This window comes from Lissotriton helveticus, chromosome 11, assembly GCF_964261635.1.
Source record: "Lissotriton helveticus chromosome 11, aLisHel1.1, whole genome shotgun sequence".
Lineage (NCBI taxonomy): Eukaryota > Metazoa > Chordata > Amphibia > Caudata > Salamandridae > Lissotriton > Lissotriton helveticus.
Genome location: NC_136072.1, coordinates 54,659,082 through 54,785,595, shown reverse-complemented (window position 1 = coordinate 54,785,595; position 126,514 = coordinate 54,659,082). Strand labels below are relative to the sequence as shown.

At 41.8% G+C, this 126,514-nt stretch overlaps 1 protein-coding gene across 1 annotated transcript; it reads right to left on the bottom strand.

The window, feature by feature from the left end:
* Positions 1-42,176: 42,176 nt before the first annotated feature.
* Positions 42,177-125,495, bottom strand: CHRNG (cholinergic receptor nicotinic gamma subunit). The gene is made up of 12 exons (XM_078665800.1): positions 125,230-125,495; positions 108,559-108,698; positions 102,998-103,042; positions 94,283-94,392; positions 79,222-79,377; positions 75,407-75,504; positions 65,677-65,877; positions 64,863-64,977; positions 55,947-56,061; positions 46,925-47,138; positions 44,003-44,136; positions 42,177-43,534 (listed from the first exon to the last, which is right to left on the bottom strand). The coding sequence occupies exons 1-12, from the start codon at positions 125,267-125,269 to the stop codon at positions 43,370-43,372; spliced, it is 1,533 nt and encodes a 510-aa protein (XP_078521926.1). The 5' UTR covers positions 125,270-125,495; the 3' UTR covers positions 42,177-43,369.
* Positions 125,496-126,514: the final 1,019 nt, after the last annotated feature.

Here is a 126,514-nt window from a genome sequence, read left to right as displayed (position 1 = left end):
CCCACTGACAGTTCTTTCGCTCTTGGGAAAGTTCGAGTCCCCCCGACCCCTTGCTCACATAAATCAACAAGCGGAAGCAATGACCCGGGATGCCTGTTGCACCACACAGACGCCATCTTTACGAGAAGTCCGCGCGCGCCCATTGACTCGAGGCGATCACTCTGCAGTGCATCATGGCCTGTTTGTCCTGGTGACAGAGAGCAAATTTCGCTGCTTTGTGTCACAGCCCAAGCCTGACGCCATGTTTGTTCTCCACTCTATACCCGACGGGGGTCCGTCACGCGTCATTGTGCCAGTGTCCTGGATTCCAAGGCCGTATCCTGGACGCCTCCCATCACCATGGTGACTACAAACCTTCATCACTTATGGTACCCGGGGCCCGAGTGGGAACCGGAAGCAGGGCCGGCTTTAGAACTGGTGGCGCCCTGTGCCACAATGTTGGTTGGCAGCCCCCCCATGGGCACCCCCCAGGGATTCCCTCACTACCACCCTTTAACAGTGCCCCCCTCAAGTCTCCATCACCACTCTCTCTCAGATCTATTTAATTGGTTATATAGCGCCACCTATACCAGTGCAGGGTGTCAGAGCACTTTTCATCACACACACATTATACAGAGATAATCATGCTTATGTGTGTAAATCAGTGTATAGGAAATGTTACATAAGCCAGAAGACTACAAGGTGAGTCACATGTCATCCATAGTTTAAAAGTGCTTGGTCTGAAGAAGCTTAAAGTCAGAATTTAAAACCTAACCCCATGGTTGGGGGTTACATTTAATAATAAGGATTTTTTTTTAACCGAAATGAACCATTTTGAAACAATAGAATAAGCAAAGACGGAGGAAAAATCATAATGCTCTAATATATATATGCAGTTTGCATGCAGCTCGTTGATGACAGTTATTAGCTCACTGTTCCATGTTAGAAATTTAATATCTGCCCTGCTAGTAACAAACGTATCTCTCTGACAAAGGTACTGATGTATTTAAACTATATGCACTTTGTGATCTGCATGGTACACATTCTTTTCAGCATGCATATTAACCATCTGTGCTACCATAAAATGAGGAAAAACTTCCACTAGACAAAACTCCTTTCTACATGAAGAACATTAATTACCGGAGTTATCTTGAGATTGTTATTGTTAAGTGAAAATTGCCAGAGGCGAGGAAGGAGGCAGCAGGTGCTTTTAAAACTATAAAATACTTCCAAACAGGGAGCCCCCTCGATGAGTCAGCACCCGGTGCAGTGGCACCGGTCGCACAGCCCGAGAGCCGGCCCTGATCGGAAGCAGCCCTGGTGGATAGAGTCAGACCAGCCCGCGTGACAGGTCTGACCACTGCAAGAAGGGGTTCTCCCCCACCAAATTTTGGATGAAAAAATTGCAAATATGGTGCTTTTTTTTTGGAACACATTTTTCATTATGCAAACCTTGTCCGACCATTGGATGAATGAATTGAGTTGGGAGATAGGGCTGCATGGCTCAGCGAAGGAATAGTTGGATGGACAGGAATGGGTGGATGAATAAATTCAATAATGGATAACAATGAATATACAGGCAGATGCATCGAAGAAAATACCGGGAGCAAACGGGCAGATTCTCAGAATCTGGTCGTTTGCTCCTGGTATTTTTGCATTTGGGATGCATCATCCCAAATGCAGAAATCGCAATTTAAGGAATCTCTAAATAGCGATTCCTTAAATTGCTCTTGCATTTAAGGAATCCCAAAACGAGATTCCTTAAATGCAATGCATGAAACCCCAAAAAATAGCGAATGCGCTAATAGGGGGAGCAAATTACCATGAAGTTGAACTTCGTGGTAATTTGCTAAAACTTTGAAAAGTGCACTTTTGTGCATTTTTCAAAGTTACATGTTGCGCACACACATGCCCTTAGGGCATGTGTGTGTGTAACATTTGTGCACAGGTCCATTTCAGGGGTGCAACAGGGTGTCCTTTGGACACCCTGGCACCCTTGAAATAGCGGAACATTAGCGATTCGGTAATAGCTAATCGCTAATAAGGAATGGCTTTCCCATTCATTCCTATGGGCCTTTAGGCCCATAGGAATGAATGGGAAAGCCATTGCTTATTAGCGATTAGCTATTACAGAATCGCTAATAAGGAATCTTTAGGAATCGCTAATAACATTGCGATTCCTACATGCATCCCGTTTTGCGAGTCTTTAATAGCGATTCCTTAAAATTCGCTATTAAGGACTCGCAAAACATAACTTTGATGCATCTGCTAGATAGACTTTTAGCTCCGTGGTGCAAATGGGCGCAATGCGCTGACCAAGTGTGAAGGGGAGAGGTTATTTTCCTGTAAATGTCCTAATTTTAGCATCATCTTTTCCAAGCACTGCTACCACTAATCCTTATGAAATCTGCATAGTCTTGTTGTATTTCACACAGTGCACTGATTTAGTATCCGAAAGAGTTAAACATAGAGCATTAAGCTTTGATCTAAAATGGAATTGAGACATGATTATGATATAGTGGCTGAATTGCACAAAAACCTTGCATCAATCTCGGCTTCACTTGACCATGTTGCCTAGGATCACACACCATACAACTGTAGCTTATAGTCTCAGCGCAGTGTAAAAATCGTCACGAGATCATCCCTGATATACAACAAAGTTCAATTATCAAAATCATACCTTTGTCTTATGCTGTCATTCATCTACCAACCAATTTTAAGCAATCAGGGCCCAGCAGAGACCTGAGCTCTGTACCTGAAATTACAACTGGGAATCCTACCTTTTCTGACCTACACCAGCCACAAATGAGCCAAACCCAACTCAGGCCAATGCACTTGCAAGCTGGGTGGCCAAGGGCTGTTTTTGTCTCTAAGGGCCAGATGTAGGTGGCCAAATACCGAGCAGTAACGCAGAAATTCACAGAATTCCTGCGTTACCAACCGGTATTTGCCTGAGAGCAATGTAGGTGAGTTGAAACCTACTTGCAAAATAAGGAATCGCAACATTGCGATTCCTTATTTTGCTCTTGCATATAAGAAATCGGAAATAGCGATTCCTTAAATGCAGTGTAAGTAGCACTAAAAAAAGTGCACTTCAGACTTAAGGAATCGCTAATTACCACCAACTTCAAGTTGGTGGTAAGTAGCGATTTCCTTTAAAAAAGCCTTTTTTTATCTTTTTAAAAGTGCTATGTGGCACACATCCATGCCCTTAGGGCACGTATGTGCTCCACATGTGCACACATGCACATTTCAGAGGTGCAACAGGGTGTCCTTTGGACACCCAGCCACCCTTGAAATACCTCCCGCTATTAGCGATTCTTTAATACCGAATCGCAAATAGTGAATATCTTCCCATTCATTCCTATAGGCCTCCTAGCCCATAGGAATGAATGGCTAGGTATTCCTTATTAACGAATCTCAATTAGTGATTTGTTATTAAGGAATATTAAAGAATCGGTAATATTTTAGCGATTCCTACCTACATTCAATTTGGCAAGTCCTTAATAGTGTTTCGGTGAAAATCGCAATTAAGGACTTGCTAAATTGAATTTACCCACATCCGGCCCTAAGTGCTCACATGTTGAAGATAAGAAGGCACGTTCTTTTTGATGTAGATCTCCTGGCTAGGAGGGTCTCCCTTCAAATTAGTCGGGCATGGAAGTTGACTCCAGCCACCCAACCTTTCCAACTGTTCAGTATATCATTAGGTAATGCAAAACCATTCTCTCCTATAGGCCTTTAGGCCCATAGGTACAAATACAGTAGTATTACCTAATAGCGATTACCTAATTGCAATTGTGAAACTTTAGGAATTGCTATTAGGTTATCACTATTTTCTTACATACCCTTTTGCATTCCTTAATTGGTGATTACCTAAATTTCGCTATTTAAGGAATGCAAAATTGATTTTTGATCTAAGTGGCCCATAGGTACACACAGGCTCCATACATTCTCTAAGAACAACTCACACAGATCACATTCACACTCACATACACCCAGATAACGGTCGCCCATGCAGATCACGCTCATGCACTTAAATCTCTTTAACAGATACCACACAGTTGTAACACACACTCATCCCATTCCCACAGACACATACATTCAAAGATAATATTCACACACTGAACTGACGCAGCTCATGCTTAAAGAAACAAATGACACCCATTCATGTTACCTAATAAATATAGGGTGTGGCGTTGTGGCCAGAGCTGCAGACTCTAGAACTGCAGAGCCAACTTCGAGTCCTGGTGTTAGCCAACCATCCTGAGATTCAGGACAAACCACTTAGAACCTAATTTAAAAGTTGACAGACAACCTTTTTTTTCTGGTAGAAGAACAGAGTAAGGGCCAGATGTGCGACGTGATTTTGCATGTGCAACCGGGTTTGCGAACCCGTTTGCGCCTGCATAATCACTGTTGTCATGTTCAATTCCTAAATAGCGAGTCACAATTTATTTGCGACTCGCTATTTAGGAATTGCGAGTTGCAATTAGGAAGGGGCGTTCCCTTCCTAATTGCATCCGCAATGCTATGTGAGAATGTTTTGTGACTGCAATTGCGGTCGCAAAACATTTGCAAATTACCACCCACTTCAAGAGGGTGGTACTGCAGTCGTATTTTGGAAGGGGTCCCCTGGGGACCCCTCTCACTTTGTGACTGTCTCTGGGCAGGCAGTGATCCCAGGGACCACTGTCTGCCCTTAAAAAATGAAATGAAAACGTTTAATTTTCTTTTTTTTAAATGCATCCCCTTTCTTTTAAGGAAAATGGGCTGCATTTAAAAAAAAAAAGAAAAAGCTGCTTTATTAAAAAGCAATCTCAGACATGGTAGTCTGCTGAGCCCCGCAGGCCACCATCCCTGGGAGGGCTGGCATTCCAAATGGACTGGCAAATTGCGAGAGGCTCATTAATATTAATGAGCCTCGCAATTTGCGACCCCATTGGGAACCGCAAACAGTCGTCAAAACACTGTTGTACATGCAATATTGCACCTTGCAAATTGCGAGTGGCAAAAGACTTGCAATTTGCGAGGCACTATTTTGCGCGTTGTACATCTGGCCAAAAGTTGCTCTGTCAGGAGGTGCTGCTTACCAAATAGAGAAATGACCGCCAAGCACGCATTCATTTCTTAAATCATTGCCAGGAATCACCATCACGGTGGTTCCTGTCCATGATTTGTAAAGTTTGGTGGATGGCTCCATCAACATGACTAAGATGTGCACCAAACTGCTTCCTTTTGTATTTTTAAAAAGAAAATCCCAAAGTGGGATTTTCTTTTTGTAAAGACAAAATAAAATGCTCACCTCACCATAGGAGTCCTCTTCCATGCCGAGGGGAGCATTTAGCAGTTTTCACTGCCCCTTACCGCCAGGGCTTTCCTGACGGTGGCTGCAGTGGAAACTGACCTCTAATTCCATCCATCTCGATCAGGTGGGCGGAGTTACAGATCTGCCTCTGACGGCCCTTACTCCGCGGGATGTTGGAGCCGTTGAATTACGGCGCACACAGAGTAGTCTCTGCCAAGATTAAACCTCTGGTCCGTCCGCATCTAAATTGGGCGGGAAGGCCACATTCTTGGCGGCAAGGATACTTTCTCGCCATTTGCGGACATATACTTCTAGAGAAGTGGGTGCCTCTTAATATTAGCTCTTTGAAAAAAATTCTCGCTAGTATTAAATCAGGCTCTCCTTGTGACCCTCTTCTGGTTTTTGTGCTCCTGCAATTTGAACAGCCATCTTTGAGAGTGGTTATGGAATTACTTAATGCCTCGGTTAGCGAGGCGCTGATGCCGCCTGTCTGGAAACATGCTATGGTCCTGCCTTTGCTGAAAAAGGCAAATGCAGATCCTACTCAGCCAACACATTTTAGACCTATTTTTTTACTTCCTGTGTTTTCTAAAGTTTTGGAAAAACACATAAACTCACAATTGTCTATGCTTGTTAAATCCTCTAATTTTTTGCATTCTTCTTAGTCGGGTTTTAGAGCAGGGTTCTCAACTGAGACAACCCTGCTTGGCGTTACCGAAATGTTACGCCAGTGCTTGGATGCAAGCAACACAGTGGCCCTTATATTGTTAGACCTAAGTACCGCATTTGATACGGTTTCTCATACCATATTAATTAAGTCTTTACGTTCTCTGGGCATTTCTGGTTCGGCACTTGGTTGGTTGTCCTCTTTTTTATCTAAGCGGACATTTCAGGTATTTTCTTCTAGGGCCTCCTCAACGGTCTATTCCTCTCCGTATGGGGTGCCACAAGGATCAATTTTAAGTCCTCTTCTCTTCAACATCTATGTGTAACCTTTGGCAGTGATTGTAGAAGAAGCGGGGCTGTCTCTCTTTTCTTATTCCGATGATACTCAGATCATTTTTCCTTATCGGCAGACAAGATATCTTATCCTTCTACCCTGCAATTGGGCTTGCGTAATATTGCATCTTGGATGCAATGTAACTTGCTCAAGCTCAATGGGGAAACAACGGAAGTCCTCATTATTGGGAAAAATACAGATCTTTGGGGCCCACAACATTGGCCCGATGAAATGGGGCCTCTAACTTTGCCCTCTACTCAGGTCCACAATCTGGGTTTTATCATTGACAATAAATTGTCAATGAAACAACATGTAGTAAAAACTGCAGCCACCTGTTTTACCATTCTCAAACGGTTAAAGAAAATCATTTGGATGCTCCCTGCTGCACCCAAAAGACCGTATTCCAGGCACTTGTAACATCTCGCCTGGATTATGGAAACATCCTCTTTTTGGGTGCTAGCTGGGATGTGCTGTGTAAGCTCCAGGTGATGCAGAATTCTGCAGCAAGATTGCTTTATCGAATTTCAAGAATGTCTTCTGCCTCTAACGCCTTGAGAGATTTGCATTGGCTCAGGGTGGAAAATCGAACAAAATTCAAAGCCCTGAGCTATATGTTTAAAATCAAGAATGTCAGGGGAACCTAAATACTTGCAAAACTTGGTACGCCCCTATCAACCCTCTCGTTTGCTACGTTCTTCTACTGAAGAAAAATGTGTGATTCCTAGGATCAAACTTGTGAGAATGGGTGGTCGCTCCTTCTCCTACCTGGGTCCAATTTTGTGGAACTCTCTTCCCTCTTTGATGCGCAAAGAAACATTGCATTCTAATTTTCGAAAACAACTAAAAACCTGGCTCTTCAATCAATGATTTTTAATCAATGATTTTTACCTCTTCAAAGTCTCTTTCTACGTCTGCGCTGGGAAACCCTTTTTGGGTAGCTGTGCGCATTATAAAAATAAATTAACATAACACAACATAACTTGTGTATCTTCATATTAACTTGCATAGGTGCAATTAATCAAGTTCACTATCCCAATGTGGTATGATGTGGTTGGGGTAATAACAAACAGTAATAGTGTTCATTTGTTGCATGCAGTCACATCTCAGTATCATTTACAGGTTTGTCTAATGCAAGATAAAGAAAGTGTTGGGCTCTGCACTGCTTCTCAGAATCACACTCTGGTGGGTACAGGAACACTGCTCAGGGTGTCACATAGTGGCACCACCACATGTGACACTAGGAGTGTTGTCAGAATGTCTGGTCAGTGGACGGCTTCTACAGTCAGTCTGACCTTAGTGACGTCACCAGTACATAATTCTCATATAAAACCTTATTGTTGCATTGTTTTTACATACCGCCTTCCACAACATCTTGGGAGTCATTACGTGATTTCAGGGTTGTCCAAATGGAATATTTTTATAGCCCTTTTGCCCCTCGCAAGGTTGTAAAGTGCTTCAAATTCTATTACGTTCTTAGCAATTTACGTTTACGTTATTAAAGCTTTATTCGACATATAATCATAAAAGCATGTATCAAAGAATATCCATAGTTTTAAAAAAAATAAACCCAATTCCAACGATACGATTAATATATATGTCGGCTTTTGAAAAAAACTGATCATTTAAAACCCAAAGATTATTAAAAATAGAATAAATGAAAGGCTGCACACAGTTCTAAAATGGGAGGTCACAACAAAATTAACTTCTTCATAAAAGCCTAGGGACTCGGAAAAGCCCATACACAAGCATCTAATGATATTTACAGCAATGCGTCAGTGGTTGCAGACCGACCTATAGATTTTATGATAACATTGATTTTGTCCATAAAACCTACACCCACCCAAGGTGCTTCGCAACGGCTGTTAAAATGGAGGGTGATGTACTTGTGCATATATTTCTTTCACCTTCCGCACTTCTGCGTGTGCCTAACAGCTTACATAAAGTTCTCAGCCAAACCAGACGGGGAATTACATAGGTGGACATGCAAAAATCATATGTGCTACTGTTTCTTAATAGTTCGGGCAAAATGGGCACTTGTTGTCTGTTGGATTAGACCACCTTGCCGTGAAAGATCTCAAGGGTAGCGAACCCACCCGCAAGTGGAAATACAGCTTCCTTTCTTGTGGTTTTGTTATGATATCCCAGTAAGGTTCGAAGTGCGTAGTGTGCTTAAATTCTAAAAATCTTCCTGTCAATGTGGCTGCTTCACTATCCCCCAGATTCATCAAAGTCCCGTTTTGCGAGTCCTTAATAGCGATTATTAAAGAATCGCTATTAAAGACTCGCAAAACGGGATTCATGTAGAAATCGCAATAATTATAGCGATTTCTACTGCCTCCTTATTTGCGATTCGCTAATTGCTAATTGCAAATAAGGAATGGCTTCCCCATTCATTCCTATGGGCCTAAAGGCCCATAGGAATGAATGGGGAGTCATTCCTTATTTGCGATTAGCAATTAGCGAATCGCAAATAAGGAAGCGATTTCAAGGGTGCCAGGGTGTCCAAAGGACACCCTGTAACACCCCTGAAATGCTCATGTACACTGATGTTGCGCACACACATGTCCAAAGGACATGTGTGTGTGTAACATACAACTTAGAAAAATGCACTAAAGTGCATTTTTCTAAGTTTTCGCTATTTACCACAAAGTCAGACTTCGCGGTAAATAGCGGCCCCAGATTGCGAATTCGCAATTTTTAAATGGTTCATGAATTGCATTTAAGGAATCTCTAATTGAGATTCCTTAAATGCAATTATTCGCAAATTTGCGATTTCTACAAATGCGATTTTTGCATTTGGGATGATGAATCCCAAATGCAAAAATAGCGCTCGCAAAGGGCCAGGGGCCTTATTTATGAAGGCCTTACGCCGCCGGTGCGTCACTTTTAACATGGGAAAAAGTGACGCATCGGTGGCGCCAGGCTTTCATAAATAAGGCCCCAGATTCTCAGAATCTGGCCCTTTGCGAGCCGTTTTCGGCTTGATGAATCTGGCCTATGTCTCCAGGTGTTAAAAGTGATACTTAGCGCCCTTTGGAGTCCATGGTGAGCGTATTTTGCGTCATTTTTTCAAATGACAGAACTAATGTATGTTATCAGTACACCATACACTTATATCCCCGACTTTGGAAGAATGAAACGCAGAGTTAGCCCTGTTAGAAATATATCTCTACCTCGGGTACTTAACACGTGGAGTTATTTTAGTAGCAGGCTGTATCAGAGACATGGCCATTGAAAGGGGAGCTGTACAGATTTTTTTTTTTTTTTGGGGGCGTAAGGTGGATTTCCGAAATTTTAGGGAACAAATCAAATAGATCGCTGAGCATCTGTTTAAAGCCCTGCACTACGCGGTGCTTGTATGAGCTCAGCTCTCAGTCAATACGGGAGAGCAGACGAGAAGAAAGGCAGCCCCAGTGTGTCCACAGCTGGAAGTGACAGCTTCAAAGTCTGCCCTCTGTTTGGTAACACTTTACCAGGAAATTAAAAAGTCACTTTTTGAGACTCGGCAAACTTCTCTTCAGGACGGCGTAATGAGTAGGGAAATGAGCCTTAGAAATCAAATGTGAACAGATCTGTGTTTTTCACGTGGCCGAAGCGTATCTAGTAAACCATTTCGGAAAATGACGATGACGAATCTTTCTTTAAAATATTTCACCAAACTATTGGAACATTCTACATATACGCGGGGTGCGGGCTTTTGCACTTATATCTGCACACGCGTTCTGTTCATTATTACTGCTCCATGGTTTCAGTCTGACATAACATTTTCCCCTGAAATATTCATGCCAATGTTATTGTCCATGAGCTTTTCCACAAGGCACCCATTAGGTGCACAATATTAATTACAAATATGTACAAAATCACAGTTGTCAAATCAATATAAAATCCCTCCTAGGATTCCCTAATGAGGATTATCCTAGTACAAGTTTCTGTCCCATTGACTTGTCTAAGAGGCTCACCAAAACCTTTACTTATTACAGTAATCTGCCTCCATGTAACAAAATCCAGTGCTTTAATGGAAATTTAGAAGTGCAGGTACTCACTTTTTAGAGCAACCGTTGGCTCACTAGAAGTGCTGGTACTCTCCAAGTAAATGTATTGCAATAGAGCTGAGAGATTAAGGTGTTCTTCTTTTCAAATTTAAGAAGTTTAGGTACTCAGTAACAGATAGTATGTGGCCATTTAAAGCACTGAAAGTACCTCTTTGTAGCCTTTAGGACAGGGTTATAACCATCTATTCATAGAATACTATTACCTTTAATGCATGCTTTTCAAAATAAGAGCTTCAGTCCTACTGGCTTTGTCATAATTGTTCTTAGCAACAGATTACAGTTATTAAACCTGATATAACCCTTGTAAGTAAGCCAATGCAACCTGTAGACTTAACCTCTGGATTATCACCAAAGCCAACAATTGACTACTGAATTTAACCTAAGTTGGCATCCATCAGGTATGCTGTTATAAAAGTAGAACTATGTAATCAATTACAGCTGGCAAAACAATACACAACTCTTCTCAATAAGGCCTAAAAAGGAGTACAGTGAAATCTTCCCACCACCGTGTCTTGTCCAAGCGGGTGACCAACAATAAAAAATGTGCCTACTCAGGAGACCTGTGCGATTCGATGTATATTAAAATTCCTATAACAAAGTGTTATAAAAATTAAATGCCTATGTGGTTTAACAAATGCTTTTCACTCTAAATAAGCCAGGACCACTCCCTTTTTCATAATTTTTCCTAACAAACAGATCACACCAATGGAATCGGACGCACCCTTTCCAAATTAATCCATCAGGCATCTAACTTTATATCTGGCTTGTCACTAAAATGAACTCAGGCCTACTGCATTGAGTGTAGTTTTCCAAAAGCATACATTAGTCCATGCAGTGATAAAAAAATTTTTTTAAACAAAATTACAGTTCCAAAAATAAATACTATTTCTTCTAAGAAGGCCTATCACTGATAATCATTGAGAAATCTTCTATCCCCACGAAAATCCTAACTAACGCACTTACCTACTGGAGTAATCCATGCGATTCTGGATTCTGTGTAACAAAATACCTTCTACGGGGTTAGAAAGAGAATAAGAACAATTCACCCCTAAAGGCCTATTACCTTTAATATATGCTTTTCTCATTAAATATGCCAGTCCTGCTGCCTTTATCATAAACTGATAGCCATGATCATTGGCGTGCACCATAACCAATACAGGTCCCTATCACGCCGGTGAACTTTGGCATTCATTGCCGGGCATGAGTAAAGATTGCACATAGAATTAAAGAATTGCCCCCAGATTCATCATGGTCATGTTTTGCGAGTCCTTAATTGCGAATTTTAAGGATTCGCTATTAAAGACTCGCAAAACGGGATGCATGTAGAAAACGCAATATTTTATGCGATTTCTACTGCTTCCTTATTTGCGATTCGCTAATTGCTAATCGCAAATAAGGAATGGCTTTCCCATTCATTCCTATGGGCCTAAAGGCCCATAGGAATGAATGGGGTGTGATTCCTTATTTGCGATTCGCAATTAGCGAATCGCAAAAAAGGAAGCAATTTCAAGGGTGCCAGGGTGTCCAAAGGACACCCTGTAGCACCCCTGAAATGGTAATGTACACTGGTGTTGCGCACACACTTGTCCAAAGGACATGTGTGTGTGTAACATACAACTTAGAAAAATGCACTAAAGTGCATTTTTCTAAGTTTTTGCTATTTACCACGTAATTAGACTTTGCGGTAAATAGCGGCCCCAGATTGCGAATTCGCAATTTTAAAATTGTTCATGAATTGCATTTAAGGAGTCTCAAATTGAGATTCCTTAAATGCAATTAATCGCAATTTAGCGATTTCTAGAATTGCGAATTTTGCATTTGGGATGATGAATCCCAAATGCAAAAATAGCGCTCGCAAAGGGCCAGATTCTCAGAATCTGGCCCTTTGCGAGCCGATTTCGGTTTGATGAATCTGGCTGTTGATGACAAGGAGTTTTTCGGCTGTACCGAATCCTTAATGAGGGAGAATTAATCGACTTTTGACTCAGGATACATTGCCTTATGACTCAGGAATCCTCATTATCTTACCCACACAGACTTTATCCGGGACTGGCGGAGTCGTTTTGATTCATTTCCCTTTGGCTGTGCACATGTAAATTGACCAGTCCTGAGGAAGACCCGCCATGACGTATATTGATTTACGCATACACCTTGGGTCGAAACGTCGACGCTTCTTGATATGTCCATGTCCATAGTCTCATCACCCAAAAATTAAAAAGAAGTCATTCTAAAGTGTGTCTGCAGAACTTTATGTATTTAAAGGACGGACCTACAACTAGATGTATTGTTTATATGTTGATGAAGTTTGTGTTCTTTTATAACTTGTGCTTTTAGCACGCATGCACTTTATGTCACATGGCTCACTAAAGTCACGTTTCTTATGTTGTTTGTTCTGTTATTGATATATGTGACAGTCATATATAAAATTAACCATCAGAAATAATATATATACAAAACTGAGCAAAAAAGTGTTTGTGGTGCCTTGACTCCCATTTGTGATCAGAGTATTTACTATACATTGATTGCTGTTTAGAAATGACACTGCTATGCTTTCTACTGATTAATTTCCTTATTTGCTAAGCAGTTGCATCCCCCAACAGAACGCATTGTAGATTACATTAAACCATAAACAATACAGTCATGCTGTACTGAGCATAACCTTTCACACAAGCTAAAAAGTGCAACACAAGCACTCTTTTTTCCGTGGAAGCACACAACTTAAGTGCAACAAAAGCACTCTTTTTCCGTGGAAGCACACAACTTAAGTGCAACAAAAGCACTCTTTTTCCGTGGAAGCACACAACTTAAGTGCAACAAAAGCACTCTTTTTCCGTGGAAGCACACAACTTAAGTGCAACACACGCACTCTTTTTCCGTAGAAGCACACAACTTAAGTGCAACAAAAGCACTCTTTTTCCGTGGAAGCACACAACTTAAGTGCAACACACGCACTCTTTTTCCGTGGAAGCACACAACTTAAGTGCAACACACGCACTCTTTTTCCGTAGAAGCACACAACTTAAGTGCAACGCAAGCACTTTTTTTACGTGGACGTATACAACTCCTGCTCAATCAAATATTGTACTTAAAGGAATTAATATGAGGGCGGAGCCATAGCCCCGCTCTTAGTAGTACATCTGAAAGGTCTTTTTTTCTGATGATCACGTTAGGTCTAGTGACAGCTGTGCTGTCCAACCAGACTAATGAAGTTCTGTTTCTCATTCTAAAAGATGATAAAGTTGAAGGAGCACTGACAAAAGATAGCACAATGGCCTGTGAAATTTCTATTGTTTAAAGACTTATATGTGGAATGGGAACAATTCCCACTCTGTTTATCATATGCATATATCAACCACAAATCACATGGACTTAATTTAGATATTGTATTATTTAACACTGGACACCATGTGTTCAAAGAAGGCATGTGTTATGTAGCTTTCACAGCTATCCAGATTATTTCGAATCGACTTTGAAACTCTAATGTGAATGCAGTGTGGGAAGGTTTTCAGGTATCCTAGGGTTATCAAGGGTTACTGTGCTCCTTTATATCCACCTGTGCCTTTTACAACTCTGTGCTGTCTGGTTCTATCTAACTATTGGACCCAAGACTAGTCACAAAGTACACCCCTTAAGCACTTAACCCCAGAGTAGCAAAGTTAAGTAGTTAAAGGATTACTCAAGGGAACTGGTGTGGGGTGGAGACTCATAGCTTAGGTATACCTGTAACACCAATAATTCCTTCTATAATTGGTTCTAAGTAATTACCCATGTACAGCTACAGCTTGGAACATAGAGTGTAGGGCAGCCACAATGGAGAGATCCAGTGGATCATATATATTACATTTTTAGGATCAAGTAAAGCACTACTGTTTCTGAAAAGTGAGGTGTCAATTTTTTTTCCGCATTTTCAGTGATCCAGCCATTCTCTCTGGCCTGACCCACTAGATTATTATCAACTCTTTATATTCTTGCATAGGATTTCTTTTTGCATTAGCTATACATGGAGCAGCTTGGTGCTTTACTCATAGAAACTAGCATCAACATTCACCAATATACACATGACACACATATCTACTTGCAAGTCTTCTCTGCCTCATACATTCAATGCCTCAAACACTGCTTGCACTTCCTCCAGACTTGGATGTCCAGCGCCTGCCTGAAGTACAATCCAATAAAGACAGTATTTCTGTTATTTGCCAAGAACAACAAACAAGAATCAGTACAAACCAGAGTCAGTAACATTAATTTTCACAGATGTGAGTCTCAACTGTCATCAAATTCCAAGTCACTTGGATTTACCCTGGACACCAACCTCATCCTCAAGGAACACATTAGCAAAAAACAAATATGGCAAGGTACCGATACTCTCTTATAAAGAAAGTCAACTTGATTCTTCCAGAAAGTTTCTTCAGAACTACTGTCAAGCCCTCATTCTCTCACATCTGGATCGTGTTAATGGTCTACTCCAGAGGTTCTTGACCTTTTCACTTCTGTGTCTCCCACAGAATCAATATTAGAAGTGAAGGGACACAGTCCTAAACAGTTTCTATGATAAAAACTATGCAAAGAAACAGAAACAAGTATGCATCAAACAAATATACAAATCATGAAATATTTACTTCAATTTCTAATACAAATAATATTCAAAAATTAAAAGTTTAGTTTAGGATGGTTGGAGCTTCTGGAAATGTATCATTATTTCTAAAAACCAAACATGACAAATTAGACCCTAGCATATCACTTTCTCTTTTTTGCTCTTAATGCATCCTCTCTTTTTGTCAGCGCACACTAGTGCTTCAGTTGAGGCCACACTGGTCAACCCTACCCACTTTTACATCATTTGCTGTGGGTTTGGCACTGAACAATCCCACAGTGCTTTTCTCTTCCCAAATCCAGGATGTTGGGACCCTTCTTCCCTGGGACAGAGTCTGTGTCACACCCTGAGGCGTGTCCAGTATAATGAGCCACCCCTCCTGGGAAAACCATTTCTGCAACAGGTTTTACTCCCTTTGAAGAGATGACAGCATGTCTACCTGCACAAAGGGAAAGGGCGGCTGCAGTGTGATTCACATTTCACCTTTCAAAGGTGTAGCCTCTTTGAACCTGGGCCACCTGTGGCCACAGCTTCTGACCATGACCTCCCACTAATAGCCCTTTTGTTCCCCATTCCTGAGAGCGCTTCACACCTCTTGGCAGGAGGGCAGCATGTTATCTCCTGTTAGTACTGCTGTAGTAAATCAGAATTGGTTACTAGAACTTTTGGGCAAGAAAGTGGTGACTTTCTGAAGTCACCTTTGCATTAAAACTTACTATAAATCCGACTTCAGCAATAAGTCAGGTTTCACGTAATTAATTTGATACCTTGAAGTACTACTTTTGGTAGTCCCAAATGGGGGTTAACATTTAGCACATGGGATAGTAAAACTCCATGTGAGCCAATACTACTATTGACCTTACTACAGTGAAAACAACAATTTAGAGTTTTCAATGTCAGGACATATAAGGGTTAAATTGAACATATCTAGCAACCTGCCTTCTGGGCTACTAAAGCCTACCTTAGGGGTAACTTACAGATATTGAAAAGAAAGGTTTGGGCATGGCAAAAGAGTTATTTTGCCATGTCGTGGTGTCAGTTTAATAGCTATCGGACCAGGCAACAATTGCAGACATAGAGCGATATTTCACTTTGACTCAACAGTGGTGGCACAATAAGTGCTGCAGTCCAATGGTAACAGTTAACTTACTAGCCCTGGGTACACTGTGTAGCATATACTAGGGATTTATAGGTAAGTTAATTATGCCAGTCAGGGATTAGCAAATTGTACATACTCTGCAAGGGTCCAGGGCACATGCACTGGGGCCTGGCCAGTACAGCCCAGTGCACTTCAGAATCAAAAGCCTGCAGCATCAGTCCAAAAATTGGGGGGTGAGCATCTAAAAATATCCCTTTCCTTACAGCAAGGATGCATTTCACGCTATAAATAGTTGAAAAAACAAAAAAAGACAAAGAATTAAAGTTGCTCGCATTCTGTTGTTTATGTGCATTTGCAGTAACATTTTAAAGCAAATTGGATGCAATTACGTGGTGTGACTCATTGGCATAATTCGGACATTTTACAGAACAAAAGTTTCATGAGATTTACAAAATTATGCAAATTATGCCAGCATAATTAAGATTTCACATGGGCCTAATGTACACATGTAAACTTTCACCATTTCTGAGTTTACAGATGATGCATAGTGCAGACTTTTAAGGAGTGGAGTCTGATTTACAAGTGTAAAATTACTATTAGAAACTTTGCAGAAGCAGATGGTAGTTTCTGATACTGAGATGGAGATCTCCCTGTGGGTAAGTATAGGGAAAAGTAAAAAAGTTTATTAAACTTTAAGAAAAATTGTAAAAAATATTTTTATGATAAATATTAATGTAAATGAATTTTAAATAGTTATTTTAAATTTAGACAAATTTAATAAAATGCTGACACACGAATAATTTTGAATTAACTTCTTAAATACATTTATTAATGTATTATTGTAAGTTTAAATATACTTTTAAAGATTTTGTAAAATAGATAAATCCTACCTAAATGTTTATTTGTATGTATGATGTATTACAAAGTACTAAAAGATATATATATATATATATATATATACATACACAAACGTACATCTATGTATATATATATTCACTGAAAAAACCATAGGTTATAGACCATATATAGTTAGGAATTAGCATTTACAAAACCTTATTTTACTCACACAAAACCATTGAAATTCGCATATATTGTTAGTTGTACTAACTATATATCGCGCACCCGCAATCCACTGCTGATCATGTCACATATTACATCATTCATGACATGGTCAGTGACATCACTGATGACATCACTGATGACATCTCAAATGACATCACTGATGACATCTCAGTTGACATTACTGATCACATCACTGATGACATCATTCATGTGATAATACGATGAACCTCTTCAGACTCTAATATAACCTTAGATACACTCAGTGTAAACAGACACTCACAGACTGTCACTCATCCATGGAGTTACTCACACACCTAGTCAGTCATGCAAATAATCAATCACACCTCCATTTCCTCAACTATACAGTTATACACACCTTACTTATTCAAACATATACTAACACATATTTACTATCTTATACAATCCCTGATACAAGTTCACAATGATCCATACAGCCACTCACACATTCACTGGCTCTTATGCACAGTTATTTATATATGTCAACTCTCACATGTACTGTGTTTTACATATGTACTTACTTTGACATGTAGCACTGAGATATCCATTCACTCACCAATACACTCATGCACACAGTCAACCGCCCATACAGCTGTTTCCACATGCACTTTTGAACCCATACATCTAGTGAATCAACTGCTCACACATCTATGCACAGAGTCATACACCTCCCAGCCACCCACACACACACTCAGTCTCCCATACAAATACTTGGGCAACCAATCAATAACCCATATAGTTACTCATATAGCTACTGATTAACACATGCAGCAGTTTACAGAACAACAGACATAATGATGCACAAATTAAGACAGTTTAGTCACTAACCCATGCACTCAGTGAGACACATTTAATCACTCACTCATACAGTCAGTCATGCACCTACTAAATCCTTCATCCAGACACTTATACATCCACTCATTCTTCAATATGTAAGACACATTTTAACTTTACAGAAACATACAGTCACTGGATGTTGTCATCAGTGATGTCACTGACCATGTCATGAATGTTGTAATATGTGACATGATCAGCAGTGGATTGCGGGTGCGCGATATATAGTTAGTACAACTAACTATATATGCGAATTTCAATGGTTTTGTGTGAGTAAAATAAGGTTTTGTAAATGCTAATTCCTAACTATATATGGTCTATAACCTATGGTTTTTCCAGTGAATTTTCAAGGTTTTGTAAATGCTAATTCCTAACTATATATGGTCTATAACCTATGGTTTTCTCAGTGAATTTCAATGGTTTTTTAATAGCAAATATCAAAAGCTTTAAAATGTATTCTTCTTTAAACCGAAAAATATATTTTATATGTTTTTAATACAATTTTTTATGTATTTTTTTTTGTTTCGCTCCCGGTCCGTGAACCGGGTAGCTTCCCGTTAGCTCAATTTGGTGCCGCGATCCGGTCCGCAAACCGGTAAACGTTCCGTTTGCGCAACTGCCGCGTTAGAAAACAACATCGTGACGCGTCGCGTAAGCGCGACGTATGGCGTTCTAGCGTAATGCATCTTATGACGCGCCGCGTTAGCGCACCCGGAAGTGCTACAGAGCGCGAACCGAGGCACGAAGCGCAGCTCCCCGGAAGCGATCCGGGGCGCGGCGCGCAGAGCGTAACGTAAGCGTAACAGGTCATGTGACTTGTTAATAAAACTTTTCATTGGTTCATTTCACTTTTGGTTTCCTAATGATGTAAGGCTAGGTCATGTGACCTAAAAATAACACTTTTCATTGGTTTAGAACTATTTTTTTTCCAAAATGATGAAAGCCCCCACCTTTTTTCTCACTCTGACTTTCAACTTTGTGAGAGGAAGACCTATTTTGCTTACTAAAAAATGGCTTCAGTAGGAGCTGCAGCTGGTGCACCCCCACCACCACCACCACCTCCTAAGAAGGGAGGACCACCTCCTCAGGTTATCCTTCAGCAAGAGGAGGAAGAAGAGGAAGAAGAGGAAGAGGAGCAAGAGAGGCAGTTTTTGCCTGAAGAGCCTAGGAGGTCCCATGTCAAGGAAAATTACATCTGGCAATTTTTCAAATATCCCCGGGGCCAAAAAAAAGTAAATGCCCGCTATGTTACCTGTCTTATCTGCAAAAAAGTTCTGTCCAGAGGGACTGATAAGAAATACAGCTATGGCAATTACACCATGCATCGCCATATGGATAGGTGGCACCCTATAAATTATAGTGCTGCGCAGGTACGTGACCTGCAGGATAACCCCCGTCCTGTGGCCAGTACATCAAATCAAGAGGCAGTGACGGGACCAGAGGCGAGGGAGACGGTCCCAAATATCCAGCTGAAGTTTGGGAATGTGAAGCATGTGTGCATTTTTTGCGGCCAATTGATTTGCTACAGGGAGAGTAGCATAAATTTAATCAACACAGCTATCGACAATCACAAATGTCCAAAACGCCCCAGAAAATAAATTATCTTTTTTTTTGTTGCTCCTGTTGAGCCCTTTATAATGAATCATTTTCGTTCCCCCCCCCAAAAAAAACCAAAAAAAATATAAAATCGTTCAAAAAATACAAAAAAAGTAAAAAAATGTTCAGAAAAATAATAAAAAAATATAAAACAACAAAAATAATAAAAAAAAGTTCTTTTCAGAACTACCTCCCCTTTAAAAAAAATTGCTAGAATGTTTAGCACTCTGGCAACCTCTATTTCTTTTGATTCGCTTCCCGGTTCGCGCTCCGGTACGCGAACCGGAAGCGAACCAGAATAAAAAGTTTTTTTAAAAAAGAAGAGTAAGTATAAGGGAAGGAAACAGAGAGTAATGTTAAAAGAAAGACAGCTAGAGGGAGTAACACAGAGATACTGTTTAATAGATCTATTTACCGAAGAAAAGATGGCAGAGGGTATAATTGTGAAAAACAAAATAGTGAAAGAAAAAAAGGAGAGTAGAAGAATAATAAACAAGAGTTTCTTAGAGAATGTGAGTGAATTTTCAAATTAAGAAGAAAAACAGTAAAGGATGTGGAAGGAGAGGTAGGGATAGAACCGGACTAAAAGAACAATCCTGAGGGAAAGTGTTAAGAAAATAGTGAGCGAAAGTAAATAGGAATAAAACAAGATGTATGATAGTGACTAAGGTTAAAACATGTGGAATAACAGAGAGAAAAAACAGAAAGCAGAAAAGAAGAAGTGACAGAATAGGAATGATTGAAACAGCAAAGAAATGTAAATAACATAGGGGCATATTATCAACACAGGCGATAAAATTATCGCTGCTTTTATCAGCAGAAAACTTCCGCTAAAGCCGCTTTTGCGGCAGTTTTCTGCCGATAAAAGCAGCGATAATTTTATCACCTGTGTTGATAATATGCCCCTTAGTGTGCTTGAACTACAGGGAGAAAGCATAATGAACAAGTAGTGAAAGAGCGATGAGTCAGAGATAGTGAGAGTAATAGAGACGGAGTGAGTGAACAGGAGTGAGGAACTATGAGAACAGAGGGACTGAGAAAAGGAGTGGAAGGAGTAGAGTAAGTAAGTAATAGAAAAAGGAATGAGGGAAGTAGCAAAGGCAGGAAACTGATGGTTAAAGACATGAAGCAGTGGAACTAATAGAAGTTAAATGTGATAGAAATGTAACGAAAAGAGTACAAAACACTTACCTTATAATTGTCGTTAACTTAGTCACTTGTTATTGTTATACTTTCAATCTGTGAAAGAAACAACAAAAATTTGAAAAATATTAAAACATGTATTTAAAAATTAGAAAAGAAAAGGGAAAAGATTGACAATCATCCAATTTTACAAAGAAATAAAGTTAGAGATAAACATGCAGAAAAAAAGAGAAAGAAACGGTGATAGACAGTCAGAGACAAAAAGAAATTGTAATAGAGTAAATTACTAAGAGAAAAAAAAGAAAGATACTTTCAGTGACAGAAAAGAAGGATAGAAGAGAAAACTAAATTGAAGTTGTGTAAGCTACTAAAAGAAAGTGAGTAAGGTAAACTATATAAGGAAAGGGTGAATAAGGAAAAGAGAGTGAGGGAGAGAGGAGACAGAGGAAGTGAAGGAAAGAGTGTCAGATATAGACTGAGTGAGGCAACAAAGAAAGATAAATGAGTGAGGGTGAGTTATAGTAACTGATTGCACCAAAAAAGGAGAACCCAAAAATATTTAATTTAGAAAACAAAGGGAGGAAAGATGGAAAAGACAAGCGAATCAGAAGGTCTAAAAGCTGGAAAATGGTGCAAGGGAGAAAAGAAAAAAGCAGAGTTGGATTAGGGAAACAAAGGTTGAAAGATAAGTGGAGTTAGAGAGCAAGGGTGAAAGAGAATAAAACAAAACGCAATGTGAGTATGTAAGGAGGATTGATAGAAGGTAGTAAAAGATGAGTGAGCATGAGATAAGACGAGTACAAATTAAAATTAACTATACAAAGTACAGAATTAATTATACATGTTAAATGGTTTATTTTTGCTGTTCTCAGAATATATCAAATTTCACTAAAAACAGTGAGTTGAAGGTATTCATCATATAACAGCGGGGGAAAAAAAACACAATCAAAATGATTGTGTTTAAAAAACCCATATAACATAACCAATCAGAAATCAGAACTCCTTAAAAGTAACTTACTTTCCATGACATCGAAGGATGTCCTATGAACAGCTTATACTCTGTTGTGCTGTTATTATTTTCAGCCCGCCACTTTCTGAAAGAAAAGCTCCATCGTTTTGACAAATATGTTACATACAATAAATGACTTCTCGCTCTCTACCGCACTTTTCCTCAAGGCCAAATCGTGTAAAAGCCATTTATAACTCTTGGAATTCTTCTAAGCAAATCCCGTCATTTTCTTTTTCCGCAACTTTCAGAAAGAAAACGTTCAAGATCACTTTCACAATCCTGTACTAGTAATATCTCACCCTTCTTGCTCACTCATGTTCCACATTTCCTATGACATTGATACTGCTTACTATGAGGCACACTTACACTACCTCTATGACTACTACAATTATTTAATTTTCTACATCACTTTTAATCACAAAGCAATTTAAAACAGTACATAAAATTATATCAACTCCTAGAATCATTATAGGCCAGTTACCTACCCAAAATTCTCTCTTCTGAAAACAGAAAGTAAGAATATTTTTAAGTCAAAAGGCAACATTGTTTCATAGTCAAATGTGAATCATTTCCGAAACATCAGCTTTTTTTACATTTTAAATAAGCTGTGTAATAAGCGGATGTTGTCAAAGGACCATCATGTCATATAATAGCTGCAGTTACAAATGTTCTTCCTAAAATCAATGACTGTGTAGCCACAACATTTGTAATTAAAGTTGAAGACTTACTTTCATCAGGTTTATATTGTTGGAATTTTAAAATGACATTATAACCAAAAGTTTGTACAAATAATGGGGACAGCATTGCAGACTTACATTACCTCTACTCCATGTTTTGATTGGCTGCTTGAATTAGCTTATTAAAAGAAACAGTTTTTCTGAACTCATTCAAAGTGCAGTTATTTTTCCATGACGTCAAGTGTTATGGTAAGAACACCGTTTGCTTTGGGAAATACTCTGTTGTCCTTTAACTAATCCGTGCCCACCACTTTCTGTAAGAAAACCTTTTTTTTCCAGGAACTACTTAAAACTCAAAAATAACTTTTGACTCTGTACTACACTTATCCTCAAGGCCAAATAGTGTAGGAGCCATTAGAACCTCTTGAAATTCCTCAGAGCAAATCCCGAGATTCCTACCCTAAAATTTTGGTTCTACAAACACCAGGTAAGAATTTATAAGGTCAAAAGGCAATCTTTTTTTGAAAGTTAAAACAGAATCATTGCAGAATGACCAGCCGTTTCCAGACTTCAAATAAGCGGTGTAATGTCCTGATGTTGTTGAAGGAACGTCATGATATATAATTGCTGCAGTTACAAAAGTCCTTCCTGATATTGACAACTGCGAAGCCACAACATTTTTAATTAAAGTTGTCAATTTTGTTCCATCAGGCCTACATCGTTGGAACATTAAAATGACATACTGGCCATATGTTCGTATAAACAATGTGGACAGCATTGCAGACTTACATTGCTACACTCCATGTTTTGATCGGCTGCTTTTACTAGCTTATTAAAGGACACTGATTTACTGTCTGGCAAAGTTAAATATATAAATCTTTCTGAGTCTACACTAGTAGTACTTGATACCCTACAGTTCTCGCAGTCATGCTGCCATTGATAAGAAAGGCCAAACAGATGATCTACATCTACACCTTCATCTTGCAATACATCAAGCATATACATTAAAAACTCCTGACAATCTTGCTGAATATTTTGAGAGAATTGCGTTTGACCTGAACATTTGTCTAACAGATTTCGAATTTCAGACACACTTTCTATTTTTGTTCTATCAGTGCTACATTTCTCTAACACAGAATTCAACAAGCAGCAAAAACTTTGATCCGAATTGATCACAATCTGTTCTTTTAAAGTTTCTAGAGAAAAGACAACATTAACCACTACATTAGCATAGCAGTTGACACCAGAACTATTTTCAAATTGAAAACCAACAACATCTTCAACAGAATCCTTTTTCTTTCTGCTTATAATTTCAGGTTCATCGACTTTTCGTCTTTTTGGTACAACCTCTCTACTATTGGTCACATTTCTTCGTTTCCGGCCTACCACACGTTTCTCAAACAAAGGATATTGAGGCAAATGTGGCGCATACTCTCTTCTTAACCTATTGTATTCCTTAACACAATCTAGATCCGCACAAATGTTTGTGACATCACACTCAATCAAGTACAATCCCGATAAAGTTCTGACTCGTGACATTGCCACATATGCCATACCCTCCTTGAACACAGAACTGCCAATATTTACCAATGCACTGTCTACACTTAAACCTTGCGATTTATGGATTGTCACCGCATATGCCAAGCAAACAGGAAACTGCTTACGGCGAACATATAAGTCTTTTACAAGCAAAAACCTAGCAGAGCAACGACCAATTAGCTGTACTTCCTCAATGCCATCAAATTTAATTTTTAAAAATTCAATTCCATCTCTTTTTCTGTATTTCTCAAAATCAACAACATTACCCATTGATCCATTTACCAGACCTCTTTCAACATGTAAATTCCTTCTCAAAATGATACGGCAATTTAAACACACATTCAGAGTCTTTTCAAAACCAGCAGTTTTAGATATAGTCTTCTCTAATGAATCCAATTTAGATTTCAAATTCTCAGACAAAATAATTGTTGCTCCCATATGCTCTATTCTGTCAATAGCTTCCAGTTTCACAATCTCTTGGTTTTCTAAATTCAACATTTTGTTGTTGAAGATGGCACATTCTGCAAGAGTTGGCATCAAACATATTCCAGATTTCTTCTCAGTAATTTTCCGAAATATATTCTCTGGCACAACGTCTTCTTCTGGATACAAATTTGACAGTAATCGTGCATGTAAAGCTTCTTTCCCATGCTCGGTCACTTTTCCGATTCTAACATCTTGTAGAATATTCTTATAATCTTCATCCTTCGCTTGACGCATATTTTCACGCAGTTCAGCATAATTGAAGTTTAACCATATATTAACGTTGCCAATGCTCCCTAGGCACTTCCTGGTATCTTCATGCGTAAGTAGTTTAAAAACTGGTTTTCCTTTCACTGGTGTCAGCTGCAGAAGATCACCGAAAACAATGATGTGTTTGCCACCAAATAACACATCATACTCTGTTTTGAGAACTTCTTGCATTCTTAAATGCACAAAGGCAAGCATGACATTGGAAACCATGCTTACTTCGTCAATGATAAGAAGTTTCATTTTCCTCAAGACTCTGGAAACTTCACAACAAGCATCTCCAGATAACTTGTGGTATTGTAATTTGTTATCATGCTCCACTGGCAGCATCAGTAGACGATGCAAAGTAGTACCTTTAATGTTATGTGCTGCCAGTCCAGTTGGAGCGGTGACAACACAAGACAGCGATGACTCAGTCCTTTTCTGCAAATAACATGAAATTGCTTTAATGAGGAATCTTTTTCCAGTTCCCGCTTCTCCACTCACGTACAGTTGGACAGGCTTCAACGACGTACATGAGCACTCTTTCTTCTCATGACTTAATCCATGATCAATTTGGTTGGTAACTTCATCATATATTTTCCTCTGCTCAACGTTGAGTTGTCTTTCCAAGTCTTCTAAGTTAACCGCATCCTCCTGAGCATGTGCCATGGCTCTTTCCACTTCAATCATGGCAGTGGCAGCTTCATTTTCGATAACTGGTCCTCCTAGTGGATCCTGACTCAATGAAACAGAACTCTGACTGTCCTGAGAACTGTCTCTAGCAATCTCGGCTGCAATCCTTGCTTCCTGCTCGATTTCCGCATTCAACATTTCTAGATATTTGGGAAAAACAGGACATTCTATGGTCTCCTTGGCGGCATTGAAAGAGTCTTCGTAACAGAGGAAATCTCCAAGCAGTTCCTCTTCTGCACGCCAAGGCTTGAAAAGTTGCAAAAGAGCTAAATAGAAAAACTCTTTTCTTTCAGGAGATTCGCCACTCAATTTTCGATGGTTTACCAATTGGCATTTTCTTTGCTTGACCAGACATCCCTCACTTCCAATTACAGCATACACTCCTTTATCAATATCTTCTTTGATGTTCCTCTTGAATATGTAATTTTGTAGAACCTCATACAGACAAACATTCTCGAGGTGACTGCTTCTATTTGGATAATATGTATCCAACATGTCGGTCTTCAAAATATCGGTACTGTTTGTCTCCTTTTCCGCCAAATACTCAATTTCCCACACAGGTTTCAGAACTCGATTACGCGTTGCAGCAAGACCAAGACTCGCCCAAATGATACTCCTAGATTTGGCATAGAGACTTGCTGAAGATAACCGGTCAGAACATTCGTAAGCTCCGATTTCTCGATGCGACAACATCTTCAGACTGAAACTGTACAACTTCTTACTGAGGCTCTTTTCATGGGAAATGTCCTCCCACATATCCTTCAATTCTGTCTTTTCTTTTTTGGTGATGTAAGATGTCACATACCGAGCCACAGCCATACAGTTATCAGCCACAAACTGTATATCCATGTTAGCATTCCACATGGACAAAATCACTGGGTTGTAGTCGTTGATGTACTTGGACTCTTCGTTCCTTTTCAAATTGTATGTATTTTTGGGTGATTTCCTCGTCACATTATGTCGCAGCGAAGACATCAAACTGTTCACTCTTCCTTTAGAAATCACCGGTCGTGAAAAGGCGAAACGACATTTTGTGTAGAACTTGTCCTTGTTTCTGAATTTACGACGACAGTACTTTTCACAACGATGGCTTTGGAAGCGTAAAACTTGTTCTCTTAGGCTTTTGTCTTCCTTTGTCTTTGGAACAGCACATGTAGAATACTGTTCTATGAAACTCATCACTAAGTCATCCGGATCTGTTCCAAATTTGGGTGCATCTTTGATCCATAGCAGCATATGTATATGAGGAGCACCTCTTGCTTGGTACTCCTTTCTCCAGAAGAAATCCAACACCTCTCCAAGAGGTGGATTTTTCTTGTTCATGATGAAAGACATCATAGCTTCAAATCTATGTTTGAAGTACCTGCATACATTCACTGGATCCAAAGAGCACAGTTCTCCGGGTGTCTTGAATTCGATATTTTCAATGTTTCCATTTGCCTCTCGTAGAAATTCAAGTAAGTCTTCCCAGCCATACTCGGCACAGCTGAGAGTGAGGAACCATGTGGGAGTTCCTAAGTGCCTCAGCATACATTTTAAATCACCATGACGATGGTACCAGTACTCATTAGTACCACGCTGACACGCCATGAGATTAATCAGGTGAGAATCCAAAATACTGTCTTGCATATTGACTTTATCCATAAAGTCCCTTGCCGAGATATTTTGCATCTGTACACCACTTTTCAAAATGTGGTTCACTGCATATGACAGTCCAGACAGATCACTTTCAAACAGTAGATGAAACAAATAGGGAATGCATTGACGAAACCTAGGATCTTCTGCATACAATCGTAAAGTCCGGTATTCAGAAGCAGGAATTTGATGAGGTCGCTCATCATATCTTGCTCCTTGACCTGTTGGAAATAGCTGTGGGAAACACCGAGCTTCCAAACTTTCCTCCCAAACACTAATGGGACTCCCTTTGGCTTGTTTCATTTGAAACAACTCAATAGCATTCCCCATGACTTCCTTGGAATGCAAAGGATGAACACTATAATGTTCATATATTTCTTCATTTTTAGAGGCTTCTACTTTCTCAATTTGTCCAGCACACAAATCGCTGTCCTCTTCTTCACTTACTTCCTCTTCTGCAACACATACATTCTTGTAGTGCTGATTGTTTTTCATCAAATACAATGTTGCCTTTTTGACTTTCCTAACATCCACTAAATCTTGCCAGATTTTTTTACTCTTTGTCGGAACCCCGTTAACTAAGATAACCAGAGGTTCCTCTTCGACTTTCTCTACTCCAATTTTATTAATGTTTTTCTTCAAATCTAGAGGCAAATAAACAACTCTTCCCTTTAATCCTCTCTGTAAATCTGATGGAGGCAATTTCCCAGTCTTTGGCTCCATTCGTACAATAGCCTGAAAGGGATGGACACTTTGAATCAAAATAGATTCATAAGTATTGAAATCCTTCAATTCAGAAGGAATGTCAACCAATTCCAGATTATTATGAACCGCTCTAGCAGGCATCTGGTTTTGATTTAATTTGCTACAACAATAAGTACACACACGTAGATCCAATCCCAAATCAAAACAATTTTCTACCATCAAGTATGTTGCGAAATCCTTCCATTCACTATTATTTTCCCTTTCACTTTTTGCATATAAATCCACTAACTTAGTCTGATTCTTATAATAAGTGCGTCGACAACACACACAAGTGAAATTAGGCCTCTCACTTGATTTCACCTGAAACGTGGCAATTTCCTTCTGAAAATTATCTGTACTGGAAATCTGTACACTCACTTCCACATTACCTTCTTCTTCTGGGTCAATTTCAACATTCTCCTCTTTACTTGCAAAGTAACAAAACTCAATTTCTTCACACATTTTCTTCACATCTACTTCAGAACCATGCAAAAGAGCAGTGCATAATTGTTTAAGCATAATTGCTGGACTCTTAGCATAATACAACATTCTAACTAATTTCCTCACTTTATTATGATGCACTGCTAGCATCCTGAAATGATGAAAAACACTCTGGCATACTCTCCTGGAAAGACAAGCCAATGAATGACCATGCAAACCTGTCACTTCTCTCACTCTGCAAGGATCTAATTCTTGCAACAACTTCATTTTCTGTTTCAAACTTTTCTTATTAAATGTCCGTAGAAAATCACAAAGCAAATTGATGGAATCCTGTCGCACACTGCAAATACTACTACACTTCCAGGTATACACTGGTCCCTTAGGACGTTTTCCTAAAACCTCATTACCTAACACCTCTTCTGCCTCTGTTGTCACAAGTTTTTCTTTTTCAACCGGACAACCATCTTTCACCTCATATGCTCGACCACTGGTGTCAACTGCATGCACCAAATCATTATCCTAGAAATAACTCTCCTCATTAAAAAATGCCTCACAACTTGAACTATGCATCCATTCTCCTGAAAAAACTTCACAAAAATTACTACGATTAACTGTTCTCTTCCATCTACTATTTGATTTGAAATCATAAATTGCCTTGTTTAGTTTCCTAATTCTATTGATTATCAAAATAAATAACTTTCGCTTAATTTCGAATGCCTGATCAATATTTTTCTCAAGATTTTTCTTTCTTTTATAAAAAGCCACTTTCTGTTGACCTTTCTTAATATTTTTTAACAAATTGCCAATTATCCTGTTGCGGAACATTCGTCTACGAATGTCCCTAAACTGATTTTTCCTTCTACTACCATGCACAGAGTTATCTCCTGCTCTAGCAGTAACATTTTTGATTGGCCTTTCCTTTCCGTTTAAATTGGCTCCCTTTTTCTGGACTAAAACATGTTCTGTAGTGATACTTTTTTTTCTGGAAATGTTTCTTAGGAATGATTTTGTTGTCTTACCCGGAGCTTTCTTGGTGACTTGACGAGTTTTTATTGTAGAGGACTGCTGCAAGCATGTAGTAAGCTGCTGTGTTTGACGTTTTGTAGCCTTTCTCCTTCTTTGCTTCGAAGGCATTGTGTAATTTTGAAATGATCTGCAGTTGAATCTGTGGTAAAATATAATAAAAAATGTTATTAACCACTATTATCAAACAGTAAATCAATAACAGTCGTCAAAAAATTAACACACTACTTGTCAATTCTACATACAATAATTTTTAGTGCATTGGCAAATTTAAAACTCACAAATATTAGCAAAGAAATGGAATGCTTCTACATTTGACCTGTGCTCTTTTATATGTGAATCTGAACTAATTTTATTAGCATATTTCACTATTTTATTAAAGACACTTCACACAAGCTGTTTTTGAAGTTGTATTTAATTTTAAATGAAACGGTTAACATGGTTACTTTTCATTTCCAGTAACTTTTAAAAATAAGTCTTTATAGTTCCATAGGCTCGAGCAGGTCAGCTTCCAACCCTATGTCATACAATTCTGACAAATCGGCATCCTCATCATATTCATCATCCACAGGTTTTAAATCATCCAAGGGATCTACTTCCACTGATGTTTCAATGACAAGTTCAATGATAAGATCGAGATCAACAGATTGCTCATTATCACTCATGCTTGATGTTGTCGTGATCTTTAAAGAAAGAGAACAACAATGAGATGTTGCAGAGTAAGAGACAAATCTCAGAGACTATAATAGTAAAATTTTTAACAAGAGTAACATTTTGCAGATATTATTTAACCATGTCCAGCGATGCTGAGGAGGTGAGGCCTATGTCCAAGTTTTCAGTGAACAGGACTCATCTCTTCTTAACCTTGGATAAGCCTCACCGACTCTGTGTCCCCTGCTCATACTTAAATGTAAAGGGGCAGATTTATGTTAACTGGCGCATCCCCAGGGATGCACCAGTTAACGTGCGCCGCTGCTCTGCCACCCATGGTGTGCCGCATTCACAATGCGGAGCACCATGGGGCAAAAACAGCACAGATGCGTCACGCATCTGTGCCGCAAAAGCAGCGCATTGCAGGAATCACGTCGCAAGCGCGACATGACTACTGCAATGCACATGGGCAAGCCACACATTGCAAGGTTCGTCACTCCTTATGCCTGTTTCAAACAGGCGTAAGGATTTGATTCAGCAATGCCATAAAGCTGACTCAGTGAAATCTTGTAAATTTCACTGTGTTGCTTTTACAGGGCTTTCATGCAAGTGAACGCCCACCCTGCAACAAAACGCCCACATGAAACCTGACGCAGGTTTCATGTGGGGCAAGATTTTACAGTGTAACACATCTGCCTAGATGCATCAAGTTGTAAATATGTCGCAACATAGCGCATCTTTTGCTCCGCCGCTGCGTCACAAAAGTGACGCAACGGAGGCGTAAAAGAGGCGCACGGCCATCATAAATCTGCCCCTAACATTTTAAATGATTGTTTCAGGATGCCGATAAGGTGTGGCCTATCCAGAGATTTGTTTGAGGTGAGGCCTACTCAGGGTTACAGATTAAATTTAGGCTGGTTGAAGAGTACAGAGGAGATAATACATGTGCAGGCCTACCAATGAAGTGAGTCATGTCCACTGCACTCTTGAACAAAGGCCAGACCTCCTCTGTCTCCCTGGACAGGTCTAAACCTCATCTGCACAATGTGATTCGTAATGTTAGGAAACACAGGTGATGTAATTGAAAAACGTGCACTTTTTTTCCTCATTTCACAATCACATCACCTGTGTTTCCTTTGCTTAGGTATCTCATTGTGCAGATGTAGTGTAGCATATGAAAGAGTACGCAGAAGGTGAGCACTGTATGCAACAACTTTGACACTTACAGAAGCCTCAGCTTCTCCATGCCCCCTACACAGTCCTAAATATATACAGTTTAAACTGACGGTATCTTGTTGCAGATGAAGTGACGCCTATCTTGCAACATGGTGCATCTTTTGCACTGCTGCTGCGTCACAAAAGTGACGCAATGGCGGCGCAAAAGAGGCGCACGGCCATCATAAATCTGCCCCTAACATTTTAAATGATTGTTTCAGGATGCCGATAAGGTGTGGCCTATCCAGAGGTTTGTTTGAGGTGAGGCCTACTCAGAGTTACAGATTAAATTTAGGCTTGTTGAAGAGTACAGAGGAGATAATACATGTGCAGGCCTACCAACGAAGTGAGTCATGTCCACTGCACTCTTGAACAAAGGCCAGACCTCCTCTGTCTCCCTGGACAGGCCTAAACCTCATCTGCACAATGTGATTCGTAATGTTAGGAAACACAGGTGATATAATTGAAAAACGTGCAAATATTTTTGCTCATTTAACAATCACATCACCTGTATTTCCTCAGCTTAGGTATCTCAGGTGATGTAATTGAAAAACGTGCATTTTTTTTCCTCATTTCACAATCACATCACCTGTGTTTCCTTTGCTTAGGTATCTCATTGTGCAGATGTAGTCTAGCATATGAAAGAGTACGCAGAAGGTGAGAACTGTATGCAACAACTTTGACACTTACAGAAGCCTCAGCTTCTCCATGCCCCCTACACAGTCCTAAATATATACAGTTTAAACTGACGGTATCTTGTTGCAGATGAAGTGAGGCCTATCTTGCAACATGGTGCATCTTTTGCAGTGCTGCTGCGTCACAAAAGTGACGCAACAGCGGCGCAAAAGAGGCGCACGGCCATCATAAATCTGCCCCGAACATTTTAAATGATTGTTTCTAGATGCCGATAAGGTGTGGCCTATCCAGAGATTTGTTTGAGGTGAGTCCTACTCAGGGTTACAGATGAAATTTAGGCTTGTTGAAGAGTACAGAGGAGATAATACATGTGCAGGCCTACCAACGAAGTAAATCATGTCCACTGCACTCTTGAACAAACGTCAGACCTCCTCTGTCTCCCTGGACAGGCCTAAACCTCATCTACACAATGTGATTCGTAATGTTAGGAAACACAGGTAATGTAATTGAAAAACGTGCAATTTTTTTTGCTCATTCCACAATCACATCACTTGCGTTTCCTTTGCTTAGGTATCTCATTGTGCAGATGTAGTCTAGCATATCAAAGAGTACGCAGACGGTGAGCACTGTATGCAACAACTTTGACACTTACAGAAGCCTCAGCTTCTCCATGCCCCCTACACAGTCCTAAATATATACAGTTTAAACTGACGGTATCTTGTTACAGATGAAGTGAGGCCTATCTTGCAACATGGTGCATCTTTTCCACTGCTGCTGCGTCACAAAAGTGACGCAATGGCAGCGCAAAAGAGGCGCACGGCCATCATAAATCTGCCCCTAACATTTTAAATGATTGTTTCTAGATGCCGATAAGGTGTGGCCTATCCAGAGATTTGTTTGAGGTAAGTCCTACTCAGGGTTACAGATGAAATTTAGGCTTGTTGAAGAGTACAGAGGAGATAATACATGTGCAGGCCTACCAACGAAGTGAGTCATGTCCACTGCACTCTTGAACAAAGGCCAGACCTCCTCTGTCTCCCTGGACAGGCCTAAACCTCATCTGCACAATGTGATTTGTAATGTTAGGAAACACAGGTGATGTAATTGAAAAACGTGCAATTTTTTTGCTCATTTCACAATCACATCACCTGTGTTTCCTTTGCTTAGGTATCTCATTGTGCAGATGTAGTCTAGCATATGAAAGAGTACGCAGAAGGTGAGCACTGTATGCAACAACTTTGACACTTACAGAAGCCTCAGCTTCTCCATGCCCCCTACACAGTCCTAAATGTATAAAGTTTAAACTGACGGTATCTTGTTGCAGATGAAGTGAGGCCTATCTTGCAACATGGTGCATCTTTTGCACCGCTGCTGCGTCACAAAAGTGACGCAACAGCAGCGCAAAAGAGGTGCACGGCCATCATAAATCTGCCCCTAACAATTTAAATGAATGATTCAGGATGCCGATAAGGTGTGGCCTATCCAGAGGTTTGTTTGAGGTGAGGCCTACTCAGGGTTACAGATGAAATTTAGGCTTGTTGAAGAGTACAGAGGAGATAGTACATGTGCAGGCCTACCAATTAAGTGAGTCATGTCCACTGCACTCTTGAAAAAAGGCCAGACGTCCTCTGTCTCCCTGGACAGGCCTAAACCTCATCTGCACAATGTGATTCGTAATGTTAGGAAACACAGGTGATATAATTGAAAAACGAGCAAATATTTTTGCTCATTTCACAATCACATCACCTGTATTTCCTCAGATTAGGTATCTCATTGTGCTGATGTAGTCTAGCATATCAAAGAGTACGCAGAAGGTGAGGACTGTATGCAACAACTTTGACACTTACAGAAGATTCAGCTTCTCCATGCCCCCTACACAGTCCTAAATGTATACAGTTTAAACTGACGGTATCTTGTTGCAGATGAAGTGAGGCCTATCTTGCAAAATGGTGCATCTTTTGCACCGCTGCTGCGTCACAAAAGTGACGCAACAGCAGCGCAAAAGAGGTACACGGCCATCATAAATCTGCCCCTAACATTTTAAATGAATGATTCAGGATGCCGATAAGGTGTGGCCTATCCAGAGGTTTGTTTGAGGTGAGGCCTACTCAGGGTTACAGATGAAATTTAGGCTTGTTGAAGAGTACAGAGGAGATAGTACATGTGCAGGCCTACCAATTAAGTGAGTCATGTCCACTGCACTCTTGAACAAAGGCCAGACGTCCTCTGTCTCCCTGGACAGGCCTAAACCTCATCTGCACAATGTGATTCGTAATGTTAGGAAACACAGGTGATATAATTGAAAAACGTGCAAATATTTTTGCTCATTTCACAATCACATCACCTGTATTTCCTCAGCTTAGGTATCTCATTGTGCAGATGTAGTGTAGCATATTAAAGAGTACGCAGAAGGTGAGGACTGTATGCAACAACTTTGACACTTACAGAAGATTCAGCTTCTCCATTCCCCCTACACAGTCCTAAATGTATACAGTTTAAACTGACGGTATCTTGTTGCAGATGAAGTGAGGCCTATCTTGCAAAATGGTGCATCTTTTGCACCGCTGCTGCGTCACAAAAGTGACGCAACGGCGGTGCAAAAGAGGCGCACGGCCATCATAAATCTGCCCCTAACATTTTAAATGATTGATTCAGGATGCCGATAAGGTGTGGCCTATCCAGAGGTTTGTTTGAGGTGAGGCCTACTCAGGGTTACAGATGAAATTTAGGCTTGTTGAAGAGTACAGAGGAGATAAAACGATTTTTTAACCAACAAACAATTAAAATATTCTCCCAGATTGATGGTGAGAAGTGATATATTTATTTAAAGAAGCAGACACCTTTTTGTCATTGACATAAATGTAAAAAGCATTCCTTTTCTTTATGAACCATTTTCATGTCATAATTTGAAAACACAACACAACTCCTATGTACAAGTACACCCTGTCAGTATTTAAATTTGCCAAGCACACATGTGGGCGTATTTACAAGAGCCTTGCACTACAGAGAAATGACTTAAATTTACCAAGCACTCATGAGGGCTTATTTACAAGGACCTTGCACCACCTTTAAAGTCACTTTTAACATGGGGAAAATGACGTGAATGTGGCTCATAAGCTTTGTAAATTTGCCCCCTTGTTGACTATGAAACTCTTGCAGAACATATTGTGAAACCTTAATGACTTCAAGAAACGTGTTTTTAAACCGGCAAAAAATAAAATTATTCTCCCATATTCATGGTGTAAATTAAATATTTATTTAAAGAAGCACACACCATATTGACGTTCTTATGAAATGTAAAAAGCATTTCTTTTAAAAAAAAAACGATTTTGTGGTTATAATTTGAAAACACAACACAGCTCCTATGTACAAGCACACCCTGTCAGTACTTAAATTTGCCAAGCACACATGGGGGCGTATTTACAAGGACCTTGCACCACGAGGAAATGCCTTAAATTAAAATGGGGAAAATAACGTCAAACTGACTCAAAGGCCTTGTAAATATGCCCCAAGCAGCCTATGAAACTCTAGCAGTACATATCAAGAAACCTAATTGACTTCAAGAAACGTTTTTAAACACATCAAGTAAAAAAATTATTCACCCAGATTCATGGGGAAGTGACTTAAAATGCCCTAACACACATGAAAGCGTATTTTTAAGGCCCTTGCACCATTTTTGCATCACTTTTAACATGGCTATATAACTCAAAGAAACAAAATCTATTTGTAAAACACTTGACACAAAGCAACATTTTGCACCACGGGGAAATGCCTTAAATTAAAATGGGGAAAATAACGTCAAAGTGACTCAAAGGCCTTGTAAATATGCCCCAAGCAGCCTATGAAACTCTAGCAGTACATATCAAGAAACCTAATTGACTTCAAGAAACGTTTTTAAACACATCAAGTAAAAAAATTATTCACCCAGATTCATGGGGAAGTGACTTAAAATGCCCTAACACACATGAAAGCGTATTTTTAAGGCCCTTGCACCATTTTTGCATCACTTTTAACATGGCTATATAACTCAAAGAAACAAAATCTATTTGTAAAACACTTGACACAAAGCAACATTTTGCACCACGGGGAAATGCCTTAAATTAAAATGGGGAAAATAACGTCAAAGTGACTCAAAGGCCTTGTAAATATGCCCCAAGCAGCCTATGAAACTCTAGCAGTACATATCAAGAAACCTAATTGACTTCAAGAAACGTTTTTAAACACATCAAGTAAGCTAATTATTCACCCAGATTCATGTGGGGAAGTGATTTAAAATGCCCTAACACACATGAAAGCATATTTTTAAGGCCCTTCCACCACTTTTGCGTCACTTTTAACATGGCTATGTAACTCAAAGAAACCAAATCTATTTGTAAAACACTTGACACAAAGCAACATTTTAAATACACAACTTTCTTCATAATTTTCTCCTTAAAGCATACTATTCTCTATTTAAATTAAATGAATCTTTTCTCACCTCAGCAAATACTTTTTGAATTTTAAAACAGTCTCAGACACACACCAATTTGTCTTTAGCAGAGCAAAGTGTATGCACTCCAGAGGCTGCAACCAACAAAGGCACAGAAATGCTGTAATTCATCACACATATCTCTCATGTCACCCAATCAAAACTCTTCCCTCACTTTTTTCAAATCAACACCCTTCCCCCTTCTGCCCTTTCTGCCTTTTTTCCATAGCAACCACCTCCTGAAAGACCTCTGATGTTTGCAAGTTCACACAACAATGTTTCAATTGAACTCTGAACTCTCAGTACACCTGCGTATCCAGTGCAATCTTTCATAAAATGATTTTTTCTTGACCATTCAAATTACATTTTTCAAAGAACTCATCCATGCACCCTAACTTTCTGTTTTCAGCAATCAAAATCCACCAATCACTGCTACTGATTCATTAGCACAGAAACTCCACAGTTTTTTTCATTACATACTCCTACTGTTTCAACTGCCATTTCATTACCACACTTCATCTGACTGCAGCAGAACCTTCTCTCACCATGTTTTCTGTCTGGATTGTTGGACATAGTTACATCTACTGGGCTCAAAGGTATGCTGATAACAGAAATTTACACAACCTCAATTTTCAAAATGTAGAAATCAACTGGATTGGCCACAGAGGATTAAGATGTCACCAATTGATACCATTGGTGAAAACCTTTTTGCATTTGCCAAAACCTGACCTGTTAATTGTGCACTGTGGAGGAAATGACTTGGGCACTTTGACTGGGGTAGGTCTGGAAATGCTTTTAAAGGACACCTTTGAGCAATTGATGGCACTTTTTCCTCAAACTGCCTTGGTATATTCAAATATATGCCAAAGACAGAAATGAAGGTGGTCAAACGAATTTTGTCCACAAATTGAGAAATCGAGGAAGCATGTAAATAAGTCTGTTTCAGCTTACATGAGAGACCATGGAATGGGCTCCATCTACAACAATAACTTGTGTTACTACATGCAAGAGATCTACAGAGAAGATGGAGTTCACTTCTCAGATGAGGGGAACAGAGTTTTCATCCTGAATTTAAGACTATGTATTGGTACCTACTTATAAGTACCTAAATCTACCACAGACCCAAAAGCTCTTCTCAGAGCTACCCTAACTATGATCACCATAAACAAATTTTAAATGTAACTTTTTTTTTTACTAATTTTCACGATTTACGCTTTCCGGAGCGCTACCCGGTACGCGCACCGGACGCTAACCGCGCGAAAATTTGAAAAAAATGTGTGTTTTTTTCGCACATATGGGCCTCCTCAGCCACCCTCAGAAAACCTAGGGGGTCAGGATACGTGTACCATGCCCCCTTCTACCCATTCTGAACATTATTTGCCCTCCATCTTGTATCTCATTTCTACCGAAACACAAAATGGAGGACTCCCGTAACGTTGCCGGTTCGCGTACCGGGGCGCGCACGGGAAGCGCTCGCTTAAAAAAGGTGGGAAAGTAATTTACAGAAAAACCACTGGAGACACTTTCACCAAATATAGATTAGCTCATACTACATACCAATCCCTACCATTTTCACAAATTTGGTTGGAATTCCATTTAACCATTTAGCCTGTAGACCTCTCTAAATACCCTGAGGTAAATTACTTCACAAAACACATCTGAAGTGTTGGAATTGACAACCAATTAAAATGTTACTTTCATTTTCTACTTTTTTTACCTGACATTTGATTGGTTATGTACCTGAATATATATAAAAAAAGAGAGAGAAACACAGCCATTTTGACTACTACTTCCTGAAGTACATTGCAAGTGCATTTTCACTGACAACTTAAACTTGTTTTTAAAAGGTAAGATGTTATTTTATAAATTTGAAAGGAGAACTATGTTATGCACTTTAAATTAATTTGGGACAACATTTTCAGATAGTTATATACTGTCCCTCTGTAAGAGTTAGACATTGAGAAAGGCTTGTTTATTATAATTATGAATTGATTTAGGTTTCTGTGCTATAATTATGAATTTACTTAGACTTCTTCACAGGCACTTTTTAATAGTACTTCTTCACGCCTGAAACCATACAGTGCCCATAGATAACTTCTCTGTTATAAACTCACAAGTACCTGTCTGAACTTAAACCCAACAGTGCCCTATCTCTACTGATATATTTATTTTTTATGCAAATTACAGCAAGAAAATGGAAGGAGAGCAGATTATTTCCTTCAAAATTGTTCTGGAGAACAACACAGAAAAAGTTATTGAGGACAATGATGACTCAGATTTCATGGATGAATCACGGGACCATGAATTAGTTCAATGTGTAGATGCAGTAGATTCGCTGATTGAAAATGAGGACATTTCCGACTATTTGTTGTTAAATGTTCTGTTAAATTTGGAAAAAGAATCACAAAAATAAATTTATATTTAATAATCAAAAATTGTTCAAGACTTTAATCATTTTTATATGTAATTCATAAACTAGTACCTAATTGATTATAATGTAAAGTCAGACTTATAGTATACTGTGCAACTTTTTTATGTTACATAGTAATTTTGCTCATAGTTACTTCCTTTCTCCAACTATATTATCTCCAATGTGTATTTAACATCTCTTTTTCATCTCCTGCCTCCATGTTCTTTCTGCTTTCCTGACAGACTATGATATGGATTCCATATTCCACAATAACTTCTGAAACAACATGCAAGATATCTACAAAGGAGACGGTGTATATTAATTTTTTGACTCTGCATTGGTACCTACATATTGCTACTTAAATAAAAAAAAACTAAAAAAAACAACAAAACGAACAATCAATAAACATACAATATTTGAAAAGTCTATCATTCTTTTGTCCTCATAGTACGCTCCCCGGACCGCTTCCCGGTGCGCGTACCGGGCGCTCCCCACGCAAAAAAAACGTTTTTTTATTTTTTTGCCCCGCGGGGCCCTTTTAAAGCCTTCACATCAAACCTAGGGGTCAGGGAGGATCTACTATGCCCCCTTATGGTCATTTCCCCCTTTGTTTTGGCCTCCTCTTGTCTCTCGATCCTACCGAGAGACAAGATGGCGGCTGCTCCGGACTGTTTAGAATGTTGACAGACACCAAAGAGCCAATCAGCTTCGCTTCGCGAAGTTCCGTTACGCGTCAGGTACGCGAACCGGGGCGCTAACCGGAGCGCTGTTACAGATATATATATTTCTTTGAACGTTAATTTATCAAAATCCACTGGAGCACATATATTGAGACCTAGCAAAGGCACATCGGGCAAACAATATCTACAATTTTGCCAATTTTCGTGGAAATCCATTCAGCCGTTCGAGCTAAAAGTGAGTCCAACTGCCCTATGGAAAATTGCATGGGAAAAACGCGTTTTGGGACCCCCTTTTTTCTCGGCCCCCCCTTGACAAACCCCCCCAAAATTTTCAGGGGCTGCTCAGAAACAAAATGTTCCATTTTCCTGAAAATTTCAGCCCATTCCGTCCTCAAACGCCAAAGTTATTCGACATAGAATTTTCAAAAATCCCATAGGAAAAAAATCCTAACTATATATACCTACTGGCGACCGCCAGTAGGTAATATATATATATGTATTGACAAGGTATATTAATTAATTTCTTATGCTATGTTACGTTACTTTATGTTATGTGAATCTATAATATGTTGAGCAGATTTGTGGTGGTAAGCGGAAGTGAAAACTTGAAGTTGACTCCCTGCCATCAGAGAATGCCACCGTGGCGAGGGGGTCATTGCTTTTTATTAAAATCCTGCATTGGAATTTTCTTTTTGAAAATAAAAAAAGTCGTAAGTTTGATGAACAACTCCGCCATGTTGATGGAGCCGTCGGGCAAACTTAAAATGCTAGAGATGTCCTCAGGGGCAGTGGAAATCTATAAATGCGGCTGGAGGAGTACCCTCTCCATGGTGGGAGTAAATTACTCCACCATGTCGATGGTTATAACTCCGCCCTCCAACTTCTAAATCAGCCGGCAGATTGTTCAATACTTGAAGTTAATAGTAAACGTTTTTATTGATTTGAGCTGTTATCCAATACATTTTAGAATTATTACTCTGATTATTATAATTTTATTTGGGAATGCATTTTGATTTTGGATAGAGTGTGTGCTATACCTGTGCCTTCCTCTTTGGGTCCTTGTTTACCACCTTTTTGATAGGCATTGGACTACTTAGTAATTATGTCAGGAGACTAATGCTGCTCTGGTTGTGAAGTTCAGTCCTCACCATTTAGGATTCAATGGAAGCCTTTGGGAAAGAATGTGTACAATGAATACCTCACTTTTCTGATGATGTGTGTGGCAATAAAGTGGACAATTTCTTGTTTTAAGCAAAACAAGCAATATTCTCACTCTTCCAGGTGATCAACAAATAATTCTATTCTTGTTTCTTATAAGCTGCACTTCCCAAGACACTGCTAATGGCCTTGTCGACATTGTAGCTATGAGATCTTGAGAAATAGGAGAGGCCGCCCAAGCTTGACACCTATTACGCTGTAATCTACTAACCATGGTCATTAACAATAATCCCTGTGATGATATTCGCATATAACAGAGATCTGTGACTTTGCATTAGACAGCACGACAGGTAAAAAACACAATACGAATCCCACAATAAATTCGCTTGATAGACCTGGACTCTTTTACCCAAATGGGATCTACCAGAAGAACAATCACCCCAATAGCTTTCAAAAGACAGTTATCAACTGGATTGCAATTAACGCCCCAATAATTTAAACAGAAAAGCTATCACCTCTAGTGTTTCCAGTAAATGAACTACCACCTCTAACAGATTAGAATAGAAGATTATCACATATATGTTCCAACAGAGGAACTATATCACTGTACAGTGTAACATTATATATATTTGTAACATTTGAGTTTATTAATAGAAAATACAAGCCAAATGAACACATAAAATATGACAAAATTCACACATATTTATACATTTCTATGGGTATGCACTAAAATATTTAAAAATACATGTTTCTGTTTCAAACAGTTTATTACACAACATCAACATAAACAAGTTGAAGAATAAGATGAAATAGGCAAAAGTGCAACATGTTGAAGTCATTTTATCAGATCATTATTAAAATTCAATACGTCTGGGCAGCTGGCCTAAGCATAGACCAGCAAAGGCTCAATTTTGCTTGTAAACACTCTCATAGGAGGTTCCACTTAGAGACTCCCCATAAATACAGGTGAAGCGTATTTCCCCTGCTATGGTAACCAGAGGCTTGCTTGCCACAAATTCCAATTACATTGATGGCATCCATATTCATATTTTACCTTCAATACATTCTGAATGAACTATTTTGCCTTTAGATGTGTGTAGAGAAAGAAACATTAATTTTCCTCACTGTTAACAAAATGTTCTGATGCATGGCCCCAAAGCTTTTCATAGTGGGAGTGTACAAGAAAATAAGTACAAATAATAAAGGAGAGTAAATATAAAGGCTGGTTATGGAACCTAGTCACCTGGCAAAATTGTTTTGGGTCTAGGAGAATGCTCTTACATTCCAATGTAGCTAAAAAAATCTTGCAATGCACATGAAAGCAGTCAAGAAAGCCTATGCCGAGCTGCCAGTCATCTCTGATTAATGAAGTCAACACAGTAGAGACATTTCTTTATGGTTGTAAGACTTTGCCCCAGATGGTAAAGTCATTCATGGTTGTCATAGTCAGGAGTAGTGGTGGACATCTTGCGTAGTTGATGAAGTCTGCAGTGGTCGAGAAAATTCTCTATGGTTTACAACTTACTTTGTGGAGACAGGGTCAGTAGGTAAGACACTCTGCAACAGGAGAGAAAGTCAAAAATTCTGCAATAGAAGAGAAAGGCTTCCATGACTGACAAACTTAGCCGGAGAATTTGTTGTATTGTTTGAAAAATTGGCAGCAGTAGAGAATGGCTTCTACATAGTTTGACGCCTCATGTAATACTGTTCACAAGACCACAACATTGGTCAGATTGCTACTGATGAAAGAAACTCTCATTATCACAGTTACCCAATGGGATTATGTGTAAGGGTAGTTTATTCATATGTTGTGACAGGGACCATGGGAGATCTTCTTTTGGAGTTTACATCCAACTCTTAACTGACATACATTCTAAACAACATTATTGGCTTTCTGTTTTGCAAAACCCTTCCTCTGCATACTTTCATTGAAATCCATGCTATTTTAGGTGTCCAAATGGGTTTCCTGACCCTGGTTTTCCAGTTGCAATGTAGAAGAAAAGTAGGAATATTAGAGGCTGTGCCAAATTTGAATTAACAAAGGATAAACCCCTGCAACACTTGTGTTTACTTTCGCTTATGCCCTGTTACATTCATGAGATGGTTACAACTTGAAGTGTCTTCCTCACTCTAACCAAGTAAAGACTTCAGAACTCTGATATACATTTGTAGTCACCTCAGCTGGAGGCTGACCACACTGCTGTGTCTTCAGCAAACGTCTACTGGTAGAAATGCCTATTCTGTATTTTTAGCACACATAGGTCGGTGCATGGGGTTGTCATGATCTTAGGTGACATGTGAGATGTAAATGTTTAGCAGTGGTAACTATTGTCTCTAGTTCCGTGGAAAATCCTTCTCGTCAAGTTTAATTGAATGTGCAATGGAAATCGTACAAGTAATTACATTCTGCATATAGATAGATAATGTCATTCCTGAGACCATATGTTACTTCAACACATGTAGCAAAACTGAAGTGGCCTCAATACCACTGACAGAAAGAAGATGAACAAAGCAACTGTTTAAGCATGGTTCTGTCAAAAATACCAGTCACTAACTTCATGTGGATCTAGGTATTTGTTTTAATAAACGTTCCCTCTTTGTTATAGTCTTTGATGATGGTATAATCTTAAAGTGTGATGATGTCTCAAATGATGACTGATGATGCAGTTTAACTTCAAGCTGGAAATGGGCCAAGAATACAATATTTCCTTCAATTTTTGATAATCTCCTTCTTTTGATGAATAATAATCAAAAAGATTTCTCTGAAACTCAATGCACTGTGCTCTGGTAGGCTCATCAAAGCATATGCGATTATATCTTCTAAGTTCATCTTCTCTGTGAGGAGCTCTACCATCTCCAGTCAAAACATGGAGGACTCACTGGAAGGGCAATCAAGATCTTCAACAAAGTCTTGTCTATGCACAGTGGCTTGCTCCAGACCGTGGATAGTTTCATGGTTCTGCACAGCTACAGTCAAGGCAGATAACGCTTGGGATCTCCAGGGAATGGTTGGGCTGGTGCCAGGTTGAAATGGGCTACCCAGAAGGTACCAAAGGTGGCAAACATGAAGAGAAGGAACATAATCCAAAAGCAAACCCGGTCGATCACTCGTCCAACAAGGATCCACTCCTCATTCTCCTGCAATGAAGAAGAGGGAAAAGTTGTACGAAGGAGGGAGAATCATATTTTAGAGCAAGTGTGGATTGAGGGGAAGAAAATGGAGGGAGAGAAGGTTTGAAGAAAAACATTTAATTGTGATGAATAAGCATGCTATATGATGATAGATGGATCAGGCAAAGACTTTTGATTCTTTTAAATTGCTCTGCTTGCCCAATACAGATCTGGCTCTAATAACCTTGCGTATCCCAGAAGTTAAGGAAAATCATTGCGTATTCCTGAAGAGAAACGTGTTGGCAAGAGTCCAGTTTTCTAGCCCCTACCAATAGATGAAAATCCTTTCCATATATATTTTAAAATGGGACTAAAGTATATAAACAAAACAAAACAACCTCAAAAGAGAAAAAGGTTGAGGCACAGTCACTTTAGTGGCCATGCCAGGTTTTTACCACCAGCTCATTTGCTCTCAATCCAATTAGTAGAACTCACACTGTTGAAGTCGTTCTGATCCCGCATGTTCTGTGCAATGTAGTTAGAGGCATCCACGCAGGAGCGCACCTCAGGGGCAGCGTGGATCAGGCTGTAGTAGAGATCCTGGCAGGTGCCGTTCTCCATCCCTCTACCTGAATGGATGACAGCACAGAGGCATTGGTTGCAAGAAGTGAGAATTACCTAACTAAAACACGTGCTCCAGAAACACCATGCACCGGTCCTACAGAACAAATGAATGACACAATGTAACTCCAGCATAAGACTGACAAACATACCTGATTTTCCATGAGACTCCCTGCATGAGATGATTTGCCCATGTTCTTCCTGATAACGCTTCATGGTTGCACTAAAATCTCCAAGTGCCTGCCAATAATTCCCCATGAAGCACCTACGTTTTGTTAAATGTGCAGCAATCTATATTTTTAGGACTCCAACACAGGGCCTGATTATTAAAGTCTTCAAGACTTAGTTGGCACCAAATTTCATACAAAAAGAATTGGGAATACTGTTCGCCCCTTGCCCTCTTCTAGGGGCAATTTGGAAATTGGACCAACTGGAAATGTCTACTGGAAAAGACTCAAGACCTGGCTCTTCGACTGATCCCAGCAAGAACCTAGTGCCTGGGTACCCTCACGGGTGATTAGATGCACTCTACTCATCTGCGTTGACTGATTGGTTCTCTGAAAGGATAGCTACTGTAAAAAAAATCTGTATTTGTAAAGTGCGAACTACTCACCCTTACGGGTCTCAAGGCGCTGCGGGCCCTCCTGGAAATTAAGTGAGCTATTGCCCAGAGTCATATGGAGCTGAGCTGCCGCCGGAGATCAAACCATGAACCCTGTGCTCCGAAGTCAGCTGCCCTGGCCTCTGTACCACACCTCTTTGACCACTCAAAATGTCTATATTGTAGGAGACTTTTCTCAAGAAGCTCTAACCTTGCTATCAGGACTCACACTGTTCAGAGTCTGCTGCTTTAAACATTTCCCCTTGTCTTTCAGACAATTATAAAATGCAGCGTATTTCTTTACTCATAGGTATTACATTACACTGTAGTAGTTATAGAGCGCCTTACACGTGTTTCAAGGCCGCAAAACACTCTGGGTTCCCAGTCGCCCTATAGGAGGGCATGGTCGAACAGGGTATTTGGTGTAATTAGAACTATATGACAGATGTTGAGTTTGGTGTATCTAATTATGCTGTCATGGCTTTACTGCTCATAAGCATGATGGGTTGAAGAAAAGTATAATAGACAGTGTTGCTTTAGAATAGCTAGACCTTTGTCAAGGATTTAACTATATGCATAGAAAAGCCAGGTTTTAATATTCTATGGAATCAAATATGTTTGTAAATCTTTCTTATTTTAGCAGACAAACAGTTTCCATGTGTGTGAGAATTTATAAAAGAAGGAATGCCTTGGAGTGAAACCAGAACAAATGAAAGAGCCATGTTTTGCTATGGGTTCAGAGTGTGTGTAGAAGAAAGAAAATAGTGGAACCCTTAATCACATGATGTGCGATTCACATTACTGTGATAGGTGTAACAGCAAGTAGGGCAGGAGGAATGCAAGTCCCCATATGAAGATAAACAATTTGCCCTGTTCCTGTAAGAAATGAGGCTATTAGTTGCAAAGGACGTGAGTCCTTCACATGTAATAAATCAGCAACTGTCTCTTTACTGGGAATCAAGTACCCCATTGTAGCACATGACTTTCTTGGAGTAGAGAAGCCGGGCAGTCCAAGGCCTGCTCAGTGGAGGTGGAATGCAATAACAACACTCCACCTAATGTGGGAACCAATTCTTGTTTCTCTGCTGCCACCCCCAGGTGGGAGTGGCACAGTTTCCCCAACCCCCACAACCACAGGCAGGGAGATGGCAGGCCAGCCCCACAGACAGTGGCATGAAGGGGGTTATGTGCCCAGCCCGGTGATTTCTTGTAGTGCTGGGGGGTCCCTGCGATCTTCTTTTATTGCGCCATCGCCCATTAAGATGCGGGCCCTCAGAGGTTCCCTAAATCCGGGGACATGGCCCTGGTATGCCACGTCACCAGAGTGAGAAGTATAAAAAATAAATGTCCCCTCCCCCCTGTTCACCCCGGGGCATTTTGGGAGATATTGCGAAGCAAGATGTGCTTTGTTTTTCTTTCTATTTACTTTTATGGGGGCAGTTTAACCCCTTCGCTGCGGCGGCAATTCCGCCGCAGCGCTAGGGAGGCGGGGGGGCCGAGCGGCGCTCGCATGCTCGTGACAGAGCCGCTCCGTCACGAGCCGCGGTTGAGCTGTGCTCATGAGGGAGCGGTTCCGTCATGGCCCCGCCCGCTCAATGGAACGTCCAGCGCAGGCACGGAATTCACGCCGCGCAGGCGCGCCGAGCGGGCCATGACGGAACCGCTCGGTCATGAGCATGGAAGCGGTTAATGTTTCCCAGTAGGAAGGGACAAAGGCCTCGAATCTAATTCTGAGCAAAGTCAGGTAAATATAACAAATCTTAAAGTGTGATATTAAGTGTGGGGTAGGGTGTTGAATGTTAGTGACTATAGATGTACACTTTGGTGCATGTTGACCCCCAGATTGATATTGGTACCTCACTATACCCTGTGGTCTTATAGTAAAAGGTGGCCCCACTGGTTAGCAAGCTCAGTCCAATTACCATAAATGTACAGTGGGTGAGACTCAGGCTGTGATACTCATTCACAGTAAAAGTCCAAAAATCAGGTAGACAATTAAAAAAAATCGGGGGTTGAAATGGGCAGAAGCCATTTACTATGAATGCGCCCAACAAGCCTGATTTTCTCCATTAAACCCCTTAACATTGGTATGTGGATATCTATTAAAAATCTATCAATCTATTTAATGTTTCAAGCCCACACTGTTATCCCTGGCTGCCTGGAAAGCTTGCAATGAACTTTGCAGGACGACTTACCAATTTTTCCTAAAATGGCTTTTATTAGTCCGTCCCTCTCCTTCAGCTTCTCAAACATGATCTCGCTGCGTGGCTTCCGCATCATGTACTCATCTGCCTTCGCGATCAGCCCAAGGGAGCTCCTCCTCCTGGGCATCTGGCTGCTCCAGGCATCCGACCAGGTAGGTGGCAGTAGGTGCATGTGCAGGTAGCGAGGTAGCCGTCTCAGGAACACCTGCGGAGTCAGAAGGGTTGTTATTCATCGCATCTTAGATGTTCTGGCTGTTATATGGGCAAGCCAGGGTAGAGGAAAAAACAGTTCTCTTTATCCAGTCCAGCTTCTGCATCTTTAAAAATCATTAGCACATTTTCGTGAGCCAAAACCCTCAAATGGATCACCAAGTACTTCACCGGTAGAACCCAAAGAATCAGTCTCCTGCTGTTCACCTCGGATCCCAAGAAAATCATCTGCAGCATCCCCGAAGGACCGCCCCTCAGCCCCACCCTCTTCAACACATATATAATCCCTCTGGCCAATAGTGTCCCCTATGACTCACATCACACCCCACCTCAGGAAACTCTACTGGCTCCCGGTACAGAATAGATGCCAATTCAAGGTGCTGACCCATGCACACAAGGCTTTATTCAACCAAGGACCAGCCTACATTAACCATCGCCTGAACTTGTACCAACCGTTGAGAAGATTATGCCCCCTTTCACTTGCCCATACTCCATGCATTGACCGAAATAGAAGGGCGGAACTCTTCTTCTCTTCACATCGCAGCAAAGACCTGGAACATCCTACCCACACTACTCTAGACCATCACCTGACTTACGGAATTCCAAATGGCCCTTAAGCCCTGGCTGTTCGAATAAGCCCCTAGGACCTGCAAGTGCCTGGATACCCTGTCAGGTGATTAGCCATGCTTTATAATTCCTGATTGATTGATTTACTGGGACGATGCATGGTGGCTGGCTGAGCCCAACAGACCACACCCGCAACATCGGCATCATCTTGGACAACAAGCTACAGGTAAATTCAGTCTCGTCTGCCTGCTTCTACACCCTACTCATGCTCCTCAAGATCTTCAGGTGGCTTGCATTAAACACCAGAAGGACCGTCATGCAGGCCCTCATCACCAGGACTACAGGAACACACTCTACATAGGAATCACTACATGCCTCCTGAAGAGACTACAGACAATGCAAAACTCAGCAGCCAGAATCCTCCTCGACCTCCCCAGACAAACCCACATTAGACCTCACCTCAAGAAGCTACACTGGCCCCCCATTCTGAAGAGATGCCAATTCAAGATTAGGGGTGGGCGGAAGTCACGTAAGGGACTATCGCGGGGAGGCACGGAGATTGAACCAATCTCCGTGCCTCTCTGCATAGTTCTGTTACGCAACGCCCACCCGCCCGCCTGCCGCCCGCCTGCCGCCTGCCTTATTAAATTATATGTAAAAGTCTAAAATTAAACTTAAATAAAACTTACCTTACTGTGGCCGCATCCTTGCCCATCGCGGCTTCATCTGGAAACTGTGCATGCGCAGGAGCCTGCGCATGCGCATTCCTCGCCAGGACTGCTCATGTGCAGGCTCCCGCGCATGCGCAGTTTCCGGATGAAACCAGGATGGGCAAGGATGCGGCCGCAGTAAGGGAAGTTTTATTTAAGTTTAATTTTAGGCTTTTACATATAATTTAATAAGGCGGGCGGGCGGCCAACTTCCGTTCCGCCAACGAATGTGCGGAGATTTGCAGTAAATTTCCGCCTTCTTTGCGCAAGTGCGGAAGGGCAAATCTCTGCACATTCCATGGGCGGAACAGAGATGTCCGCCCACCCCTATTCAAGATGAAGACCCACACATACAGAGCCCAGCACAATCAAGGACCAGCACACATTAAGAATTGCAAGATCTTCCACTAACTGACCAGACGCCTCCCTCTTCCTCACAGACACACCACCGAATCCGCCAAGGCAACAGCGGAGGTCGCTCCTTCTCACATCTGGCAGACAAAGTTTGGAATGACCACCTTGTGCCCCTGAGATTCACCTCATTGCTTCAGCAGTTCAGGAAAGGTCTCAAAACCTGGCTGTTCAAATGAACAGATCACCACGTAGCATATAGCAACTTCAGTGCCTTGAGACCCTCACAGGTGATTTGCTGACTCTAAAAATCCTTGATTGATTGCTTGATTGATTGAATAAATTATAGTCCTTTGTAAACTCAGAGGAATGATCAATTTATTACCTCTCAAAAGTACCCTTGAGTAGGCCACAGATAATTCAGAGTGTACATTCTTGAATGCCAAAGTGTCACTTCTTTTCATGTTTGACTGAAATTGAGTTGCACTGTTTATCAATCTCCAGTTGTTTTCAAGTATGATTTGTTTTACCTCCTGAATTGTTTCATCAATCTGCGATGCCTCAATTAAACCTCTCTCTGAAACAATTTCTGGATCTGTCAATCTGATTACAGAGCACATATATTCCTCAGCTTCCAACTGCTATTTTATTTAATTTTTAAATGAATGTCTAGACAAATGATCTGCCTGATTAAACTCTTTTCCAAGTTTATGGATAATTTTAAAGTATAGTCCAATAATCTCATTCCCCATCTTTCAATCCACTGGAGCATTTTTATTTTTGGATATTCAAAAATACAAGCCAGCACTTGATGATCCCTTTTTATAACAAATGACTTGCGATACAAAAAATCATGATAATGCTCACAAGCCCATCCCACAGCAAAACTTTATTTTTCTGTCTGTGAATACCTTCTTTCAACATCAGATAAACATTTACTGGCATGTGAGATCACATGCGAGGAGTCTCTCTGACATGCTTGTGTTGCACTAATATTACACCAAGTCCTACAGGACTAGCATCTGCCACTAGTTACGTGCATAGCTCTGGATCAAAGTACTTCAAATTAGCTGCAGATGGTATATCTTCTTTTATTTTTTTTAAACCATGCTCACAATCACTGCTCCAATTAAACTTTTGCCCTTTCTTTGTCATTTCTCTAAGTGCCATACTTATGGTGGCAAAGTTTGTGATATAACGTGAACAATGGCTGGCCATCACCAAAAATGAACTTAGTTCAGGTAAATCTTTAGGTTTGAGTATTGAATTTAAAGACAACACTATTCCTGGATCTGGTCTAATTTTCTCATGAGAAAATATGTGACTATAAAATGTTAGTTGAGATTATTTAATTTCAAATTTTCCTGTATTAAGTGTTAGACCAGTCTTTACAAGTTGTTGACATACTTTGTTTAACACTTGATCATGCTCCTCCTCAGTTTTTCCAAAGTGCAAGATATCATCTTTGTTATTCATAGAATGGACTTACTGTTTTTTTTGATAGTTTTCTGAAAATTTCAGCAGCTGAACATAAGCCAAAATATAACATTTTATATCTAAATAATCCAAGATGCGTAGAACATGTTGTTATATATCGGGACTGACTGCCAATCTGCAATTAATGGTATCCCCTTATACAAATTCAGCTTTGAAAATATAGTAGATCCATGAATATTACTAACCATGTTATTCAAATGGGGCCTGGATGTCTCTCTTGATCGCTGTATTAGGTACTCGCATGTCCACACAAATTCTGATGTCATCCGTAATTTTTTGGGAACCACCACAATAGGTGATACCCATGGCGTTGGACCAGTAGCTGGTTCAATGGCATCTTGCTGAAGGAGTGAATATATCTCATTTTCTACTTTTGTTTGTAAGTATATCAGAACTCCTCTGTGTACTTGTGTCATTGGTTTCACCGCTTCATTAAGATGCAGTGTGTAGCTCTTCATTTAATTTTCCTAGCCCTCTGAACAATTCTGGATATTTTTTTAACACAGGATGATCTTTTGTAACCTTACAATTCATTTTTAGTAAACCCATGGCATGAGCAGTGACATTACTTAGTAGACATGGACCAGAAACGTCACCCTCGAACACATGTATAATTTTACTGGCTACCTCTCCATCTTGTAAGATTTATTCAAACTTTGTTAAAAAGGAATCAAGAAGTTTGGCTCCCCATTAAAAAACACTGGCACTTGACGGACTTAGATATGGTTGTTCCCTCATTTTATGACATTTAGTGATACACATTGTTTGTTAGCATCTGCCATATTCTGTTTGCCCAAAATTTTATTTTCATTCCAACTTTCCTTTTTATTCCTTTTAGACCTACAAACATTTGGAAAGCAATTAGGCTTTCCACATCCATACATTGTTTGTCCTAGAGCCGGGCAAGTTATTAATGTGGTAACTGCAATCCACATCTGTTGCATAACTTCTTTTCCTTACTTTGACACTCGGTCTTTTCTGTGTTGCTGTCTTTCTTTGACTTTGGCCGAACTTGTTCTATAGTTTTCATTCTACCTTGTTTTATGTTCATAGCATGCTTTTGCGCTTGTGTTTCCATTCTAGCTATGCGCAGAACCATTTGTAAATCTTACATTTTTTCTACTAACTTCTTTCTGAACTTTACTGAACTGCATCCTTGTATTATCCTCAATCTTATTGCTTCTTCATTACAACATTTTTCAAACTTGCAAATTCAAAATTTTGAAACATATCCATCCAATGGATTTATCTCTTTGAAAAGCTATATTGAAGTTGTATCTTTCAAAATCCAGATTTCTTGAGCTTCCTGAGAAAATAGAGGCAGTTGAAATTCTGAATGGGGTGGTAATTACTGTACTGCTAGCCTGCAATTTTCACCAATATTTTGGCAGGTCAGTTTCGAGGGAAAAAGCCCAGAAACAAGGCACAGCATGCAGAATATGGCATGGGAAATATGATCGCATACCTGCCAACTCATACGGTGCCACTGTGTGACACCCGCTATACCGACATCCATTTATGGGTGTAAAAACCACCCAAAACATCGGCACCAGCTTCAGCAAGATTTATTTGGGGTGGGGGAGGAGAGGGTTAGGGGGTAGGGTGGGTTTAAAAAGCACCTTTTAGGTACTTCTCAGCTCGAGTCATCGCCCCCTTTAAAGGCTCTGCTTCCTCATTACAAGGTGAGATTTTTGCCCAAGTTGGCAGGTATGTAATTGCACAAAATAAGTAGACCTGTAAAATTCAAAGACATTGGGCCATATGTATCAAGCAATTTAGCATTCGCAAAGGCCGGAATTCGCAGAATTTCGACCTTTGCGAATGCTAATTTGCTAAATGGTATGTATGAAACATTTTGGCTGCAAAATAAGGAATCGCAAAATTTGCCATTCCTTATTTTGCGATTGCACCTAAGGAATCGCAAATGTTGCGATTCCTTAAATGCAATGTATCAAAGAAAAATTAATTCAAAAATGCCCATAAGGATTTGCAAATTTGCGAATTCTTGTAAAAAAGCAATTTTTTTAAAAACCAAAGGTGCCATATGACGCTCATACATGCCCTTAGGGCATGTATGTGCGCCATATCCATATGCCCACACATGTCATTTTCAGGGGTGCAGCAGGGTGTTCTTGTGACACCCCTGCACCCTTGAAAATATTAACAATTTGCGATTAGAAAATTGCTAATCGCAAATTTCATCTTCATTCCTATGGGCCTCCTGCTAATCGCAATTTAGGAATGGTAAGGGTTAGAACTGGCTATTTCTGGTAGGCTAAGGCTGACGCCAAAGCCAGGCAGAAACCACCATTCTAGTCAGGGCAAGGAAGTCACACGCCAAGATAACCCCTGCTCACCCCCTTGGTAGCTTGGCACGAGCAGTAAGGCTAAACTCGGAGGCGATGTGTAAAGCATTTGCGCCAGCACAAAACAGCAACAACATCCCAGGCACACCACAAAAGGAACTCCACACAAGGTTATATAAAAATAACTTCTTTATTGTCAAAACATATCAGATAGAATCACACATGTACATTGTGCCAACTGGCACGGGCAATATTCATAAGGGATTATGTACAGGACAGGGCCACCTGGGCCACTGTCAGAATCAACACCTTGTAGATATAGAAATAGCACTTATGAACTCAGAATAAAAGGATATAAAATCACTGTAGCATAAAGTAACAATTATAGATCACATCCAGTAACTACTGGGAACAGGTAAGTACCACCTACGCAACCCTAAACACCTTAGGAGAATGTCACGCAGGGGACCAGGACCTCACTAGGACCACCTGTACTAAAAAGAACAACCACCTAAGTATCACACAGCATTTAGGGGTCTAGGAAAGAACACATTACCCATGATGCATAAATATATATTCAGAGGAGTAGTAAAGGGAAACATATGATGCATAAAACATTCAGAGGTGCCAGGAAAGAAAACACAACTCAATAGCACAAAAGACACATGATGCCTAAACATTCAGAGGTGCAAGGAAAAACCACACAATTGCGCAAAATCTACATAAGCCACCACCTGTGGCAGTCCCTAGGCCAACTGGCCTTGTTGGGGCAAAGACGTCCTGAGTCTCAATGTCAGGGGCCTAAACGGTGCAGCTGCCCACTAATTGCTGGGCAGCTGAGATGACAAGCAAACTAGGGCATGGGCTCTCACTAGCCCTTGATCAGTACTGCGCCAAACGGCAGGAGCCCCACAGGATCTTGAACCAATATGCCCCCATGAACCTCTCTGGTTCATCTGCACCTGTATTATCAGGAAGTTTCTTATCATTAATTGTCTCCAGTCACTTAAATCAGCTTTTAAAAATAAGGTAACTGATTTCGGTCTAATGGGCTCTAAAAACGAGCACACCAAGCTATGCCAGTAGGTAAATACCTTCAAAATCGGCTCTGTGAAGAATTGCAGCCCAAGCGCGGCAAGCGCGCCTCACCGAGTGCTTCTCGGACCCTTTCTTTCTGCTGGGCACGGCCTCGCGCTTCTGAGGGCTTTCAGGCGCACCGCGCCTGACAGAACACACTCGCTCCCTGCCCCGGCCGGTCCCGGTTGCTCTCCCGCCCGCTCTCGGCAATCCAACGAGCGGCGGGGAAGGTAGCTCGGCTCCCCGAGTCAGGGACGGCAGGCCAGGGGCAAGGATCGCTTTCGGTTCCCTCGGCGAGGTCAGCTCACTCTTTCCCGGGTCCGGCGGTGATCGTGCAGCACTCCCAGAGGTCCCGAGGACGGGGACCAATCCTGTCGTGGCGTTCGGGGCGAGCCTCTCTGCACACCCGGGAGTCAGCCAATGGCAGTGCGGCTCCCGGGGTAGGCCTACGATGACGCTCCGTCCGCCAGCCAGCCACAACACGGCAAAGACTATGACGCTGCGGCACACTGGCCAATCCCGTCGCGGCGTCAGTGAGGGGGCTCGGCTCCTCCAGCCAATGAGAGCGCGGCGGCTCTGATCTTCGCCGCGGCAGCCTCCGTTCACGAACGGCAACTTCTGGGGGTATTCCTGGCCCCGGGCAGCGGCGGTCAACAGGCGGCAGATGAATTGGGAGGGCGCAGGTCACGGGAAGACCGCCCTCTCGGCCTTACAACTGTGCTAGAGCAGGATTCACGAGGGGAGGCACCACAGACCTCCGACCCTCGCTATAAATGTGCCGATGAGCACACCGATCTTCCTCCACGGCCACAATTGCAAGCCACGCTCTCAGCAGTAGTCAAAGCCCGATCTTTCTGGCGTAGTTCAGTTACAAGGGAACCTTTTGACCCTGGGTTCCCAGACAGGAGACCAGCTCTTCTCAGGCCCTTGGAGATTCAGTAAGCGGACAAAGCACACTGCAAAGTCCTCGCAGATCAAGCAGGCAGGGTCACAGCACACAGCAAAGTCCCTTTCTCCTCCTCAGCTTTCAGTTGAAACAGCAGAACAGGTCAGCCCTTAGAGCACACAGCAAGGCAATCTTCCTTCAGTTCTCCAGCAGTCCTTCTTCCAGCAGAGGTTCGTCTTGATTGTAGAATCTAAATTTCCTGTTGTCAGGGGTCCTTCTCTTATACCCCAAAAAGTCTTTGAAGTCCTTTGAAGTCTTTGTGTAGGCAGTGTAAGAACCAGCTATACTGGTTTAGAGGGAAGTCTCTTCAGTATCAGGGACAGAGGTGACAGTCGCCCAGCGGGGGGGTGGAGCCAGCATTGTGGCAGGCAGGCACAGCCCTTCACTATCAGGTGCTATCTCCTCCCACTTCCCTGGCAGCAGATGCTGCCTTTCATCCACGGGCTGACTCAGACAACCTCCTGGGGGCTCTGCAGCCCCTGTCACACTCAAACCAGACAGTCAATCCACAAGCAGGCCCAGGCACTCCTGGGCCAGGCTCACCAGCCAATCACGTGCCAGCAGACTCACTACACAAATATGCCAACTTCTAAAAGTGGTACTTCTAGACTAGACACAATCAAGCTGCATACACCATTGCGCAGCATTCAATCTCACAAGTTCTCACATACCAAACTCTACCCTGCTCTCCCCACACATCACTACCATGGGCATACATATTCCCCATTCATTCCTATGGGAGGGCAGGTCACTCACCACACATACACATAGAGCACACGCACTTTACTCTGTACCACAGGGAAAAAGTGCGCAGAGGCCTAAAATCACCAACCCAGGTTCCAGAAACAGGCTAGGAAAAAGGAAAAAGTCTCGGGGTGAACCTGCCAAAAGGGCCAGGTCCAACAGTAAGGAATCGCTAAAAATAAGCGATTTCCTACATACATACCATTTTGCGATTTCTAAATAGCGATTCCTTAAAAATCGCTATTTAGAAATCGCAAATGGTGATGATGATACATATGGCCCAAAGTCTTGGCATACAACTCGCAATGTGAACATGCATAAAACAACTGCATTTCTAAGAAAAAAACTTACAGAGAAACATCACTTGAACACATGACTATTTAAGATGGATTTAGTATCACCTCACACCAACTTCTGTTTACAATGTTGACAACCACTGCACTCAAAGGAAAGTTTATTAAACAATCATGTAGCAACACTTGATGATGTTGGAAAGTCTGTATGCAAAGCCTTGGGCCATGGTGACTTTAGTCAACAACTAAATGTGTTTCCCTCTGCCCCCTGTCATTCCTTCTCTCCTGGGGCCCATTGGTCGTTCATCCTACCTGGCGCACTGTCTCTGACATGGTGTGCGTGTTGGGCGTACGCAGAGACACGTTCAGAACAATCACGGCATTTGTTACGATGATGCCAGTTACCGTCATGAGGAATGTCAGGTACCTGAGGAGACGACCAACAGAAGAAGTAGAGAGACAGTCATTTCAGCATTGTAAACAAGATGGCCGCGCCCATTCACACAATATTGAGCATGATAAAGCTTACATTACTCAGTGATAGGGTGGCCACCTGACCAGCACTTTACCAGCCTAGCTGGTATTTGTTTATAGCAAGAAAGCCAAGGGGGAAAAAATTAATGGAATCAATAAAATATGTTTAATATGAATTTAAAGATACAAACACAAGATGATAAGAAGTCAAAAGATTAATAATACTGTCTGACTACTACTAAATTATTTTAAAGCAAATAGGGTCAGTGTTAAAATAGAACACAGGATTTTGAAGAAAATAATTTACAGTATCAGCTCTGATGCAGCCAGAACCCATTAACATCATTCAGGATTTTCAGCCACTACAAGTCAAGTCAAGTCAAAGAATTTATATAGCGCACTACATACCCAGAGGGTCTCAAGGCGCTTAGGGAGGGGAGGAGGATTACTTATCAAATATCCACGTTTTAAGTTGCTTTCTGAATGCTAGGTGGTTCTGGGTAAGGCGAAGGTAAGTGGGGAGTGAGTTCCATGTTTTATCTGCCAGGTATGAGAAGGATCTACCTCCCATGGTGGTCTTGTTGATGCGAGGTACAGTGGCGAGGGCTTGGCTGGAGGAACGTAGTTGGCGGGAGGGGGTGTAGAAGGACAGTCGTGAGTTGAGGCATTCTGGTCCGATATCGTAGAGTGATTTGTGTGCGTGGGTTAGAAGTCGGAAAGTGATCCTCTTATTGACGGGTAGCCAGTGGAGGTTTTTCAGGTGACCAGAGATGTGTTCGTTACGCGGGATGTCTAATATGATCCTGGCTGAGGCGTTTTGGATGCGTTGGAGTTTTTTCTGGAGTTTAGCGGTAGTACCTGCGTAGAGGGTGTTTCCGTAGTCCAGTCGGCTCGTGACCAGAGCATGGGTGACTGTTTTTCTGGTTTCGGTGGGGATCCAGCGAAATGTTTTTTTGAGCATGCGAAGAATGTTGAAGCAGGATGAGGAGACGGCGCTGACTTGTCTGTTCATTGAAAGTGAAGAATCCAGGATAACGCCTAGGTTCCGTGCGTGGTCTGTCGGGATGGGTGCTTTTCCAAGGGCTTCCGGCCACCAAGAGTCGTCCCATGCAGAGGGGGATGTACCTAAGATGAGGACTTCAGTTTTATCAGAGTTCAGTTTCAGACGGCTGTGTTTCATCCATTCGGCAACTTCTTTCATTCCTTCGTGTAGGTTAGTTTTGGCGGTGCTGGGGTCATTGGTGAGAGAAAGGATCAGTTGAGTGTCATCCGCGTAAGAGATGATGTTGAGGTTGTGTTGGCGGGCGATGGCCGCGAGGGGGCTCATGTATACGTTGAAGAGGGTGGGACTGAGTGAGGATCCTTGTGGTACACCACAGATGACTTCAGTGGCCTCGGACTTGAATGGTGGAAGGCGGACTCTCTGGGTTCTTCCGGTGAGGAACGAGGTGATCCATTCAAGTGCTTTTCCTTGTATTCCGATGTTTCTGAGGCGTTGTAAAAGGGTGCTGTGGCAGACTGTGTCGAAGGCTGCAGAGAGGTCGAGGAGGATGAGGGCGACTGTGTCTCCATTGTCCAGCAGAGTTCGAATGTCGTCTGTTGCTGCGATGAGGGCGGTCTCAGTGCTGTGTTTTGCTCGGAAGCCGGACTGTGAGGAGTCGAGGGATTTGTTGGCTTCGAGGAAGGCGGCGAGCTGGTTGTTGACAGCTTTCTCGATGACTTTGGCCGGGAAAGGAAGGAGCGAGATGGGGCGGTAATTTTTGAGTTCGGTGGGGTCCGCTGTGGGTTTTTTCAGAAGGGCGCTGAGTTCAGCGTGTTTCCAGCTTTCCGGGAAGGTGGCGGAGTTGAGGGAGCAGTTGATGACATCTCGGAGGTGTGGTGCTATGATGGAGTCTGCTTTGTTGAAGATGTGGTGAGGCCATGGGTCTGTGGGGGATCCTGAGTGGATGGAGTTCATCAGGCGGATGGTGTCCTCGGTGGAGATTGGGTTCCAGTCTTTAAGGGTGTTCAAGGGGGGAGAATGTTCAGCATATGGTTGGGTGGGTTGGTCTCCGGGTTGGTTGTCGAAGCTGTTGTGGATGTCTTCAATTTTGTTGTGGAAGAATAAAGCCAGGGAGTCGCAGAGGGCTTGAGAGGGGGTGATGTCGTTGGAGTTGGCCGAGGGATTGGTAAATTCCTTGACGATGTTGAAGAGTTCCTTGCTGTTGTGGGCGTTGTTGTCTAGTCGGTCCTTGAATGCTGATTTCTTGGCCTTTCGGATTAGTTGGTGGTGTGTGCGGGTGGCGTTTTTGAAGGCGTCCTTGGTGCTAGTGGTTGGGTCTTTTTTCCAGGCCTTTTCAAGGGAGCGGCAGAGTTTCTTGGACTTCTTAAGATCATCGTTGAACCATGAGGCCTTCTTGCTGCCAGGTTTGCTTTGACGTTTTTTCAGTGGTGCTAGGATGTCGGCGCTGTTGGATAACCATAGGGTGAAGTTGGTGGCGGCTTGGTCTGGGTTAGAAGAGTGGGCTGGGGTGTTAAGAAGGAGCGATGAGGAGATCTGGTCGATGGTGATTTTGTTCCAGTTTCTTTGCAGAGTTGGTTGGGGGTGGTTGATGGGTTTCGGCTTGTTGTAGGTGAAGTGAACGCAGCTGTGGTCAGTCCAGAGGAGATCCGTAGTGTGGCTGAAGGAGACATGGTTGCTGGAGGTGAAGATAGGGTCGAGTGTGTGACCAGCGATGTGGGTGGGGGAAGTGACCAGTTGTTTAAGTCCGAGGTTGGCGAGGTTGTCCAAGAGGGTGGTGGTGTTGCGGTCGTTGTTCTTTTCAAGGTGAAAGTTGAGGTCTCCCAGAAGGATGTAATCTTTGGAGGGGATCGCGTGTGGAGTGATGAAGTCCGTGATGTCTTCACTGAATTTTGCGCGGGGTCCTGGTGGTCTGTAGAGGAGGGTGCCTCTGAGTGTGGTCTTGGGGTCGATGTGGATCTGGAAGTGAAGGTGTTCAGAGTTGGCGAGATTGACGTCAGAGCTGGTTGAGATGTGGATTGATTTTTTATGGACGATAGCGATTCCTCCTCCTGTGTGGCCGGTACGGTCCTTGCGTGTGATCTTATATTCTTCAGGGATGGCAATGGTGATGTCTGGGGCGGAGGAAGCGTTCATCCATGTTTCAGTTAGGAAGGCGACGTCTGGAGAGATGGTGTCTAGTAGATTCCATAGGTCAATGGCGTGCCTGTGGACCGATCGGGTGTTGAGAAGGATGCATTGTAGGTGGTTGGTGTCGGGAATCTGAGGTGTGATCGTAGCGGAGTTGGTGACGGTACCGACGAATTTGCAGGAGTAGCAGGAAAAGGGTCCATGGGTGTGTCCAGGAGCGGCTTGGACGCAGTTGGGGGAACGGCCGGGGTTGAGGGCTAGGAGGGTGGTGGCATCGTAGGTAATGCGGGAGGGCTGGGCAGCGCGAGGGGCAGGGGGTCTGGCGCTGGGCGCGGTCCAGGCGCGGACGGGCGTAGACGGGCTTACCTTTGGCGCACCTTCGGCGCGGATTGGGCGCGGTCGCTGCGCATGAACGCTGCGCGCGGGAACTACTGTCATAAATGGATAGTGGAGGGGGAGGGGCGAGGGCGGCTCAGCTGGGAGGCGGGGCGGGCTGCACAAGACGACAACAACAAACAAAATGGAGGAGGGGGGAGCACAACAGAGCGCTTGGGGAGAACGCGCTAACACAGCAGATAAATTAACAATCTAGAAGCCAAAGCGCTTTAAAAGCAAAGCGGCAGCCAGGCAGAGCTGTAGGCAATATTAAGGAGGCAAAATCGACAAAAAGCGCTGCCCAACGATACCAGTAGACGCCAGGGGCACTGGGAGCGACCACTCCGGCCAAAGCGAAGAGCGAGTCACAGCGCTTCTAGGTAGGGAAGCGCTGTTTGTAGTCTGTGGGAGGGCGGCTCAGCTGGGAGGCGGGGCGGGCTGCACAAGACGACAACAACAAACAAAATGGAGGAGGGGGGAGCACAACAGAGCGCTTGGGGAGAACGCGCTAACACAGCAGATAAATTAACAATCTAGAAGCCAAAGCGCTTTAAAAGCAAAGCGGCAGCCAGGCAGAGCTGTAGGCAATATTAAGGAGGCAAAATCGACAAAAAGCGCTGCCCAACGATACCAGTAGACGCCAGGGGCACTGGGAGCGACCACTCCGGCCAAAGCGAAGAGCGAGTCCGGACCACTTGCTTGCCGCTTGTGTCCCCTGGTACTGCCTTTGTGAGCCCAGCATCAAAGTTGGAAACATCTGTGCCAAGTGCACAGTGACAGTCCTCCCTTATAAGTATTGGATTGGGTTCAACCCTCCTTCTAATAGTAAATAATACTCTATAATTCAATATTAGTGTAATAAAAATGGAGTACAATTAACAGGAATGGAACCTTTGCTGGCAGCTGAGGTGAGAAAAAAAAGACTTTAAATATATTGGATGTGTGTGCTTGTGTGTGCGTGTTAATGTGAGAGAGGGCATATGTGTAAGCATGTCTGTGAAAGTTGGCGACAGGTCGTGAATGAAAGAAAATAAGATTGAGTGTCAGTGAGTATGAGTCAGAGTGAGTGAGACTGAATGAGAGTGACTGCAAGTGAACAAGTGAGAATGAATGAGTGTGTGGGAGTGTTAGAGAGTGTAAGTGAGAATCAATGTGAGTGAGAATGAGTGAGCATGGCAGTGAGTGAGTGTAACTAAGTGAAAATGGGTGAGTCAGAGTGAGAGATTAAAGGGTAGTGAGAGTTAGAGTGCAAGTAAGTGTGAGTGAGAAATTATGAGTAAGAGTAAAAGTGAGTGAATGCGTGTGAAAATGAATTACTGAGAATGAGTGAGTGAGCATTTGGGAGTATGAGTAAAAGTGAATGCAAGTGATTGTGAGTGAATCAGTAAAAAAGGCTGAGTGAGAATGAGTGAGAATAAAAGTGAGTGTAAAAAAGTGAGTGACAATTGAATGAGTGAGTGAAAATTAATAAGTGAAAGGGAGTATGAGCGAGTAAGAATGAGCAAGAGTGAGTGACTATTATGAACATGGTTGAGAATGTGGTATTATGCTTGTGAGTCTGCAGTTGGCTCTAGCATACTGAATATAATTAGGCACTAATAGCAAATTACTGGCAAAAGCATACAGGAAGCAATTCTTAGCATGACAGACACCTCTAAAAAAAGCCTCTCAACAGCATGGTTAAGGTAATTCTTGGTGTAATGGACTTGTACGGTAAAATACTGATACTGGCATATTGGATTTAATTCTTGGAATATGGCGCACCAGTGGAAAAATGCTGGCATTCTTGATGAAAATCTTTGCATAAGGGGCTCCAGACACACAATGCTGGCACTGGCACAATGGAGGCCATTCTTGGCATGAGGAAGGGCAACCGTGGACTATGGGAGGAGGGCAACCATGTCAGAACTGATGGCTGCGGTATACTGAGGATGTCAAGTTTGATATACGGGTTACCCTTAGTATATGAATGACATTAATGGCAACATTCTAGTACTGATATTTTGTATGTCATTTGTAGCCTAAGGTAGCACCATTGGCATATGGGGACCACCCATGAAAAAATGCTGGTCCTGGCACATTGGAGGTATTTTTGTACATACAGGCGGACCTATGGCACTTTTTGGAGAAAAAAAACAGGGTCAACTCCTGAAAAGCATCAAGCTTAAATGGCTTGGCACACCATGAAAGGACCTGAATGTATTGAATGTGCTTTTAGAGCATTCTGATTTTTGGCAAATTCATGTGAAAATTGTGCTTTAAAAATGGCACCATTGTTTATAAACATTTCTTGGGGAGTACCCCATTAACCCACTTAGATGAGTACTGTCCCACTCACTCACTACAATTCAGGGCTAGAATTATGCTCCAGCACTTTCAAAGATTACTGTTATTTTAGTCCTGCAGTCATTACGGAACATCATTGATGTCACTTATGGTGATGTCATCAGAGTAAAGGTCATATGACATGACTTAGTTGGAACTTTCAGGGTCAAAGGTGCTTTGATATCACTTCCTGTGAAATCATTAACCTCAAAGAGCATGGAATGTCACCTGGCATTTTGGTGAATGGTCCACCATGCCAGAACTCCTAAAAACTTAATTTTGCTCAGAGGCCAGAGCTTCCCACCCTTACAAAAACTTTAGGACCAGATGATGATTGGTGCTATCCCATTGAAACAAGAAGCACTACAAAATGTCATGGACTCTGTACCGAAAAGAAACAGATAATCTTTCATTTTTGTGCAGAACGTTTTGTAAACTACACTTTTATAAATTATTTCGAGAGGTTGCAAATACCTAATGTAAATGGTACAGAGGATATAGGTCCATATGTATCAACACATTTTCCCATTGACACAGAATGGGTGAAACCCTTTGATACATGTGGCCCATAGAAAGTAAACCACATCTATAACAATGTGTTAACGCAATATTCTATTCTACAATATGCACACTCATTTCACTGGCGAATGTAAAACCAATGTGAAAGTGGAGGGAATCAATAAACAACATAGATTTTCATTGCCGAATGGATACTTTTGACTTCAAAGAACACCACCAAAACTCCAAATAATCACTTTGGGGCCGATTCACAGAACTAATCTGAGACAAAATCCTAAACATACTATTTTTGGTATTCACAGAAGGAATTTAGTAGTAGTAAAATTAAGATTTTGCCTAAAATTAGGATTTTGTCTTAAATTAGGATTTTGTCTTTAAATTAAACTTAAGTTTGCCTTACGTTTTGGTTTTAAGACAAAATCCTAACTTAAGACAAAATCCTAACTTAAGACAAAATCCTAACTTTACTACTACTAAATGCCTTCCGTAAATACCAAAAGTAGTACGTTTAGGATTTTGTCTCAGATTAGTTCTGTGAATCAGCCCCTACGAAAGTGACACCTATGGTCGTATGCATTTCTGCTAGTATAGACCTAGTGAAACAAATTTCACTTGCAGTGCTGTCTGGTTTACACAGCATGCTCCTCCTTTCACTGCTACTATTATCTCCTTTTGAGGCTGTTTATTTTTTCCGAACATACTCATTTTCTCATAGTCACCCTCTTCCACCCCAGATGCTATAGCGACTGGCAGACATTATGAAAAGACCCCTAGTCACTCTTTCCCACACTGTGACTGTAGACTTTTATATGGACCTGAAGGAGAGTTTGGTGGTCAGGTTACTCCATCACAAACGTGGCAGCTATACGGTCCGCCAAATTACAAGTACATTATGTCTTATATGCATAAAAATATATTAATGCTTGAGAGGGAGCATAAAATCCACCAAAGCCTAAATGATGGAGACACATTAAGGACCAGATTTACAAAACTGTCACACAATGCTGTGCCACAGCCCAAAAAAAACGTGTTGCACTGTGTTGCTTGACAGGGAGAGAGCAGGAGAGCACCATATCTACAGAGATATGGCACTATAGTCCCCTCTCCCTAGAGCCAGCACTGAATTTTACTGTTGAGTGCCACACACACTCCTTTGCACCATAGTGCAATGGTGTGTGCGTGAGTCCATCATAGGTTTTGCACTGGAAGGGTATCCTTCCAGTACAAAGTACTGTGCCAAGACTTAATTAAAACCTTATCTGTTTTATATCTGTGCTGTACAGTACAGCATGCATACAAAGTGAGTCGTAAAGAAAGGAGACATAGAAACATTTCTCCTTTTAATGCCTCCTGTCAAATGATGTTGATTTTTGACACAAAACCCTGTCTGCTATTGTTAGTAGATAGGGGTTTGAGTCAAAAAGTATTGGTGGCTGTTGGGAACTCCAATGTACCACCCATTTAACCTACTCTTGCTGCTAAGTAACGCAAAGCAATGCTTCACGCTGCTTTGCGTTACTTTTAGGCTACTTTTCAGGGCAAAACCAGTTTTGTGCTGGAAAGTAAATTAGAAAAAAAAAAATTGTGCTGGTGTGCATCCCTTTTGTAACGCAAACCCAGTGCAAAATGTTTGTAAATCTACCCCTTTGTCTATACTCCAATCACAGGTTACACTATTATTGTTGATACGTATCATAGGTCAAATCTATCTGTCTAGCGAACCCATATTCTCCAGATATTGCCCAGACCATTGGCAGGCATTGTTACTCTAATTTTAAAAACAATATTTTTCACAATTGTATTCTCGAAAAGTTATGTCTAACGAAGGACAACAGTTCAATAACACATATTTTTCATTTATGTTGATATTTCCATAGAACACACACAAATTTGCTGTTTTTTTTTGAGATGTTTCTAATTTTCACTGAGTGTACATGCTTCTATTTTTCATTGGCTGTAAAGTAAACCCATAACACCCAGCATTTGAGAACTTGGCGGAATGCCTAAAATATGTAAATGCAAATGCTGGCTAAAATTGCATACATTTTTGATCAATAAAATTAGCACAGGTGTACAACACCGGTCCTGGAGGGCAGGATCTAGTATGCCACATTTTCAGCATAACCACTTACTAGGTAAATGAGGTCCATTTAGATTAATAGTATGTACATTTATCTAATAAAGATATCCCAAAAATTAATTTATTTTAGGTGAATATCATGTAAATCTGTCATGGCTCCAGCCCTCCTGGCCCTATGCTGGACCCTGATGTAGTAGCTGATTTCTTCACAAGCATTCTTGAAATTTCATGATCAGGTTTTTGGAAGTGGCTTGAAAGGATATACTTTTTTCCCTGGAGGAATTTCTGACAGGTATAACAAGCAAAATTTAAAGGTAAGTCTTACTTTACGATGAGCGGTACGGCCTGTGACGTTTCGGGAACCTTCTGCGCGATCAGGAAAAGGAAAACGGTCTGTGCTAGAAGAATGTTGATGGAGACAGTACATTTCTGACCTCCAGCTGTTAGTGGAGAAAGGAACGTGATTCTTGTGTCTCCATGAATGCAATTATTTCTAATATCTTTCATATATGATATACTGGTTGTGTTGTGCCTCAACTCTGTTACCAAGCAGAAGAGCTTAGAGATTCATATTCGATTAACAATACAATTATTTTGCATGTGGCACACATGCCTTTGCCAGAAGTATCAACACCTTAATTTTTACTACACATCCACTGAATTGAATATCTTTAGATATTTAGTAACAAAGGGGCAACATGGAAATTTCAATGTTTATGTGCAAACACCCTCCCCAATAAGCATCAATATACCTTTGGCACCCATAGAACGTATACAAAGTGGATTCACATTCCATTCCTAGACCACCACATGCTTAGTAAAGGACCCAATGCACCTTTATCTGGCAACAGATCTATAGGAAAAAGATAATATTTTAATCCTACACCATCACTCCCATAGCACCCATTGCATCTTTATCTGGCATAAAATGTATTAGACATAGATGTACATTCCATCCCATGGCCCAACCCCTACATGTAATAATGTAGCTGGAGGTGGGAGATGATGTATGAAGTAAATACACATTCCACCATCACACCTCCACTCTTACATGTAATCTCTATGTGCCATTACCTGGCAGAGGACATAGAAATAAACCTACTTCCAATGCCATTTAAACGTCACAACACTCAACATACCCTTTGCTGGCAGGAAGTACACCAGGACACCAACAGAGGAAAGTAGCACACAAGGAACAATCATGTTAATGATGTAGAAAAGTGGCTTCCTCTGGATGATGAGGAAGAATACGATCTCCTGGTATTCCAGATCATCAGGGGAGAAGTTATCATTGATGATTTCCTTGGCCGGGCGGTGCTTGATCGCCCACTCTCCGTTCTCTGTCAGTCAAATACAAGAATATGAGAGAGCATGAGTACAGGATAACCAAAAAAAGAAAGACAAAATCATTTAGGTACAAATGGGACTACCACTCAAAGGACATGTGTGTGTGTAACATACAACTTAGAAAAATGCACTGAAGTGTATTTTTCTAAGTTTTCGCTCTTTACCACGAAGTTACAATTCGTGGTAAATAGCGCCCAAAAATTGCGAATTCGCAAATTAAAAATAGTTAATGAATTGCATTTAAGGAATCTCAAATAGAGATTCCTTAAATGCAATTCCTCGCAAATATGCGATTTCGCAATTAGCGATTTTTGCATTTGGGATGATGAATCCCAAATGCAAGAATTGCACTCGCAAAGGGCCAGATTCTCCGAATCTGGCCCTTTGCGAGCCGTTTTCGGCTTGATGAATCTAGCTGCCTATCCCTATAAAAATTATTGATCAATTAAAGTGTTATCATGTAGATTGTTTTTGTGGTGAAATACTTATTTCAGACAAGTAGCGCTGCTATACTGAATGGTTAGATGTCAGAATATTGAGCAATATTTACATCAATCTACAAAAATAGTAAATCGCCTACATTGACTACCACTATCTCGACAAATTTAATTCATATAGGGAAATGTATATTTACTATTCTTAATTCCATATTATGAACCTTTACAATATAGTAGTATTAAAACTTGTGTCTTTAATATTTTTGTAGATTGATATTCCGCTGATAATATAGTGACACCTGCCCACAGCTACCGAACATTATTCAGTTTTACAGTAGGTTGAGGAAACCTCAATGAGTTCCCTTTAAAGTCAGCTTGTCATGTTCAATATTCAGTATGCTTCTCATTCTTGTGCTTAGTATTAAAGTTTATTATTTTTATTCTCCTACGTGCTAGTGTCTTTCTTTTTTCTTCCTCTAAGAATGAGATTAGAATAGTTGGCTGTGCCACCAGCTTCAAGGCTTGCTTTGCAAATGCTAATGTGTGAAGGACTTGGTTGGACATCCATCCCACCTTCACGTTAGCTTTCCTTTAGTGGGTTTCATTGGAGATATGTTTTGAATTTGTTTTTATTGTGGGTGTGCAAACAAAAGCCCGGGAGGTGGGCAGGCTGCTGTGAATAGTAGTTGGGATTATATGCTGTCACATGCAGTCCTCCTGAGCATGCTGGATGTTTAAAAGACAATAAGATGGCTTGCATCATTAGCGGATGAGTGGTAGGGGACATCAGGCTTCCAGGTTTTCAGAATGTATAAGCAAATACTGGTAAGTCTTTATACATGTTTACATTGGTTGATGTTCACACTAAGGGGCTCATTATGATGTCAGGCAGAAAGTTTTCTCCCGACAGTCGGAATCTCCTCGACCGCTTCGGAGCCCTTCCGAACGACTTGGTTGGTTTACATTCCAACCGACCGATTATGATGTTTGCGGTCGGAATGTAAACTGCGCAGTTATTCCGAATCGGTTCTGAGCGACTCGCAGAGTATTCCTGTCAGTCGGAACTATGTCGTACACCCCTATGGGGAGCTCTTCCGCCATGGAATTACGATGTTGAATTCCATCAGCCTTTCATCGTTGGCCTGTCCGACACGAAAAGGCTGTTGGAGAGCGACTTTGCGATTCCCCCTGGCAGGCACCCAGGGTGCGCGGCCTAAGGTTGATGGCCGAGGGGGTAACTTGGGACCCCCGCTGTGAAACGCTGTACTGAATGGCAGGCACTGTGGGGTGCCTGCAACAAGGTGCACGGTTTTCAGCAAACACCCCATTTCCCCATAGGAGCCTGTGTTACTGCCAGTTGTCGGGCGGAACATGAGCTCCCATAGGGAATAATCGGACTCCGACCGAACATTGTTCGGTCGCATCATAATCCGGTAGTCGGAACCGCCGACCGCAAGGATGTTAGAAGCGAGCAACCTCTGCACAACACACATGTGAATTACAAAGTTGGGTAGGTATGTCAAAATATCTGTGCACCAACAAATGTCTGCTCAAGTACATTTTGAGACACAGGATGCAAGCATCCAGATCGCCTCCAGGTTAAATATATATATTTTCGCAGCTGGTTCCACTTCCAGAAACTTGTTGCAACCCTAAATGTCAACATTTACAAGGTCTATCCTGGTCATTTTTAATATTTATTGTTTGTGCAGTTTAGTTCAGGGTGTAACTTTGTACCAAAATGTAATAAACCATTTCTCTTTTTTTAGTTGAATGTAACTGCATTGACCAATATTGTAATATTGTAATATTCAGTTGTTTTCATTTATACAATTCCCTTTAAGCACTTTCCAGTGTATTTTCCAACCATGGATCCTTGGAGAAATGTTGGTTACTAACCAAAAGATTTTGAATTTTCCCTGATGAAGGGCCCATAGAGCCCGAAATGCATTGGAATTGATCAATTGGCACCTCAATGTTCATGCCAACCCATGCTAGAAATCTATATTCGCTGAACTAATAGCACAGTTCATGTGTCTATAATTGATATATGAAAAAGAATTTATGAAAAAATAAACAATAAATGCAACTGTTGGACTACATATGGTCTAAAGAGTTATTGAACGGGATCACTCCACACGTTTGGAGAATAAGCAGTGCACTGAGGGGAGGTTTCCCCTGAGGGGGTGCTTCATAAGATATATTAGGACGATCAAGGACCAGAGAGCGATCTGCACGCAAACTGTTTAATCAATTGAACTCAACTCTTACCCTTTGAACATTGGTGTGCATGTACCACCCTTGACTAAATTGGCTACATTGCTTCAAATACATTTCAAAAAGAATTCTCCTGCACCTGTATGGCTGTCTATTGCTGTAGAGAAACTACAAATTAATTTGTGTTGTAACAGATATTCAAGGTGGTGCCGTACAGCTTCAATGAGGCATACCCAATTACAATTACAGCCCTCACTCACTCCCACTATTTACCTAATACAACTACTTGTAAAACAAAGAGGATCTTCTCTCTCAGCTGCCATCAACTACCAAGTTTAACCCGTTCGGTGCTGATGACGGCTCCCGGCCGTCATGAGTTACGGTGGGCGTGTGCTGATGATAGCTGGGAGCCGTCATGACCACGCCCGCGATCGGAATATCCCGCACAGGCGCGGAATTCCTGCCGCAGCCAGGGGGTTAAAGCTTGAGGAAGAGCATAAAGAGCCACAATTAGGGGCATATTTCCAAGGGGATTGCTCCACCGGAGCATCACTTTTTTGATGTTCCGGTGGCTCATTGCCCTGCACCATATTTACAAAGTGGCGTTAGGCCACCATGTGTGGCTTAACGCCGGTTTTTAAAGATGTTACCCTTTCACGCATTTGTGTGATAGGGGCGTGCAATGGGTGTTGCAGTAGGCTGTTCCTCCGCAACACCCATTGCTTTTTGAAGCTGCCCCAGATTTACAAGGAGTAAATCTGAGGCAACATCAAAAACTTATGCCAGGCAACGGCAGGAGTTAGAATGGTGCAACAAGGAGAAATACTTTTATTTCTCCTTGCTTTTTCTTTTTCTATGTGTGCTGTATTCTGCAGCACACGTAGAAAGAGCAAACGCCATTAATGATTGTTTATATGCAGGACGGTACCCCTTTCTGCACATAAACAATCATTAAATAATGGTGATTTGTAGAGTGCAGCACACATAGAAGTAATGAAACACCATTATTGATTGTTTATGAGCTGGAAGGGACACCTTCCTGAACATGAACAATCATTCCCTGCAAGCAGGCACGCTGGCACTATGGTGCAAGGATGCCTGCATTGGCGCCAGGCATCTTTTTTTAGCACCAGCGCTAGGGAAAACACAGGGGTGCACCGTATTGTTGTAAATACGGTGCCTCCATGCATTTTTCAAATGGTGGAGCCCGGCAAAATTTGTTGCAGCTCCACACTCCGTCATTTCCTTGTAAATATGCACCTCAGTGTTTATAGTTAACGCTGCATATCCTGGGCTCACATTAGCTTCCACTAGCATGATAATAACCTTCAGGGATTTTTCAAAAGTTAGTGTAGCTGCTCACTTGGGACAGTTTCATCAAGTAATTATGTAGACTGCACCCATACAGAAATAAGAGTGACCTTTAAATCCAAATGGCTGAAAAATAGGGTAAATCTGTAACTTCTCATAACACGGATAGCTCTCGATATGCGAGATTTATACAAAAAAACTGACTGAAAATTTGGGTTCCATCCACAGAAAATGACTTTGCATTGTACGCTGAACAACACCCATTGCCACTAGCAGAGGAATAGTAACTTTGTACAATGCTGCAAGTTATGGTTACAGAAGAGAATACTTACAGAACACACTGTCAAATGTGCCATACATAAGCTTGGTCATATGACATCTTCCATTGAGCAAAATCTGTATTTTATTTCCCCAAGCTATAACTGATGAAATTGTACCTAAGCCTCTGACTTGTACAGTCAACAAAGAAATTGAAAATTAAATGTTTTTTGTTATCTGTTGAGTGAAAAACTGCCCAGCCTGACCCAATGTAGAACACCTCTCCCAAATGCACTGGCTCACTGTGCACAAGAGTGCATCTTCAAGTGTGTGTGCCATGTGCAGACAGGGACTGTGCCTCGTATCACTGCAAATGTGCTGTTTATAGTTCAAGCAAAAACCTGCATGAGCATCACAGACTGCAGGGCCAGACTTCATACATTGGTTGGTGACTGATGAAGTATCTACTAAGTCTAAACAATGACACTAGTACTTTTAAGCAATATTATACATTGACCAACATAAAGCCTTTTAGCAATATCAACATTGTATACAACATTCCTGGGGCTTTAAACACCCAAAGAAAAATGCAGTTTACAGAATAGAACTCTGCCTACTTAGGAATTAAAATACTGAAAGATATGTAGTGAGAAAATATTTTTTTACAAATATAAATACTTAATATAGCATAGGATTAGAATTTCCAACATTTGTTGGAAAAAGGATCACCTAAAATGACACAAAATATAAAATAATCAGGTGAATTTATTGGTAAGACGAACACTAAACATAGCACAATAGTTAAATCTCCAAGACATTTTATTGGGAAGATAAATGTTCAATACATACAGTTCTTATAGATCCCAAAGATTTGTTTTCGGAAAAGGAACACTCAACATACAAATGAATTAGGACAGCAACGTTCATTAATTGGAAAGACTAATTCTCAGCATATCTCAGATTTAACATACGTACAGACATTTACTTGGAAAAGAAATGCTCAAAATACTTGTGGGATATCAGCAAGGGCAATATCGCTGCTTTAGCGGGACTTTTTCCCGCTAAAGCGGCGATATTTTAATTGCCCTATCAGCAAGCTGTAGCTTACAGCAGTTAGCGACAGCTTTTAGGCGATAGCAACCGGTTTGGGGCCCACTTTGCATGTCAGCGATATTTACTGCTAATGACATGCAAAGTGGGCGTACCCAAACTGTTAGCGACTGAAAGCAGTCGCTAACATAGCTATCGCCTATTAGCAACGCCGGCTTAGCGATAAAAAAAGTCGCACTAAGTACGATTATAGCTAGAATCTAACGTCTGCTAGTAGGTTGACTTACCTGTGTATTCAATGGGAGGTGGATTGTCAGGTTAAGCCCCCATTGGTGTTAATGCGTGAATATCGCTGGATTTCCAGCAATATTCACGCATTTCGTTGCTATTGCTAGATATTTTACCACAATAGAGAAAAACTTTGCTAATAGCATGCTTTCTCCGCTAACATATCAAGGGATATGCAGCGATAAAAGAAAACGCATTAAGCGTGTTTTGCGATAAATATTGCAATTCCTTGCAATTATGCCTCCTAGATATTAAAGAACCTAAATGCAATTTTGGGTAGGACGAAAACTCTATCTAATCAGGAGGTTTCTATACCCAAAACCTTGAATATGAAGAAGATGCAATCAACAGACAATGAGATGGAAATGTTCCAAAGACTTTTATTGAGAGAAAATGAAATTTTCAGAGGAATTAAAATCCTGAAACAGGTAAGAATAGTTTACTTAGAATATACTTCACATCTACCTCTTAATGTAAACCAGTTACTTTTAAAGTTATCTTCTAGACATCAATCAAAATTGAATTTCATGATTGCAATTACGATTTGCCCCACAGGAACTGCAAAATCTAAATTTCTCATCTTAATAGTAAGAGTCATAGCAGAATCTCAACTCATTGTTACATATTGGTCATAAAAACATAAGATGTTTTGATGAAAATATAGGCGAATCAAAAATATATGAGGAATATCATGCTTCACTGAATCACAAGGTATCCATCACACTTTTCTTAAAAACATTGCTTATTAATGCTTGGATGTTCCACCTTTAGATAATTTCAACCTGAATTCTTAGAACCTACATTCATAACTGCCTGGTATATTATGTAAATACTGAAAATGTTTTTTGTCACCAAACCCTCTATTTGTGGTAATAAGGCTATATTTACAATGTACATATTCATTGTCTTACTTTATGCTTAATTTACTACGAATTTATAAAGCATGCATTTCATTTCTTGGGAATTTCCCAATTCTAAATCATTGCAGCTAATATAATAAGTCATTAACTGAACACGTGGTCAGGAGAGATCCCTTCAGTCTCTGAGTCTTCACCTTTCAAACCTTGCCAGCAGATTGAAGTATTTTTGTCTGCATTACCTAAATTTAGCGACATATGAACTCTGATGGTGCATGTATAAGATAATAATTTTAGTTCCAGTTGAGTTGTTTGAACTATCGCATTTAGGGGCTTTCTCATAAACTGTTTCAATGAGGCACCTTCCAGTCTTTTACCAAGAGTTAACATCAGCACTACATGATGCAGTGGAAAGTCAAAAAGAAGTAGCAATATTGACCAACCTACTCTGTCAACCATGGCCACTAGTTAAGATGGAAAAACAATGCTCAATCATGGGGTACTCATGTCAAAATCCTCCAGGTTCATACATTTGAATTTCATTCTCTTGTACTTATGCCATTTAATGAAATACCATCACATTTACAACAATTTAACAGCGGCATCGAGAATTTTTTTTAATGATGGTAGACTGGTGTCTTTAGTATAGGAGAACTTATGTTGTTATATAGAGAATTCATAGGATTCTGTAAGAGTGTATCCCAATGAGATTGCAAGCATGGAAAAGCCACTATTATCCTTATTCCAGAAACTTTGCATATTTCCACTTAGCAATATTTCATACATCTTTTGAAATTTCTCAGCTCAAAAAACATATTTTTTCTCCTTAAAATTGATTTGCATTTTGCCATAATCTTGTTATAGCCCTCTAGCTCATTCTCTTTCTTAGATTTCTAATATCTCCCTATTTTAGGATGAAGCTTTACCATCATACAATCTTTGTCAAACAATTGCTTATTATTTGAATATTTAGATTTCAAAAATTGCTTCCAAACATCATTTCCACTACCAATTACATTAGACAGTGTCTTTTCCTTCACATTTTCCATGTCATGCCAAAGCATAGCACTTTAAAAAAAATGTTTCCTTTGATGGATATAATTGTTGTATATCAGATAGGAACTCAAGATTATATGTGTCTATGAGAGCCCACAACCACTGAGGGAAACTAAGTGAAGCTATTAGTATGCTTTTAAACTTAAGAGGAGTCTCTCTCCCATAGTTGAATTGAAGTGCAAAGAGATCAATTTTGTTACTAGGTTGTTTCACAGATACACACATATATAGTCTATTTTCGCAAATGATTATGGGGATTATTTAAAGGTTGGAGGTCCCTACTGCCTTCCACCAGGGAAGAGGGGGTCACCGTCACAGCCCCAATGAACTACAGCTTGCCATATTTAGAGATCTCTGCCTGTATGGAGAAGACCTCTGTGCCTTCAGAGGAACCACCTCCACAGAAGCTCCTCTAAAGGCCCTTTAAGTTTGCTGAACAGCTGCCATGTTTAATCAGACAGTTGCTCAGAAAACCATGTTGTCTTTCAAAAACAAACTCCCAAAGCAAACTAATGGCCCTGACACCATAATAGAGTGTGGTGGTCATTTTTTATTGTTATTTTTGGAATCACCAGGCTTTTTCTGGTGATGCCGAACAGGAAAATAGTTTGTTAGAATATCTGCCCTAAATAGAGAGGATGGTCTGAGGTACCTAGACTTATGGAATAAAATCAGTTGGGCCATCAAAGGTTTACATTTGTGGAGCTAAAGGGGCCATCGCCTGCAGGAAACACAATGGAACCTCATCTCTATATACACCGGTCAGGCCATCAGGTTGGCAGATGGTACTCCACTACATTGGTGTTGGAGTACGAGGTCCAACAAACTAACCCATGGAGTATATACTGCTGCTACCCTAGCGAAATGGAGTACAAACTTCAATCCTTAAATAACCCCCAAGGTTCCTCTTAAGGGATAATTCTGTTGGAATCTGCCATCTAGTCACACTCTGTTTTGCTGTGTCAAAAGGTGACACATGTGTAGCATATGATGTTAGAGCAAATTTTGAAAAGGAAACTTTATATATTATTTCAGCAGCAGTTTGTGCTTAACTGAGTCTGACTCAAAGGGCTCTCTTCTTAAATTAAGGTCTACCCCCAAAATCAAAACTTATCCTTGGTATCTACATTTAGGTTAATCAAAATCTGATTTCAGCAACCCTAATTATAATTTTCCTATTACCCTTATATTATGATTATCACACACCTGCACATACACACACATGCATGCACTCACAAAACTGCACATTCACCCAGATATTTATTAAAATAATAATTTCAGCCCATGTTACATTTTTTGTTGACACTTAAATATGTTTTCTGTGAAGAGGAACACCCAATTGACCCAAGACTTTAAATATCAATGCATGCACCCAGCTGAAACTTGTAATGCTCAGTCAACTCATCATCAGATTACACTCACTCACTTAGTAGTATGGAAACACTACATGTACTTAATAGGTGATTCAATTATGCTCACCATTTGTTTGGGTACAATGCTAACATCTCTTCCCACCAATTGAGAAGTAAAAGTCAAGTTTGCTCTTTATCTCTTTTCTAAGAGCTCTTGATTTAGGCCATTTAGGGAGTAAGGGCCTAAGGAGACTGGGGTCCCACCATGTGGTTAGGTGAGGATGCTAGGATAAATAATCACTTCTACTAGGTCTTGCTAGCACTGTGATCACAGATCCACTTGCTTACAGTCTTACTGTCGAATGGTCATGGAACCATTGTCTAGAACTCCATGACAGACAATTATGAGAAATTCGGGAAAACATCACTTCCTCCATTGAGAAGAATCTAATTATCCCCTACAAAACAAAATATCAGATGGCCTGTTGGCATGATAATAAGAACTTTCAAAGTGAGAATATTTCCTTTAGGTTCTCTTTGTCATGAGCACCATCAACAAAAGCAGTAAATCTGTGATGATAAATCAAAGTATTTTTCCATTAAAAAAGATAGGCATCCGTAGGAATCTGAGTCAGGTATAGAATATTCATGTTTACATCTGAGCACAAGATGGGAAGAGAAATCACATAGCCTCACCTGTGAATGCTTCTGGGTCAATCTCAATCCACTCAATGGTGGTGCCCTCTACCACAGTCAGCATCATCTTGATTTCTTTGGCACTGTACGTCTGGGACCTAAATATTGAAGGTGAACACTGCTTAAGAAAATCCAATTTTACTAAACGATTGAACATATGTCTCAAACTCATGCCCCTTTCATTGCCATTGTGTACATTGGTATCTGACAAGACCATGCTTCGAGAGTGGAATATCTTGTAGGAAGGCATTCTATTATCATCATTCCATTGCATTATATTCAGTACTCGCGTAGGAAACTAGGAGGCAGTATGTTAAGGGGCTTAAGTATTTATTTATTTTATTTATTTATTTAGAAGTTTTCTATAGCGCTAACAAGACCCGAAGGTAGCAGAGCGCTTTACAGTAAAAGGAATGAAAAGGTGAACAAAAAGACACGTAACAAATAAAGGCGATCATCGAAAGACAATTATGGAGGAGGAAACGTTCGTAACAGTAGGACTTCTTGGTAATAGGAAACAGAGATAACACATAGTTCTGGGGGTGGTCTTAATTACCCAGGACCTAGGGAACGGATGAGGAACAAGGATTTGAGTTGGTTCTTGAATTCCGCATAGGACGGTATGGTTCTGATATGCGGGGGGATAGAGTTCCATATTTTGGGGGCATTTCCAGTGAAGGAGCAGTCCGCAGTGTTCTTCTTTCTGGTTTTGGTAGGATGAGCAACAGGGAGTTAGAGCTTCTCAAATTTCTACTTTGGCCAGCTTTTGTGAGCTTGTTTGCCAAGTATTCTGGTTTTCCGGTGTGGAGGGCCTTGTGGGTTAGGCAGGCTGTTCTGGATGTGCTACGCATTTCCACCAGAAGCCATTCAAGTTCTTTGAGTGCTGGGGAGATGTGGTCAGATTTTTTGCATCCTGGGATCATTCTTGCTGCCGCATGTAGTGTTGTTTTTAATGGAGCCAAGTGCGATTTGGGGATGCCTGTTAGGATTGAGTTCCCATAGTCCAGTCTAGATAGAACTAGAGGTTGCGTGGCTAGTTTATGGTCCTTGTTTGGAATGAAAGGTTTGATTTTGTTCAGAAGTCTGAGGTTAAAGAATGCACTTTTTGCCGAGTTCTTAATGTGGTTTGTCAAGGTTAGTTTGGGGTCTAGGGTGAAACCCAGAGATTTAACGGAATCAGCTAGCATGAGAGAACCTTTAAGAGCATCGATCGACTTCAGCCACTCAATGATTTGAGGATTGTCTTCTTTGTTTGAGATGAGAAGAGTTTCGGTCTTGTCGGGATTGAGTTTCAGGTGATTCTTTGTCAGCCAATCTTGAACATTGTTTAAGACAGCATTTAGTCTGTGGATGTCGTTAAGTGAAGAGGTTTCCAGGTAGATCTGCGTGTCATCCGCGTAGAGGTGGAAGTGGATATTGGCATTCCTGAGTAGTTTGGCGAGCGGTTCCATATAGATGTTGAAAAGCTGAGGAGAAAGTACTGATCCTTGGGGGACACCCTTGTTGACTTGCTGGGTTTCGGAGGTGAAGTTCTTCAGTTTTATTATTTGCGAGCGGTTGTGTAGAAAGGAGGAAAACCAATCAAGAACTACCTTGCCGAGGCCAGCTCTTGCTTGCAGAGTCTTGATGAGGAGCTTATGGTCCACCGTGTCGAAAGCTGCGGATAGATCAAGGAGTATGAGGAGGCAGCACTTGTCAGCGTCAAAAGAACCGTGAATGCCGTCTATGATGTTCAGCGTCGCGGTTTCTGTGCTGCGGCCTTGTCTGAAGCCGGATTGGAGGGGGTCCAGGAGATTGATGTTATCCAGATGATGAGTCAATTGCAGGAGAACGCAGCGTTCCAGTGTTTTGGCGAGTAGAGGGAGGTTAGATATCGGTCTGAAATTGTTCAAGTCAGTAGAGTCAAGACCGGGTTTTTTCAGCAAAGGGGTGACTTGTCCCATTTTTAGACAGTCGGGGACCACTCCGCTTTGTAGGGAGCTGTTTATGATTTTGCCCCAGATAGGTGCTAAGGTGAGCTTCATTTTTTTTGATTAGTGAGGGCGGAATGGGGTCTGAGATGTGAGCTGATGGTTTGCAGGTCGAGATCAACGAGATTATCTCAGTTTCCTGCAAGTATAAGGCCAGCATTTTCAAGGCATAGATACCATGCTAGTCCATAGGAGATTTGGGTAGAAAAAGAGCCTAAAAACAAAAACTGAGCATCCTTGAGTGGTCCATAGCTGAATCAACAAACCCGCTCACAAGTCTTTCTCGGCCATGGATTCACAGGAAGAACTTCATTAGACCAAGTGTTGAAGCTACAATCTTTGGTCGAGAGAGTCAGCGATCAAGCCAAGTCTGGCAAACAACCAATGGTATTCAGGGACTGGGGCAACAACAGACGCGTGAAAGACCACTCTTTGGTGCCAAATGGTCTTGACATCAACACAGCACAGACACCCCAACATGCACGTTCAACATATAAAAAAGGATTGGAGTATCCTTTCCTGTGGCATTGAAAGTCTCATGGGATTATTCCAGTCCGAATTATAGACAAGAAAAAGCTAGCATGGTCATCCTACACTGGGGGTGGAAAACCTACCCACTCTGAATCAGATGGAGCAAATTTTATCAGGTAATTTCACTCCACCTCATTCAGAATTGGGGCCATTGTGTTGGGGTTACTATAATTCAAATAGACAATCATAGGGAAGGTGATAGTGCAGACCAGACAGCAAAAGACTGAGTAACAGCCACTGGTTTTCTTACCATTTCAAGATGGTAGAAGTGGGCCTAATACATGCAGAAGCAAGCATCCTGGAGCGGGTTGGGCATTTTGCCTTTTTTTACTTTACTATTCCAACATAGACGACGGCCACATCCAAATGGTAGAATAAAAATATATAAAGTGTGCAGAAGGACAAAACAGACAGCAAACAGCCAAGAAGAACTTGGTTGCTGCAGGAGTCATGAAAAGAAAGAGAACAGAGTGGGATGAGTTGGCAGAACCAGTGCTCAACTTGGAAGTGTGGGGTGGAGGGGTAGTAAGAACTTAGAGAGAGCACTGGGCCCTACGTTAAAACAAGTAAGGAATGAATGTCTTGGCGTGTGTGGACTACTCTTTTAGAGTTTTCACATTCACAAAATGCTGTGGGATGTTCTACAAAGAGATTGTGAGGTAAACAATTTCTTCCCAAGTCTGGGGGTTCTTCTAGAAAGGAAGCAAAACCCTTACCCATCTGTGTGGCATGCTTCATCATCAGGTTTTCTTCCTTGTTGGGCAGGTAAAGAAATGTTGAAAGGCGGATTAGCATAATTTTTTGTTAAAAAAAGTCTAATTTTTTTCTACATGGACAACCATCTTCATACAAAGAGCTAGCTTTAGTTAGCTTTGGTGAATAAGTTTTAAAAAATGGGCCTGCATTTTAGTCCTGATTAATGACACTGCCCACTTTTGGGCAGGCAGAAACATCTGACCAGATGATAGGACAATAGGGGCAATAGAGACCCTTAGTGCCCAGAGTCCCATAGCTGTAGCATTTTCCAGAATCTTTGGAAATAATTTTAAAATAGATCCCCATCAAGAGCTCACTGTATCGGAGCCCATTGGGAAAAGCTGAATTTTTTGCCTGTCTAACAAGGTGTAACCCCTGACGATGAAGCATGCCAACCAGGTGGATAAGGGTTTTCCTTCACTAACATAGAAACCCCTCAGATGGGAGAAGAAGAATTCACCTCTCCGTCTCTTTTCGGGACATCATACCTTGTAATTCTGGGTGTCTGAATTTGGCCTCTAATTAAAGATTGCACTCACTCTCTTGTATGAGGCTTACCGGAACACCATGGTGCAGTTCTGCCAGTCAAATGGAAAATAGGTGACCTCAATGGAACAGGAGCTGCGGTAGATGGCGGGAGGAAGCCAATAGACCCAGCCGGTATTGGACACCAGGGTGTTGCAGTAGAAAGTTATTTCAAATGTGCCGTCAATGCTGCAAGAGAGTGACATGAAAGGAAGTGAGATACCAAACTGGTTTTCATCTACAATGTTGTTACTACATGGACATTTGTGTTCCTAATCATTCTCCATATCCCATTTGCTTGCCACTGATATTTCAAACTTTGCCATTTTTCATTTTAATTTTGCCAAAATCTTCTTTGACTCTATTGAGAGAACCCCATTGGAAAATGTGGAGAAGAATAATAAAAGTAAAATTAGAAAATATCTAAAGATTAGTACAAATCAGGACTTGCAACGACTTTATAGATTAATGTGAAGGCAGTGTGGTGTGTTTGGACTGTGAACTTCTATTGTATTGTAGCTAAGGAGGCTCATAATTGTTGGACTCAAGTTGTGGTGAGGTTTATAAGATTTCTATGTAGTGACCGTGCACTACTAGTGTTATTCGAACAGTTTAAACAAAATAGTTTGTGCTCCTCAGGACTACTCCCTGCACTGGAGTAATGAGTATAGTATGATAGGTTGCACCAACACGATATGTGTTGGTGTCTCCCGGGGCATATAAAGACGCTAAAATTCTGCCAGAAAAGTTCTTCCAAAGTAAACTTTATTTTGTATATCTTGAAAGTTATTCTTTCATACTCAATTCATCACAAGTAGTAAGACTTCATAGTTCCATCCCATATGTGGGTTTCAAGTTTTATAATCCAATCGAATATTAGATTGTATATTTCAACATTCCAATGCATTTCGGCATAATGCCTTCATCAGGGAAATCTACGAAACAAGAAAAAACGTCTTCAATTTCTACCCCTTAGTTAAATAAAGTTACAAAAACACCTTCATAAATCTTCGACACATGTTCATATATTTTCTATCTATAGTCCAATGCAATAGTTATAAACAGTTCGGTAAAACCCCACATGATAACGTTTACCTGGTCATGTTATACTAGCAATCTAATTTTATCCTAAACATGATTCTGGCTCTGAAGTCAATGCCATGTGTGACACCACAAACATTGTTTACATGATTAAATGTCCTTGTGGAAAAGTGTATGTAGGTCAGACTGAACGTAAGCTCAAGATAAGACTCAACGAGCATAAAAGCAACATCAGAACAAGGGCTCTAAGATCAGTTGTGGCAACCCATTTTATTGAATCTAATCACCAAATCAGCCAGATCAAAGCTTGCGTGTTGGAAACAGTGGAAAAGCAAGCTGACAGAGACAACAAAAAAACTTTGCTTAAAAGAGAGAATTATTGGATATATAATTTACAAACACTGAAACCAAATGGGATGAATGATAGAACCGAATGTAATTGTTATCTGTAAATTGTAGTATCTATAGTAATACCTGATGGTTATAATTGTGTTACCCAGTAATTGAAGACATTGTGCAGACGTGTAGTCGGTTAGAGAACTATTTTATTTATTGGTTTAACTTATGGACAGTTGTTTGCTTATCACACTGAGTTGCCATGTATAGATTTTCTATCTTCGTTCGTTATTTATATGCGAAATTACATACATCATTATCTTTAGCGCCACTTTATGATGAATATGGAACCTGTGTCTACATCGGCAATAGCTTTGAAATGTCTGCCATCCAATTTTGATCCACTATTGAAGTGGTAAATCTTTATTAGACATTGGGCGGGAACATTTAAATCATAAGGCGGCACTAGCTCTTTAAACATTTAGGCGTATACAAATTTGAAGCCTCACCTGTAACCTGACGTCACACGCCGTCTTTTCCCGGCGAGTATGTGCCCGACGGTTACTTGGTCTAAGGTTGGCCTGTAACACAGCGGTAAACCGGATTGTGCAGGAGAATAGTTTTCTCAGCAGGTGAGCGCTTGAAAGAATAGGTTGTTATGCGATATAAATGTGTAGCGTCAAGGCATAGAGCCGAGGTATATCATAATTGCAGACGCTAAACGAGCTGGTTTTAATCCTATGTATACGTACAGTGATTCCAACACGTAAAAGGCCGAAAAGTCTATATGATTGTAAAATAGCCATCACTTCTGAGCCAGAATCATGTTAAGGATAAAATTAGATTGCTAGTATAACATGACCAGGTAAACGTTATCATGTGGGGTTTTACCGAACTGTTTATAACTATTGCATTGGACTATAGATAGAAAATATATGAACATGTGTCGAAGATTTATGAAGGTGTTTTTGTAACTTTATTTAACTAAGGGGTAGAAATTGAAGACGTTTTTTCTTGTTTCGGAGATTTCCCTGATGAAGGCATTATGCCGAAATGCATTGGAATGTTGAAATATACAATCTAATATTCGATTGGATTATAAACCTTGAAACCCACATATGGGATGGAACTATGAAGTCTTACTAATTGTGATGAATTGAGTATGAAAGAAATACTTTCAAGATATACAAAATAAAGTTTACTTTGGAAGAACTTTTCTGGCAGAATTTTAGCGTCTTTCTGTGCCCCGGGAGGTTTATAAGATGCCACTGTACGTCCCAGACTGAGGTTCTCAGTAGAACTATAGCAGCAATTGCACACATAACAGGAGACAAAATGATATACAAGCAAGTTCCATGGATGCTCCCTGAGCAAGAAGTAGGATAAAGATAAATCAGAGATGAATTTGCTGTAACAGAACCAACATTTCTGTTTCCTTTACAAGACTTAAATACAACTGCCCATAAATCAACTATATATTTGAATTGCTGGCCTGAAGAAGGGCAGAGTTTGTTTTAATTCTTATATCCGAATCATATGTACACTCCTTTTCACTACACATGTCAGTGGGAGCAAGAAAAACATTTGACCATGTTCAACTATGAAGCATATTATCGTTCTTATATTCCTTCTATTTTATTTACTTTATTTACATACTAGCAACCCGTCCCGACGTTGTCCGGGGGGTCCCCCTTTGCGCACCCGCCACCTTCAGGGCCCCTAATTAGCTGCACACAGTTCACCGCTCCTCCCCGCGCTAACGGGCCGCTCCTCCCCTTGCTTCACCCACCTCTTAGCAATAAACCTCATCTCCGGCTGACCAATGCCCTGTGCAAACACGCACACATGTCTCTCTATATTATTATTTTATTTTGTGTTCTACCTCTTAGCAATAAACCTCATCTCCGGCTGACCAATGCCCTGTGCAAACACGCACACATGTCTCTCTTTATTATTATTTTATTTTGCGTTCTCTCTTTTATTTCCGTTGTGAATGTGGTACCAAATTGGAGACTTCCCGCAGGCGTGTGTGAGCGATAATGGGCCGCTTCTCCCCTTGCTTCACCCACCTCAGCCCGAGTCCTTTCCTCCGCTCCTCCCCGCGTTCCTGTCAGCCGCACATTGGAGACTTCCCGCAGGCGTGTGTGAGCGCTAACGGGCCGCTCCTTCCCTTGCTTCACCCACCTCAGCCCGAGTCCTTTCCTCCGCTCCTCCCCGCGCTTCACTCAGCCGCACACATTCCGATCCTCCCCGCGCTTCACCTACCTCAGCCTGAGTTCCTCGCTCCTGTCTGCGCTCCTGTCCGCCGCTCCTCGACCTCCTCGCGCTCCTGTCCGCGCCCCCCCCGCGCTAGATGATGTCAGCACGCACGTTCACGTCGTTAGCGCACGCGCCCGGCACTACTTCCAAGGGACTACTTTTTTATGAATGTATATTTTTTATAGAACGTATATTTTTTGGGTACATATAGCCTATGTCACTCTGCAGACCCTGACAATTCTAATGATGTATCGTGTGTTTGGATTGGCGCTGTGGTTCCCGAGTTTACCCGCCTCAAAGGTTCAAAGTTCTTACTTTATAATAGTAGTATAGATACACAAAAAGATTTCCTATTAAAATACATTTTTGTTATTTTTCAATAAAGCTTCAATATATTTTAAAAGGAAAATCTTTTTGTAAATATGTCAATCTATATGTATAAAAACGAATGTATATCTGTCTGTCTGTTTGTCCTTTATGCATTACTACACCATTCATCCGATTGCCATGAAACTTTGGGAAGTTGTTGAGTACACTCCCGCGAAGGTTTCTGGCATAATTCGTTTTTTAATATCGACCCCCCCAAGGCCCTCATAATCTTTCAAATACTGAAATTGTCCGCGAATTTGCGAGCATCGTCGACAGTTATGCCCCCCAAACGGAAATCGATTGGTTGATCTACATCTGAAGCACGAAAGAAAAAGGCATTACAAGCTTCAGAAACAGACGAGCAACGGGAAGCAAGATTAGAAGCTGTTCGAACACAAACTGCTCAAGCACGTTCTTCTCAAACGAACTAGCAACGACAATCAAGATTGGAAGCCGATCGAGTACACACTGCTCAGCCCGTTCTTCTCCAACCAATGAGCAACGAGAATCAAGATTGGAAACAGATTGATTACGCACTGCTCAAGCCCGCTCGAATGAAACAGGAGAGCAACGAGAATCAAGATTGGAAACCGATCAGTTACGCACAGCTCAAGCCGACTCAAATGAAACAGGAGAGCAACGAGAATCAAGATTGGAAGCCAATCGAGTACGCACTGCTCAAGCCACACTTTCAAATGTTTTCCATATTAAAATGAATAAGTTTCAATAAAAATGACACAATGTAAATTGAATGTTATCATAACGAGTTTCCTTGAATTTCCTTTCTTCTGAGATCGCAGCAAAGCACGATGGATAAGCTCGTAAAGTGTAAAAATAGAAAGCATATATGGAATTGTGTATGATTCATGGCTAAACATGGGTAAATGTTTCTCTTGCTCCCCACTGATATATGTAGTCAAAATTTAAATTATCAGTCAGATGGGTTACTGACTAAGTGGGTGGCAGCCAGCGGAGGTCCGGTGGCATCTGTTAGCTCGACCTATAATTGATACACACCCTTTTAGTATTGTTTTGCAAGTTTGTGTATTTACTGCATCACTGCATGTTAAGTAGCTTATATACTGGCACATTCATGTTTAAAGAAGATAGAACCTTTTCCCTTCTAGATCTCATGTTTTCCGTACAATGCAGCAGTTGGAATTACATTTCTACCTCACAATATTTAAACTTGCTTGTAACATGCATTGCAGAGATATAATAGTATCTCCATTCCCTAAAAATGAAATACAGAAACAACAATAGCTAGGAAATTAATTTTGCACAGATAAAAATAGGAGTTACTCACACAATAAAGTGTCAGAAAGCGATGGGCCTCTTATTTGAAAGGACTATATAGGAGGACATAAAACAGACCTCAAAGCTCTTTGCCTTTTATCTATCTATACTACTATTATAAAGGAAGAACTTTGAGGCTTTGAGGTGGGTAAACTCAGGAACCACAGCGCCGATCCACACACCCAATACATCGTTGGAATCCTCAGGGTGTGCAGATGGACATAGGCTATATAAAGTTAAAAAATACATTATATTAAAAAAATTTACAGCGACCTGCGTGCTGACGTCAGTAGCACGGGGAGGAGCGGCGTCCAGGAGCGGCAGACATGGCACGGGGGAGGAGCGGTGACGAGCGGCGAGGAGCGGGGGACTGAGGAGCGGTGAACTGAGGAGCGGCGGCTGAGGTAAGGCAGCGGGGGTCGGGGCAGGCGGGGGACGGGGTGATGTAAGACTCCAAACTACATCGATCATGCTCATAACAGCTTAGGAAGTTTACCTGTAGAGCACCAGCGTTTCAGCTTTAAGGGTCAATAGGTTGACACGCAGGCATTACGTTACCATGCTGGAATCTCGGCACGCTGAGCTCCGTCAAGGGTAAACCCCGCTCAAAGAGACACCACAGGCGAAAGTGATCCGTCAACCTCGGAGCCGTGTTTAAATGTGCCCTCTTTTGGTGGTACTTTTCATGTGGACGGGGAAAGCAAACAGCCCAAAGCGCACTGCTGTGACTATCATATGTTGCATTTTATAAGGCTCCGGGGACAATGTCGGTGCAGGCGGGGGTCGGGGCAGGCGGGGGACGGGGCAGGCGGCGACGGGGAAAGCAAGCAGCCTGAAGGAAATCCAGGAAATCTGGTTTGGTTTATCCCCACTCTAAACACATGGAAATGGTAATTTCCAGGCGAAGGCTGGAGTAATAGCTGCAATACAGTGAGACGGTTTTACATTATAGTACACTGCTGTGACTATCATATGTCGCCTTTTTAAGGCTTCGGGGGACAATGTCGGGGCAGGCGGGGGTAGGCGCAGGCAGGGGACGGGGCGGGCGGGGGCCCGAAATGCTGGACAATTTCGGGGCAGTCGATGAAGCCTGATTGCTCCCAGACAAGGTCGGGACGGGCTGCTAGTGTTATATAAAGAGTTGCAGATACTGTGAACATTATAACTTCAATGCCTCGAAATCATCTACTGGGTAAAGTTAAAGAGAGGCAACACCATGTCACACTTCAAGTGTCTTTACACTAGCCTTGCATGAAATCTTATTGAAAGATGAACATGCTTCTTAATCAAGTGGTCTGAAGAAACTTGAGGGTGCATTGCCACCTTAAGCTTGCCTCAAAAGCTGTCCATTGTCTTCTGGCAGATGCAAGCCTCAAACTCTTCTGCATCATACATGATGTCTATTGGAGTAAAATCTCTGTGTATCTTTAAAACTAACAGCCACTATGTACCCAACAGGACCCTGCTGTAAGCACTAACACACAGCAAATCTTCAGATTACTTAACTGTGGAAGAAGGGCCTTGGGAGTCCAGAGCCACAGCTGATCCCACGTCAGATAGCAGAAGCCAATAACAGCCATTTCAAGGTAGACCTGAAAATGAGATTCCTTTTGCACACCTGCAACTGACTCCACCCACTTAGATTATGATGACAGAATATTGGGTTGAATTCACTCCTTAGTGACTGAACTCTATCTCCCCCGCACATGACTTCTCAACACTGACTGGCACTCTGAGGTATCCAAAAATCAATATGCAACACTTAAAAAACCCTTTGAATAGCAAACTAATAATAAATCAATCCAAAGGCAAGCATAGAACACTGGCATCATAACACATGTATTTAAATGTGACCTGGAAAACCAAATGCACCCATCTATTAAATGACTTGTCCATGTGTCTAGCATTTACTGACGCTGAAACGCTGCTTGCAGACGCGCTGCTGGGTCACGCTTGCACGCTATTGCTTTTTACTTGTAATTTTCAATTTTTAAAATCGCCGCTTTACTGTTGTAAATGACCACTATTTGCACGGTATAATTTTAACTATTGTGGGCACATTAGCAAAGTCACCTTCCTGTGTAGATACCACCGCTTACCTCCCCGTTCCACCGCAGCTTGTGCTGTTTGTTGTGGAGGGAGTGTCTGACGCGGTACAGAGGGAGCCCTTTCACCCTCACTTCCGGGGGCCATCTTGGAGAGCTGACGGTCTAGTGGTTGTACTAGGACCATCAGCAGCCTCCTATTTAGGGCGAGCATTTCCTGCCGCGTTTGAATCTAGCATTTACTGACGCTGAAACGCTGCTTGCAGACGCGCTGCTGGGTCACGCTTGCACGCTATTGCTTTTTACTTGTAATTTTCAATTTTTAAAATCGCCGCTTTACTGTTGTAAATGACCACTATTTGCACGGTATAATTTTAACTATTGTGGGCACATTAGCAAAGTCACCTTCCTGTGTAGATACCACCGCTTACCTCCCCGTTCCACCGCAGCTTGTGCTGTTTGTTGTGGAGGGAGTGTCTCACGCGGTACAGAGGGAGCCCTTTCACCCTCACTTCCGGGGGCCATTTTGGAGAGCTGACGGTCTAGTGGTTGTACTAGGACCATCAGCAGCCTCCTATTTAGGGCGAGCATTTCCTGCCGCGTTTGAATCTAGCATTTACTGACGCTGAAACGCTGCTTGCAGACGCGCTGCTGGGTCACGCTTGCACGCTATTGCTTTTTACTTGTAATTTTCAATTTTTAAAATCGCCGCTTTACTGTTGTAAATGACCACTATTTGCACGGTATAATTTTAACTATTGTGGGCACATTAGCAAAGTCACCTTCCTGTGTAGATACCACCGCTTACCTCCCCGTTCCACCGCAGCTTGTGCTGTTTGTTGTGGAGGGAGTGTCTGACGCGGTACAGAGGGAGCCCTTTCACCCTCACTTCCGGGGGCCATTTTGGAGAGCTGACGGTCTAGTGGTTGTACTAGGACCATCAGCAGCCTCCTATTTAGGGCGAGCATTTCCTGCCGCGTTTGAATCTAGCATTTACTGACGCTTAAACGCTGCTTGCAGACGCGCTGCTGGGTCACGCTTGCACGCTATTGCTTTTTACTTGTAATTTTCAATTTTTAAAATCGCCGCTTTACTGTTGTAAATGACCACTATTTGCACGGTATAATTTTAACTATTGTGGGCACATTAGCAAAGTTACCTTCCTGTGTAGATACCACCGCTTACCTCCCCGTTCCACCGCAGCTTGTGCTGTTTGTTGTGGAGGGAGTGTCTGACGCGGTACAGAGGGAGCCCTTTCACCCTCACTTCCGGGGGGCCATCTTGGAGAGCTGACGGTCTAGTGGTTGTACTAGGACCATCAGCAGCCTCCTATTTAAAGCTCACATGGAGCAGACGCGCAGCGGTTACGCGCAGCGGGCGCGCCGTAGGTGCGCCGGAGGTGAGCCAGAGGTGAGCCCATCTTTGCCCATCCGTGACCATCCGGGGCCTGGGGCCAGAACCCCTGGCCAGAATGTGGTTTACTCAAGGGGTGACTTACTGCAGCTTAACCTGGGTAAATCCCATCTGGAGCCGGTTACTATACATCGGCTGGGTTGCGAGGGCCTGCTAATCTCACCTAGGAGTATTAGCGGGCGACAGCGTTCTTCCAATATACATACCCTGAGCTACGGGCTATTGAATACCCGCTCTTTGCAGAGCCATAGGTTGGAGGTCTTCACACTTCTGGAAGACGGGGAGTTAGACGTCCTTGCGCTCACTGAAACATGGTTGGAGGATTGCTCAGCGCCGGATTTAGTGGCGGCTCTTCCAGACAACTATTTGGCTATTCATTTTAATAGGGAGGGAGCCAAGAGAGGAGGAGGAGTAGCCCTTTTATATCAGTCATGCCTCCGTGCCGATAGGTTCCTCTCTGAAACCCTTGGAGGAGCAGAGGTTATGGGGGTTAAGCTCAGGAGGGGAGCGGTCTGTGTGGTGTTCTTGGTGGTATATCGGCCACCCTGGGCGTCGCCAGATTTCCCCACTCTCTTCATAAGATTGGTCCAGGACCTGTGCACAAGATATGATAAAATGGCGATCGTTGGGGACTTCAACTATCATTGGGAAAAATCCCCCAAAGAAGGACAAGCATTACAGATCGAGGAGGCGGTCTCCTCCTTAGGTCTCACTCAACAGGTCAAGGGACCGACACATGAGAAAGGTCATGTGCTCGACTTAGTCTGGACCACCATGCCAGTCCAGGGCATTACGGAAATTCTCCCCTGTGCCTGGTCTGACCATTCTCTAATAAAGGGTAGACTCATACTGAGGGGCCCCCTGTCCAAACCTGGGGAGGGCTGGATAACGGCCCGCAAATGGAGAAATCTTGATGGGGAAAAATTGGTTCACCTCTTAGAACACCACCCTTCAGCAAAAGAGCAGGATGTCAACGTTGATGCTCTATGTGGACACCTCCAGCATAAACTGGGGAGTGCCATTGATGTGGTGGCACCTCTTCGCAGGATGAAGAAGGTGGCGAGAGGAGCTGGGGCGCCTTGGTATAATGACTCCCTAAGGGAGAGGAAACGTGGGGTGAGGAAGAAAGAACGGGCATGGCGTAAAAAATATGACGCCATCTCCAAACAAGAATACGTCTCATCCTTAGCCCATTATAAACTAGCCATACAATCTAGAAAGGCTGTTTTCTTCGAGGAAAGAATAGCTGCTGCAAGAAATCCGCAAAAAGAAATTTTTCGGGTCCTGGCGGAGCTCAGGGTGAACAAAGAGCAAAGGCCCGAGTTCACTCAGGAGGACTGTCAGAGGTTTCAAGACTTCTTCGTAAAGAAGATATCCGATATCTTGGACGAAATTGCGGAAACTGCACCCCTCGAATGTCCTCGCCTACCGGACCTTATCGCCACGTTAAACATCCCACCATTAGCTGAGTTCTCCCCTATCTCCAAACAGGAATTACTTAAAATCATAGGCCGAGTTAAATCGGGTTCCTTGGTGGACCCTTGCCCTCCTGACATATTCAAGGTGGCAATGCCAGGAATAGAGGAAGAGGTTCTGTATCTATTGAACACTTCTCTTCGCACAGGACAGATCCCTCTAGCTTTTAAGGAGGCTCGCCTGATCCCCTTACGGAAGAAACCTGGTGCAGACACAAAATGTCTGCAAAATTTCCGGCCCATCTCTCAGCTGCCTTTTTTGGCTAAAGTGGTTGAGCAGCATGTGTTAGCTCTACTATCGGGCCATCTAGAGAATAACAATCTGCTGGAGACCAATCAGGCAGGGTTCCGTGCTAATCATAGCACGGAACTAGTTATGTTATCCATTCTAGATGAGTTAAGAACGCGGGCTGATGTAAAAACACCGAGCGCCCTGATACTACTGGATCTCTCCGCGGCGTTTGATACCGTGTGTCACAAACAGCTTCTGTCGCGGTTGAGATCCTTTGGCGTCATGGGTACAGCACATGCATGGCTCACATCATTTTTGCAGGGTAGGACACAACGAGTGCAGCTGGGTGACCTACTTTCCACCCCTGCCCCGATCACCTGTGGGGTTCCACAGGGCTCTGCCTTGTCACCCCTACTCTTCAACATCTACCTGCAGCCACTAATTGCCCTCCTGAACAGGATGGATTGCCTAGTGTATAACTATGCCGATGACACCCAGATAATCATCCGGTTGGATGATGGTCCGGGAGCATCCACTAGGCTACAGGACATACTGAAAACCACAGTCAATTGGATGTCCGAGAACTCTCTGAAAGTCAATCCGGATAAGACGGAAGTGTTGCCCATCTCCACCTCGGGTAACCCTTGGAGCGAGAAATTTTGGCCTAAGGAGCTGGGCGCACCACCAAAACCGGCAGTCGCAGTCAAAAGCTTAGGCCTATACGTGGATAATAAATTATCCATGGAAAAACAAGTCACCACCGTAGTGGGCACCTGTATAGGCCTCCTAAGACAACTAAGGAAGATCTCTGCCCTACTCTCATTCCCTACTTTGAGACACGTGGTTTCAGCCACAATTTTGGCTAGGCTGGACTACGGGAACTCCCTATCTTTAGGTTTGCCACAGCGGCTGCTGGACAAATTACAGGGAGTAATGAATGATGCAGCTAGGCTGATATTTAAAAAACCCAGGACTGCTCATGCCTCTCCCCTGATGCAGGAGTTGCACTGGCTCCCAATTCGTCAGAGAATTGTCTTCAAAGGACTGTGTATCGCTCACAAGGCTCTGTATGACAAAGCACCAAAATACCTGAAATCCCGACTATCCCCCTACACACCGGGCAGGACTTTGCGTTCGTCGGACGCCACTCTTCTGTCCCAATCCCGCTTCAAATTGACCACGGTGGGGGGCCGTGCGTTTTCCAACACGCTCCCAGCTTTATGGAACAAACTGGATCCAGAGCTCAGGAAGGAAAGTAACTTACTTTCCTTCAGAAAAAAACTAAAAACTGTATTGTTTAAACAAGCATGGAGCAGATCTTAGGTGCACAGCTGGTTTCAAGTGAATGTAACATCTTATCACGTAAATCTGAACAGACAGCGCTTAGAGACCCCTGTGGTTATAACGCGCCATATAAATTAAATAAATAAATAAATAAATAAATGTGGTGATGTAAAGAAACAACCTAGGTGACACCATCAGGGAACCGCGAAGGGTTTCATAATGCAACTAAAAGTGCAAAAGGATAAATATGTCTCTTTTTATTTGGGAGGGGACGCCAGATGTAATATATTTTTAACTATGTCACAAATGTTCCTGGCAATGTTTTCCTCCAAAGTTTGAATCTATGTAAATGCAACTCTCCAGTATGCCTGCAGCTGCCACATGGCACCATTCAAGAGGGAGTGACACCCATGAACTATCCAATTTTGAGCCAGAAACAGGAGAATCAGGTGGCAAAATGCCTGCAATTGGTACGTAGGACCCATTTTCCATTTACTGTGCTGGGTTTGCATTGAAATGTGCTATTTCAGCCCGCACTGATAAACAATATTCGACCCTAAAGAAAGCATCTGAAAATAATTACGTCCAAGTCAACATTTTTTGTATTTATTTAATGGCCCACATAAGTCAGTAGTCAGATATACATGTATCAAAATGAAATCTTTGAGAGGTGCCTACTTTGTAGTAATTTGTAGTAGGGTTCTATCCTTCCTTTGGCTTTATGATCAGAGCAGTGAGTTAACCTGGAAAATTTAATAACTTTGGGAAAATTATTCAGGATTGAATTTGCATGATTATGATTCTTTTACTGGGCACTAGACCTCTGATTCTTTAATGGTGATTTCTTCTGCAATGTAGACTGAATGCACCTGTCAGCTGATCTTCTGGCTGTTTCCATGCCCCAATTCCAGTGAAGGCTAGAACCACTAAGGTGGAGAAACCACCACCTTTGTATAGAACTCTTAATCCAGTTGATTCTTCTCCATTGTCTTGAACAGGCAGAACATTCACCAAAATAACTGCAGAAATTTCTAAAATCATACTCGTGCACAGCCGGCACCACTAGGATTCTTTACTATTTAGCTTCCATTTGGTGTGTGCACCGTATACTTGGTCTTTACTATTGGTATTATTCTTATTCGTATACCGATTCTTATTCTTATTCTTATTCTTATTCCTATTCTTATTCTTATTCTTATTCTTATTCCTATTCTTATTCTTATTCTTAGTCCTATTCTTATTCTTATTCTTATTCCCATTCTTATTCTTATTCGTATTCCTATTCTTATTCTTATTCTTATTCCTATTCTCATTCTTATTCCTATTCTTATTCTTTTTCCCATTCTTATTCTTATTCGTATTCCTATTCTTATTCTTATTCGTATTCCTATTCTTATTCTTATTCTTATTCTTATTCCTATTCTTATTCTTATTCCTATTCTTATTCGTATTCGTATTCTTATTCTTATTCCTATTCTTATTCTTATTCTTATTCCTATTCCTATTCTTGTTCCTATTCTGTTAATCATTTATGCCACAGTTCTTAATTTTTTCACCACTAATATTATTGTTATTTCTATTATTTTTATAATTATTTTTAATTATTTAATTTATTTTTAATTATTTAATTATTTAATTATTTATTTTATAATTATTTTTATAATTATCTTGCACACGTGTCATCGTTTTTTAAAACAATTAGACACTTCCCCTCTAACTACTATAGCAAACGTGCTAAATACTTCTCTTCTAACTTCCACTGTCCCGTCAAGCTGGAAACACGCTGTCGTGACCCCATTATTGAAAAAACCTTCAGCTGACCCCGCGGTACTGTCGAATTATCGGCCTATATCTTTACTCCCCGCCTTTTCTAAATTGATGGAAAGACACATACATGCCACCCTCACCTCCTTTACGACGAACAACAACCTCCTTCACCCATCGCAGTCAGGTTTCCGTGCAGGACACTCAACGGAGACCGCTCTTTTGGGTGTAACGGAAAAAATCCGAAAGCTCCTGGATGAGGGTCAGACTGTCGCACTCATTCTTTTAGATTTGAGTGCGGCGTTTGACACCATATCACACAAAATTCTCCTGACTACACTAGAGAGATTCGGCATCCGTAACGTGGCCCTTCAGTGGATAAAGTCTTTCCTAACCGATAGATCATTTCAGATCAAATCGAGCATAGCATGCTCAGATACGTTCCCCACTCCATATGGAGTTCCACAGGGCTCTATCTTGAGCCCGCTGCTTTTTAATCTGTACCTAAGACCATTGGCCGATCTAGCCGATTGCGTTGGCCTTACCTTAACGTCATACGCTGATGACTCTCAGATTATTTTTTCTCTATCTGAGTCAAATGCTTCAACCCCATCTGCTCTGAAAAATGGTCTTCAGGAAATCTTCAACTGGATGACCACCAACCAGTTGAAGTTAAACGGGGATAAAACTGAGGTCCTCCTTCTGGGAAGGAAAAAAGAACTTTGGTGCCCCTCACATTGGCCAACAGAGATGGGCAACCTTCCCATTCCAGCCACACAAGTGAGAAATTTAGGAGTCATTATCGACAATACTTTGTCGATGAAACAGCAGGCAAATAAAGTGGCTGGCCTCTGTTTTACCATAATAAAATGGTTAAAGAAAATTATCTGGATGTTGCCCCAAAATACCCAAAAAACCGTAGTCAATGCACTAATAACATCCCGCATCGACTACGGTAACATTCTTTACCTGAGCTCAAATCTAGCAGTGATTAAACGACTGCAACTGATCCAAAACTCTGCTGCACGACTCCTATGCAAGATCCCAAAGTTTGACAGAATTTCAAAACACATAAATGATTTACACTGGCTCAGGATAGAACATCGGATTACTTTTAAAACTTTGACATATATGTTCAGAATTAAAACCAAAACTGCACCCGGCTACCTTCAAGCCTTGGCCTCCCCCTATCTCCCAACAAGGGATCTCCGATCTCAAACTGCAGCAAATTTCACTGTTCCAAGATTCAAACTGCAAAAAACAGGAGGGCGCTCTTTTGCTGTGAAAGGGCCCACTCTATGGAACTCACTCCCCCCGCAGATTCGGAAAGAAGAAAGCTATATCAAAATCCGAAAATGCGTAAAAACCTGGCTGTTCCAGAAGCAACTGCAGTAATTACTACAATTTAGCTATCTTCCTTCTATCTAAATGAATGTTGCAGGCGCCGGGAAACCCTTTTTGGGTAGCTGTAGCGCCATACAAATGAAAAAAATAAAATAAAATAATAAAATAGTGGGGACTTAACCATCTCACCTGGCCCATCGGCCCCATAAAAACATAAAAAGAAGGGTCCAACTCACTTGTTCTCCAGCACGATGTCAGGCAGCCACATCATTTTGGAGGGAATGACCATCTTCTTAATGCCTTCGTACTCATTGGGGTCCCACTGCAGGCGGTAGTCAAACCATTGCTGTAACCCAGGCAGGAGAAAGAACAGGAAGAGGAAGTCATAAACACAGACAACTTGGCTTCTGGCTGTACATTGTAAGCATCACCATTCCCATATGGGCCCACAGAAGTCAGATCCACTGATGAACAGACAGGAGATTCCACAGGGGTAAACTTGGCTGATACATCCAGATTAGACTGGTCTGCCATTTGAACTTGAGGAGGCATTTTTGAAATATATTGAGTTTTCCCCATTTTTATTTCCTTTACATAGTTTGGATCTTCTTGCTTTATTTTATCTTCTTATCTTAATTCATGGATCAAATCTTGTTATTAGGTTTACTAAATAACAGTCATTATTGCCTACAAATCGGATGTCAGCATAAAAAAGAAGACCATAACATGAATGAGGAAAAGAAGGAGACAGTGAAAGAAGCTAATTTCCTATGTCTTGAGCATGTGTTGTAGGATGGACCATTGTGATGTCAATGGTATTACATTTAGAAAACAGGTTGTTGGTGGCAGTTAGAGTGCAGCTTTTGTTGTGAGAGGAGCACTGCCTAGCGTTGAGAATAAAGGGCATGTCAGGCCATTCTTTCAATGAATGTGTCACAGTGAGTGTCAGTATACTATGGCAAGAACATAAACTTGGTGACTAGTGGGTGGATTTCATATAAGGTTTTACAAAGGAAGCAAGAGGTCAAGGAAACAATAGATGGTTATGTTGCTATGCTACAAAAACTGTCACTAATTTGCTGCTTTGGAAACCTACAAGACAGACTCATCAAGTGCAAGAAAGTCTACGGGTACATGGGATTGCAATTTTAAAAGATGATGATGCCGTAGTATGCAAAGCTGAATTATTGGAAGGATGTGCCAAGTCTGTTCTTGAAACTGTAAAGGACAATGATACTATTTGTAAAGTTTTCAAAACAAATGGCATAAGGAAGGAGCAACAAATGTTAGTTGGAAAAGTATCACCTTACTGGGTCAATTAATAAATCTTCTCAAGAAACAAATCCAAGCTATTAGTGTCAAATACAACATATGCAGTAGCATTTACCATATGGCTAATACTATGAATTGTATGGCAATATATGAAAACTGCGCTGGTTCTGCTACAGTGTTGCATTTTGTGAGAATATCTGGAAACAAAAAAGGTGCAGGCATCCTAAAATTAAACATGTCAAGGAAAATGATATGGATAGTTGCTCTGGAAGTGAAGTCTTTGCAAATAATAGCTCTGAAGTTATAAAAGGGAATGTTTGGGATTTAAAAATAAATTTTAGGAGCAAGCCAATTTGTGAAATGAAAATTGGAGGGTTCATACTAAAAACGGTTGCAGATTTAGGGTCACCTTACATGATTGTCGATAAGGATGTGTTTAAGAAAACATTTATGAACATCCTTGGTGATATTATAGAATCTTCTCATATCGAGCCTGACAGTTTCACTGAGGAGTTGATCCCCATGTTAGGGCTCATTATGGTCACCCTTGAATTAAGGGAGGTAAGGCAGTTGGCAAACTTTCAGTTGCATTAAAAAAAATTGGTTCTATTTTGGATCGACTAAAGATCTTTAGATATATTCTCCAAACCAAATAGTCTTGATCAAGCTGTGTTTGTGGGTGAGGGTGCTGATACCTCAAGCAGAGTGTTAGATGGATTTCCAAGGGTATTTTGAGGAAAGACCAGAAAGTTGGGTCGTTTTTCACACCAAATAGTTTTGAAACATGAATCAGTACCAGTTATACTCTGAAGAATATCCCTGTGATTATTAGAATAGAAATGGAGGCAGGTTAATAAGTAGAGTTGTCCAAATGGATTGAGCCACTGGTTGTGGCCAGATAGCCAATTTGAGGATAAGACTATGTGTAGATCTAAGAAACTTGAATAGTAATACACAGATAACTAGGTTTCTCCTTCACAAAAATAATGAATTATGAACAGCAACCAAGGGTTATAGTTGGTTTTCAATATAATCAAGAAACAGACTCTTGACTGCTTTTATGATGCAAAGTGGCTGCTTCCAGGTAAATTGAATGCCATTTGGAGCTGACATCCGCAGCAGCCATTTTTCTAAGATTGATTATGGCATTTTTATTTTTAAGAATGTTAAGGACATAAGGCCTGGTTCACAAACTGCATTTTGCAGTACTGAAAGTAGTACTACAGTAGTACTTCTACTTACTACAAAACGCAATTCACAAATCTAAAAGTGTAAATCTCCACCTCCACCATTCTATTGGAGATCCTCATACAAGTAGGTTTTACTACTTAGGGGCCAATCTCGTCCAGAAAGCATTCCCACCAAGTTGGTCCTGGAATGCTTTCCAGATGACTTGGACCAGGTAAGTCCGACCCAGCAATTTGGATGCATCCTAATGCTCACGGATATGAATCGGTCAGACTCCCTTTCACTTCAATGGGAGCCTGTGTCCGGAACGAGAACTTAGGCTCCCATTGACAAAAGGGGTGGCTGGGGAAAATCGTGCTCCCTGTGGCAGACACCCATTGGTGCCTGCCACACTATGCATGGTTGGAAAGGGAGGACCCTTGGGTACCCCCAAGGGCACGATTCAGAGGGCCCTAGGTGAAGGGGGGTCTGCTATCGTCCCCCAAAGACAGATTCTGGCAGCTGATTTGTTCCGGAGATACCGATTCGGAACGGTTGTCCGAATCAGTCATCATAATTGCTCGCTTAAAAACCGAGTGCATAGAGCTGTACTATTTGGCTTAGAAAGATGCAGCCTGTCAGAATGCCTTTCGAAATCGATTCGGACAGGCATAATGGTTTACGGGCATCGTAATTGGTCATTGGGAAGTGTGTACGATTCAGTTGGAAACAAGGGTTCCAAATCGGATTCGGCAAACCTGAATCCAATTCAGAGACCTTCCGAACAGCATCGTAATCGACCCCTAGTAGTAAATGCTGGACCAGGAGGAGTTGCTGAAAAAAGGGCATAATTACTACTAAATAGGAGCAGTTTAGGAAAGAGTCATGAGGCAATTAGGGAAGGTTAGGGAGTGCTACAGGGAGGAGCATGCACAATCCCCCAAAATGGTAACATTGCATTTGAAAAACTGCATTTCTAAAACTACTACAGCTAAAGAGGGACCCAAATCAGTAGAATATTACTCCATTGTGAAGCTGCAGTAAGTCCAGCATCACACAAGGCCAACCACTGTTACTGCAACACCCTCCCATTGAAAATAATGGCAGAAGACTAAATACAAAACCCATCAGAAATAAAGTCATATTAAATTAAATTATGTAAAATAGTCAAAATTATGATGAAATATAATTTAATGTCACAAAATCCAACAAATACAACATATTTTGTTTTCAACTATAAAATTATTTAACAACCTTTATTATATTTATAAAAGAATGCAACCTTACATTTGATTGAAATATATATATATTATGTTTAAGTAATTATAGATATTATTTTTATTAATTATTAATACATAATAGAAAATTACTTTTGGTGGGAATTTATTTTTTATTTTAAAATGTCGTAAAAGATGTTTATTTAATATATACTCAAATTAATTGAATGCAAAATTAAGTTGCTAGTCATGTACCTTTTTTCTATTTTGATCTGCATTTAAAATACAAATATTAAATTACTTTATGTAAATAATCTACTTACACATATTTTGACAAACGTTTTGTGTTAAATACATTGTTTTTACTTTTCCCTATTCTTTACCATAGGGATACTCCACAGTCAGACTGCGGATCCTCCCATTGGTTAATTTAATTTAACATTATTTCCTAAGGCGTTTTAGTGTCTATGGGAGGGTTTGGCAGTACCAGTGGGTGACCATGTGTAGTGCTGAACTTACTATTCTTTCTTTTTCTGTAGTAGTGACTTAAACTCATAACTTTAGTTCCACCCCCTTTTTTCAAGGGCAGGGTGAAAATAAATGAGTAATTCTCGACTTTTGAGTAAATTTGGACTCAGATATTGTGAATGGCCAATGTAAGTAAATTTACTCAAAAGTGTGCTAGTAAACTATTGATGTAAATTACTCACAAGTGAAAGTTAAGTTTGTGAATGGCCTCACTATAGACCTCAACTTAGCCTTTGATTGTGTAAACAGGGCTAAGCTTTGGTCCATACTAGCTTTCAGAGGCATTGGTGAGGACATCCTGGCCATTTTAGGGTGTGTTAACATTGATGTGATTTCTAGGGTCAGGTTTGTGCTAAAGATGTAGTGTTTTAATTTATTTACTTAACTGATTTCTATAGTACATGGTCACCCAAGGTATACATACAATAAATATGACACAAGGTCTTATACAGAAAAGATAAAATGTTGAAGTAAGAAGTGGTACAGATTAAAATAAGAGATTTCAGGTGGAAGAGGAGAGATAGGTCAGTGAAGGTAATGACAAGACTTAAGTTAGGGGAAGGATAATGGTTTTACAGATTTCATATTCAACAGTTCTGTTTAAGAGGTGAGGGTCAGAATAGTCCTGAAAATGCAAAGGTTGCTGCATCAGATTTAGGTTAAACAGGTGAGTCTCTAGCAGATGTTGAAATGAGAGGACGGTTCGTGCAGTTCTAATATCCATGAGTAGGGGATTTTAGAAGGTTGGGGACGCTCCAGAAAAGTAATGTTGTAGAACCTGGGAAGTTCAGAACAGTGATGCTTCCACAAGAATGTTTTCTCTACTTCTCAATGTCCTTGAGCTGTATTATATCTTGAGAAGGTTAGTCAAGTAGAACAGGAACTTTGTAGGATTGCTTTGAACGCTAAGAATTCAAACTAAGCAAATTTGAATTTGATTCTGGTCTCAATAGGGAGCCAGTACAGATCAGTGAATACTGGAGAGATGTGGTCGAATTTCTTGGTCGAAGAGAGTAGCCTGGCAGCCCCATTTAAGACAGCTTTAAGAGGAGTAAGATCAGATTGGGATGCTCCAGGTAGAACCCCATTGCCATAGTCTAATCTAGATAATATCGGAGCATGAGTGGCTACTTTTAGGTGTTTTGTTTGTAGAACTAGTTTTAGTTTCTTTAACATTTGAAATAGGAAAGTTGCTCTTTTAGAAATTGTATTAATTTGTTGGACCATGGATAGGGAGGGATATAGTGCTATTCCTTATGAGTAGACTTCTGGCGCCAATGTGAGGTTAAAGTCTTTTTAATTAAGGTGTTTTAGCAGAAAGAATAGGAAGAATACAGTCTTTTTAAGTTTGGGAGTGTGAAAGTTTTTTTCCATCCAAGTCTGGACGTTGAGTAAGATTTTTGTTAAGGCGAGGATGTCACTTATGGTTGAGGTTTTCAAGTAAACGTGGATGTCGTCAGAATATTGGTGAATGGCGGCATTTGAATCGTTCAAGATTTTAGCCGAAGGTTATATGTTGTATTCTCTGCACTTATGTTTTATGTATCCCTTTAAGTCCAACATTCCATTTTCCCTGATGTCATTTACTCCTTTGTTCTGTCCTGTCAGTTAGCTCCTGCTTTCTGATGGGAACACCAGCTTTTCTCTATGGTGCTTAATAAATAAGAGTTAAGCCTTACATCTGCCTGCTGACTTCATTTACAACACATGGCGATGATGAACAGAAGGAGCTAAACAACCATAGAGGGAGAAGAACTCCACTGGTGAAAAGAACCACGCGAATTTTTCTTTGAAGAAACAGAGAAAAGAACTTTGAAGAACCATACTAACAGAGACAAATTGCTATCCCAGGAAACATTTGAGCCTGAAGCCTGCATCAATTTACGTTTTCATTACTGAAGTGAAGCCTGCAAGTTTCCTAACTGACCGGTGAGTTGGAGAGATTGTCGTGTGCCTGCTTGTGACTTTCCTTAACGTTAATCTAAAAGGCTACACCCAGCCAAAGAACCGCCACGTTTGTGAAAGCAGCACTCTTAAAAGAAAGAGAAACTCCTTAGATTTAATCGGGATGTAAACGCGACTTCTTGAGCAGAAACTGAACGATTTGTGCAAAAGAAAAACGGAATGACTTGTGTGCATACTATGTGACCCAATTTTTGACTTTCGTTGTACCCAACCTGTTGATCCCAACAGTGTTGCATCTTTCAAATCGACGCACGAGCACACCAGCACATCGAGTGGAGATACGCGTTGCATCTTTCAAACAGGCACACTTAACTCTTATTTGCTTAATAAATAAGAGTTAAGCCTTACATCTGCCTGCTGACTTCATTTACAACATTATACATAGAGGTTGGGGATACGATTGATCCTTGGGCACTCAACAAATGATAGAAGATGGATCAGAGACAACAATATTGTTGATTTTTACAATTTGAGAGCACTTGGAAAGGAAGGAAGCAAACCATTGGAGGACTATGTCTTTGAAACAGAAATAATGTTTGGAAAGATTAAGAAACGTAGAGTGATCGACTGTGTCAAAAAGTGATGCTGAGTATTAACAAGGATACTAAGGATATCATCCAGGTTTTTTAAGGAATTTGTTTAAATTTTTTGACTGCCTCTGAAATCAGATTGATAGGCTGCTAATAACTTTTCTATGCCAATACGTTTGGTGAGTTGATGGGATATGCATTTTTCAATAGTCTCCCCAAGCCAGTGAAGGGTGGAGATTTGCCTATAGTATCCAGGGGGATTGGATTCAAGTTTGAGTTTTTTTTAGTAGAAGTGAAGTATTGATTTTGATTTTTTTATTTGAATTTTGTGAATGATTTTTCTTTTGTTAGAGGAGTTTGATGAAACTGTGTTTTAACCCATCTTCTTCCTATTTTATGTACAAAATTCCTGGAGAATGCATTAATGCATTTGAGACTGGGTACTCCAAGAGTGGGAAATCAGGACCCATCGGTCCTCCTATATACCAATGAAGTGGTTTTAATTGCCAGGACATTGAATGGGTTACATACATTATTAAAATGATGTGTTACTTTTATGAACAGTCTAATTTTACATTTTCTCAAAGACCTTCATCATGACAATAGGCCCCATGAAAACTGATTCTAGACTTTTTAACATAATAGATTAGAGAAAGTAACTGCTGTCTCATATACAGGTGTTTCTTTTGATGACTCTGGTAGGTGGGCCCATTCATTTGCTTCAAACAGGCTTCAAATTAAACAAAACCAAGGTACAGTAATACATTTTACTGCCAAATTGGGTAATGAATCACTTAAGCATATGGTTGATAACTATATTAGTATGTGCATTTCTTCTGTCAGCTGGGCTGTGGGTACAACTATACATAGATGTTGCAAACCTCCAGGTAGAGAAATATACATTTTGCAAGAGTCTCTTTGGTTTATCCTAGAGTTCTTCTCTGGATATTGACCAGGGTAAACCCGGCTACTGAGTTAAATCAGAAAGTTAATAATGATTGCAATAGGTTGAATGTATACCTTAAACGTACCTTTTTTAAATATGTAAATAAGCTTTGTGCCGAACCAAGGAGACCTGATATTTTCACTCATCCCTGGCTAGTCAAAAAAAAGGATACAATCTGGGTCAAAAAAAGTTTTGCCCATATAAGCATTTTGGACAACAATCACATAGAATGAAAGAAACCCTTAGTAATATCTTACCTAATATTAAAATCAAAGTTGAAAGTGAACCATATTTAACAATTGGTTCAAGCTGCTAGGAGAGTTTGCTGTTGATAAAGATTAGAATAGTATATATTTTATTCCGTATTTTACTACTTTTGGACACCATTTGACCATAATAATTCCTGATACTGATACAAGCACAAATGTATTTTATATTGTAAATCAATGAGCTTCTCCCGTTCAGAAAAAGGGTTAAAACCTGGCTGTTTCCTTAGGATGTGTGACTGCCCGTTCTGTTTTGTTCTGTCTGACACTTTCGCCCTTTTTTGAGCCTTTAGCGCCAGGATGCCTGCAAGGTGACAGTGTGCTTTATAAGACACATACATAAATAATAGTTGATTTGTAAATGTTATAATAATGCTAAACAGAAATATCTAATCCCCAGGTTCAGATCCTAGGTTTCATGAGGAGAAGGCCACCTTTCTTATACCTACTATTGCTACAGTGCGCATTGGTCTGCTACTCTGTGAGCCGTTTCTTGGCTGCAGCCATTAAACAAGGTGATTTGTTATCTCTTAATGAATTATATGTATCAGTATATATCCATGTTATCCATGTGCTTCAAAGAAATTTGCTGTTTTATTAATATTATTGAATTAGATATATTTGATGTCTTTTGTAATGTAAATGTTTATTTGGCACTGAATGTTTCTTAATTATGGCTTTCATCAACTGAAATAAACACATTAATATTATTATTATCATCATATATAATTCAACTAAGCTACATTTCCCACCCTTCACAGTTGATGTTCACAGTCGCTAGAAAGCGAAACATTTCATATCATACTGTGGAAACCCAGTAGTTTCCTCATATATCAGAAATATCCAAGACACCTCACCTCCTGAAGCCTCTATTATTAAATGCAATATCAAAATATCAGGGCTGAATTGTCTCAACTCCGACACAACAGGATAACCTTCCAAGCACTTCACATTAATTCAGCCTAAAAGTATTCTTCCTGCTGTGTCACAAATTGTGCCCCGGTCCCACCTTAAATGAGAAGTTAAGTATATGACTAAACCTAAACCCATGTCTCCTTACCATTTCAATCCAGACATTTGTGGTGAGGGTCTCTTCTCTTTCATTCTGAAATAGAAACATAATGCAAACATTATAAGGGAGCCATCACACTGTAAGTACCAGTGTGTGATTGCTTTGTGATTTCTAGGTTTTTGAAGCTTTTGCACAAGTGAGATGAAATCATGCCAAGCAAGCAACACTGCATAATTCTCTCTGATATAAACAATTCAATATATAATGTGTGTATTACACAGTGGCAATTGCCACTGGGTAGTTATAGTTTGGTCAACTGTTCCAAAGGAAAAGCGGTTTGTGTGTTGCTAATAACTTTGGCACCATTTGGCGAATCTACACGAAACTTTCCAAAAACGTGCTATGTTTTGTGGAGATCCGTCAAGTGAGAGTTGAGAAAAACGGAGGGTCCCAAAACACAAAGCACCCATGATTTTTTCATAGACTTCTTTGGGTAGGGCTACAGCAAAAACTGCTAAATGGAATTACACCAAATTTGGCAGGAAGCTAGATTTTGGTACGCAGACTGTGTTTTTTTTAATTTGATGTAAAATCTATCTGGTGTTTTTTGAGAAATTAAGTTAAAAAAATATAGATATCTGGACGCTTGGGTTCAAGGGACTATCGCAAGAATCCCTAGAACCCCTAGAACCCAATTTAAAAAAATAGTGTGTTCTGATTGGTCCAGGAATGTTTTTTTTTACCTTGGGCAAATTCTAGTCTTATATTTATATTGCAGTAGAAAGTGCAGTGGAACCTAGTAGAATTTTGAAAGAACAATGATTTCTGTAGTTAGAAGAAATTTGATTCTTGAATGAAAACATTCATTTGGAGAAATTATCTCTGTATGAGACTTACTGTCCATGAGCATGACTCTAACTGAAAGAAGTCATCCTGCGTTCATTAAAGGAAACAAAAGTTGGTGTCAAGATAAAAAAATGCCTCCATAGTACTGCACTTGTATAGAACAATTGCGCAAATCAGAATGTTCCAGAAATGAAAACAACAATTAATGCTATAAGTGTCTTCAAATTCATCAGTATTGAATCAATTCATCTAAGGCATATCAAGGAGGCATTAAACATACACATATTGAGCAAAGAGGAAAATTTGCTTGTCATGGAATGTTAGAAAACCATCAATAGTGCATACGTTGTGTATAGTAAATGTGACAAAAGTGACATATAGAGATATGCACAGTTCAACTGTCCTGATGGCTTTGTTTGTCCCCGAGTATAGATCAAACAAATGTAGTCCTTAAGAACAAAGAAAATTTCTTCCCAGATGTTCAATATACTTTCTTGGCTTTGTGAAGTTTTGCCTAGGCCCATTGTGGTAGTGTTGATATGTTTCAACCCTAAACATCTTAATGGTCTCCTCAGGACAAGGACTTTGCATGCCATTCAGAAGCTGATAGCTATCTCTAAACGTTATGACCCATATGTTATACCTTCTCTCGAAGGAACATTGTGTGACTAAGTAGAATATCTCATGCATGTACAAATTTAGGATGTTAGAATGCCTGTGAAAGAAAAGTTGCATCACATTTCCGGGTACTTAGAGTGAAGCATTTTTATGGAGACAGTTAATTGCTTCAAAGGCAGCTACTAATAGTTGGCTGCTTGGAATGTGTAAGGTAGCACCTCTACAAGGTCTCTGAGAGATACTCCCCCAGATGTTCACCATGCTGACACTAATTCCATAAATAAATATTTGGTCTCAAGCACAGGAAAGTATATGGTGCTCTCACAGGAAGCAGCTGCTGAAGTAGCTGTGCTGCAAACTACTCGTAGTTTGCTGGTTTGCCCCAGTCCCTGTATATTTGAGCTGGTGTCTGGAATGCCCAGAATGAGTAACATTACAGAATGTTGGTGTGTGGTGTGGAGTGGAAGTTAGGGGCAGTTCGGAGGAGAATGGAGCCCTGACAGGACCAACCTTCTTTAGCATAAGGGCCTAATACAAAATAAATAACTTAAATCTTACCTAGGTGGCCCCAGACTCTTCTATGAAGATCCTGCCCTCTAACTACAACATTGTGGTAATGAGTTCTTACATTACCAGCATGAAGAAACAGAAAGACTCAGGTGGCAATTGGAAGCCTTTTCTGAGAGGGGAAGAGGCTTGTTTTGAGACAGAAGATGGCCCTGTGACCAGGGAGGACTGGTCTGTGACCACAATAATAGTGAGTGGTGTGAGCACTTGCTGCTGGGCAAGAGGAACCCAGCGAGGAGGATGGGCAAGGTCTGTCATTAGAAGTGTATGTGGGGAGCACCTGTGGTATGTGGAGTTGGGGAAGAGTGGCACCCTATCACTAGAGATTGTATGCAGGCAATATGCCCACCTATGTTGTGAGATACTACATGGTGGAGCACCCGATGGTCTGCTAATTTGAGGAAGGATAGAACCCAGTCATGGGAAGTTGCATGAGGGAGTATCCCATGGCATGTTGGGAAAGAGTTGTACCTGTATAAGAAATTGCATGGGAAATACCCAATGGGTGCGGTGTGGGGGAACATCCTTTACAGCGCAACTTTTACAACGAAGTGCCTTTACGACGCAACCATTACAACGCAACTTTTACAACGAATTGCGCTGGGGGGCGCTCTAGGATAGGGAATAGTTTCCAACACCTTCCCTACTATCCACGGGGACTGGAGTTGGAATAGTAAATTATACTATTCACTATCCAGCGCCCCCCAACGCAAGTTGTTGTAACGACTTGCGTTGTAAAACTTGCGTCGTAAAGGCATGCGTTGTAATAGCATGCGTTGTAACGTCATACATCCGCGGTGTGGGTGAAGAGAAAGCACCATGTCATGAGAGTTTGTAAGGGGAAGTACCCTTTGAAATAAAATATGGGGAAGTGCACTGTTCCATTGTGTTTTTGGCAATAGCCATACATTTTACCTGAAAGTGCTATGGACCAGTTGTCATCCTGTACAAATGGGAAGATCAAACAGGTGTATGAACTTGGAGCACATTATGTTTGTGATTTACTTGTTGGAATGCTATTAATCTTTCGGTGTAACAGATTCTGTCGATGTTGTGTTTGAATAGTAGTATTTGATGCAGCTCTAGTGTGTTGTAGGTGAGTACATCTTTACCTCAATTGTTTTATTGCTGGGCTACTCTTGTGTTCAATTGTTGAGTTGTGTTGTGTCAATAATTTTTCACTATAAGTCTACTGAAGTCCATCTTTGTTGTGTTCAGAATATGTCCCAATTTTTTCTGGTGCAGTTTCCAGGCAGGGCATTGTTTATCCTGGCCCTTGGTCACATTGGTCAGCCCCGCTAGTGAGACTGGGTGTTGGTTGGGTTGCAGTGTTGAGTTGCACTTTTTAAGTGTGAGTGTATGGTGGAGTGTGATGTTCTTCTGGGTTTGGGTGTGTTGCTTGCTGAAAATAGAGAAGGTGTGAGGATTTGTTTTGTCGGTGTAACCTGCATAATTAGTAGTGTGATGTGATAGTCAGTGAACTTTATGTATGTTTTGTTATGAGGACAAGATTTTCATTGGAGTCTGGTGAAGGGATTTTTGAGTTGAGGCTATATAGTGAAACTTTCCAATTTTGTTTTGTGCCTTAAAAGTGTAGACTTAGAGATGATGTAAAAACCCTTTGTCATACAAAACTTGTGGTTTCTGCGCCCTGGCTCTCAGGCGACTAGGCTTCATGTCCTGCATGCATAAGTGTTGCATGGTGTCATGGTGAGTGTGCAGACATGTGGTGGCAGGGCCTCATGTCTGAGAAGGATGCAATACTTACATGTCTTGGACCATTGTGCAATGGTTGTCAGAAACTGGTTGTTGATGGATTTCATTATTTGACATAAGGTGTGGGGAGTCTCAGTACTTAGCCCATCACATAGTTTCTTTGACTAATATTTGTTGTCTTTGTGTGTCTGCATGTGTATTCAAGAATGTAAGAGATTATTATTTGGAGTAAGATAGACATGTGAGAGAAGGAGTGAGTGTGAATGATTGTCCCTCTTGTTTATTTTTTTGTTTGATCTGTTTATTAGATTTTATCATATGTGATACATTCAACAGGCAAATACAATAACAATAGAACCAGTAGACAATCCCCGGAACATATTATTCAAAACAGCATAGCGGCGTGAAAACATATAGCATATAGTGAACTGCATCCATGACGCAAAATAACTTACATCCAATATGGCAGATAAATAGAGTCCATCCGAGTATGCTACATGGTACTTGTTGGAACACAGTACAATTACTTTATACATGCACGTATTAGTCCCTCTTCTTTCTATACAAGAAAATGACTGTTCTTTGTTTTGTTTTTAAGAAATGTTGTCCCCATTTCATGAATGTCTGAGCTGGTGTTTGGAATGCTGAGAGTGAGGGATGTAATTGAATGTTGATTTGTGGTCTGCAGTGTAAACAAGCAGACAGGGAGTTGGATGGGGAATTGAGCCCTGACAAGACCTACCTGCTGTTGCTATAACCTAAGGATCTAACAAGAAATTAGGAAGTTACCTCCTACTGGATTCAGACTCTTATGTGAAGACACTGCTGCACAGCTTCAACACTGCCTCTCCCACTGCAGAGGGACCTCAATCACACAAAAAGTGTGGCTGTAATCCCTGGCATCACCTACTCTTGCATGGGCCCTTAGGCATCTCTCAAAAGGCCATGGAGCAGGATGCACATGCATATTTCCTGCAACTATGGACCAGGCAACCATGATAAGGTTTGAAAAATGTAGATGCTAGCAACACTTGAGAAGGTGGGCCAGGGCTCCCAACACAGGAGGGGTGGAAGAACGTCCTCTGGAATCATACATGTCCCCTACCAAGAGCTGCAACCCTCTGGGGTGTGTTAAAGATCTGACACCTCATAGCTGACACACATTCACTGCATCTTCCAGGAGCATAATTTCCCCGGTAGGTGCTTTTGCTGTGGGAGCATGTGCAGAGGCAAATGTGATTCCCTCATTTGCAAATGAAGCCGTGCTGATAGAACTGTGTCTCCCGAACATCTCTGCTCACCTTGCCTGGAATGGGATACACCAGATGGGGATCAAACAAATACTAGTGTTAACATCTCCATCATCATTAAGAATTGAGGTAAGACCTCCATCATCATGAAAAATCGAGCTAGGGCCGCTATCATCTTTCGAAGTGTCATCTTAAGGGGAAACTGAGGGCCAAGGCAGGATTGGGGTGTAAATTCTGAGTACAACTGGTCTTATTATGGCCCCATGTTACAGCAAGTGAAATAGGTGTGGATGTATCATCAACCAAAGAAAGCTTTTTAAAGAATAGTGTCTCTTTTACAGAACCATTTCCAAGGATAGTAGTTCAAAACTCTCAGGGTGCACTGGGTCTACCAGGATGACTAGTCCAGCACTCGCCTAAGGTTAGGCGGAGAGAGAGAGAGAGACAGACAGCGAAAGAAACAGAGAGAGAGAGAGAGAGGGAGAGAGAGAGAGAGAAAGAGAGAGAGAGAGAGAGAGGGAGAGAGGGAGAGAGAGAAAGACAGTGAAAGAGAGAGAGAGAGAGAGAGAGAGAGAGGGGTAAGTTGAGTTATATAGGAAGGTAAAGCATTACCAGGGAGATGAGGTTGGTGAGCGTGAGTTTTATGATGACGTCGATGATGTCTCCATCCTTCTCCGCTGGACGCAAGTCCCTGTTGTAGTTCTCCATCAGATTGCTCAGTAGCTTCTCCTCCAAGTTCCGACAGAGAACAGCTGGAATGGAGACAGAACATTGTGAAACTACAGGAGTGAGCGATCTTTAGTTTAACATTTCAAACTTCACTCTTCCTTCGAGGACCCTCGCCGGTTCTGAGATCTTCTTTGCTTCTTTTGCTACATTAGGCGGTTTTGCCTGAGATGTTGGTCTCTTGCTTATCTTCTTCCTATGCCTGGATTGATCTCCCTTTACATATCTATTCAGTCCAAGATTACCTCTCCTTTAGAAAATGTGAGCCTCCTTTTTGCTTTGTTGATTTTGTTCCAAAGTTTTAGCTCATGCATCTGCTTTTATAAGTCCTTTAGCTTCAAGATACCCTTGCTTCGAATGTTTTGCCGTGTGAGTCATATAGAGTCACACAACTCCAAGATATCATCCCTCAAACAGCTAGCATTCCCCTCCCTGCATCCCGATCTCTTCCAAACCAACAACTGCCTATTGTGTTACACTCTTAACCTGCCAGATCAGACTCAGGGCTCCCCTCCACCTCCGACGAAGCCCGACACTGCACCAATTCAAACAAGACCTCAAGACCTGGCTCTTCGAATGACCCCAAAAGAGCTGCTCAGTCCCCACCCCCAACCCCAGTGCCTGGAGACCCTCACGGGTGAGTAGTGTGCTCTACAAAACCCTGATTGATTGATTGATTGATTGATTGATTGATTGAGGACCTTCTTTCCACTCACTGATTTTTAAAAGATCCTATGTAATGTCATCAAAGACCCTCTTGTAAGAGAATGCAATAGCATCCTAGCCCCTTTTGGGAGCACATTACAATTAACATGAGTATCACTGCTACTGTTTGAGGTCAGCATCCATCCATGTACTCAATCATGTATTTTTCCATTCACTCATTCATCCATAGATCAATGCACTCAGCCATCCACACAAACAATTCTCTAATCAAGCACTTTCAGTTGCAAAAATAGGCAAGAACTGTTGGCTTTGCCAATGCTTACGTTTGTTTAAGAATTGAGATGAGTTACAAGGATGGGATGTACATCAAGAAAGGGCGATACATTATCGCCGCTTTTATTGGCAGGAAACTGTCGGTAAAGCGGCGATAATGGGCTTGATGATATGCCCTTGTAAATTCCCATAGAAGCCCAGGTTAATACCAGAACTTGGGCTTCTATGGAATTCAAAAGGGCATAATATCAAGCCCATTATCGCGGCTTTAGCAGCAGTTTCTTGCCGATAAAAGCGGCGATAATGTATCGCCCTTTCTTGATAATATGGCCCTAAATTTTTGCGAAAAATGTAGAGAAACACTTTTCTTCTCCACCCGCTAAAAAGTCATATATTTTGTACCTAAAATTACTGTTGCAGGAAGTAAGAAAGCATCCATATTAAAGTCAGTGTCAGGTAAGGATTTATCCAATTGAAACCAGTGACGTTATTCGAATGGTTGTGGTCTGGAATATCAAGTGTGAATTCTCAAGTTATGAGAATATTTAACCTGAAATGTAGGGAACCAAAATATCAAGATGGTAGGTCATTATACGTAAGTAAGTATAGATTACAATTCTTATCTCCATGTCTATGCACCTTGATCAAGTGTATCAAGGTCATGTATGTCAAGGTACGTAGATGTGGAGGTTAAGTATAGTAAATCTAAACTTACCTTTACATACTTACCTCGTGATATTTTGGTTCTCGATATTTTGTATTCGATATTATGGTAACTCAAGTTTTCCCAGTTGATATTAGTAATCACATCATGTAGGGTAGCCAAAACTATTTTAATTTAATATAAAACCTTCAACAATAAAATAGTTCTTTCTCTTTTTGTGTTCTCACTACAGACAGCTCTGTTGCAGACATCATTTTATCCCATACTTTACCATACACTAAAGCTCTCATTACAAGTTCTGGGCTCTATTCTGATCCCTTTGACTAGGATCGGAATTAAAAGTTGTGTGATAATTATGACACACCCCAGGTTTCCCTTTTTAGATTCTTGCAGGTGAACCATGCCAAAATGTATTGGGGAATTATGCTAAAATAAAAAGACAGAACACGCATATGTGGGATTCGAACCCCAATAATCATCAGAACCCAAATATTTTGAACACGCCAATTCTTACCCCATTAACTTGCCTCCAGAATCTCAAATAGAGCAGTTAGAGACTTGACCCTTCTTCCCAAAGCATACATTTCAGCAGAGTAAAACAGAATAAATGAGGAAAAACTATTAACTGAGTTCTATATGATAAGTGAGGCACAAATAGGTGTATTACAGAATGTGTAGTAAATGCCGTACAGAGAAAAATGCATGAATATGACATGAAGCCTCAATCACAAAAATAGAAACCCATGAAACTTACCCTCAGTTAATAATGTCTAGGCAAACCCCCAAGAGTCGAACTCATAAAGAGTACTGACAGCATCCCCATAAGAAAATCCAAGACAAATGGACAAAATCTTAAGCAAAAATTTTAAGTCACCCCAATGGAAAATAAAAAATAAATAAAATGAACCCTATGGAAAAAATGTGCTTATAGTAGTAAAGCCCAATATCCTGTATAGACAAATTATATATTCTATTAATAGTTTCTACAAATTCCGCATGGTAGGATCATGCCTAGGGTCACATTGGCAAATCGAAAACAACAACGTAATATTTTAAATCTTTGACTAATACATTTCTTAAGCTAAGAGAAACCTTCCACTTACTCTCTCAGAAACTGCTCTCTGGAGATGATCAGCACAAAATGAAACAATTCTCAAAAAATGGCTCATAGAATTAACACGGACATGTCTTCATCTGAACCTTCAGTGGATATTCTTGAATATGATCCTTTGGATTCACGATACACACTCCCTAACACAATTCACTTGATGCTCCACAGAACGAAGAGGAGAGATGGCTTGCCGCAGGACACTGGAAGGGCGAATGTGCAGGAGCAAGATGAGCGGAACACCTAAAACTACATCCATATTATGTGGAGAAGTGTGGCTCAATGGTTAGAGCGGCAGACCCTGATGCAGAGGTCTAGCCCGGGACCAGGGTTCAATTCCTGTCTCGGGCTCAATTTCATCGGACCTGATAATTCTCGCCTCGGTGCCTATTCTAACCATGGGTCCCACGCTGCGACTCTGGGCAATAGCTTGCTTAATCTCCACAACGGCCCCAACAGCGCTGGGATGCCTGGCTTCACCTTGGGGGTGCCCAGGAGTGGGCATTTCACAGGGAAAAGCCAGGAAGGGTTCCACAGCAGTATGCGTATAGCACCAAGACACTCATGAGTATAAGTGCGCTTTACAAGTACGAATCATTTCATCATAATAATGGCTTCTCCTAAGTAAATGTGGCATAACTACTTCACAGTATTAATAACATTTAGAAATGAGTCAGTAAATTTGTTTCAACTGCGACATCATTCATTCATCAATTATGACTCTATCATTAAAACCTTCAACTTTTAGAAAGAATTTGCACCTGACCTTTCGCATTTTAAAACTTAAAAAAAAGCTACTACACACAATTTGATGTGTTAAATACAGATTCTGTATGTAATATCTCATTTCCTGATGAAAACTCAGAACAGGAGGTATGTGCCACAGCAAGCACATACCTCACCCTACGGTAATGGTATTGTCCAGATTTGTTGTATATCCCCCAATTCTGCACAACTTGGAATCAGGTCCAAGAGTGGGATTTGGTTCAGCCTCTTCCTCACGAATATATGGCTTTTTTGTCTAACTCGGTGGCCTGCTCGCTACTCAAAGACTTGCCTCTCTATTCTTGTTTTCATCAAGCCTCTGGAATATTTCTTCTTTACCATGGTTTCTGATTGGATGACTTGTATTGTTTCATTACGTCCAGTCAGGACATCAGGTAGGTGTTTATTTATTTAGATTTAACTCTCCATGGGAGAGTATTGCTGTCCTGCCTCTCTCTCCTACCATCAGCCACCACCTTCCCAACCCCCACCTTGTTAGAATATTGACCTCCCTATATGCCTGCTCACTTTTTTTTTATTGTTTTCTCAATTTCCACCCACCCTCAGTCCAACCCCTGCCATGCTTGAACCATTACATCTCGTGTTCCCTCTCTCCATTTTTTCAATTGTAAATTATTTTTAAATGCATTTCTATAAGCTTTGCACTGTCTCTCTTAATTTACATAGCATATCATTTATACTTTATTTTTTATTGGAATGTAAAATGTATGTTATCCATCTTGGAATTATATAATGAATAAATCAGGTATAACTAAAGCAAAGAAGCATTTGCAATGCAATAGGTCTCGCTTTCACGTGAGTTTGAGCTATTGGCATTGTAAATTACAATGCCTTTTATTTATGTTTTGGGTTTTAAAACATAGATAAAAGGCATTGTCATTTACAATACTAAGAGCTTAAACTCTCACAAATGTGAGACCTATCACAGTGCAATAAAGGGTCTTCTCGACCGCTTGTTAGACTGTAAATATCAGAGGAAGAGACTGGCCTGCGACGTCTTCAAAGTAGTGATAAATAGTGCATTGAAGAAGATGTGTAAGTGTTGTAAATTATACAGACACAAAGTGTGAAGTGAGAGTTACATATGATCCGAGCTATAAACACTAACAAAGTGCTCCAGCACCTTTCGCTCTGTGATTACACTGTTGCGGCTCCGGAGGGCGAGGGGTGGGTGCATTTCCTGCCCTCTCCGTGATTTGAGTTTGCAGTGTGGCATTGCGTAATGTCATTGCTATCTTCGGCCTAATAAAAAACACTCCAGCTGTAGTAGGGCCCTGGCTTCACCTCCTGGTCCAGGGCGGGCTGTGCTTTATGGCAGGCATGGAGGGAGGGAGGGATGATCTCGGCTGCAGCTCCGGTCTCGTACAGTGCCCCTCCTATTACTAGTGAGCAAGAGGCGCTGAGGTGGTGGTATTGGTATTGGTGGTATTGGTATTGGTAGTGGTACTGGTGGTGGTGATATTTGTGGTATTGGTGGTGGTGGTATTGGTGGTGCTGGTATTTGTGGTATTGGTGGTGGTGGCATTGGTGGTGGTATTGGTGGTGGCGGTATTGGTATTCGTGGTGGTATTCGTGGTGGTGATACTGGTACTCAGTGATGGTGGTGGAATTGGTGGTGGCATTATTGGTTTTGGTGGTGGTGGTATTGTTGTTGGTGTGGTGGTATTGTTATTGGTAGTGGTGGTATTGGTATTGGTGGTGGTGGTGGTATTGGTGGTGGTATTGGTGTTGGTGGTATTGGTGGTGGTATTGATTGCGGTGGCAATTGGTGGTGGTGGTAGTGGTGGTGGTGATATTGGTGGTGGTCGCATAGTTGGTGGTATTGGTGGTGGTATTGGAAGTGGCATTGGAGGTAGTATTGGTGGTGGTGGTATTGGTTGTGGTATTGGTTGTGGTATTGGTGGTGGTGGTATTGATGGTATTGGTGGTTGTGGTATTGTTGGTGGCATTGGTGGTGGTATTAGTGGTGGTATTGGTGGTGGTATTGATGGTGATGCTGGTGGGGGTATTGGTGGTGGCGGTATTAGTGGTGTCAAAAAACATCAAAAGATGGCTGCCGATTCATGTGCATACATGCTGACTCACCAACAGCAAATTTGGAGTTGCAAAGCAAACAAGCATTGGCAAAGCATTAGCATTATGCCTGCTTATTTTAAACAAGACCGATTAGCTGTGCTGATTCTTGCTTACTTTTAATTTTTTATATCAATTATTTCTGATCTTTCGTCACTGCGAAGTGTGGGTAATGGTGGCAATACTTGGTTGGAGATTGGTATTATCATCTTTAACCCGTTGCGTGCTCATGACGAGCTCAGCTCGTCATGAGGCACGGTTTTGCTGTGCTCATGACGAGCTGAGCTCGTCATGATCATTGCGCCGCGCCCACGTGGGGATAATCCCCCAGCTGTGCTGGGTGTTCCATCAAAACGGGCGTGGTAATGACGAGCTCAGTTCATCATGAGCACAGCGTCACCGTGTTGCATGACGAGCCGAGCCCAGCACAGCGGGGGAATTAGCCCAGCAGGGGAGGGGTGAATTTATTTAAAAAGAAAACTGCAATATTGAAAAGCTGTAGAGTACTGTCTGCAGTATTCATACGTATCATTGCTTGCATGCTTAAATCATACAAACCACTTAACTGATATGTCATTTAATTGCCTGATTTTAATGGTACTTATAACATTAACATTGGAAATATAAAAGGCTGAGTGAGCACCGTGGGCTTTTGAACATATAATCTGTAAATGATTCAAAGATATTAGAGCGCGCAAGTTGCCTCATATTAGGAGTGAAAAGTTCAGTGTTTTATTTCTAATTTGCATTCTGGTATTTTTCAGTTTTACTTTCCCATCATTTTTAATGAGGAACTAAAATTAGTAGAATAAAAGTCCATATGAGGATTGATTTGGGCACTCAGACCTGACAAGAGGGAATATGAGAGGTATTAGTGTTTTTCAATAAATACATCATGCCACTGAGCCATCTTACTTGTTTACATGTCTTACTCATGTATTTGAGGTGGATAAATCATGAGGAACTGTACACCATTAGGGGAGAGCAAAGCATCAGAGACAAAGCTCTTATTAAGTCTATATTTGCAATAAGCGTTCACCCTGTAGAATGTTGGCAGATATCATCTTTAAATCTGTATCTGTCTGAATAGTGCTCATTTTGTTGACTATGGAAGAACAGCAGGCTCAGTAGACACATTGGGATATGAATAGGCCTGTATGATATTAAATACGGGAAACGTCATTTTGGACGGAGCCGGAATCACGCTGTGCAAACACAGAGCTGGCAATAGAACGAATGTGGCATTAGCACGCAGTCGTTCAGCTCGCAAGTCATTTTAACAACTTGCATTTAGGGAGAGCATTGGTGAAATGGTGTTGGATTCCCTACTGTTGTGCAGACTGGAGTTGGAATAGTAAATTAAACTATTCCACCATCCAGAACCCCCCTAAGGCAAGTCGTTAAAGCATCTTGCATGCTGAACAAATGAGCCCTAAAACGTTTTTGTTCAAAAGACGACATTCTGAATGCATGCGTCCTAAATGCATGCGGAATACCGTCATTCATTATGCCTGCTTGGCTGGTAGTCCTTGAACATCTGGTTCATAGGCAGATCTCAGAGCTGCCGCACAGATTCTTGTCCATTAGCTGAATCTGCCTTGAGAATGAAATATCACTGGTGATGTTTTAGCCAAACATGGTTTAGATTCGTTACCCCAGGTGACAGAGTGGGTGTTTGACCAGAGGCATCTAACCTCACTGTGTCTTGAGTGCAGGAAAAATTCAAATAAACCCTTATTAGGACTTTCCTGCTTGGCATTTTGAACTCTGAGATCTGACAACAAATCATGTGTCCTTTTTGTATACAACTTGTCATGAGTGACATTGGCATGACAAATTTGCCACAAGCTTTGGCGTATTATATGTCAAAAAGGCCTAATTTAGCACACTCAATGATATGAAACCATGGCAATGTGGTCAAACACAAATCATTGACCTAGTTTACTGATGGGTACTGTCTTTATCTCACTTGTAGACACACCTTTTGTATAGAACACTATATCACAACAAAGTAAACGTTAACTTCAATTATCAGAACTCAGCTATGCCTCCAATCACTCACTGACTGACAAACTAAAAGTTATCTTCAATTCTCAGAACTCAGCTATGCCTCCAATCTCTCACTGACTGCCCCTTTGCCTTTGTCTGTCCAACTTTCCACATCCTTCTGGTCAAGTTCATGCTATAGATTTAGTTTAATGGCTGACAGTGCAAACATCTAGGGTATTGGGGGCATAAGTAGAGAGAAGTGGCAACCATCACAAAAAAACAAGCATTGTCAAATCTGCAACATCCATTGATGGAGTCCAGTAGTATTGCATCAAAGTCTAGAGGTCCTGTTTGGAGAAGGATGAAGAAAGAATAGAGACAATTCAGAGCTACCTAGAAGGTCAGTGTCTACAAAAACAACCTTCATCTGTGTGTCTGAAAGAGAAGTAGGACAGGGTGATATGGTAAGGACATTTAAATCAATCAGTGGTGAGGACAACTAAAGCAGAAAAAATGAGCATTTCCAACAGAAGACTTTTCCTGAGGCCAGAACTGAGATGTGTGTGTTGGGGGCTGGAATTGAACTACACAGGGTTGACAATGGGAATTTCTTTATTTGGATGATGGTAAATGAATTGGAGAGAAGACTGACCAATGCATTTATCCTTTATCCTTAATAGAGTGGGGGGGGGGGAGTCAGCAAATTAATTCAAGAAGCCCTTGGTGGAATCACCGTGCAAGAGTAAAGATTGGATTTCTTCTGGTGTGACATGGTTGGTTCACCTTGTGTCTGTACCCGAAGGTCACACATGTTGTCTGTTGACATAGCTGTGACCAATATCCCTTGCACCTATTGTTCCTGGTGAATCCGCATCCTTTTGATGCTCCTCCGGGTAGGGCAGACTACATTCTGTCCTCGCGCTGACTAGTTATGGTGACCTCTGAACTAGTGGAGTTAGTACTCACACAATGCAAGGCGCCACCTCACTTAGGGGGCGTGGCGCCGTTAGTGGCAGCCAAAGGGCCACCTAGGTAGAAATCACTTCCGGGTCGCGCGAAGCAGGCAGGAAACAGGAAACGCGTCATGAACAGAGGGTTGCCCCGGATGCAGTTTGTGAGGGCGCGAGCCTTGAAAAGCCAACGACCCACTTTATGACCCCTCTTTGTCTGCTGACCGCCCAGGAGTTGGACGTCGCAGAAGGAAGTCAAGCGGAACCGTCGCGGTAGCTGTGTTTTCGCACAAGTCAGTCCGACTTTTGGCGCAGGTGAGTGGGCCTCGCAGTGTGTCCGTGTGGGAAGTGGTGTGAACGATCCAGGCGCGTGTGCTGGCAGAGAGCGTGAGACTCGGATGGTGAACGAGGGTGTGGGGCGGTGAATGCCCATCGCGTGAGTGAGCTCCCTTGCTGCTGATTCGATATGATCGGGAGCCGGCGTGAGAGTGGGCCGGGAGAATTTTGATGCATGCGCGGGGATAGCGAGAGAGGGAATCACTGGCATTTTTAGTTAACGCCCGGAGCGCGGGTAACAAGGCAGTTAAGTGAAACGGTGAATCACATTTTGCAACCGGATCGCAGCCGCGCCGGAAACAAGGCATATCATTTGAAGAAGGCTCGGACCGGATTATTTCTAACGCTGGGAAAATTGCACTTTAATTGAAGGGGCTCTCCTGTTAAAGCGGGCCACTCTGCGGTGGCCGGTCCATAGTAGTTTCACCCGCAGCCATTAGTTAGACTGTTTGGGAGTGCGGATCGTCACGCCGCGTTAGGCTAAGCAGAACAGGGGCATCGGGCTCTGTTACTATCATTTATGGCTGGATAAGAGGGCGATCCTCGTCATATACGTCTTGCAGGGCAGCGGGCAGAAGTTTTAGCACTTTCTGGGGGGATAGCGGTTTGAAACAAGGGCTATGAAGGGAGCGATTTTGGGTTAAATTGCAGCCTGCGTAATTGGCAAGGTTAGGGCAGCTAAGGGGTTGCGAAATAGAAGAGTTTGGTACCAGCTACAATTGGTGGCTAATCCGGATGCACGTCATGTCATTTTATGTGGTGATAACACATTATATCTTTTAAGTGTAGAATGCCGCCTAAACGGCCAACGAGGGGCAAAGGGGCTTCGGCCAAAGAAGATGATTACCTCGAATTAACGGAGCTGTTGGAGTTTACAAAAGAGAAAGGCGTGGACTGGGTGTTAAAGACAATGAGAGAAGGGGCAAGAGCGGACGCCCAGGAGGAAAGAGGGCGAAGCAAGCGAACTCGGCGCACACCGGAAAGGTTTAAAGAGGCGTCGAAAGAAAAGCGGCCCAGGGCAGCAGAGGCCCAACCGACATCCGCAGGTGAGAAGGAGGGGCCAGAGACAATAGACTTGATCGCTAACACAAACAAAGACAAGGGCGCGCTTGAAGGAAATGTCGCTCAGCCTAATGCTGCGCAGCCGGGGGTAGCGCCTGTCGCTAATGCGGAGGTGCCCGGCGCACAGGCACTTTTACCACCAGTGGTCGCACAACCGGGTAGCGGAATAGCACAAGTCTGGGTGCAGTCTGGGGGAGTGGCGCAATTACCAGGGATGCTGATAAATAACTCACAAGGCCAAGCAATTAATAATGTCCCTGCTAGCACGATGGTACCCTCCACAGCATACCCGGGATTCGGTGGTCCAGTAATGATGCCCCCTTTTCCTAAGATGGGAAATTCATCACAAGTTTCAACAGCTAACACTGGAATAAATTTGATAGGGCCAGCAGGTACTCAAATTCAAGGGGGGTTGGACTGCAAATGGTGGGTCAGCCAACTCTAGCTTACAGCCCGGTAATGTACGGCTCCTCATCCTTAACACTATCACCATCTGTGGGGATCACGTGGCATGTACCCGCAGACATCAAAGAAAAGATACTGAAAGGCGAATACGTTGATGTGTTTGATCTGATCAATGCAGGGGTCATGCCAGATAAGGGTAGAGGTGGTAAAGAAGGCGAGTATAAACAGAAGAAGGTTTGGGTTGACTGGTCGATAAAGAATTGGATCACAGGATTTGCCATTTATGCTGCCATTATGGCGGAGAAGTACCCCGCGGTAGGCCCGCAGATAATCAGTTATATTTCCTTAATACATGGGGCGGCCTCCGAGTTCCCAGGCACAGGGTGGTTAAAATATGATAACAAATTCAGACAAATGAAAGCAGTACACCCAGGGATAGCATGGGATCAACGTGAGATCAATTTGTGGCACACAGTTTTTATTCCACCCCATCTGTGCCCAACACAGTTTCTTATTCCACCACATCTACGCCCAAGACCAGTTTCCCTTCACAGAATCAGTCCTTTCGGAACGACAGGGGGGCAGGAGATAAGAAACAGGTCTGCTGGCTGTATAACAAAAACGAGTGCACCAGGGGGACCACATGCAGGTTCAAACATTGCTGCTCCTTCTGTGGGGGCCCGTCTCACCCAGAGATCAGATGCTTCAAGAAGCCGGGAAATGCAATGGAACAGGCGACCCATTCCACAGCAAAAGGGAGACCACCTCAGACATCAGAAAGATCTGCAAACTCCCATTAAGACACATGTTTTGACACACCTCCTTAGCAAATATGACAAACTTGAGGAGGCTCAGTTTCTTCACAATGGTTTTATGTCCGGTTTCCGTATCCCGTCTTCAGCTGCCCCCACCAGTTTCCCGCCGCGCAACCAGAGCTCTGTGCTCCAGAACATGGACGCAGCGCAGAATAAGATAATGAAAGAAGTCGCCCTGGGGCGGGTAGCGGGTCCATTTAAACAACGTCCAAGTCCTGATCTGGTCTGCTCTCCCCTGGGATTAGGACCTAAAAAAGAGAAAGGGAAATTTCGCCTGATACATAATTTGTCAAGCCCTCCAGGATTATCAGTCAATGACAAACTTGACCCAGACCTCTGCACGGTGCGTTATAAAACGTTTGACACTGCAATTGAAAAAATACAGGCCCTGGGGGAGGGGGCCCTAATGGCCAAGTCTGACATAGAGGCCAAATTTAGGCTCCTCCCGGTTCACCCAGAGGATACTAAGTTCTTGGGCTTTACCTTAAAAGAAGATTATTTCATTGATCTGTGCATGCCCATGGGCTGTTCAATCGCTTGCGCAGTCTTTGAGACTTTTGCTAGGTTTTTGGAATGGGCGGTGGAACAATTCCTTACTTCAGACAAAACCCACGCAGTTGTACACTACTTGGACGACTTTCTATTTCTGCGTCCTCAGGGGTCACAGTCCTGCAGGAAGGCCCTGCTGGGCTTCCAGCACTTGGCTAAAGCCCTGGGGGTACCACTTGCAGCAGAAAAAACAGAAGGGCCGACTACCTGCCTGACATTCCTAGGCATTGAGATCGATACCAGAGAAGGGGTTTGCAGGCTACCCAGGTCAAAGGTGTCTGCTTTCAAGGCTGCTATCGACGACTGCTTAAAGTCAAGGAAAGTTACACTACATCAATTGCAAGTCTTGGCAGGGCAACTGAACTTTGCCTTGAGAGTCATACCAATGGGCAGGGCCTTCTCTAGGAGCATAGCAAGGGCGATGGCTGGGCTTCGCGCAAAGCACCATAGAGTTAGGCTTTCAGCTGATGTGAGAAAAGACTTGAACATTTGGAAAGACTTTCTGGAAAGCTTTAATGGGTCCGTGATATGGCGGACACCGAGCTCCTCGAATGCAGAACTCGAATTGTTTACAGATGCGGCAGGGAGTGTAGGATTTGGAGCAATCTTAGGCCCCAGGTGGTGCATGCAGTATTGGCCAGAGGAATGGGCAAAGCAGGGGCTGACACGCAATGTTACTTTCTTGGAACTGTTTCCAATTGTGGTGGCGCTGCACTTGTGGGGAGATACGCTCGCAAACAGACACATTGTTTTCTGGTCAGATAGCATGTCTGTGGTAATGGCGATCAACAACCAGAGGGCAACTTGTACATGGGTGCTGCGTCTATTGAAAGAATTAGTGTTGCAATGTCTGAGCCGCAATGTACATTTTACTGCAAGACATGTGCCAGGGATAGAGAACCAAGCCGCTGATGCCTTGTCCCGTTTTAAGTTGATAGAATTCCGCACACATTGGCCGCAAGCAGAGAAAAGAATGACAGACTTCCCAGAGGGGCTATGGAAAATTGGTGCCCTGCAGCTCCCGAGTTGATAACCGCATCCCTGGCCCCCAAGACTAAGAGTATGTATGAGAGGTCGTGGCAGTTTTATCAGGAGTATCTGACAGGGGCGGGTTTAGTTAATGCATTTTCTCCTTTGAGTATATTGGGCTTCATAGTCCATCAGAGAGACGGTGGGAGGTCAGTAGCGATGATGAAGAGACAACTGTCGGCGTTAGCATTCTATGCGGGCCTACAGGGGGTGGCAGACCCAACCTAGGATCAGAGAGTGAGGAGAGCCATGAAGGGTTGGGAACGTTTGACCCCGGGGGTGAAGGATTCAAGGCGACCCATAGATGTGAACAGGTTGGTAGCTATCCTGGAGACCCTGCCTATGGTTTGCTTCTCCCCTTATGAAACTCAACTATTCAGGGTTGCGTATGTGCTTGCCTTTTGCGGGGCACTTAGGATCTCCGAGTTGCTCCCTGCCTCTAAGGCGGACAGGAAAGGGGGTATAAGGTGTGAGGACGTGATTGAGTCTGAAGACGTTTTAAGAGTCAAGGTCCGGGGATCAAAAACAGATCCCTTGGGCAAGGGGACATGGCTGCAACTAGGTAGGGTAGTGGGGGTGTCTTACTGCCCTGTTAGGCTGACAAGGGAATTTCTGCAGATCAAGCCACCAGGGGGCGATGACAGAGTATTGTTGCATAGGAACGGTTCACCCCTCACCAGATTTCAGTTCACAAGGGTAGTTAAACTGACCTTGTCAAAGATGGGAGTGGACCCGGCCGATTTCACATCCCATTCCTTCCGCATCGGGGCAGCAACTACAGCAGCAGGCCTGGGGCTGCCAGAGGAGACCATTAGGAGGCTAGGGCATTGGAAGTCTGCGTGTTATGAACGTTATGTGCGCCCGCAATTGGTATGAGTGTCAAATTGGCACACCCCCGCATCCCCCCCCCACCCGCCCGATAGCTATTAAGTTTCTCAGGCATTCCTGACCACTTGTTCATTTCAAAATTTACCCTAGGTACGACAGCCCAAAGACCCCAAATATGTTGGTGCGGCCATTCCTTTATCTGCAGGGCAGGGTTGGTCTTCAAGAAATTGCTCGGAACAAAGGCGAGGGAGGAGCAAGATTGGGACCACCACTGGGTAGGGATAGGTGGACAACACCTAGCCGACGTCCCTAACGACTTGCGGGTTGCCATGAGCAGAGGGATGCCCTCCCCAGATGTGTTGGTGTTGCACTGTGGAGGCAATGACATGATCCCGGCGGGAAGGAGGGGCGTGAAAGAGTCGTTGTTTAATGCCCTAGCGGCAATCAAAAATATGTTACCAAAGGCCACGCTGCTATGGTCCGAAGTCATTCCGAGGCAGATATGGGCCAGGGGCGCTCCCTCGAAGGCGGTGAATAAGTCAGTGAAAAGATTGAACCAGTCAGTGGCCGAAATACTTCAGAAATCAAGCATTCGCACCATTAGGCACAAGCTAATACAAACGTCAGGCCGGAATTGTACGCTGTGGACGGAGTTCACTTCTCAGAGGCGGGCAGTGAACTTTTTATACAGACAGTAAGAGGGGCCATTGCAGAAGCTCTTGAGTGCAGGGGGGGAGGTCGAGTCCGCCAGTAAGCGCCTCGCCCTGTGGCGGGGTCATGGACAAGAGGTATCACAGAGACTTCTTTGGTCAGTGCCAGTTTTTACCCCAGAACAGGTCGTAAAATCATCATGGGCTCCGGGCTGGCGGGAGAGTTGGGGCTGACCTGCTGGTGGCCCTGGATCCTCTAGCCCTACCCTGGAAGCCGCTGGTGGCCACAAGTGGTGGCAGATTATTTACCTGCGGCTCTGTTGACCGGAAGGCGGTTAACTTAAGGAGAGCAGGCTAACTTGGTTGTGGCCTGCTGGCACAGCCCGAAGGTCATACAAAAGCCCCTTGGAGAACGGGCTGTAAAATGATAAATATGCATATACGTGTGAGTATTTGAATAATGTGATGTGAAAATAATTTTGAGAATTTTAAATAAAGAATGGAGGTCAATGGAGTATTTGGCCTGTGACCTTATTTTAATAAAAATATGCACAATGCGAAAACCAAACAAGACTCAGGTGTCTATTTTAAGGCGGGACAAAATGTGTTTGGGTAGTGTGCACTTTGTATGCCATCTATAAATATCAGATGGGGGAACGGTGACTGGTGCATGGACGTTACAAGGACACGTTACAAGGACGGTGGACGTTACAAGGGTCCATAAATCACAAAGGGCCTTTTCATAAAGTAAACAGAATACAGTGTGACATTTCGAAATTTACACTGACAAAATGTACTATTACATTTTTTCACCTTAATATAACATACAAGGTAGGCCAGTGATTTGTGCACCTCCTGCTGCTGCAATTTGTCTTGGACCTGTTCAGTGTCTATTTTCATTTGTCGCAGGGCCAATTGAGCAACTCATCCTTCCAGAGCCAATAAGATGAGTAGCACTGAGTAGTATTGAGCTGGGATATAATAACTAGGGCTCCTGGTTCTGGTTCTAGTTTTTTTTGTTGTTTTTTTTAACTTTTCTCTCGGTATTCTTCCATATTTCTTTTTTGCTAATTTTATGGGTATCTATCCATATTTATTATGCTTTGTGTAAAAATGAAGCAGCAAATGGCACACGTCCAGTTTTATCTGATAATGGTCCACTCACGTTGGCATCTGATGGGCTTTAGTGGTACAAGAAAACATATGCAATGCATCACTCCTATGCAGCTCTCATAAACATTAGCATTGTGGCTAAACATACGCACAGCTGCAACTATTTAAAGTTTCAATAGAACACATTGCTCCTTTTATAACCTCTCTATCTGTCGTTAGGGACATCAATTGGCGTGGTAGCCATAACTTGAAGCACTGACATAAATAAATGGAAAAAGACAAAAAATGTCCTTTTTTTCCACTTTTAAAAATAAAAAGAAATAGGGGGTTTCGGGTATGCATTTGTATGTGGGAACTTGGGACCCTTAAGTATAACTTCCCTTCTTCCGTAAACGCTCCAAGATTTCCCGGCAGGACTGACTCCGCATGTTATCCTATGCCAGTTCTGGTCTGTTACAAACTCTACTAACTGCTAGCGCCTAGGCAACTCTGAGGGTGGGGTGTGGGTGGTATAGTGAGTTCTGGGTCACATCAGCCGATCTCCAAAAACTACTGAATACATACAGTACAGAGCTGACAAAATTGGCCTTAGACTGAACATTGGCGCCCCAGGACTCAGCGACTCATCCATTTTCATCAGCGTGCATAGATATAGCTCACACTCCCAACACAGGTGCCTCGAGGCACTGTTTCCTCGGGGTGTTCGGAACGCATGGGGATGGGTCCTATGTGTGAAGAAGGCACATGGGTGGAAGGTGCCCTTTAGGGAAAGAGGAGGCAGTTATGCGCCAGGGCAGATCGCGTTGCGAACTTGGCGCTACAGGGCAGCGGGGAGGCGCCTCTGAAAGCTGCTTTACAGAGTAGTTCGGAAGTTGGTTACACATAACATGCTCCAGTGCCAGCCTCGCAGCACCCGCTATGAGACCAGTAAGATGCTTAGACTTAATAGTTAAGCCAATGATGTTGATAAAACCACTGTGTCTTTGTGTAGCGCACGCTGCTCTCCTTTTGCAATTTCAAGGCGCTGTAAACAACAACCGCCGGTATCTATTATACAACTCTGACACACCCTTTTCAACCTCGGAGGATGGGATTTTTAGCAGGAAGTGGGTAATTTACTGAGCAATCTAACTGGCACAATAAAGTGCTATGAAAGCCCTGAGGGTGGACAGTTTGGCGCTATGCAACAGAATGCTGAAATACATATAGACGTACAGCTATTTTTATTGCAGCGAGCAAACTCCTGGGTTACATGTTTTACCTGGGATGGCGAGTGACAGTAAAAGGGCCAGCGGCGCCATGGTCGTGCCCGTCCTCCCGGTGCATCCAGCTCGTAGCGCCTTGTGTCCCGCCTCTGGGACGTGACAGGCAGTGAGGCAGAGTGGCCAGGGCGCGGCCCGGGCGCAGGCTGGCTGCAGCTGTCTCTCAACAGGTGATCGCGGGCGGGGGAGCACAATGGGCGGGTCTGGTTACGCTGCTGGCCGGGTGGGCATGACAGACCTCCAGCGGCTGCCAGACCATCCGACCAGCCCGTGGGAACAGCAAACGTATTCCGAGGCTACTTTCACTAAAGGGCATCTATATATAGCAGTGGCGACCCATTGTTGGCAGAAAAACGAAATCAACGTGATTATTTCTATATATAAATGACTGCCGATCAATCAGTGTATGCCATTTATCAAATAATTCATCAAGATCACTCAGCGCGTCAGGCGGGAAGGTCGATTCGAGAATGGAGCTTGGTGCAGGTTCCACCGCTCACGATTACAACAAGCATTGGCAATGCCAATAGGTCTGGGTTTAAAGGAATGTTGTATGCAGCGGTTGAAATGCGTGAAGAAAAGTTTGAGAACTAAGGGCCCGATTCACAGAACTAATTTAAGACAAAATCCTAAACTTACTACCATTTTGGTATTCACAAAAGGCACTTACTCATTTTTGTATTCACAGAAGGCACTTACTCATTTCGGTATTCACAGAAGTTAGGAGTCCTAACTTTAGGACTCCTAAAGGCCTTCTGTGAATACCGAAAGTCCTAAAGTTAGGATTTTTCTCAGTTTAGTAGTAGTAAAGTTAGGACTCCTAACTTTTGTGAATACCGAAATGAGTAAGTACCTTCTGCGAATACCAAAATGAGTAAGGGCGATATGTATCAAGCAAATTCGCATTCGCAAAGGCTGAAATTCGCAGAATTTCGGCCTTTGCGAATGCGAATTCTCAATATGGTATGTATTAAGCAAATGTGGTTCAAAATAAGGAATCGCACAATTTGCGATTCCTTAAATGCAATGTATGATGCAAAAAATATTGCTAATGGTCCCTAAGGAATCGCAAATTACCACCAACTTCAAGTTGGTGGTAAGTTGCGAATTTCTGTAAAAAAGCATTTTTTTTTAAAAACAAAAGGTGCCATGTGACGCTCATACATGCCCTTAGGGCATGCATGTGCGCCATATGCGCACACATGTCATTTTCAGGGGTGCAACAGGGTGTCCTTTGGACACCCCTGCACCCTTGAAAATAATCACAATTTGCGATTAGCTAAT

Coding starts and splice junctions, on each gene's coding strand:
- CHRNG (XM_078665800.1), bottom strand. CDS start 125,269: ATGGCGCCGCTGGCCCTTTTACTGTCACTCGCCATCCCAG. Junction 94,393..102,997: donor CAAATGTCTGGATTGAAATG/GTAAGGAGACAT, acceptor CCTGGGTTACAG/CAATGGTTTGACTACCGCCT. Junction 64,978..65,676: donor GTACTTCCTGCCAGCAAAGG/GTATGTTGAGTG, acceptor CTCCACTAACAG/CTGGAGGTCAGAAATGTACT.